Source organism: Girardinichthys multiradiatus, chromosome 3 (genome assembly GCF_021462225.1).
Source record: "Girardinichthys multiradiatus isolate DD_20200921_A chromosome 3, DD_fGirMul_XY1, whole genome shotgun sequence".
Classification (NCBI taxonomy): domain Eukaryota; kingdom Metazoa; phylum Chordata; class Actinopteri; order Cyprinodontiformes; family Goodeidae; genus Girardinichthys; species Girardinichthys multiradiatus.
The window spans coordinates 32844498-32988676 of NC_061796.1; the positions used below are offsets into that span (position 1 = coordinate 32844498).

Genomic DNA, 144179 nt, shown 5'->3' on the forward strand with positions numbered 1-144179 from the left:
ATGAGAGTGAATGGAGTTATCAGAACGCTGGTTTGTAGTGTATTAATAAAGTTTGACTGACTGACTTATCTGACTGTTTTGTTGACATTCTCTTTAGCTCTCTCCATCTAGTGGATGCATAACGCAACCCCAGTCAAACGTTTGACTGCAGTAGCTTTTATTCTATGCGCCTTATAATCCGGTGCGCCCTATATATGAAAAAAGTTCTAAAATAGGCTATTCATTGAAGGTGCGCCTCATAATCCGGTGCGCCTTATAGTGCGGAAAATACGGTACTTTGTGTTGCTCTATCACATAAAATGTCATTAAAATATTTGAAGTTTGTGTTTGTCATGTGACAAAACATGAAAAGCTCAAGAGACAAGGAACACTTTTAGGTATGGTACACAAACTACATATCAACAAGTGACAGATAAACTGGCTTATAATTTGGCCCAAACCTAATCATAAAACATCTGATGCAAAATATCACATAAACACACAATCCCCTGCAGTTTTAAAAGCTATTTTCAGAGACTGTTTGTTAAAATGGTAATTTTATAAAGCCAGAAATAAAGACATAACCTAAAACAAGATATTTTTTTTCTCAAGCAGCAGCCAGATGTTATTTGCATGCTGACATGCTGATAGTATCATTTAGCTGGAAGATGTGTGTGCAAAAAGCCTGTGTAGAACAACCACAGACGGGATCCTAAAATCAGGTGGAGATATAATATGATCATGAAACTGGTACTATTACAGTGTATCTGTTTTGCAAAACATTCAAACACTAAACACTGTCTCTAAGCTAGGCCTCTGATGATAAACCTTGACCTCCGCGTACGTGACATCTTCAGCCCTTGCAGCAGTTCTGCGGTGTTTATTCAGTAAAGATGCTTTGTTCCTGTTTCGTTCATGCCTCAGATCAGCGTACACCTCTTCCTATAACAAGAGTTTTAAGAAGTGTTGTTTCAACAATATGTTTCTCTTATCAGAGCAGAATTATCAAAAATAACTGGACTTCAAAACATTTTTAGATCACAATTCAAGCGGACGCTTTGAGTATAACGCTAAGCTCACCTGATCCCTGAAGATATAAGATGGTCTGGTCACACTCGCCACACGAGTTGATGTATCTAAAAACAATATTTGCCTCATTAGAACGAAGTGAAAAAGGTAAAATCCAAAAATTAGTTCAACAGTGTTCAGAAACCGTGATGACAGACTGTTCTCACCTATGTGAACTTGAAGACTGTGTGCCGCATTATGTCTACAACAGAGAACATAAACAGCTAAGATTAGATTTCTGAAATAATTTTACTCCAAATTTTTAGAATGCAAAAATGACACTCTTGATTTATTCAGGGTTACTTTTTAGATTTTTTTCAACTATGGGCTTAATTGCAGTACCTCAACAACTTCTAAATATAATATATATATGTATATATCATTTTGTATATATATATGTATATATCATTTTATATATATATATATATGCTAAATTATTGCATAGTCTGCAAAAATCCTTAAAATGGACAAAATATTAATTGCGGTAAATTAATCTCACACTTTTCTTTACAAAAATCCACACATTGTCTCCTTGGCTGTTAGTAGTCAACAACCCCCTTTTGCCATTAGGACAGCACTTAGTCTTGTCCTATAAAATTTTACAAGCTGGAGCAAACGGAGAGAGGGATCCAAGACCAAGTCAGGAGTATGAAGTATTGACTGCCCCTTTGCTATTTTCTGGCATAACTCACCAGATTTTTATTTGAAATCTAATGATATTGCAAGAAGTTCACTTTACCATGCACTTTAACAAGGCTTACGGCACCTTGAAGAAGAAACAGGCCATTTGTTGTAAAGTGTAAATAAAAACAGAATAACTTTTCTCAATTGATCCTCTTTTTATATATATATATATATATAGTCAGACAAAAGACGTTCATGGCTGAATGATACTAGTTTTAAATCTAAAGCTGCCATGCATGTGAAAAAGTTTGGGTTTCACTGTTTGAATGATGGTTTTACTGGTCTTGTGGGGCTCAGTGTCATGTTAATATTCCAGAGACACCTGGAGGCATGGATAACTAAATAAAATCTCATGTTGGATAAAACAATGCATCATTTACATTCACTACAAAATAGTTATTTGGGGGCCCAGTAAGTGGGGCACCAATTATTTAGTTAAAAAAAAAAAGTTTTATAATGGATTTTCAGCAATGACAAAAAGGTAAATTAATTAGAGGTGGGACTAAATTAATAAATTAAATTTTAGGTCTTTAAGATTTAACATTTTTTTCTGTTTTATAAATATAGGTAACCAAACAGTCGTGTCACCACAACATAAATACCAGTAAAAACAGGCTTACCTTCTGATGTAGGTAAGGTAAACTACAGCCGTCAGGATCCCTAACAGCAGCATGGCAGAGGCGACAATTGCAGCAAGTATCCCTGCAGACATCTGCATTTGTTCTGAGGCACGCTCATCTATATGAAATGGAGTAGTTTGTCTAATCTGATTTGGGATGTTTTGGTAATGTTTTAGAAATTGCTTACTTACCAAGAACAAAAAGTTTGGTGGTTGCTTTTAATGATCCACTGGGAAATGTGGAAATACTGCAGGTGTATAAACCCGCATCTATCATTTTCACATCTCTAATTTTAAGTGACTGTTCTGTAAGATTCACTCTTTCTTTCAGGGGAGATTCTTTAATACTCATTCCATAATGATGGTGGAAAACAAGAATAGTAGAGTTTCCATTGAGTGAATGTATATCCCATTGAATCTGATCAATGGTGGAGTTTTGTGGTCCTGGGATGAACTGGCATTTCAAAACGACCTCTTGGCCGATAAGTCCAGTCACTTCAGGCTTTACTTCCAGTTTTTGTGCCTGAAGATCTGTGGAAAAATAAATGTTAACAAGCTAGAGAGACAGATGGAGAATAATTTGTCTAAGTCTGCATAAATTCACTTCTACCTCAGAAACAAAGCATGTAAAGTTTTAATAAAACAATGTTGTTTTCTGTAAAATAGGAGCCCTTCACAAAAACACTAAGGATGTTTCACGACAATGCATTAAAGTTATTTCCAGTCTTAGTGTGAGTCAATCAAACAAGAAAACACCCAATTTTTAAAAATAAGGATCTCACCTGGAAATAGAGAGATGAAAATTAGGCTCTGGACAAGAGATAGTCTGTTGCAGGTTCCCATTGCAGCAAACTACACATAAAGACACAAATAGTAAGAAGAATTATATTATTTACATTTATTTGTCACCTCTAAATCAACTTCAGCCGAACTTACCGTCAGCCCGTGGCTCAGGGTCAGGAGGAACGTTTAAAATGTATAATCATTTAAGGCGCATCGGTAAAAACTGGTAGGAAGCGGAACAAAAGCTAAACGAGGCCATCGAAAACAGAAGTTGTTCCCACAACAGCTCTGCCGAACCACTGCGACCCAGCTGACCGGGAATATATATATATTTAAAAAAAACATTGCCTGTTGTATCTTGTGCTGCTCAAAAATAGTAATTACATTCGGCCCTAAGCATATGCACATCAATCCTGCAGGAATGATTTTACAACTCTCAAAAAGTTTGAAATGAAAATATTTACAAGTAAAAAACTCCCTCACGAACTTAACTCATTAATCGCCTCCAGTTTTTGAAGCAGTTAGATGGATTTCCGACGTCAGACATGACGTCTGTCCTGCTCAACACTGACCTCTTGTGGTGAATGTAATGTAAAATGTCTGGATGAATCTTCAGAAGGCTTTGCATATTGCACTAGTTAATAATGTACAGCTAACATTTATGTTGGTTTAAAGTCCAGCAATTGGTAAAGGGAAAATTTTTTGGTAGTAAGTATCACTTTAAATTACCTACTATATAGTCCTGCTGATAGATGTTACACATAATAGATTTGGTCAAAAAAGGTGGAGATGTCATTTAACCTTTAGACCAGAGAGCCTCAAATTTCTTTTTGTTCCATTTTTCCTTGAAGCAAGGTGAATAAATACAATTTGATAGGAAGATGACGCTTAGTGATTGTGTAAGAAATAACACTTTTCTCTCAGAGGCTGAGTGGATAAATTTTTTTTGAAAAAAAAGAAGCAAATATAAACTAGAAACTTGCAAGCAGCTTTGAAGGCCCTCGCACCCCTCAGCGCAACTCGGGCTGTCGAGCGACCGCAGGAGCCTGGCATCGCCTCATACACGCCACCGACGATGACACCGCTTCACTTCAACACGTCGTCACTAAGTGGTACTGTGAGCAACATGTCATATGATCTTCGGTCATGCAGAGTTTCAGTCTGGCAAAAAGCATTCAAAATTTCGAGTAAATCTGACCTTCCAGATGGAAGCTGCACTCGCTTGTTTGTTTGTGGGTGGGGCTAAAAAGACATCATCAATTGACTGTGTCAACATGTCCATCATTAAGTAATGATCATGTATACTACATTTCAAGTGGATCCGATGATGTATGAGGGAGATGTAGCCCTTGAAGTGTCCTAGGGGGCGCTATTGATCCAAATTTAAATGTAATCCAATAGAGCTGTTTGGGGGCTGACAAAGATCAAGAATATTCAGTTTGGAGTGAATCAGACCATGCATGTCTAATTTAGAGGCAAACGTATGGCCGTGGCGTGACATCATAATACGCCACGCCATCATATTCACACTCTCCAGCTAAAGCAGTAAGTACTGGCGACTGTCTAAGACCATGATGTTATCTGTTACTTGGGACAGTTTCACATTGATTAGGTGAAGAACATCAAACATTGAGTCTGTAAAGGAAAACATGATACTTCCTGTTCTGAGGGGGCGGGGCATCAATGATGTCAGCATCTGATCAGTGAATATTGTTCAGGTCTAGAGGCAGATCAATCCCAGAAGGTTTCATGTGTCTGTGACTCTCCTTGTAGGAGCTATGTCAATTTAGTCTTTTATGGCGAGAAATCATATTTTGAGGCGTGGCCACTCCCACACGCTTTCATGTATCAAAAAGCTTTTGATAACTTTTAATCCCCAATCCCTTAAGAGTATACTGAGTGATTTTGATGTCTGTAAGTCAAAAGCTGTAGGAGGAGTTCGCTCAGATATGCGTGCTAGAAATGGTCAAAACTGGGTCAAAATGGCAACTTCAATCCAAAATGGCCGACTTCCTGTTGGGTTTGGACCAATGCTCCAATAGAGTTTTTTGTAGGTCCTGAGAAGTTACATATGTGTACCAAATTTCAGAATCCTCGGTCAAAGCATGGCTTGGGGCTGATTGTTTCTAATTTTGTAGGGGGCGCTGTGGACGAATTAGGCCACGCCCACCGAATATGTCATCAGATCTCTGTTGGGGACTGGACAAGGATCAATCACACTGAATTTGGTGCAGATCAGATGATCTATGTGTAAATTAGAGCCAAACGTATGGCCATGGCGTGACGTCTGACTTCGCAGCGCCGCCACGGCCACGCCCTTTTATGAAAAGTTACTGTGCTTCAAACGAAGTTAGACCCACTAGTTATCTGTCTTGAGACACAGATTCAAGTTGATTGGGTGAAGAGGGTCAGAGAGGCACCTTTCCAAGTGAAAAAAGTGACTTCCGGTTCGTGTGCATATAGGGGCTTGGCAAAGTCCCCATATTGCCCCGCCAAAAGTACCCGGAAAAAAGAATAATAATAAGAATTCGAGCGATTACAATAGACCCTTGCAGTTTTCCTGCTCGGGCCTAATAAAAGTAGTTTAAATTACGCTAAGCAAAACATATTATTTTCTAGTAATTTAAATCTATTTATTCTCAGGTTAATACAGCTGTTTCTCATGTCCGAGTGAGGTTAACACTTACGGGTGGTCTCAGTGGTTGTAACACTTGTTCTGTTAGGTGTTTGTGATTTTTCCTGTTTTTCACACCTTTTGTCCTAACTGCTGCTTCCCAATGGTAATTTATAATTCAAAAAAAAAAAAAAAACTACCTCTTAGGCGGACATATATGGTGGCAAACTAACATTATGCATTATAATACCAACCTGATATGTAAAACACAGCTGTATTAATCACAGCTGGCCTGAAAACGTGTAATTTACAAATGAGGAGGACCTGGTCTCCATTGATAAATAAGCCTTTAAATATCAAATAAATCTCACCAATAAAATTGTCAGAGATAATATTTTAGCACACCCACTTTTCAGGTTTTTGTCAATGAAAAAATGTAAAACCATATCTAATTTTATCACTACTTTGCATCGGTCAGTCACACAGCATCAAAATATAAGAAACTGAAGTTTGTAGTTTTAATGTGAAATTTGGAAAATTTCAAGCATTAAAATACTATACTGTGTGACTGCCTTATCAGATCTCTCTTATGAACGCTTATGGTTTACTTTTGAGTTTTGTGGCATTTAGATACATCTCAGTTTTAACGGAGTAATGACGAAAATTCAATCTGGGAGACTCACCCACTCCTCCAGCTTCATCCAATGGCTCCTCTGTGCATCTCCGCTCCATCCAATCAGCATCAAGTCCGCAGTAATCCTCAGCCAATGATTCTTCAAGGCTCCGCATTTAAAGTCTCCCATTCATGGATCTCCCAGCTGTCAGCCAAGCTTCGACCCTCCTCCACCCCATCGCCTCCATCGGATTCTCAGTTCCCTTACCATCAGGCCTCCTCTCCATTACCAGTATCAGACCCTGGGTGGAAGACAATTCTAATTCTAATTCTGAGACATTCAATCAAGTTCATGCATTATCAGCATTCATGTCTTCCTCTGGAGTCTGAGCGCCAAACAAATAAACATCCGTTGTGTAACTTCTCTAATTGCATTTTGTGTTTCTTATTGTGAGTCTCAACAGGACTGAAACAGCTATTACTGAAGTCTAAAAAGGACACATATTTTAATGTACATTTTGGAGATATTAGGGAAGTTAAAGAAAAGCAGTACTTTATACTGAATCTTGACTTGAGATACCAAAATGTTATTATATGCCTTGGCCAGGAGTCAAATCCAGGACCTTTTTGCTGCAAGGCAACAGTGCTACCAGCTGTGCCATCGTGCAGCCCTAGATGCAATACAAGCAGATGTAATTCACATACCTATTGTGCCTCTATGTAAATCTAGATGAATGTCAATAAGCTTTAAGATCATACTGACAACTCAGCTCATTGTTTAAGGAGGCCATTTATCCTCCCTACAGAAGAAGGTGTCTTTGCAACTAACATATACACTGAGTTTAGCAGTTGTAAAATGAGACACAGAGAGAAGAAAACATGCTGCAAAACTTTGAATAGATTTTATCTCAGCATGTCCTGACTGTGTCAGAGAGTACAGCTCATCTCACTCAGCAGTTAAGTGAGAAAGATAAAAACAGGATGGCAGTAGGCCTAAGAGTGCATAGAGGAAAGACAGTGTCATTCATCTTGGCCCAGGCTCTTCATTTCAGTTTTGATTCATTGATTTATATAGCACTTTAAAACAACCGGCTAAGGTGACCAAAGCACTGAACAGTAAGATCACAAAAACACAGTGAGAATTAAGAAAATAAAACATAAACAACCATAAAATCAAGCAATAATAAAATAACGGTGAGCCCTTTGAAGGAAGCCGCTCCATAGGGGACATATAAATATCTCCTCTCACATTTAAATGCTCCCAAGTGTCCAAGTATGCATCGAGGTCAGTGATCCATGCTGGTCTCATAGCTTGTTCCCAGCATGTCAGAAGTGTAAAAATATCAGGAATAACAGCTAATAAAGTCACAGCTCTGCATCCTGAGCTTTTCTGTTAGGAGGCCTCCATAAATATTATACTATTGTCCTTATGACACATCTGTACATGATTAAAAACAAGAGATAGATTAGTGAAAATACTCAAAAAGCAGAAAAAGATTAACATCTGGTATAAAACTCCTCAGTAAAACAGCTTTCTTGTTGTGGCAAGTGTGGTAGCCAAATTAGTTGCTGCAGTGCTATATAGCAAGATGATATATATGTAAAATGATTTAAAATTTAGGGCCGCACGGTGGCACAGTTGGTAGCACTGTTGCCTTGCAGCAAGAAGGTCCTGGGTTCAAATCCAGGCCAGGGGGCTTTCTGCATGGAGTTTGCATGTTCTCCCCGTGCATGTGTGGGTTCTCACCAGGTGCTTTGGCTTCCTCCCACAGTCCAAAGACATGTCTGTTAGGTTAATTGGTCTCTCTAAATTGCCCTTAGGTGTATGAATGTGTGTGGTTGTTTGTGTGTTGCCCTGCAATGGACTGGTGACATGTCCAGGATGTACCCTGCCTCCCATCCATAGACTGCTGGAGATATGCACCAGCTCCCCCGTGACCCACTATGGAATAAGTGGTAGAAAATGACTGACTGATTTAAAATTTATCAGCATTTTGTATCCCTGTATCTGTGTGGGTATAAATAATTAACTAAAAAGCTGATCTTTCCATAAGTGATGATCATTGGAATTTTACACCCACAGAGCTTCATTAAGGTAAAGAGTGGAAACAAGGAAGGCAGCATTTTATTTTTATTATTTTAAAAAGACTGTTTGTTAGTTATCACACTTGCATTTAGCAGAAATGATGTGCTAATTTCTTTAGTAAGTGTATATTTGTAAAGAATGTCTGTCTATTACTGTGGTTATTTCATTATTAAAAAACAAAAAACAATATAAAAACAGCAGATATACAGAAAGTTCATTTATATAATTCAGGTTAAGATCCTGTTGTTTTTTATTTGTGCTGAGGAATTAACAAGGAAATTCTGACAGAAAACAAACGACTGCCAACATTTCTGTTGATTCTAATTAATGTTTGGTGGGTGAGTTATTATAATTATTATCTTTTGCCACCTCAAAAGCCTTGAGTAAAGAAAAATCCTTGCTTATTTATTTTATGTGACATTCAAGACAATTTTTAAAACCAGCTTTGAGCCTTACGTTTAAATATATGGAAAACAGAAAACAATAACATGAGATATCAGTTGATGTGTTGATGCAAAGAGAATTAAGCTCAAAAATGTTAAATGTCTGATTTGGTTTTAAACATTTATTTGATCAACCCAGAAGTTTGTATCTGATTGGAAATTAGACATGCACGGCTAAAATGATAAAATAGCGTAGCAAAAGAAGTTTCAGTTTGTAAAATAATATGTGTGCTTTTAATTAGCTTTGATTAAACAATGGCTCTGTAAAAAATATTTGTTGACATTACAGCAGTCAAACTCTGCTTATACCTGCTGACCAGCTTTTTGCATGTTTCTAATGGTATTTGGATGAGCTTCAGCTCTTTGTGGTTCGATGGCCTCCTTGCCATAACCCTAATCTTAAGCTTCCTCATCAGTACTCTGGTAGGACCACTCCATAAATAAAACTTCCAGTTAGAAAAAAACATGGTAAAATCTGAAAATTATGATAAACCTAAATCTTCCACACATGAATAGGTTTGGACTTAACTGTATGACTTCATGAATAATAAAAATAAGGTATAATTGCAATGAAAATGCATTTCCACAGGTCTGTCTATTTAACTATAATTTTTTTAAAACAGTGCAAGAGTTTCTCTTTCACATCAAGTCCATCTCAGCTTTCTGCAGAATTCAATGTTTCAGCTTCATTGGAGGCGTTCCTCTTTATGTGCATTTATCTGGGGATTGAATATGAAGAACATACATATTACAATGTGCCAATACTATAAAACAAACTCATAAACAATAATTATTAGACTGACGAGGTATAACTCAACTGTTGCCTTACATTAACCCTTTCAGATTAATTGTGCTGATGACAAAGGTTGAGAATGACCAACAGGGGGCACTACAGGATGCTGTGTATAATATAGAGGACCTTCAGTCAAAATTTCTCAATCTCTTTAAATCTTTTAAACAGAAACAACATGCATACCCAATGGTTACCATCTTACCTCTCAGATCCAGAACAGTAGAATTTTCCTTCATGGTCACCATGTTTCTGGCAGTGCAGGTGTAATTCCCAATGTTTTTAGACTCCAACTTCTCTATAACAAACACGGAGGAATTGACATGTGTGTCGTTGCCGTTAAATGCCCAGCTGAAGTTTGCTGGAGGGACAGAAACGGCTGTGCACTGCAATGTCACTCTGTGGCCAGGCCAAGCTGCTGACGGCCCAATAATTGATATGTTATATGGTCCATCTGCACAGAAAGATATTACATGTCGACTCAAAGCTATAAAATTCTGACCTGTGGTCAAACCATTTAAAAAGCTGAAATAAATCTTGAATTTTACAGTACTTACAGTTGACAGTGAGATAGAGAGTCACACTCAGGCTGCTGACTGGGTTGCTGACTCGACACTGGTAGGTGCCGTGGCTAGAACTGAGAACGGGTCGTATGAACACGGTCCTGTTGTCCACTGATAAGCTAACGCTGTCACTGAGATGAAGAACACTGTCATCCTTTATCCACTCTCTGGTGCTGATGGAGCCGGAGGCCTCACAGGTGAGGTTGGTGGAGCTTTGATCCTCTATCAGGACGGCTGCAGGGCTGCGGATGGTGGCTCCAGTTATCGGTACTGGAGGTGTGCAGGAAATGTCAATTTATTGACAAGTTCAGACAAGCATTACAACAGTTCAAAACATCCCAATATTTCTTTTTGATATGAAGTTGATTGCACAAAAATATATTTTATGTATAATAATTTTTGAAATGAAGATGAAAATCTAAAATCTGGATAAACTCCATCAATCTTTAATATTTTCCTGATATCTAATTCTTTAGTGTCAGAAAAATGCATTTAATCTACATTTAACACCTTTTTTTCCCCACATATAAAGACTAATACAATAGTAAAGCCTCAATGAACATATTAATGTAGGATTTATGGTGAATTCCAGCTGTAAAATCTTATTAAACTAATCAGGGGCGAATGTGGCTATTGTTAGTTTGCTAAATGTAAATCAGGTAAGGAATAATCTAATTCTTCGTATTATAATAAGGAATTCATAAAAGCTTCAGACAAATAAAGAAAAATATCATAAGAAATTGACTGGCTGACAAACTGTTTTTGTGGGCATTGAAATGATCAGTTAAATATGATCTTACCAAAACAATTTAAAGCATTGAAGGTTAGGAATAACATTTTTAAATCTATCCAGAACTGGACAGGGAACCAGTGAAGTGGTGACAATTGCTTTTACAGACTGTTATAAAAACATTGTTCTTTTTAGATTTAAATAAATTAAACTTGATGCTTAATGAATTAAAGAGACACAAATATTTAGCAATTTATCAGGACATCAATGTAACTAAAACACCTGATCTTAAACACATCTGAATCAGATATAAATTAGGGAGAAACCATTAATCACTTAGCGTACTCATGGTGAATCGTTTATTTTTCAATGGGGGTTAATTAGGCTACCTATCCCTTATTAGTGATTGTATTATTGATTATATCTGTATTAAGAATAACCAAAGAGTACATTTTGCAGGTATTTTAAATGTATTACAAAATTAACAGTATCATCTCATTTCATTAGGTGGTTTAATAATTAAGAAAAAGTCTTTAGATAAAAACTGTTTTTGGTTGCCACTTGTAATTAACATTTTCTTAATTCTAGATAGAAACATTTAAATATGAAGCTGTAATAGAGTCAAATACAACTGTTTCATCTCTTTTTATTCAAGAATCTAATAATTATCCGGCTTTCAAGCCCAGTTTTGTGTCAAAAAATATAAATTCTGTAATTTCTGATGAGATTTGCGGATATGTTTTATCCATCTTGTTGCACCTGCATCCAATTTTATTTCCTAAAGAAACTCTTTTTTACAGACGGATTTACTCCCCAACACAATGTCCAAAGACCTACCATACACATTGAGAGTGATCCTCCCCACTTTCTGCAGTCCCCCGTCTGGTATGATGGTGAGTGTGTACTCCCCGCTGTCCCCCAGCACCAGGTTCCTGAGCTCCAGGGCTCCTGTGGCTCGATCTAATGAGATCCTGTTACTGTGTCCTGGCTCGGTAATGTTGGTGCTGGTGGAAGTGATGATGTTCACGCTTTTAAAGGTCCAGCTGACAGACAGAAATGGACTGTCTGGGGGGCTGAGGTTGGTGGTGAACTTCACTTTGTCTCCTGCAGTTCCGCTCAGGGGTCCTGGGGATGAAATATTCTCACCTGCACACACATCTTTTTAACACCAAGAGGAAAGAAAGATTCAAAACTTTAACAACTCTGCAACTCTGTAAGATCTGTCAGTTTGGAAGAGTAAGCAAGGTGGTCATTAAAAAAGACATTTTACATTGTTTTCTATGAGAACAGCAGCTGAATGTACCTAATAACAGAAGCATCAAAGCAGCCCAGGGGATGCTCCTGTCCATCCTTTGTATGGATTTTTAAAATCTTGTTTCAGTCGTACACAAAGTTTCTAATGCAGTCATGGGTGCTCCTGCTCTTTTATTGTCCCTCACTTACAACACAACTCCAGCCCCCCACTCAGTAATGCAAGGAGCAAATAATGTTTACTCTGCTTGTACACATACATTTAACTGCCTGTGGGTGTATGCAATCAAGAGTTACGTGAACTCTGACTGAAGGGGTTTTTCACAGAAAAGTGCTACAGTCTTTAAAAGAAACAGCTTAATGGATCTCTTTAAGCTAAAGCTTGGACATCTGGTCCCTGTCTCTGTTTTCTAGTCATATCTCAAACTCAACACAATAAAGAATGGTAGAGTTTGTGAAAAGCTAAAACATGTAAAAACATAAAGTTTAAGGAGTTTGAAGACACTGTCCATTTGTGTTTAAATAAATAAATTTATATTAAAATGTAATATTCATTGCATACTGGTGTATCACATTTGGCATAAAAATGTAATCTTACAAATATTTTGAGTAATTCCTAAAGTATACATTCGGTTTTCGAAACGTTTGGCTTGATAATGTCTTTGAATTGACAAGATAGCGTACATGCATATTTATCGGTGTAAATTGCAGTTTTAAAAGCAGTTCAGATGTCTGACTCATGTTAATGATGGGGTGACCATCAGTTTTTATGAGCTCTCTAACTTTTTGAGGGTTGCTTTTGAAGACGCAGTGATCCGTGGCATTCCTCCAGGAGAAGGATCAAAGAGGTCCAGGAGACACTTGTAAAGCTTTCCAAACAGAACGCTTCCTTCAAAGCCTGCAGACAACCTGAACAACTATCAAATTGGCTGAAACAACAGTGTCACATATTGTGTCACAAGACAGTTACTCATATATAATGTAAATGTACAGAACAGGAAGGGAGACAAGCCTAGAGCATATCTTCAACTTGCTCATGATGTACTTTTGTACTTTTTGAATAACCACTCAGTACATGATGTAACTCATCCTCCTATTCAGCATTATGCAGTGCACTGGACAGGATTAATGAGGCAGCATGTGATTCAGTGGAAGTGGAGTTTCTCTATAGTTTTAAATGTGACGACATATAATAAAATAATGTCTGTGTTTAAGACTAACAGCTTAAAAATTAAGGAAAAGAGATCTTTCTGAATCAATTGCAAAGAATATATAAACAGATCTCCAGTCATGTAACATGCACATGAGAGCTCTGCCTTCACCATTACTTAAAGGTCAAAAATCCAATGTCTTAGTTAAATCTATGAATTTATTGATATAATGAAATATTCTTGATTTAAGATCAGAATGAAATGTGAGCTGTGTATATATAATATTTTGAAAAAATATCCTTTTTAGATCGTGGCATCTGTTGACCTTTGACCTCTGCAGAGTGCAGCTACTGCCTCATCTTATTTGTTAGTTTTTAAAGAGCTCAGCAGTGCCACTGTTTTGCATCACAATGAGGGATTACTACATTGGAAAATAGTAAACAAAGTTTAGGTAATAGGCTGTTTTTATGGTATGATATTCAGTGTAGATTTGTGTTTTATCTTTTATCCATCCAAGGAGAAAAGTTTAATAACAGGCATTGGGAACAACATTTATTCTAGATTACTTTTTATAAAATCATGCTTGCATTTTTGCCATATTTTTGCTTCTCACAGAACAACAGTATTTGAGAAGTAAGATGTTTTGCATAAATTAAAAGACATCTTGTTTAGGTTATAGGTTTAATTTTATGCCATATTTTGATGAAAATCTCAGACTAACTAATACAGATGGAAAATCACTGCATTAGTGCATCAGAGACTAATTTAATCTTTTGAGACAAAAAACACTTGTCTCTAAGTGTCAATTTATACCTTGTATTAATTATCTTTGAAAACTGTTGTATTACAAATAAAATGGTTGTTGCATATTGCTAATACCACCAAGTTGCATATTTAGTACAAATGTTGACATTTGTAGCTGGCTCCAACATTAAATAAGTTCTGCAGGCATCTGCTGTACAGTAGTTATTTTAACCCGTTTCAAGGTGAGATCATATAATCTTTATAGTAGTTATTAGACCAGGACTCCTGCATAATTATATCATTCATCTGGAAGGTTGGACAGATTGGTCCAAGGAGATGCTATTTAATTAGTTGGATATTAAATTTTTTTCCTGTAATGCTTGATGTTAAAGGTCAAAAAAAGAAAAAAATCATAAGCATAGAAACCAGTCCTATGTTTTGATTTGAGAGAAGTTATTCATTACATTCATAACAGACCATTAGCATATGTTATCTTTACAGCAACTTTATTTTTTGTCATTTGTGTGATCTGTAGTCACATGTAGAAGTTTAATTCTGCAGTTTATATTTGTATAACTTTTTGTTTTAGATTTAATTATGCAATATGTCATTATCACATGTGAAACAACCACAAATACACAAATTATCCAAGCTAAAGAATGACAAATAAATATTGACAATAACCTCCCACCACCTAGTTCACTTCTCATTTGAATAAAATGGAGGCTGACTTGCAGAGTGTAATTAAACAAGTTCTACCAAAAACAAGAAGCCAGGATTGATCGTTACATTTTATGTACGTTTTACAATGTATTTATACAATGTAAAATGTACAGTCACAATGAGAGGAGGATGAAGACAAGAGTACAAAGACAGAACCCCACATCTACAGGGACAACAAGCAAACAGAGAAAAGCCCGAGGCCCGGATTCAAAGCAGGAACCTTCTTGCTGCAAGACAACAGTGCTAACAAAAGCGCTACCGAGTAGCCCTTAATAAATATGTAACTTCGTATGTTTTGGGGATATTTTCTCATTTTCATGGCAAATTTCATAATTTATTTTACAAAATAAAAGCTTATAGAAAAGACCTAATCCATTTATTTGCCTTCTTTTTCTCTCAATAAAACAAACTAATAAAGAAATGTTGCTGTAAATGTTCACAGCTTCATGTTATCTTTTTGCTACGGGTCTAGATACATTTTATCTAATTAAGAATAAGGTTAAAAATTTGCTCCTTGCATCTGACCAGTGGTTCATACACATCTTGAAAGATTTTGATTTAAAGAAACCTTTATTTACAGCAGGGGAGGAAAGATGAAGGTCGACACATTGACCGTTGTGGAGCAGAGGTCTCATGCATATCAAATGAAAAGTAAAGTAAAGATATTAAGCAACAAGGCAGTAAAAGACATAAAGATACTATTTTCTTATCAAAATACTGCAACTGTTTCCACACATTATCACCATACTATCAAGCCTAAGACTGATTTAATTAAAATTTTTTACATTTGCCGATAACAATAAGATAATCTTGAGGGGGACATTAGCAACCTTGTCAGTGTGATCAGACTGTTATAGAGTGATGGTATATGAGCTAAAAGCTTTTTTTTTTATTAATCATAAGGCATAAACAGTATAGAAAATACACCTTGTTGAAATGAAACTGGCTTAAACACAAAGTTTGCTCAGTATTTGGATGTAGTTTATTAACTACATTTAAATTCTGGTGGGCTTGACTTAAATAAACATTTTGGTTTGTTTTTTTGTTGATCAGTTTTTTATTTGAATGTTGCAATGAAATCTACTCGCTGTGTTTGTAAATGCATTTTATAGGGTTTGTTTTCCACTCTTGGACTATGTGACTATGACAGTAATACCAACAGTAAGCATTCACTTATCTTTCTTATTTAATATACTTATACATAGTTGCTTACACTTACGCTGATATCATTAGTTGTGATAACAAAAACAAATGATTAGTTCACTTTCAAAATTTTATATAAATAATGTCTCTATTAGCTTTAGTAGTGCTGGATTTGTGTTTTATTTTTTGAGATTTTATTACAAAACTTTATTTTTTAAACCATGAGACAAGATCACAAACTCCTGAAGTAAAAATCTGCAAACTGAACCTTAAAGCAAAGAAATACAAAAATAAATGTAAATGGTGAACTTATTTTTTTGACAATTTCTATTTTCTTCAGCTGTTGTTGAAGAAAGTGACATCTTCAAAAGCTTCTTCATTTTAAAAATGCTATTGAGGAGAAAAGATTAAACCCTTGGTTAATTAAGTTTAAGATAATTTCACATTTTTGCTTATTTGTTTTATTCACAAATTGTGAAATTCACGGTATTGAACATTTCGCGACAGCGAGTGAAGCAAAAGCTTCTGTGGTCGAGAAATTTAACCGCACATTAAAAACAAGGATGTGGAGATAACCAGAAGCTGCAACCACAGCTACCACTCCAGCATTAAAATGAGCCCTATTGAAGTGACCTCACAAAATGCCTTTCAAGTGTTTCAGAATCTGTATGATGTCCAACAGATATTGGAAGGACTCAGTGACAACGTTTAAACCAAGATTCCCAGGGCCGGCCTACTTTATTGTGAACACACATCCTTCACACATGCCGGGAGAACACTGGTTAGCTCTGACTTTGGATGAGAATGGTCAATCCAGCTTTTTTGACTCTTATGGATTCTCTCCGGATTTCGAGTTCTACCCGTCAAGCATCGTAACATTTTTAGAAGACAGATCCTCAAAAATATTGTATCATAATAATCAGCTTCAAAACACTCTGTCCACTGTGTGCGGTCACCATTGCATTTTTTATCTATGTCATAGAGGGTGCGGATTATCACTGCAGCAAGTGTTGCCAAAATACACCGGAGATGTGATTAAGAATGATTTAATGGTATCTAACTTTGTGAAAAAATATCAGAAATGTGTCATTAATCAAAGTTGTACATTTTATACTCACGGAACATGCTCTTTGGAGATGTTTCTGGATTGTTATGGAATTTAAATTGTCATTTTCCATTGTTTGTTTTTTCTTATGATTTAATATTTGTGTAATGACATCATATGTTAGTGTGTGAAGTAGAGAACGAAGCTAGACTTGAAAATATAATCAATAAATATTTTATTGAATAAAAGAAATAGGCTACATGTTTAATTTTCTTGTAACGGTTTATGGTGAAAATGTAATCCATCGGGGTGGTAATGTCGTCTTTTGAAGATACTTTTTTGACTTCCCATCAGCATTTTTTGGATCTTCCAGCTCGGATCTCGACCAATGGGAAGAAAGAGTTATCTGCCTTCTTCTTCTTGTTCTTCTCTGCTTAACGCTAGGGGGTGCTTCAGCAGTTTCAATAGATGTCCCCTTGCCCTCTGTTTTGAACTGTATATATTCATCACGAGCATAAGGGTTAATGACTGAAGATATGGGGATGTTTAGCTCTGAGAAGGTATGTAGAAAGTCTGACCATTCTCGGGGTAGGGGTCCTCCATATTTTTTAAACGGAAGCATGAGATTTTTTAACAAGTCAATCATGTGGGACCCCTTTACAACATTTCCTTTATATACAAATTCACCTCGCGAAGTCCAACTCTCTTCTTTCGGATAATTTCTTCAAAATGTACTCAGCATTTTTACGGGTATGCTTCGGTAGGCTTTTCAGTACAACCGTAACAACCTGATCCTTAGGGGCCTCGTCCTGCCCCGGGCCTTGTTTTTCTTGGGACCGCTCATGCTCAGAAACCTCTGTGTCACGCTGCAGCGTCAAACTCACCCGCTGTTCTTCTTTCACACCTTGCTTGAGTACAGTCAAATACCTCTGCAAAAGCGCATCATATTTCTTGATTTTTTCATAAGAAGTCAAACCCAGCTCGTTTATTATCGCTCTCATTTCAGCATCCAAATTCTCCTCCGGCGTCTGTCTGATGGACGTGTCTGACTGGGCCAGACGCTTGAATTGATGAGGGGAAATGAGAAGCATCTTCTGCGATGTTCTGAGAGACATTATCTCCTGATTATACCACCCACTAGATCACCGATCAAGGGAGCAAGAGCCGTTAAAATGGGGAGAATATAATCACCTCCTTGACTTTTGAGAGCCAGCTGTTTACGTTTGATACCAGTTCTTTTATCAGCCAACAATCTGATGATTTTTTTTCTGCTCCTTCAATTGTCGGTGTTGAGAGGGCGATAGTTTAATGTTACCTTTTAAAATATTCAGAGCAATCTCGCACAGAGCCTGAAGAAAGTCGGGTGAGCAGTGTGCGAGAATATCTTTACGTTTCTGTGGAGTAGCTTGGTACAATGCTCTGAATAATGGGACATTCCTTTTTATACGTGCAGACATGATGACTTACTTTGTTCTGGGCACATACACAGCAGGCCACTGGTGAGGAAGTATGCCCGTTCTCAGTCTGAAATGTTCTGGGCAGGTAGGCGTAAAATCGATGATTAAATATCCATGAGCTTCTCTTGTTGCATCTTCAAAACATTCCAGGAAGACCCCTTTTTGAGACGCAAAGATTTGGCGGGCTAGTATATTCAGCTGGAGTTTATCTCTCGGGTTTTTAAACAACACCATATAATTAGCGTTCAGGCTGATTGTACTTTCCCTGATGAAAAACATTCTGAGTCAACATCATGACGCTCATATTACGATGGTGACGAAACTGGGTAAAGACCTTCATCACGTTTTCATCATCTGAGGCTTGAGCGATAACATCGTCTAGAATAATCAGATGATTCTGATCAGGAGGAAACAGGTTTTCATCTTCAAAGGAATGAGGCAATCCTTCCACAAATTTAATATTTTTATTCATCTTCTGCAATTCAGCATACATGGGTTGAAAAGAAGTGTAAATCCACACAATATTTTCAGGAGCAACATCCATGACATGATTACAATTTTGTAAAATACGTTTTACAAAGAAAGTTTTCCCGCAGCCGCTGGGTCCAACAATCAAACATGAGAAAGGTGCTCTACATCTAGGATCAAAATCAATCTCCTGTAAATGTCACGGTTTACTTGGAATTGGATCCCACAATGCAGACGAGCAGGCAGCGTGATGGTAAGTGAAAAAAAAGAGGTTTAATTACGAAAACTCACTCACAGCAGGAGGCAGGAACAAAACAAACGGGCAGGCAAGACAGGCATGGCATGATCAAAAAAACAAGACTTGGTTTTAGAACAAGACATGAGCATGACAATGAAAGATGTTTCCGCGATGACTAACTGAACAGGTGTGTATAAATGGAGCATGGTACAGGTGGAGCAAGGAGACAAATTAACTTGGACAGGTGAACCGAATAAACTTAATTGACAGAGAACACAACGTGACAGGAGCAAAACAGAGACTCTTGAACACAAACTAGAAAAACATGAAACAAAAGCTTAACCAGATCCGAAAACCAAACTTGACAAAACATGAACAAGATGACAAAACAAAAGCATGACCAGGAAAATAACAGAAGCATGATTCAAAATCTAAGAAGAATAATAACAAAAGAACAAGTCAAAATTGTAACTGTGAAAAACATAAGAAGAAACCCGAAACCAAAAACCAAACAACCCTACATCATGACAGTAAATCCATGGAACTTTTTTTTTAATTATTATTATTATTTATTTTTTCTTCTTCTTAAGCTCTAATAACCAAAAGGCAGAGTTGTGCCGTCAGAAAAAAGACGTTTCTTATCATAGACCAACCGAAACTTTTTAAGAAATGTTGCGTTTGTCAAGCGTAATCTCTTTTTATCCCTCCTGATGGTGTGCTGAGGAATTTCAATAAAACTCTCACTGGTTCTTGATAAATAGGAATCAACTAGCCCTTTGATGCTGTCAAAATTGACCCTCTCGCTGCTTTCATGCGTCTGAGTGATGCCCTTGAGACGCATCACAACCCTTTTTCGGGTTCTGGTCTGGTATGCATAACTCTTGGGTCCTGTTGATGCAAACTCCAAAAATAGTGTCACCATCTAACTCGTCAGTAAGATCACCCAGATAATTTCCCAGTTCCAAAGGAGTTCACCACTATTTGTCACATAAATCAAACTGTCTGTGTCAATATAAATCAAGCTGTCCTGTAACTTCTCCATGCTGCTGAGAAGTTTTAAACGTGCATAAGCCGTGGTGAATGCTGCAATAAACACATTGTTTGCCCTGTTTGGAGGAGAGATGACACGTTTGGTGTAGTTCTACCGCACTAGACACTTTTCAGGTTTGAAGAAATGGAAGTAGTTAACCTTGTATTTACTTGAGAACATGAAGCTGAAAAATTCATCAGGGTTAGTGATGACTGTGGTCTGAGACAGATCACTTCGCTGTGCAAATTTCCCCCAAAAACTGTTTAAACACAGTTTTCCCACCTGCCTTTTGGCAGGGTTCACCTCGATTTTCTCAGGATCTAATTGGATACCCTGATGGAGTTTGTAGTCTGCTACTTTGACCTGCTCTCCTGATCCTTTGCTTCAGACGGGTAGCCTGAAGCCTCCTGCTTACCCTTCAGGAAGGTGTTGATATACCCTTTGAAGATTGTGTCATTGCTCTTTTCAAAATGCCACACCTCTGTGATTTTAGCAAGGCGATAACCACACTGCAATGCTTTACAAAACTCTACACTCACCCACACACCTGTCAGAGCTCTGTCCTCATCATTATGCCTGCAGGGACCTGACTGGTTATTTATTTCAGCGCATGTGCGGCAGAGAGTGAACACTAGTTTACCTCAGGAAGTTCTGTAAGGCAAAACGGGGAAAAAGAGACCTCGTGGGGGGTAGACCACGGCTCTGATTATACCGAAGTAACGTCCGGATCATCAAAATCTTTGCAAATGATGGTGGGGTGACCGAGGGGAAAAACGCAGTTGGCGTTTACATAGGGGTACAGAGATGTGTAATCCACATAATGTACAGTTTCACCCGGCCCCGCTGTGTACCTCAGTCTCATAGCGCAGGTGCGTCCACCATACAGAGCATCCCGGGGTGATAACGGTTCGGGTGCATTAACTTTCTCAAGAAAGTTCATTTCACTCTACTCATGCTCCCAGATGACCTCGAGACGAAGGCCGTACACAGTTTGGAGCACCTTGCTTCTCTCCACAGCGGCTGCGTAAAACTGTTCAAATGCTACCCCTCTCAACGGACACTTGTCATGAGGCATGTAACACTTTTTACAGCAATGGAAAAAACAGCCGTAAAATTCTAACGCAACTTTGACACCGTTAATCTCTGCAAACCCATCCACTGAATATGGACCGATTTTCTTTTCCCCAATGTTTAATGCATGTTCGATGTCTATTTTTCTGCTGTCTGCAATCCACCCGAGCCATTGAATGGACACGCTGGAGAACGTTTTGCAGCTATGTCTGTAATCCAGAGGTGAGGGGATGGCCAAGGTTTTAGGAGGAAGGAAATTGGTTACAATAACCTTCATGCTTGATGCTATCGTGATGCATTTAAACGGATCCACACTTGTCTCCTTAAAGAACTCGTCTCTGAATTTTAAGCAGCCTTGAGAAAGAATTTCAACGTCATTTTTACAATAACGAATAGCTTCTTTCTTAAAGTCAACGTCCTCTTTGCTCGCTTCTCTGTACCAGCTGTTAAACACCTGTTGTTCTTGAAGATTCATGCATGCATAAATTTTTTATTTCATCCAGGGCAAGTCTGATTCGGTTATCCATTTATATGAGCATAAGAAAAATCAAACAAACCAACAAAACAAAACCACAGTGATCAGTTCAGTTTAAAATCACCTTGATGTCACCGAACTGCTTCTGTAACAGAATCTGACATGCTGCCAAAAGCGTTAGGGATGACGTTTTATTTCGACGGTCCCGTGCAGCTTGCGAGGCCTTCTTTCTGCGACGTTGCTGTCCGGGTCTGGATCGAATCTGCCCTACCATCGTTACCTCTGTAAAGAGAATGAACAACAAAAAATATATATATTGGAATAAACAAATTAAAGCTGAAAAAAAAGGGGAATTCAACTTAATTCAGTAGGTAAAATAAGAATTACACGTACCACTCATTAAACCTCTAACAAACGTTGCTCTGGTATGTAGAGCAGAGAGCCGCTGCCTTTTGGCTGGGGTTAAATATTCTGTAAAAACAAAATAAAATAAAGTTTACCTTACGCTGCGCAGCACAGCGCTTATAAATAAATGATAATAATAGTTTTTAAAATAAGCGAGTTTTTTAAGGGGGAAGTGAACCCCAATAACTTTATTACTTGTAGGTTTATAAACGAATTTTGAAATACTATAATTTACTCCGGGGCTGGGTCTGTGCAATAAAAGCTCCAGATTTCACTTCTTGTTGCACTGGACTGATGCGCTTGTGTTGAACGCTGTCTTGATCTTTGAAAAGTGACCTTCTGGTGGGTGGCTTCAGGTTCGCATCTTTGGGGAAATCTGTAAACAGATTTATATGATATTATTTTATTGAACTATGATTGCTATGCTTGCTTAAAATATATATATACATAGATATTATTGTTATTTTTACTTTATTTATTTTACTTACCTTGCTGTTCCACAGCTGATGGCTGTATTCCAAGTTTGTTATTGGCTTTAGTTTGCTTTATCAAATTTGCTGCTGCTGCTGCTGCTTCTTTCAGAGATACGTTCTCCGTCAAATCTGTATACAGTTTTATCTGAGGATTAAAACAAGTCTCTAATAATACACATTCACTCTCAAAGAAAACAAATAGTTTTTAGGGCTTACTTTCTGGCCCGGGAGCAGCTGGTAACTTATCCGGTGTGTTTTCAGGGGAAATGATGATAATTTGCGGAGGCGTATTTAACGATTCAGATTCTCTTTCTTTGTTAGAAGAAAGTTCAGATGTTGTCGGGTTTTCTTTTTTGGTGATAACCCGCCTTATCAACTTTAGAAAAGCTACAGGTAACTAAAATTATCATTCCTTTTCCTAAAATGGAGTCTCTCATGATTCAAAACAAACACATCATCGCTAGAGTCAATTTATAACATGGAAACAGTATACTGAGGGTTCATAAAGTCAGTCAGTCATTTTCTACCACTTATTCCATAGTGGGTCGCAGGGGAGCTGGTGCCTATCTCCAGCAGTCAATGGGCAAGAGGCAGGGTACACCCTGGACAAGTTGCCAGTCCATCGCAGGGCAACACACAAACAACCATGCACACACTCATTCATACACCTAAGGACAATTTAGAGAGACCAATTAACCTAACAGGCTTGTCCTTGGACTGTGGGAGGAAGCAGGAGTACCCGGTGAGAACCCACGCATGCACGGGGAGAACATGCAAACTCCACGCAGAAAGACCCCGGTTGGGAATTGAACCCAGGACCTTCTTGCTGCAAGGCAACAGTGCGCCAACTGCGACACCCTGCAGTTCGTAAAGTTTTTTCTGTTAAATACATATTTGTGTTACCTCTTTCTCCTGCTTTCCAGTCAGTCTGTTGACACAGAAGTGGAAGGTTTGCTCGTTCTACCGATGTAGGGAAGCACAATCTTTATTTACTTTTAGGTCTTTTCTATTTTGAACTGATTTAAACTAGCTCATATATTCAGCAAATAGGTCCTGCTGTAAAGCAAAATGAACTTACAATTCTGTCAGGTTACACAGATCATTTTATTATTAGGATTTCATGTGACAGGTCAACATTAAGTTGAGTATATCTTTAAAGTATAAAGGCTGCATGTATTTTTTTAGATGTATTAATGCCTGAAAAACATACAGATTATTAAACACACCCTTGTATTATAATTGCTTCATTTAAGGTATCGCCCCTAATGACGACAACCAATCAGCATGCATGGTTACGCCCCTCGGACACACCCTTGTTGACCCCATGACCCCCCTTAAGTTCAAAAGTTCACCTGTCAAAAATTTGATTAAAGGGTGTAGTATTATCTCTTGCGTTCTTTTTGTTCTTCCAGGAAACATAAAAATGTGAAAGCAAATAGGTCTTGTTTTATGGGCACTTTAATTGATGCTCAAAGATCAAAGAGTTTTAGTGGTGTTTATTCAGTTTCTGTGAATTTGAAAACAGCAGGTTATGGTCTAGCTTCCGAAGACTGCATTGCTATGGTGACATTTTTAAAGTTATTCTTTTTTATTGAATAATTAAATGATAAATATCACAAAACATGCCTGGACAAAAGGTTGTTTTGCCAGTAATTTGCCTAAATAAAATATTTGCATGAACTAACAGTAAGTGTTTTTTATTTTTATTTTTAAGCGTACCCTTTCTTTCTAAAAACAGGAAACACCAGAGTTCTGCTCAAAGCTAAATTATTAATACAACATCCAGCTGTTATGGTTGTAGTTATTCCAATTACTTTCGAGCAGTCACAGCCTGAGAAATCTGATATAGAACAGTTTTGAATGAATAAACATTTTTTTTAAACCTTCCTAAACAAATAAGACAGCTCCAGATATTTCTCAGATGTTCGAAACTTTTTCCTGATACAGTTCCTGCTTCTTACCTGTGACAGTTAACTGGTGATTCACTGTTTGACTCTTTCAAGGTGCAAGAATCTGAGCAGTGCAGGTTTATGTCCGGCTGTCAGAGCTTCGGTTTGACTGGATGACATACATACATCGTGACTGCTGGTTGGTTTTCCATTAAAAAGCCAAGTGAACCTTGCTGAAGAAACACACATTGTGAAGCAGTAGAGCATTGTGAAATCTCCACTGTTCACTGAGGCAGGTCATTTAATGGCTGAGCTGTCAAGTCCATCTGTAACACAGTGGATGTCAGAGGAGTCAGTGTTGGAAATATTGTGGTTTGGGAGCAGCTGTTATAGAGGATTTTTGGTTATTTTGCAACTAAGACTCCTCAGTTTGAGCAGTGTGTGTGTAGTTTAAATGGCAGCCTTTAGGACGCAAGCATAATGCTGAGAAAAATTTTATTCTGATTTGTTAGAATAAAAGGATTATCCTTATAAGCTCAACAACTCTTCATAACTCAGCTATTTAGAGCATTCACAAATTTCAGAAGCTTTTGTTCTCAAAATGAGGAATATGCTGTACATTCAAATTAATAACCACAAAACTAAGCCCCTGACTGTGTTGGTCTTCTTACAAGAATTATAACTTCAAAAACAAACAGTGAGAAAACAAATAAAATAATTATTTTTCCAATACATTAATGCAACATACCAGGTCACACTGACCACAATATTCTTAAACTTACAGATACATAGTGACATAGTAAATCATTATAAAGCCAAAAGGATTAAATCTTACAATTCCAATAGCCAACAATAACAAGGGCAATCTGCATAAAACTAACACTTTCAAATAGTACTCCTTGTATGGGGATGCTGTTAAATGAAAATTTTCTGGGACTTCTCCAGAAGTATTTATACAGAAGATGAAAAACACAAAATGGTTTACTACAAAGGCAAGGTGTATAATAAAAGAAAGTCATCTAGATCAGGGGCAAACTGTTTGCAGCAGTCAAAAGCAAAATCATCCAACCTTTATTGTAGTTTGCTGCTCTGTTGAACCACAGACAATAAAAGCATAACACTTTTAGTATTTAGGTTATTAACTTACAGTTGATGGAGAGGTTAGTGGACCACTGGTGCCATTATTGATTGGGTTTCAATGAATGGCACCTGAATGGTCCCTGGTCATCTCGTGTTACACTGACAATAATATAGAGTGGATCCTCAATCTGTGATCTGAGCTCTGTCGCTGGCTGTGACCTCAGAGCTGCTGTTCATCCAGAAGAAGGAGAGAAGCTCCAGACGAGGAGCAGGACAGACTCACATAACTGTTGAATTCAACCAGATCTGTGCTGCGGGGGGTTATCAACACACTGGAATCTGGTGCCATTCGGACCAAACACAATCAAAAAACAAAATATTTATATGTAGAAATAATAATCTATATAATACACAATACATACCTACCTCCTTACGTAACTAACCAACTAAATTAACTCATTCAAAGACGAGCTGAATGAAACGTCTCAAAATTAAAGAGTATGTTGTAATAATTTTATGATTAGAAATTAATCTTATAGAGACAGAAGCTCACTTGCTGTATGTCACAAAAGTTACTTCAGTGGTCTCTGTGCAATCCTTGATTCCTCCTCAGATGTCTCCGTGACAGTGTACTCTAGATCCTCCTTCACTCCACGATTGTCCATTGCAGCTCCTTCACCTCTGATTAACCTGCCTGCCCGCTCTCCAACTCGCTATCCATTCCTCTCAGAGATCCCAGAGAACTCATCAGCTCATAAACACTTGGATCCTTGCATGTCCTCCAACATCTCCCTCCAGCCTCCAAAACAGTAAGCTAAACAACTCACATTCAGCCAATTCACTTCAACAGTCAGTTGCCCAAACAATCTCATCTCCACTGACTGCCTCTCTCTCTTCCAGTTGATGCTGTACTGTCCAGGACCTCAAGTTCCTGTTAGTCCATTTCTTACCTATTGTGTATATTTTGTAAATAAATCTGTACTACTCTTGATCTGAGCCTTGCAGTTGGTTCTGCATGTGGGACAGGAAATGATCTGCCACGACAGAGCTAAACTAAAATGTTGACAGCTATTTTTAAGGGCGATCAAATAATGTCAGCTGTTAAGAATTTTACTAACAAAAATATTGCATTCGGATTAATTTGGTGCTTAAAGGACAATTTTGTGAAGACAATGCAAGGAAATGCAATAATGTGACTCCCAGAATGATTGGCAGAAAGACAAAATCTCCATATTTCTTCAAGCCTTCAGGAATGAACTGTGGTGCTGTGAATATGTCTGACTGGAGGTGGGACCACAGAAACCATAACCTGTTCCAAGCTTGCCTTTGACTTAACTTAATGACTCTGGATTCTGAAAGACAATAGTAATTGTATTTATTCTCACATCTAGATCCACTGATAAATCTTTACTGAATCAATATGAACAGTGCAAAAGAATTCATACCCCTTGAACATTTTTACATTTGTCACATTACAACCATAAATATCAGTGTACTTTATTGCAATTTATTGTGACCAACACAAACGTAATCGTGAACTGGAAAGAAATGCAGTTGTATTTAACCCAGCATAATCAATGCATTTTAGAACACTCTTTTGTGCAAATACAGGGACAAGTCTTTCGGGGTATCTGTCTACCAGCTGTGCATATGAAGAGATTAGACGTTTTCACCATATTTTTTCCACTATAATTCAAACTCAGTCAGATTGGATGGAAAGCACCAATTTACAAGCCTTGGCACCAACTGACATTTGGTCTGGACTTAGACTGTACTGGCCCACTCTAAGGGTATATTCCCACCTGCCACTTTTGGTTCACTTTAAATAAACCAGAATTTGCGCGAACTGGTAGGTTGTTCCAAGCGAACCCAAACCCACCACTTTTTGAGGTGGTCTCGGCCCGCTTCCAAAAAAAACTCTGGTGGGATAAACAAATTCCCACTGATTCTGACAGATTGTTGCTAAAGATGCAGGTATTTTGCTATTTCAATCATTTTTGCACAGGAATCGAGTAATCTAAAATATACCTAAAACATACACAAAAACCAAATCTATGCAGATTACATATCACATTTAATGTTGATAATATTAAGATATCTTTTTAACACAAATATGTGATTTAAATTAACATAGTTACAGATTTAGATGAGTACAATAATTTAACATTTATTGCCTTTGACAAAATGTTGCGTCTGAACAAAGATAATAAGAACCATCGTTAGGTAAAAAGACAATTAGAAGTAATAATACAAATGAGGAAGAAAAGGCTTGATTGATCAGAAGTTAAAAAGTTAAAGTTAAATTAATTCTACTTACAGAAGACTCTCAGTCTGCAGTCGGTGGTTTAAAATCTAAAATCAATGCTGACTTTACAGACGTAGTTTCCAGTGTGTGTTCTGTCTACAGGGCTGAAAAATCAACACTCTGTTGTTGTCATAAAAACTAATTCCTTCCCCAGAAAGCAAAGAAATCCCATCTTTCATCCTCTTTCTGACAGAAATAAAGCCCTTAGGATCACAGGTAATATTCACTGAAGGTTTACCTTCAATTAGGTTCTCTGTGGGGCTCCGGTGAGCTTCGATAAATTAACTGCACACAAGAAATATAGGAATAAGTTAAAGCCTTGGTGAAACACCCAGGCAATGTGATGATGCAATTATTTAAACATAATCTAACAGACAAAATAAACTGATAGACAAAGTTTGCTGCTCCATTCATTCTCAGTGGTGCCGTATTTATTCACTCACTCTACTCCTCCATCTTGGCAGCTCCCTGAAGCAGCGCTGCTCCGTAGGGGATGATTAGTAACTCATACTTTCCACTTATTCTCTGTCAAGTTTCTGAGCTCCAAACGTCCTGATGACCCATCCAGAGAGATCGGGTTCTCATATCTGTGCCCCGTCACCTCCGCACTGGTTGAAGTTATCACATTTATGGACTATTGAAGCTCCAGGTCAGGGCCAAAAATGGTTGTGCAGTTGGGTTTACAAATGTTGGAAATGTTACGCTCATTCTTTTTTCAGCACGGAGTAAGTAAACATTGATGACCCTGGCTCCATTGCAGACACTAGCTGAAACAATTAATACGGTGTTGTTAACCACAGGAAAGTGCTGATGAATTTTGAAAACCTCTTTAACAAATCCTTACCTGAGGAGAGGAGCACAGATAATATTGAAGACAGAACCTTGAAGTTCATGGTGTATTACTCAGCTTCATTGTCTTCTGGTGTTGTCTGAGCCTCTGCTACAGTAGTATATTAAGTGAGTGCTAGATAATCTGCCATAAATTAAACAACATGACTGGCATGAACCTTGGGTACTGTGGCAATCTATATTTGTGCAATTGCTACAAAAACTGAATTATTCAAAATTAATAATTGATAAAACCAATTAAAGAGTTATTCTAACCAACACTACAGATTGCAGACTGTCATCATTATTAGAGGATCCGGAGAGGCAATGAATAAATAACTCAAACACCACCAGGGTCCACCAATAGTGCTAGAATAGTAATCAATTACCGGTGCCCTGACTGACTTTTCTAGTGCATATTTAAAGTCAAGCCAATGGGAATAGGAGGCCTGCAAGTACTGTGCATAGTATATTCCAAGGAAGAACATATAACTCTACCTGATAGCTGGTAGATGGCTGAAGTGGAGCAATAAATTGTAAGATTGTAAGAATCTGATCTCAGGTTTAAAATCTAAAACTGTTCAAACATGGGCCTGATTATTCTGCAATAAAGAGATGTTCCTTAAAACACATTAAAACTTTCTTTTATGTGTGAAAAAAACGAACTTCTATCCTCCCCTACCAACCATAACTAACATCTTTGCAAACTCTGCTCTCAAAAATTTAAATAGGTGGAATGTTAGATTAAGCTTCACGCTTTAACCACTAGAGGGAGATGATTTAAAGCATTTGCAATTGATATACCAGCCACCCTTTCCCTTCAAAACAGCACCACTTCTTCTAGGTACACTTTCACACAGTTTATAAAGGAACTCGGCTGGTAGGTTGTTCCAAACATCTTGGAGAACTAACCACATGTAAACTTTCTCACATCTTTCGGTCTCTTCATGTAATCCCAGACACACTCAATGATGTTGAGATCAGGGCTCTGTGGGGGTCAAACCATCACTTCCAGTAGGTCTTGTTCTTCTTCACGCTGAAGGTAGTTCTTAATGACTTTGACTGTATGTTTGGGTTGACTCACTTAGCATTTTGAAAATTGATAAAAATAAACAATCATCATTTATATTGAAGAAAGCATTTTTTGTTTACAGTATTTTTTCACACCTGCCTAAAACTTTGGCACAGTACTGTACATACATACATACATATGCACAAAAGCTTTTTTTTATTTTTTATTATTTATTTCATATATTTATTTATATATATTTACTGAGACCAACTGGAACAAAGCCTCCTTTTCAAAACTGTAGCTCCATGATAATAAATAGTCAGTTTTCCTTTGAGGGAGTATTAATACAGAAATGAATGAAAAAGAAGAGTATTTTTAAATATGTACTTGTTAAACACTTATTAAATGCTTTCATTATTACAGATTTCAAACACAATAGTTTACCCGCCAACAATGTGATAATTATATTATAATTCTATTATAGCAATTTTCTAGGGTGCGTAAATTATATTTGCCCTTCTTACTGATTTATTGATATGATTAAAGAACAATAAAGTCTCATGAAGCCTTTGGTTTTACAAAACACATAATAGCAGAAAAAAGTCAGATTAGTAAGCATTAGAAATAAAAATACAATATAAAACTTGTCAAATCAAAGTTAACAGCATCTAGTCTTTTCCCTTATGTAGTTTCATGTTTCTTCTTTTCTGATAATCTGCAGAATAAAGTAGAGAAGAAAGCTTTATAATGCATGTTATCAATTAATATGGACCACTTAACAAAAGTTAACTCACCTTTAAAATAGAAAGCTGATTTTACAGCTTCTGCTCATAAATCTGTGACATTGTCTCATACACATTGTCATCTACTGAGGGGAAAAAAACAGACACTTTTATTTTACCAGTTTTAAAATCATTTACAACATTTTTGTGTTAGGAAAAAACTATTTTTGAAAATTTTGACTAAACCATCTAAACATTTCAATTTGGTCCACTATTTTAATAGAAAGCCAACTCTTACTATGCTTAAGATATTTCCTAAGAAAATTGACTCTGAAAACCTTTTAAATACACCAGTTTGAAACAATGCAGTGCAATATTTCTTAAAATCTCTGGTTAATATTGGTTTACTGATACACTACAGCAGTTTTAGAGATGGTGCCCAAAAGCCTGTTTTAGCCACAAAGAGTCAAGGTTTTAGCCAAAATGTTTAGAATTGAATGTTTTTAATGTTTTTCTTTTTTATGTTTCAGTAGTTTGAGCAACATTTATCAGTTGATTTATTTTTTGTTCTTTTGCAACTTATTTTCATTCAACTTATTTTCAGTTCATAACCATTTATAAATATTGGAGGAATATGTGCTTAACATTTCACACTTTTATTATCGTTTAATATCATAACATAAACCAACAAATGTTTTATTTTAATATATAAAAAGCTGATGTAATGAACTTGGAGCTTTCAGTGTGTTTTAGTTGATATTGAAGTTGTTTAAATCAAGCGGATTCTGTAACCTTCTACTTACAGTGAGTGATAAAATTTACTTTTTATTCAGTTTTTACCAGTTTTTTGTGATATTTGTGTGATTGTGTTATAGACAAAGTATTAACACTTACTTGACTCATCGGAATTTGGCTTTGCTTTGACGTCTTTGCTAAATATTGGAAAGAAAAACTGTTATCAGTCATCTAACCTAATTTATTCCTATTTTCTTTCTGTTGTCTGACAAGGAAAGCAGTGGAATAAGCAGAGTATAACATCAGGATACTCACTTGCTTTTACAAATAAAGTAGCCTCCAGCAGCTGCTGCAACCACAACTATTAAACATGCGATTATAATTCCAACAGTGGCACCAACAGTGAAACCTCCAGACTCTACATAATCCAATATAAAACAGAAGACAAAAAACAGGCAATCCTGTAAAATAATTTTTATATTGAGAAAAAAACATCTCTGCAATATTTTGTATTTTATTGATTTAAAACACAGTCAAACTATAATTTTATATAATTCTATTAACAACAGACAAGACTGATTTGTACACAAGTATGAACTAGTAATCATGGTGGATTATCTGATGTCCAGAGTTTGGAGTTATTGTCAACATGGGAACAAAAAACAGACAAAAAACCCCAGTTTCTTCAGTAGAAAAAAAAAAAAAATAGTTAGTTTAAATAGAAAACTTAATTTCATTAATTAAATTAAAGTGTGAAAAGTATGAGTTTCTCAAAAAATGAAATATTTTAAGCAGCATTTTCTGAGTGGCTTTATCAGCTCTTTTTATCTCATTAAGTTAGAACTGTACATTTTAATATTACATAACTATTAGAAAACAGTGAGTTGAAAGTCAGAGTTGAAAGTCAGCAAATTAAATACTTGATTTAATAGATGTATTCAATAAACATTTAACAGTTTTTTAGAAATAGAACTTATTATCTGTTGTTTCCATAGCTCTTATATAAGCCCATAATTGGACCAGACCTCTTCTTAACACTCACCCACTACAGAGATGACAGAAGGCTGAGATGATTGAGAATTCAGAGTTCTGTTGTTAAAGGCCCGACAGCTGTAGTTTGCACTTATTTTAACATTGATTAGTTTAAGTTCTGGTCCAGAATCAGGCAGCAGCTCTGAATTCAGAAACCACTGAAACTCGGCAGTAGGGCTGGAGTCAGCCGAGCACAACAAGCTGACGTCTGAGCCTTCCTTAAAGTACTCTTGAGATGGATTGATGATCAGTTTTACATTTTCTGGCCCATCTGTAATTTAAAAAAAAAATACGTGATGAAGAATAAAAACATTAAAAATTATGTTATAAACAACAAAATATGAAGATTTCCCAGTTTGAAGCCTTGTCATTGAAAGCCTTAAACATGCATGTATAGTTGTCATGGTTAACAAACACTTACAGGAGAAGGAGATATTTACTGGATCACTGAAGTCTTCACTGAAATAATTGAACCCATGACACCTCAGTACCTTCAGATCAGCGCGGGTCACATTGACTATAGTCAGAGTGGATCGTCCATCAGTGAACTGAACTCTGTCACCGGATGTAACCTCAGCGCTGTTGTTCATCCAGAAGAAATGAGGAGAAAATCCAGATGCAGAGCAGCGAAGACTGACTGAGCTACTAAGCTCTACCAAGTCTGTAGGATCTAATTCCACCAAAACATTGGAAACACGTGCTGTGGGTCAGAACAGTAAAACAATGGTAAATGTCACTGCAATGTAACTGACCTAAAGCAGGAAAAGTTTAGTCTGATTTAATGTTAGACAGTGAGGAAAAAATTGACTATGTCTCTCTTTTTGCATATATGAAACACTTGTTTCTATTGGTAAAAGTGGAATATACTTAATACTGCTTGATTTAAAGATGGGTATAACTAATTACAGGAAAAACATACTCTTACATATTTTCACCCAGAAGTGACTGAAGGGAAGAAACCTAAATCTTTTTCTCATTTTGAAATTTGAATCTGGATCAGCTATGAGCCTTTAGTTTGAAGGTTATTGTTTTTGTGGTGGAAGGTTCTTTATTTATTTGTTTTGCCTCCTCTAAAACTTGGATGATTCTGATGAATTAATGACTAGGTTTATTACAGTTTTTTAATGGATTTATTTATAGATTTTACTTGTTGACAGAGAACAAACTGATCTCCCGGAACAGAAATTCTGGAGTTCATTTTGCACATTGACAATGACTTTTCTTAACTTAATAAACCAATCAGTTATCATTTGCTCATTAAAAATGATTTTTATGCATGCTCATCTTCACTTTACTCCATACATCATCTAGACATGAACCTTTTTTAAACTAATTGCTTTTTTAAAGACTTACCAAGTACAGAGACAACTGAAGGTTGAGACTTTTGCTCTTTCTGAGTTTTCCTGTTAAAGGCATGACAGCTGTAGTTTCCGCTCTGACTCATCTGAATGTTTGTCAATGTGAGCGCTGGTTCAGTATCAGGCAGCCCTTCTCCGTTCAGAAACCACCGAAACACAGCAGAAGGTCTGGACTCAGCTGAACAGAGCAGGTAGACATTTAATCCTTCTCCATATTGTTTAATTGATGGAGAGACCTTCAGCTGTGTGTCCTCTGGGCCATCTGTACAAAGAACCCAAAATAAAGTAACATCAGTTAGTTGGAAAAACAAAAGGGCAAAGTTTTTTCTTTTTTTCATTGTGGCAGCTGCTCTCTTTAGGCTTCACTGCAGAAGAATCTTGGTCTCCATCTCACCGTATTCTTATCATCCTCTTCTGTCACACCAACCTTCTGCATAACCACCTTTACTACACTCATAAACCATGTATTTGGTCAAACATCCTTTTCACTCCTTACTCTCCTGCCTGCTTTCTCTTCAACACCTCTCTCATGTACTAGTTGATTTGGATGTTTGACCACATCATCCACTTTCAATACCTCTACTCTTTGCAACTTTACTCTTCTGTCTCTAGGTCTTAAATATAGACATCCTTCCTGGCTTTTACTCACTGTCACTTTTCTTCTTAGAGCATTCATCGCCCTCTCCAGGCTTTCTACCACCTGCCCTCCTTCCTCACTGCTAATCACAATGTAATCTGCAAACATTATAGTCCAATGAAACTGCTGTTTGACTGCAAAAAGGGGATCAGAGTATATCCCTGAAGCAATACCACCCCATCTTGAACGCCTCTAACACCTTGCCATAGTCTCACTGTTCTTGTACATATCCTGTACCTGCTTTGTTTTGGCTTTTTTTTAAGCTATTGCACTAAATCACATCCTACTGAAAACTACGATTTTCAAAACATTCAATGTACACAAATTAACACATCTGAAAGTAATGTCACAAGAAACTTTACTTAAATATTATGAACATATTGATTTTTAACTCACAGCTAATGTAGACATTTGCTGGCTCACTGATGTCAAAACCCAAAGGATTAGACGCATTACATCTGTATGATCCATGTTCATTGCGGGACACATTGACTAGAGTCAGAACGGATCCTTCATCATTAATATGAAATATGTCACTAGGTGTAACCACAGAGGTGATGTTCATCCAGACGAAGATGAGAGAAGATCCAGAGGAAGAGCAGGACAGATTGACAGGACCGCTGAACTCAATCAAATCCAAGCTCTGCGGTGTTACTGTTACATTGGATACTGGCTCTGAAAAAATATACAAATATTCTTTCTTTGCCATAATTATACCAAGGAGACATCAAACAACAAAACAACCACTTCCATCTAAATATTTTCAATATGGAAACTTTTGAATGAATCTAAATATTATTTACGATCTATTATAGTTATGTTTCAAATTATAATTTTTAAAATATGTCACATGTTTAATATGTTTTAACCTTTTACTTTGTTATTTTACATGAGCAGCTAACCAGATGACCTTTAAACTTTCCTAAATCTTTATTTGGCAAGATAAATGATAGAAGGAAGATAGAGAGAGCAGAAAAGGGAAGAGGCTGGATAAAATGTTCCAATGGAGTCACAAATCATTCAGAAATCAGTTACATGACAGTATGGGGAAATATAGCTCTAAAACAGTCTATTTTATTTTAAAGCAGTCAAACTCTCAGTATTTGTAAAACTAAATAACAATTAGCATCACAAATTTGGGGTTTGCAGGCTGTGACAAACATTATGCATTAGTAATTGAATTTCTTCTTTCCAATTTATGAGCCTTTATTACAAAAGTGCAAAGTTTTAAACTTTAAACTTTGGTAGCAGCGGAAGCTTTGACAATAAGTCACATAGGCAGCATAGAAGCTATATTCGGTTCTTTTTACATTGGTTAATCAGTTCTATGTTTGAATGTAGTTTGAATTGACAGTACTGTCATCAGTGTTAGGTATTTTTTAATTCAAATTCAGAACAAGTAAAATGTATTATCTCTTCAACTGGAATTTTGAAAGCACTTCTATTTTAGACTGGACTAATTATTCTATTTAATAAAAACTAAAACTGCAAATCATTTCATTGTGTTTTGCTTCTGCAAACTATAAAGCCTTATTTAGGAGACCAGATGTGGCACACCAGCATCAACAGTAAAATATAAGTGTTTCACCGATGATGAGGTTGTGAACAGAGGTCAGATAAGTCCTTACATAACAAAAGAAGGTTTTTAAAACTGATGTTTTGAGGGTTGTAATACTAAAATGAACTGATTTGCTATTAGATTTCAGATTCCAGATATGTGCATCAACACTCAAGTAAAAAAAAACCAAAATGTGCTAGAATTGGATTTGATCTAAAAGTCATCGTACCTTCAGTTGATTCAGTCAGAAAATCATTTGGCAACACACCAGCTCCTTCAGAAAATCCTGTGGGCGACAGTTTTTTGATTATTTGTGTTGCAAACTTTTCTTCATAATTTGCACTTTATAGGCAGAATCAATGGAAGTAGTGAAAATGTGACAAAAATACAGAAACATTTTAAAAATATTGTGTTTTATTAGTTTTTTTTTTTATGTATTTAGCAAAAACTTACTGATCCATCTTTATGTAAAAATGGCTTCTGCTAGAGCTGTAAACACAATTCTTTTTCTGGGTTATATTTTCTTTAAACAATAAAGAATTCAGATTATGTTGAAAAAAAGGATTAGATATGTATAGTTAGCCATGCTAATAAGTAAATAAGTTCTATTCTCAAGTATATATTGTACATCAAATAGTAGGTTCTTTGCAACAGCTTGTCTCAGAAATTAAAAAGGTAAATGTCTGCATATGTTTAGAGCTGAACAATTTCTTGACACCAAGTAAAAATGTTTCTATGTTGTGCATCAAGCAGTAAAAGCTCACCCGAGATGGCTCCAAGGAGAATGAAAAATTTGATAGCTGTTTTCATTTTGTTCTTGTAGTATAAAACAGAACGACGAATGTGTTGTCCTCTCAAGGACTGTTGTCCTAAATTTACTATTTGACAACAATAATGGGGAAGCTAAATGGCATATCTCTCACATTCATTTATCAATCATTAACACTACTTTGTGTTGATTTTCCCATGGCCTTACAGTCAGCAGGTTAAACCAATCAAACTAAACAAACAGTTTTTAAATGATCACGTGTACTTTAATAATACACTTACTTCTTTTCACGTAAACAGATATCCAGTATGACCAATTATGTTTAAGAAATGTGTGCTACGATATATGGAACATAATTTCTGAAAGTAACTATGCCATTTCTCCTCAAGCTTTTTGGGACTTTAGACTCATAAATCATAGATTTGTCACTATTACACTAAAATACTTTCATGTGATAAAATAGGCAACAGTAGCAAGAGGATTGACCTACATTTACCACAAAATAGATCAGAATGACTGCTAGAAATATGCCTTTTCTGTTCTAAGTATCATGACTCATAATCTTTCTTCCTAAGCATCCTAAGGGTATACCAAGAGAGTTGATTATTATCTCTCTGCACATGGAATCAAGTTTTGGAGCATATACTCCAAAAACTGAAAGCCAAAACCGGGTTTACAGAACGTGTATTGAATAACAAGAAAATAAATTAGTAAAATGAAGATCAAACCATAATTCTCTCAATCTTTGTTCTTGCAATTACCTGACACATGAAATTTGGTCTGCATACTATAAAAAAACGTTGAAGTTCTAACTGTAAATTGTTTTACTTTAACAAGGAGAGATGCAATGTCTCAAGTTTTTCTGACCTCAGTAAAACATTTTTTAAAACAGCTGTGGAGAAATTATTTTATTTCTACTCATTTTGGTCGATAAAAGAGGAAAACCAGGAACCCATGAGATTAATCGTGGAGTGAGATGATCTGCTTTATTCCTCTTAGGACGATGTCACATCAGTGAGCTTATTGACCAATCAGGTTTGGGTTACTGTCATGTTGTTGCCAAAGAGTGAAACGTCAGAGCGAGTGCCTTAAGTCACAGCCACAGGTTTGGAAATGCTGCTAATATTTATTTATTATTTTATTTAATTATATTTAAAGTTTTAATGAATAGTGAACAATTTACTAATGCTTTTGTTACAACCCCCGGCCTAGGGGATCGGGTGGTGGTAACATAAAAATGTGTCCAGAGGAAAAACAAATGAAAAGGGGTGGAGTTTAAAATGATTTATTACAAAGAAAAGGGTTCCACATACAAAACAGCAAATTAATATCAAACTTGGGCTAACATAAACAAACTAGAAGAGGACAAATCCAGCCTCAGCAATTAAAAGATCAAATCAAAACAGGAAAAAAAAAAAAAGTTAAACTAAACCAAACTCAAAACACTCCAAGACAAAGGGACTTTAAAAAAAGGGATGTAACACTCCCCAAACACAGGCTGCTAAGTTGAACTATTAGAAACAAACCAAGTCCAAAACCAAACTGCTAAGCAGTCCAAGGTGGGTCATCAGTACAAAATACTACAAAGCTACCAAAACAACCTTCAAAAGTCTTTACACAAAGCAAAGTGGGGATCAGCTGCACAAAGCATCTTCCAAATGCTGCCCCACTGGAAGAATGACTCCAGGAGCCTTTTATAGGGTGCAGGTGGGCCTCATCATCCACTGATTGGCTTGGTCAACTCCTCCTTGGTCCAATGGAGTTTCCTCTCTGCAGCCACCGGGTAGCGAATCAGCTGAGTGTGCTCCCAAATCTGAATCTGCAAAAAAAACAAACAGACTGCAAAACTTCTAAAGGCCATGGGTCGTAACACTTTAGAGAAAAACAAAATAAATGAATAAAAACTCTAAATAAACCCAAACCAAAAAGAAAAGATATTTTTGAGTTAATAAGATTGGATTTATTTGGAATATTCAACAGTGATAGTTGGTAAATGGCAAAAGACTTAAAAGGCCTATAAGATCTGTGTGTTTGAACTTTGGAACAGAAAACATGCAATAAATATTAACTGGTTTCGTTACTTCATGACATTTGCCAAGAGTCAAACAAACAACCTGCACACTATTTTATATATATATATATATATATATATATATATATATATATATATATATATATATATATATGCAAATCACAGTGCTGGACATGCTAAACAGAGCTAGAAGCATAAATGATAAAGAAAGGAATCACTGTAATGTTTAACAATAATATCACCACTGGTTAATTTGATAACATTGAACAGCTCTACTCCGAAATACATGTCTACTTTGCTTCCATATCAGCCCTTGAAATGGTTGTGCTGAACCACTGAGATTGAAACTCAGTGCAGGATTTACATGCACTAAATCCCAGGTTCTTCTTCATTATTTACCTTTTTTTTTTTTTTAACAATTTCATGCTGAATCCTGGAGTTAAACTGAGGCTACCTCCTGAAAGGGGCCAAACCAAAGATGCACTCAAACAGGGCTTTTAAAAAAAAAAGTAAAACATATTTAATCACTGGATCATTTTGTCTTATTTGTGAAGCTGATTTGACTATTATAATTGAGTCTAACATTTTTTATATGAATGTAATTCCTTTTGAAAAATTCAATTTTTCAATAAAAAGTTACATAATTGTTTCCTGTCTCAAACCATTTTCTATAATTATTTCTAGGATTGTTTTTATCCCTCACTCTCATAACTGGCTGCTTTGACTGAATGTTTCTTTGTATGGAATGCTATACTAGAGTTTTTGCAAATCTGATGCACAGACATATTTTAACCACAAGAGGGAAATAATTTGCAGCTTTTGAGAACAAAATAGGTGGGTCTCCTTTCACAGACAAGTTGTACAATAACCATAACATTAGACAAAATTATTGCCTGATCTGTGAGATGAAAACAATGTTATTCTTGCCTAGTGTCTATTTAACCATTCATTCATTCATTCATTCATATTTTTTCCATGAGACCATTTAATATGAGGCTTCCATATTTTTTGTTGAAGTTTAAGTATTTTGTACAGCTGTTTCCAACAATGTACTCAATGTTTCATAATAAACAGTCATAACACATCTTAGGCACTATTATAATAAGGCATTTAATATTAAATAAATAAGTGTTGTTATTGAAATATTTAAGATATACTGAAGAATTATTATGCTCTAGTTTTACTCCAGTGAGGTGAATAATTATTGTGTCATTATTTATTGATTGCATGTAAATTATGTTTGTCTTGTTAATATGAACTGATATCATAATAAAAAAAGAGTACATTTCTTCTAAATCTAGAGCTGCACCATGTGCAGAGGCTATTGTCCACAACACGGTTACCCTGGGTTAGAATCTGGGTCTCGGGCCATTTGAGGCACATCTTCCCCTTCTCTTTTTACCCTCTTTCCTCTCAAATTACTGTTAAATAAATTGCCACAAAATCTTTGTGTGTTCACTTGTTATAAGTGAACACACAAGAGAAAAATTTGTAGATTTAAGCAAAAGGAATTCAATAAAACAGACATAACGTTGTGATCTTTCCTTTCCTCTGATTATGTAGTTTCATATTTCTTGTTGTCTGGTCATCTGCAGAATAAGGACAAAGTAAAAACTGATTATAATGAAGGTTAACTTTATAATGTGTAATAAATGCTGACATAGCAAGAGTTCCAACTCACCCTTAAAATGCAGAAAGGTGCTGATTGTATCTCTACCTTTCAGAAATTACTTTCTGAAAGTATTTGCTTGATCTGAAAAAACAGACACTTTTTTTTCCCTGCAGTTTTTAAAGACCAACATGTTTATTGTTGGAAAAAAAAAACATTTTAAAATGTGGTTAATTCTAATCATGTAAAACATTTAAATAAAGTTGATGAAGTATAGTAACTCATTTTGTAGAAAAATACAGTATCTGTTATTCTAAGATACAACCTAGAAAGATGTACTCTAAGTTTCTAAATTTCATAATGCTTTTCCTATAAAATCAAGAAATAAATCAAGTGTTGGTTTTATATTAAATATGTGATGCTCTGTACTGTGAGCTTGCTATTAAGCTTTAGTTTCCTGCCAATTAAAATTAGATAGATTAAATCAATTGAAGTTTTCTTGAAATGCCTTAATTATTAATAATTTACTTTTCCATTTACTGTTCCTGCTGTTCTTTCCTGTGATGGATGACATGTACGTACTTACTTGTTGCAGCTGAATTTGGTTTAGGTTGGACATTTTTTTTAAAGATGACACTGTATAACATGTTTTTAGGACACTCACAGTTTTTGTTTTGTAAATAAAGAAGTCTCCAGTGGCCCCTGCAACAAAAACTATTAAACATCCTGTTGGAATAATTGAATATAGATTTATCTTATATTTTCTCCTATTCTTTAACTTGACTATTTGATTATATAACCTTTCATGATGTATGTGTGAGTAAAGGATGTGTGAGTTTGTCTGCAGGCAAAGGTCATAAATAGGAGCTGAATTAGCAGAGAAGGAAGCAGCCCAGTTGAGGAGGTCATAAAGATGAAGGCACGGCTGACCCTACAAGTTGGAGGAGACTGTGGGAAATGTGTTGTTAATGTATAAAGCTGTTTATGACCTGTTTACGATGCAGCTGTTGTTTTCCCCCATCCTTTAGAGAACAATGTTTTATGTAAACTAGGGACCCCCGAAAGACAATAAAAAGAGGAGGCGGACAGATGCTGTTCAGAATGATTGGGGACTTGTAACTGAACATGTTTCTGATCGTTCTCCTCGTACGAGTAAAATAACTAACATTTTGTCTCTCTCTCTCCTTTTTGTGTTGTTATAAATATTGTTAGGTTGTTTAAACCTGACATTAATTTGGTCCTTCGAGAGCCGGATTCCAACTACGCCTGATGATTCCAGCGGGTCGGTAGACTCCAGGAAAAGACCGTGCGCACGGCTGTTTTCAACAGGAAGACACACAGACCCTTTCCGGGACTGGATTTCGGCCCGCCCGCTGGAGTCTGACGGCTGACGGAACTCTGAGAGAGAGAGGAGAGGACAAAGTGGTGAGTTGAATCTGGATTTAAAACAAAGGTGTGACCAATGACTGGGGGTCATTGCGTGAAGTAAAACCCTGAAAACCTAGGCAAACAGGTAACAGCAGTGCGCCGGAGTTCTGCTTAAAGTATTAGTGAAAATACTGAAAATTCCGAGGTTATCAGCAGTGCGCCGGAGTTCTGCTTAAAGTATTAGTAAAAATACTGAAAATTCCGAGGTTATCAGCAGTGCGCCGGAGTTCTGCTTAAAGTATTAGTAAAAATACTGAAAATTCCGAGGTTATCAGCAGTGCGCCGGAGTTCTGCTTAAAGTATTAGTAAAAATACTGAAAATTCCGAGGTTATCAGCAGTGCGCCAGAGTTCTGCTTAAAGTATTAGTAAAAATACTGAAAATTCCGAGGTTATCAGCAGTGCGCCGGAGTTCTGCTTAAAGTATTAGTAAAAATACTGAAAATTCCGAGGTTATCAGCAGTGCGCCGGAGTTCTGCTTAAAGTATTAGTAAAAATACTGAAAATTCCGAGGTTATAAGCAGTGCGCCGGAGTTCTGCTTAAAGTATTAGTAAAAATACTGAAAATTCCGAGGTTATCAGCAGTGCGCCGGAGTTCTGCTTAAAGTATTAGTAAAAATACTGAAAATTCCGAGGTTATCAGCAGTGCGCCAGAGTTCTGCTTAAAGTATTAGGGAAAATACTGAAAATTCCGAGGTTATCAGCAGTGCGCCGGAGTTCTGCTTAAAGTATTAGTAAAAATACTGAAAATTCCGAGGTTATCAGCAGTGCGCCAGAGTTCTGCTTAAAGTATTAGGGAAAATACTGAAAATTCCGAGGTTAACAGCAGTGCGCCGGAGTTCTGCTTAAAGTATTAGTGAAAATACTGAAAATTCCGAGGTTATAGGGGACGACAGAGTCCTCTTAAGTATTAAGAAAGTAATACTAAAATTCCGTGTTTCCAGAACGGCGGAGTCTGTGTTTAAGTATTTTAAACAACAAAAAATACTAAGTAAAATCTGCGTTTAAGTATTTTAAACAACAAAAAATACTAAGTAAAATCCGCGTTTAAATGTGTGTATGTGAGAAATGAATGGAGGATTTAAACCACTAGGTTTTACCTCATACCAAAAACAGTGGGATTGTAAGTGACTAACTTTTGTGGAAGCAAAGGCAAGAATTCTCCACTCGAAAGAGTTGAAGTGAGAATTACCACAAAAGGAGATTTTTCTGTCACCCTACTGAAGAGAAAAATCCAGTATTTAGAATACCCTAGGTATTTATATGCTGGACCAAATTTAAATCAAAACATGGGAAAAGGGGCTAGTAAAATAAATTGGAAAACGAACTACAATGCAAAGATTGGAAGTTCATAGAAGCACAAGATCCGAGTAAATTAAAATATTTAGATAAATGGATAACCACATATCATTATGATGGTCGTTTAAACTCTAAAAAATTTGTTAATCTATAGGATGCAATAATTAAAAGTACATTAAAGTAAACGTGATTTAAGAAAAATGGACAAAGCAGTAATGTAGATGAGGATGTAGATTATTGCTTAAAAATAACTAAAAAGAGAGAAATGTGATGCAGGAGATAAGAATGGACGTTTTTGTGGAAAGCAGAAAAGGTCAGAGGGCTAAGAAGTAATTTTTGATAGACTTGCAAAGTGGAATAGCAGGACAGAAGAAGGGGAGTAAAAGAGTAGGTGGAAAGTTTTGTTTTGTACCAAAGATCTGATGAGGTTTGACAGGATTGGATGGGCTAAAATGAGTCCCTTTGGTGAAGAAATCCATCCCCACCATGGCTGTACCTCATGTATGTTTTATTTGTGTTTATTTTTTATTAGATGCTGAAGGCTGTTGATACAGCGTGTCACGGAGGTTCATGGCATGACATGGTTTTTTTTCTGTGTAACCTTAGAAAATATTTTACACTTTTTAATAGCCAGAGTGAAACAAAATGAGGAATAACCTTTTGAAGAATATAGGATTAGACTGACAAAAGTGTTTAAAATACATAGTGGTCTACAATAAGCAAGGAGTTTATTAACAGCAGTTTAAAAAAAATGCACTACATGCTGGTTCCAGGGATGCAATTAATACCTGAGTAAGGAAACATTTTATAGGGTTCCCCACAGCAAATCTAGAAGACTATGTTAATCATGCCCTCCATGCAGAAAAAGTTATGAAGGAGATAAAAAAAAAAAAAAAAAAAAGGGGAAATAAATAATTAAATAGGCAACACCTTTTTTTTTCAGCAAGAAGAAGAAGTTATTATTAAAACAACAGAGGAAGAGAAAAAATTTAGAGGCAGAGGACAAAAAAACCGCAGGGGTCAGAGAGGAGTGAGCAGAGGAGATTACAGACAATACACATCAGGGTGTTGATGTTAAAAAAGGAGTAGGACCACCTTATTACCACTATTAACTGGATGTTCTGAATAAGCCACCCCTAGGCATAGGGACAGCTTTACTAACAGAAGGAAGAAATGTCATTACTCGACTACAAGATCAGATGACACCAGATGATCTACATATTACCATGTGGTATAAAAATACTCCTGGACAAGATAAAATTTATGAAGAAGTATTAAATAAAGTAACCCCTATAAAAACTCATGGTAACTTATGTTTATACAGAAAGGAAGAGTACCTCAGTTGCTGAAGTAGTGTTAGAGGAAGACACTAGGAAGCTCTGCAACATGTGGTCACCTCCACACACATCTTTATTCAAGGATAAAGAACTCAAGTGGCATGATAAGAATAGTGCAGAGGGTAAAAGATGTCACAGACTGGTTTGTAACAATAATGAATACAGAAACTAGTGCATCCACAGGATTAATTAGAAAATTATTATTATGGACAGTGATGGTGCAGGAAAACATTTTGCATACAAAACAACAATGAGAATTATTCCTTACTGAACAGGAGGAACAGTTTTTGAATGAAGTCGCTGATAAGTTATGGTCAACAGACCCAACTGATGTGGGTTTAGTAAAGGAGCATTACCTGTCCAAATTAGAGCAAAAACAGAATACAGGCCCAGAATAAATAATACCCTTTGAAATATGATGCTCGTGAAGGAATAAAACCAGTAATAAAGGATTTAATAACTGCAGGGGTGATAATAAAATGTGAGGATTCACCTTGTGACACCCCCATTTTTCCAGTTAAAAAACAAGCTCCATCAACAGGAAAGATAGGCAGTTCTGGTTTGCATTTACCTTTGAGGGACAAAGATATACTTATACCAGACTACCTCAAGCCTACTGTGAAAGTCCAACTATATACTTTCAGGTAATGAGTGCAAGCATGGTCAAGTTTGACCCTCCAGGAGGTAGTCAGGGTTGATTATATGTTGATGATGTGCTACTAGCCTCTCCTGATGAGGAGATTTGTAAAAATGATACAATAGCATTATTAAAACATTTAGCAGAAGAAGGACAAAGTTAGTAAAAAGAAACTTCAGTTGTGTAAAAATGAGGTTAAATACTTAGGTCATAATCTTAGCGCAGGGGGACGCACAATTGTAGAAAAAAGAAAGACTGCAATATTACAAGTTCTAAAACCAGTAACAAAAAAGCAAATAATGTCCTTCCTTGGACTAACTAATTATTGTAGAAACTGGGTGCCAAATTATGCAGAAATAGTAGCTCCATTAAACAAACTAATGTATGAGGAAGAGCTGAAAATGACGTCTGAACTAAGATGGAGTGTAGAAGCTGAAGAAGCATTTTCCAACATAAAACAAGTTCTAGTTTCCAGTACTGCTTTAGCATTACCAGATTATAGTAAACCGTTTGTTCAGATGGTAGATTGCAAGGGACATTTTATGACTTCAGTTCTGGTTCAACAACATGGAGATAAAATGAAAATAATAGCTTATTTCTTTTCAAAACTAGATAGTGTTGCGTGTGTGCAACTATATTGTGTGAGAGCTGTAATTGCAGCCTAAAATGACAGTTGCAGTGCTGCAATAGTGTTGTTTAACCTTTTAACCTTAAGAGTTTCCCATGCAGTTTCAGCATTAATACTGCAGAATTAGGAAAAAAAAGAAAAAAATTAGAAGTGATTTGCAGGATCACAAAATAGTTTATGTGAATGATTTATCTAAAAAGATGAGAGGGAGAAAACACAAACAGGATATGCATTGGTGACAATGGATATAGTGTTAGAAAAGATGCAACAACAAAGCTCACTACAGGAGATAGCAATGTGGAAAAAACATGGAGCTGAATTAAAAGATGAAAACTATATATGACCAGATAATAAACCTGTCCTACCAAAGAACCTATAAATGGAAGCAATATTTGAGCCATCATGTTTTCATAATGTCTCAACAGGGGGGAATAGTAGGACAGATATATTAATATTATATAACATATTGATTAAATTCTAAAATTCTTATTAAAAAATGTTTTTGTAAAACATGTTTAGCATGTGTAAAACATTATCCACAAGGGAATTTAAGACAACAAAGGGGACAATTTGCAAACCTAAGATACCCTTTTCAAACAATTCATATGGATTTTATTGAGTTAAACCACAGTGAAGGGAAAAAGTTTTGTTTAGTCATTATAGATGCATTTTCTAAACAGATAGAACTATTTCCAACTAAACATTACAACTACCTCAGGGTTAACACCCTATGAAATGTTATGTGGAAGACCATACAGATTACCACAGTTCAAAAATATGTGGGAGTTAGATGAAGAAGCTAACCTAGTTGATTATATGAGGAGTACGTTAGAAACCAACAGAAATAAATTCAAACTAATGAGGAATGTTCTATTTCCCAGCAGGAAAACTAACTAGTGAAACCAGGAGACTGGGTGTTAATAAGAAGTGTAAAGAAGAAACATTGGTATTCACCTAAGTGAGAGGATCCATATTAGGTATTATTAACCACTGCAAGGGCAGTAAAATAGCTGAGAGATCAACCTGGATTCACCTTACACATTATAAAAAGATCATTTCGGTTGAAAGCTCCGTCAGGGGAAGTGATTTATAGACTGATAATAGGGTGGACCCAGACATTTAGAGTCTGGAGAGATCCGAAAGTCAGTGAAGACAATTAAGACACTGGAACCATTTAGAGGAGTGAAAATTTCAGCCAAAATGATTTCTAGATGGATGAACAATGCTTTCCGATGCTGTGTGTTTATTCTTTTTTTATATATTGATTTTTTTGTTTTTCTGGTACTTCTGGAAACCAGTCAAGATTAATTAGAATGTAACAACATCTGTTATGAGTTATATGAAACAAATAGTGCTAAATCAAGGTAGGTAAGATAACCTAACTATGTGTACTAAACAAACTTCTTATACTTATGGTATTCAAGTGTGCGTGAAATCTAAAACCATAGCTGTGGTGCTGATCCCATTCATTAGCTTGACCAAACGAGGAAGGAAAGGACAGGATTATAGAAGTTATAAATGGTATTTAACTAATGATAGAAGAAACACCTCATGGTCCATGATGGTAGCTGATGAAGGGAATAATTGGACACCAGAGTGGGGCACCACTGCTTATGCTAGTTATTAAAAGAAGTTGTTTAAGTTCCATAAAACTGATAATGTAATCCAGGTTACAAAGCGAAGAGAGTGAAAATTATGTTAGAAAAGTTAACCATAGATGACTAAGTTCCAGGTTATTACAGGAGTATCAGGAACAAATAATAACTGATTATTGATGGTAGAGCAAGCAGCTAACATGACTCAAAGAGATTGTGTTGTGTGTTTGGGTTCAAGGCTTTTATTATAAATAATTCCAGCTGTGATACCACAACCCTGTGTGATGGAAGTAATGAATCAAACTAATCCTAATGAAATGTGTCAACACTGGGATTCTGTTTTTTCCTGTAACTAGAGCAGATAAGGATAAATCAGTTTTCCATAAGCGAGTCACCACTGGAAACTATACATGTATAAATATGACAGAGAGAGGTAATAAATTGGGAAATCTCATTGCAGTATGGTGTATTACAATTGTAAAAGTAAATAAGTGTTTTAAACTAGTCTCTAGAGGAGACATTTGGTGGTGGTTGTTTGATTGATTACCTTCAAAAGTAACAGGACTCTGTGCTTAATTACTTTATGGTTATATCCTATGTTAGTAGATGAAGTAACAGATGGACTATTTAGTGTTAAATCCACATGATTGTTGTGATAGGAAGTGCAGAGAAGCAGCATGGCAGATTGAGGGAGACTCTACATACATAGATGCTATAGATGAATATAAATTAACTGATCAAGTAGTTGCAGGATTTGAATCAAGTATCTGTTGGTGGTGTACGTTGAACAGAAACGTAGACAGGATCAATTATATCCATTACAATGTACAAAAACTAGGAAATTGGACACAAAGCGGGTTTGAACTGTCCATGACCAATTGGCTTCAACTTCCCTGATGGCATTCCAGAATAGAATTGCTTTGGACATGTTGTTAGCTGAAAAAGGAGAAGTTTGTGCTATTTTTGGAGAAAAATGTTGCACATTCACACCTAACAACACTGCTGCTGGCTGATGGCAGCCAAATGAAAGCCATAGAAGGTTTGAGATCTCTAAATGGCAAAATGAAAGAGCATTCTGGAGTAGACGCCTCGATGTGGGACTCCTGGCTGGATATGTTTGGGAAGTATAAAATTTTAGTATCATGAGTAATAATTTCCTTTGCAGTGTTTGCTAAAATTTTGACATTGTGTGGATGTTGCTGTATACCCTGTCTCCGTTCTCTGTTTAATCGTCTCATTACCACAGCTATTTCTCCTATGGAAAGCAGAGTTACACAACTCTATCCGTTATTTAAACATCAGGATGATGAAGAGGACGAGGATGGGACTGACCAATTTTCTGACCTGTATGCAGATCCATTTCTATATGATTATGTGATTTAAATGTCAGTAAGTGCCTCTTGTCTTTGTACTCATGAAGATAAACTTACAGTTACAAAATTTGACAGAAGTGGCTGTTAAGTGATATGAGAATATGAGCACATATAAGACAAACAGGGGGGAAATGTTGGAATAATTGAATATAGATTTATCTTATATTTTCTCCTATTCTTTAACTTGACTATTTGATTATATAACCTTTCATGATGTATGTGTGAGTAAAGGATGTGTGAGTTTGTCTGCAGGCAAAGGTCATAAATAGGAGCTGAATTAGCAGAGAAGGAAGCAGCCCAGTTGAGGAGGTCATAAAGATGAAGGCACGGCTGACCCTACAAGTTGGAGGAGACTGTGGGAAATGTGTTGTTAATGTATAAAGCTGTTTATGACCTGTTTACGATGCAGCTGTTGTTTTCCCCCATCCTTTAGAGAACAATGTTTTATGTAAACTAGGGACCCCCGAAAGACAATAAAAAGAGGAGGCGGAAAGATGCTGTTCAGAATGATTGGGGACTTGTAACTGAACATGTTTCTGATCGTTCTCCTCGTACAAGTAAAATAACTAACATTTTGTCTCTCTCTCTCCTTTTTGTGTTGTTATAAATATTGTTAGGTTGTTTAAACCTGACACATCCCATTAAACATCCCATCCCATTACAATGGCACCGCCCGAGAGACCTCCGTGTTCATATTCTGAAAATAAAGGCGGTTCACCAAAAATTATTAGTGTTTCTGTAAAATCACATTTCTAAAAGAACACGTCTGCAAAATTACTTGCAGAGTTTGTCTTTTACCAGTTAAGATCACAGTCAAACTTTAAATTACAGGCAATAATGTTTCTTATAAATGTATCAAAGAAAAACCTTGAGTTGAAGATCAGTAAACTTAATATTTAAATTAATTAAACATTTAAATGTTATGTATAAAGTTAATTTCCTCTCTTACTGTTTGTGTTTCCACTCCAATTGTCTACAGATGTATACAAAGTATTTAAAGATGCTCGTAACTGTACCAAACCTATTATTCAGTCTTACCTACTACAGAGATGACTACAGGCTGAGATGTTTGATATCTCAAAGTTTTACTGTTAAAGGCCTGGCAGCTGTAGTTTCCACAATCATCCATTTTAACATATATGAGCCAAAGGGCTGATCCATAATCAGGCAGAAGCTTTCCATTAAGAAACCATTGAAACATGGCAGCAGGTCTGGAGTCAGCTGAGCAGAACAGTCTGATGTCTGACACTCAAAGTATTCTTGAGATGGAAAGCTGAACAGTTTTACTTTTTCTGGCCCATCTGTAAATTTTAGAATATATATATAAAAAAAAAAAAAAAACATACATTGCAAAATAAAAAAAAAAAAGCTTTCCCAGCATGAAACTTCTTCACTGAAAGCTGACGTTTCAAATATACATGCATACCTGTAATGGCCGTTTTTCAGCTGGTGATATCATAAATGATACTTTTTCTGGCACCATCTGCAATGTGCAGAGTATGTAAAAAAAATCAAAAACACAAAACAACAACCGTATAGTTGTAAAAATGAAACTTTCTGCTTTAAATATTCATGCAAATTTGAAGCAGGAGAGAAATGTGCAACAGTCAAATTACAGAGAAACTTACAATTAATGGAAGGTTTTACTGGATCATTGAAGTCTTCACTGAAGTAACTGAACACACGACGCCTCATTAGCTCCAGTTCACAGCGTGTAACATTGATTATAGTCAGAGTGGATCCTCCATCAGTGATCTGAACTCTGTCACTGACTGTAACCTCAGAGCTGCTGTTCATCCAGAGGAAATCAGGGGAAAATCTAGATGCAGAACAAAAGAGACTGACAGAACTGCTGAACTTTATCATGTCTGTGTAGTTTGATTTCACAGCAACATTGGAAACACGTGTTGTGGGTCAGAACATGGAACAAAATTAACTCGTCAATTTTTAACAAAAACTATGTGTCTGTCTATTTATTGAGAATGACATTGTGAAACAATGGACATATTAAACAAAACAAATGAACATTTAGATACCATAGTTTGAGTTTACTATACTCGTTGAATTGTGCGATTCAGCAGCTGTGGTAAATATACAGTCTAAATGTTTCACTGACCTCAAAATTAATCATCAGGTAGTCACTCAATTACCCACTTTTTGACATGTCGGAATACTTTGTTACATAGTTTTATCCATGATAATAATGAAAAAACATTTTTCAGTATTTCTTGGAAATGGCTGACAGCATATCTGGTGGGGTCTGGAGCCAATAATAATATTAGCATCACCAAATCTACCCTGTGTTAAGGTGGGGAGACAGACCACAATAACTTTCCATTTTTGGAAAGTAGAGCATTTGCTGGAAGTTGAGAGAATATAGGAGAGTCAATACTGATGGTGTCATTCTCATCAGAGGAGGAGTCCCTCATGGTTCCCACCGCAGGTGGTGGGCCCACTGGGCTTGGAACAGCCGGGTCCCGCGAGAAGCAACCCGGCCACCGGGCGCTCTCAGATGAGCCCCGACACTAGGCCTGGCTCCAGGGTGGGACCCTGGCTCCGCCGAACCAGGCGACGTCACGTGCCTCGATTTTTTGGTCCTCATAAATGCGTCTTGAACCGCTCTTTGTCTGACCCGTCACCCTGAGCCTGTTTGCCATGGGAGACCCTATCAGGGGCATTTAAGACCCAGACAACGTAGCTTCTAGGATCATCCGAGCACTCAAACCCCTCCACCACGTTAAGGTGGCGGTTCAAGGATAAACATTTGTTTTTATTTTTATATATTTAAATGTTCTACATTGTTTGCTATAAATTGTTAATATGTTCTGTTTTGTTAATAAATGTTTCTTTTTGTTTAAATTGAGACTTGTGTAACATTTGTTATTATTGTGTCATTTCTCTAATGTAAATGATGGTAGAAAAAGGAATATCAGCCTCAAGAATCAGCCCAAAAAACTCGGCTGCGCATATCGGGTATCAGCTAGACCGATGTCAAAATAATCTGTATTAATATTGGCTTTAAAAAACCTGTATTGGTCGATCTCGAGTTGGAACTATACCAGATGCTTTTTTATTGTATTTCTTTGCATTATTTTTTTTATTCCTATTCTTTTGTTTATGTTAGTATTAGCATTTATAAAATCTCAAACATTAAAATTTTGTTCAAATACTGTGAGGCCCGTCAGTTATATAAAATACACTTTCCAAAACAACACATACTGTATTCAGACTTACCAGAAACATTTATACGAAAACGGTCAGAATTTTGATAGCCTGACGTTTTGCTGTTAATGGCCTGACACTGGTAGACCCCACTATGATTTGTCTGAATGTCAGGTTAAGATGCAGTCCTGTAGAAATCTGGATTCCACTCAGAAATATTTCAATTCAGCTGGATGTCCGTTCCTTCCTCATTAAATTCTTGTGATGGAAACACTTCCAGAAATGTGCACTCTGGGCCATCTAAAGGAGTAGGAAACAGAAAGAAAGGAACCCTTACATTTTTTCTAATTGAAGGCTAGCAGTGTGCTGCACCATCTGGCGTTAGGCTTTTTAAATGGAATTTTATTTTAATATTTTGTATACATCATTTGTTCATTGTTAATTGTTTAAATTCTCCCAAATGATGAAGACTCTAACTGGATCACTGATGTTCCATGGTCATAGCGGGATACACTGACAAAAGTCAGAGTGGATCCTCCATCAATGATCTGAACTCTATTACTGACTGTAACCTCAGAGCTGCCATTCATCCAGAGAAAAGAGAGACGACCCAAAGGAGGAGCAGAACAGACTACAGGCCTGTGGAACTTGAAGTCCACACCTTGCGGCGTTACTGCTACATTGGAGATTGACTCTGTGGGTGTGTTAAAACAGGTTATGTGGTTGCCATCATTTTTACAAAGAAGCAACAAAAACCATGAATCAAGTCTAAATCCTGTTGTGATCAAAACTCTGGTTTTAAAGTTACAGTTTTGTTACCTACAGAATACAGCCATGAGGAGGTAGTAGGACAAACCGCCTCAATTATTGCATCACACAAAACATTTGAATTGCTTTTGATTGAGGAAATAAGGAGAGCAGAGTAAACAGGTTCTTTAAGTGTAAACTTTGAACTTCCAACTTTGTTGTTTTTTTCAGTTTAATGACTTGTTAGGGAAAATATTATTTGATTTTGAAACTATAGATATCATTATTCAAAGGCATGTTCCTTCTTGTGATAAACAAAACATTGTTTAACTGGAGGCACTATATATGAAATAGAGCAACACTGTTAAGGTATGGAATGAAGGTGTTAGAATAATTACTATGAACAAGATTGCTCTGAAATTACATAGAAAAACTCCTAACTGCTGGCTCATTAATAATCCGTTTTCTGACTTTATTTAGTAGAATAAGGATCAACATTGGATTCGACTTTAAGGAAAATGCTGCTGTTGTCACTCACATAAACCTCTTCTAAATGTAAATAGCTGGGCCCGTATTAACAAATATTCTGAGAGTCCTCTCAGAGAGATCCTATCTTAGCGTAAAATATTCTTCTGAGGAGTATCAGCTTAAGAGTGATTCAGCTCACTGCTGAGAGTGACTTTTATTGACAAGGAGACAACAGACATTTCTAAGATGTGGTTGAGGTGAGGTGTGGTTGATGTGGTTGCAAGGTGTGACGCTTTCTTCTAAGAGCTGTGGTTGGTTGTTACAAAAATAAAAAAACAATACCAATTGAGCTCCTAGTAATTAAGGGACAGAATTTCAACTGGATTAAGAAATGTGTAAGTTATGATGATGAAATTTATCAAAATTAAATTAATTGTCACACAGCATCAAAATAATATTTAAATGAACCTCATTTCATACAGAGTCCAAAAACAAAACAACCCAGTAGAGCGAGGCAAGAGTACCCAAGTCTATGAGGCCGGCAGTGGAGATGCAGGCTGTCTGGAGGCCGGTGGCGACAGAGATGCAAGAGTCTAGGAGGCCGGCGGCATGGCCAGAGGAACCCACGAAGCAAAGAGTCAGGCGGTCTGCGACGTGGCGAGGACCGCGGCGGAGGCTTGGACCCAGGCAGGAACCCTGGGGAACTGGAGTCAGGCTCTGGTGTGTCATGTAGTGTGTCAGGCTGAGGTGTAGCAGGCTGGTGTGTGTCAGGCTGAGGTGTAGCAGACTGGTGTGTGTCAGGCTGAGGTGTAGCAGGTTGGTGTGTGTCAGGCTGAGGTGTAGCAGGTTGGTGTGTGTCAGGCTGAGGTGTAGCAGGTTGGTGTGTGTCAGGCTGAGGTGTAGCAGGTTGGTGTGTGTCAGGCTGAGGTGTAGCAGACTGGTGTGTGTCAGGCTGAGGTGTAGCAGACTGGTGTGTGTCAGGCTGAGGTGTAGCAGACTGGTGTGTGTCAGGCTGAGGTGTAGCAGGTTGGTGTGTGTCAGGCTGAGGTGTAGCAGGTTGGTGTGTGTCAGGCTGAGGTGTAGCAGGCTGGTGTGTTTCAGGCTGAGGTGTAGCAGGCTGGTGTGTGTCAGGCTGAGGTGTAGCAGGCTGGTGTGTGTCAGGCTGAGGTGTAGCAGACTGGTGTGTGTCAGGCTGAGGTGTAGCAGGCTGGTGTGTGTCAGGCTGAGGTGTAGCAGACTGGTGTGTGTCAGGCTGAGGTGTAGCAGGCTGGTGTGTGTCAGGCTGAGGTGTAGCAGGTTGGTGTGTGTCAGGCTTAGGTGTAGCAGGTTGGTGTGTGTCAGGCTGAGGTGTAGCAGGCTGGTGTGTGTCAGGCTGAGGTGTAGCAGGTTGGTGTGTGTCAGGCTGAGGTGTAGCAGACTGGTGTGTGTCAGGCTTAGGTGTAGCAGACTGGTGTGTGTCAGGCTGAGGTGTAGCAGACTGGTGTGTGTCAGGCTGAGGTGTAGCAGGTTGGTGTGTGTCAGGCTGAGGTGTAGCAGGTTGGTGTGTGTCAGGCTGAGGTGTAGCAGGTTGGTGTGTGTCAGGCTGAGGTGTAGCAGACTGGTGTGTGTCAGGCTGAGGTGTAGCAGGTTGGTGTGTGTCAGGCTGAGGTGTAGCAGACTGGTGTGTGTCAGGCTTAGGTGTAGCAGACTGGTGTGTGTCAGGCTGAGGTGTAGCAGACTGGTGTGTGTCAGGCTGAGGTGTAGCAGGTTGGTGTGTGTCAGGCTGAGGTGTAGCAGGTTGGTGTGTGTCAGGCTGAGGTGTAGCAGGCTGGTGTGTGTCAGGCTTAGGTGTAGCAGACTGGTGTGTGTCAGGCTTAGGTGTAGCAGACTGGTGTGTGTCAGGCTGAGGTGTAGCAGACTGGTGTGTGTCAGGCTGAGGTGTAGCAGACTGGTGTGTGTCAGGCTGAGGTGTAGCATGTAGTGTGTCAGGCCCTGAGTCAGGCTGTAAAGCCAGGAGCACCCCCCAAAGAAAAACCAAGAGGCGCTCATGACCTGGTTGTGGAGGCAGCCAGCCCACGGGCTCCTCCGGAGCATGGCGAGGTTGTGGAGGCAACCCACCCACACGCACGCGCCCCCCGGAACTAGGCGAGGAAGTGTAGGCAGCCTGCCCACGGGACCCTCCTTTGGTCCTTCAGTCTCCTCCATTTCCTGGAGCAACATGGGTGAATGTACTATCTCTTCCTCTTCACCATACATTTTCTTCAATTCCTCCTTCTGTTGTCGTTCCCACTTCTTCAGCTCTTTTAGTTTGTCTTGGTTTGGTCCTGGTACTGGCTAGTTCGTAATGTCACGTTCTGTGTTTGGATTGGACCAATGCGCAGACAAGAGCTTGGGAGCCGCATGATTAAATGAGTTACCAACTTTATTAAGCGATTTCCAGGTGAAGCAAAAAAAACACTTCAGGTATCACAACAGTCCAGACAAAAACTTACATGAGAGTTCACTGCGGGACATGTAGAGAAACAGAACCAGGAATAGTGACGGAGGAACCAGGACCAACAAAGAACACAGAGCAACTAATATACAGGGAGAAAACAAAGGCAGGTAATCACATGAACTAAGAACAGGTGTGGCAAGGAGACAGGGAGGCAGAAGGGACAGGTGGAACTAATTAACAATAAAGGGAAACATAGACCTAAGCAACAGTTAACACAAAAACACAAACCAAGTCCAAAGATGTCATACCAGGACATGTACAAGTGCATAGATGATTATACTGTCGAATAAAAACAAGTAAAATGCATATTCTCCGGCCACTGCATAATAAGGTGTATAATAAACACTGTTTTAGTACCAAGTTGAACCCCTTTAGATTCTGGAGCACATATTCACCAAGACGTTTGCAACATTCCCCACATATTTTGGTTCATATCGACATTACAACATTATGTGACTGCTGCAGACTTTTTGGCAGCAATTCCACAAGGCTAATCCCCTGTTCCACCACATCCTGAAGTTGCTGCCTCACTATCCTGTTAGCTGGCAAGAGTGACCCCCAGTGTGGTTGTCTACTGCTTTATCTGATCTGCTTCAAGGTTCAAATTACTGTTTGTCATCAGAGATGGTTTTCCTTGTTACAACCAGATATCTTGTTTGTCACAAGTGGTTTTTTTTACGTTATCGAATTCATTTGATTGCCGCCTTTCTATCACCTTGAAACAGTTCCCTCAGTCTCCCACGGTCAGCATGACCATAAAAGAGCTGGAGCGCAAACACTGGTTCAACTCGGGTACCGCAGAATACTTGGTTATTCTGCTCAAACTGCAACAGGTGATGCCCATTGTTGATGAGTCATGTTTGGTTTGCAAAACAGGTGAAAATGCGTATCGGTGCACAACAAAATACCAAAGTTCTAAGGCATGCGAATGGAACCGGTTCAAGAATGACATTCCTTCTGTGGAAAAACACTGGAGAAGAACCTAACAAAGGTTATCTTACCCATCTCTTTCATGTTTACACACCATCCCGTGCCCTTCATTCCTCTTCTGACTCTCTTCCCTTTATGCCACGTTCCTCCCTCTTCACCATGGGACTCAGGTCTTTTAGCTGCTCTGCTCCCAAACTCTGGAATGAGCTGCTATTGTATCTCCAAATGACATCATCTCTGCACACTTTCAAATCTCTCCTTAAAACTCACCTGTTCAGACTAGCATACCCCACTTGACCCACACGTTGCACCACAAACATTCATCTGTGTTTTATTTGTTGTTCTCTTTGTAGTACTGTTGTGAACTTTTGTTCACAATATGTTGTGTTAATGTTATTGATGTAAAGCGACCTTGAGAGTCTTAGGGATGTTACTTAAGTTTATATGTGAGTTTCTTATAAAAAGATTTATTATTATTATTGTTATTATATACATGGATGGTGTTTACTGGGACAAGATACAGGTTAGACTGATTAACTAAACGTGGAACGGCTGTCAAAGAGCTTGTACTAGGGGAACTGAGCATGGACAATGACAAAAACCTTTTACACACTAATAGAAGAAGAGGATCAGGTAAACGATAACAACTAAACTGGACACCACCAGTATCACGATCCCAGGGGAAATACTTCTCTAATTCTAACCCTAAGATGTTCATTCAAGCTCATGTCATTATCAGCATCCATGTCTTTCACCAGGGTCCGAGCTCCAAGAGAAAACAAACATCAGCTAATAAACTTCTCTAATTGCCACCTCTGTGTTTTTCTTATTTGTGAGTCTTTTCAGGTTGAATTTTCATCTAAACCTAACGTAGTGGTTTCTGAACTCTTTATTGTTGTGAGCGGTTTATTTATTTGAAAGGTCTAATGCCCAATCCAAATCTCAGTTTAATCTCAAAATGTAAATATGCCAGAGTTAGTAAAATAAGAAAACATTTTATTTTTAATCTGTTGTTCTTTAGCAGGACATTAGGTCCTGTATTAAGACAACACACTTCACAGAGAAACACAAACGCAGCTTGGGTTTTTCTATCCTTACATGGACTTTTCATTTACTTCTATTCATTTTTCATCCAATTATATTGCCTAACCCTAACCCTAAACCCAACCATTACCAGTACATACCTAATCTTAACTATGTGACTATATTTGTGCTTTTTAAGCTAAATCTTTAAACTGCATTCCAGAATGCCAATTTTACCAAACATTTCTTGGAGTAGCTCAGCCTGTTAAGGGCACACAATGCTGTCCCTGGTATCAAATTGTAGGGCAGATTCTCTCATTTTAACAGATGCCAAACATGAAGCATTTTAACCTGATCTTGTCTGAAAGGTAGCTGCCGGAAAATGGAATTTATGGGAAAAAATAAATTTTTCATCAGATGTTATGTGAAGCATAAAAGCCAATAGTGCATTTAGCAATCCTGTTTGAAATCCAGCTTGCCATACATTGTTTAAAAGGTTATGATCTGCACTTTCTGATGAACAAAGTCTGGTCCTCCTCCCATTAATTGTATGATTGCAGTGACCCATTATGGTTGTGCTTTCTAAAATTAAATCTTAAGGTTCACTGCAGAATTCAAAATTTAGCAAACTTTTCCTGAACCAGCTCAGCAAGTGAATGTCATTAAAAAGAAGACAAAACAAGGAAGTTTCCCTGTCTGTTGTAAAAGTTGAGCTGACCGTTTCAGGAGAATTATTTTAAGTTTTTGGACTATTTGTTTTCATATGTGAATCTAACTGCATGTAAACTTCAAACATAGTTCGAGTCCCTGAAGTTTTTCTTCAAGTTTGATTTTAATGTTTGGATTATACTTACAACAATCTCCTAAAAAGAAAGAAAACATGTTTATGTTGTATTCAAGTAAACATATTTTCTTTCTTTTTAGGAGATTGTTGTAAGTATATTTATCCAAACATTAAATATACTTACAACAATCTCCTAAAAAGAAAGAAAATATGTTTATGTTGTAGTCAAGTATGGCTTGGATGTAGGACACATATTTGCATTTTTTCATGCACTTCTGCAGAATCTAATGATATTAATAACAAGATAAGTTTTCTCATGATAACTACATATTTCTTTAGGAAACACGTTTTTTTAACTTGAGATGATTATTATGCTCTGATGCCGGTTTAACAATCCTAGTCAAATAATTGCCGTGGGACTGTAGTTAAAACAGTGAAAACAGATGAAGACAATATCAGTCTGGTTTATTTGGTAAAGAAACATTAGAATAAGTGACAAAAATCAATACACTCTTCATGTTCACATATATCATATTACTGACAGCAGAATCCAATGGGCTATAAGTTAGACAATGATTCCTGAAAATGCTCATAACAAATTATTATGGCATCCCCAGAACGACACGGCAGGACCTAGTCAATGTTCTTGGAAAATGTTGACCAATTTCACTGTCTCCTCCAATAAGGCCAAAGGTGTTCATATTATTGTCTGCACATTACAGTACTTAAACATTAAAAATGGTTAAATGATTTTATAAAATAAGATGTGATAATTGGACAGATTTTCCAGGAAATGGTTTATTTAAGGTGAATTCAATCATATTTTCTAACGGATTCAAACCAGTGTTTATTTTATTAAAGCTTTTCTGTATGAAACCCAAATAATTAACAAAGATAAATAAATACAAAATTAAGATGCCAGAAAATAATCAAACAAAAGAAGTAGCAATGTCAAACTGAAGATATTTAAAAAAATAAACAAATACATTTCTTTTCCCTTCCTCTAGTGATGACGTTTTATCTTCTAAACATTTGCTGTATTAGAAGAAAACAACAAATTAGACTTTATCGTAATTAATGACTGTATGATGCCTTCACTCATCGCTACAAACCTTGTGGATTTTATATTGTCTTGTCATATATTCCTGAGTCGTTCTCATACACATGTTCTTCTCCTAGAAAAAACAACAAAAAACATAAATATTTTTTTATGTCATTGGAAAATTAGTATTTAGGATAATAGTTATAATAAACTATCCAATTTTAAAGAGGAAAACACATTATGCTAACATAATGAAAGGATATGTTTGAGTAATTAATATATTATTTGCAGTATTTAACTCTCAGCATCTTTTCCTTTGATATGAATACAGATATATATATTTTTTATTGAGGCTGAATCTAACAGGTAATTCAAACGAGGCAAAGATTTATAATGTAATTTTAGTTACAACCCATAAAAATACAAAAACAGCTTCAGACTTCAGAACCTTGGTGTAAAAAGCTGAATAGTCATTAAAAAAGTTAAAACATTTAGGATTATGCCTGTGTGATTGGTTCAGATTACCAATTATTACCTAAGTTAAACTAATTAGAACCTAGGCCAACAAATGGCCCATTTTAGAATTAGTTTAACTGGAGAACACCTTCAGCTGCATCCATGCAGGCATATGATAAGGTCATGCATGAACAGATGCATGTTAATGTTCCTGGGCATGTTAGAAGGTCACATGTGGTATGCAGAAGCATCATTGCAGAACGCTCTGCAGTTGAACTGAGGGTGCAGGAGATCATCTCAAGCATTAGGAAAATGGCAAGAAAATCTCCTGTTTGGTGGCTAGTGATAGATTAGGAGCTTAATGATTACCTTTATGCAAATGGAGATTTTCACTTTTTTGATCTTCACTTATTTTAAATGTGTCTATGGTTTTTGGAGCTGTTTTACAACAAACCATTTCAGTTCGTTTATATGTTTGTCTAACAAATATTGGCACAGCAGAATCTGTTATTTAGTTTAAAACACTTAAAGTAAGATTAAAACAGTTTTAGAAGCAGGTATTTTATTCTAAAAGTGCTTGTCTATCGAATGAGTAAAGATCCTTTTTAAATACTAACCTGTCTTGCTGGAGTGAGGTTTGGTGTTGACACTTTTTCTAAATATGGAAAGAAGACAAGTATAGATAAATATAGTCAGACAGTCAAATAAAACAGGCATCTACAATATATTTCTTTTCTACGAGCATAATAGGAATATAACTGTAAAAAATTACAGCACCATACTAATAAAGAATTTTGATGAAAGGTCATCATTATTTAATTTGCAATAAATACTGCCTAAAAGTTACAAATCTATATTTGTTTTTATGTTTACTGTGTAGCTTACTGTAAAACTGTAAAATATGCAGTTTATATCTTAAAGTCACTCACTTCCTTTTATAAATAAAGTAGCTTCCAGCTGCTCCACCAGTAACATGTGATTATTATTCCAGCAATAGCTCCACCTGAGAGGCCTCCAGGTTCTCCAGAATCTACGGTAAAACAAAAGAAGAAAATGACAAATTTTATTATCTAGCCTAAAACAATATCTTTTTGGATTGTATGAGTAATTATTAGACTAAGATTTTTACAACAATTGTCTGAAGAGGCTACATTAGAAACTCCAGTGATTGAGATTTGTTTCCTGTCAAACTTTAATATACAGTACAGACCAAAAGTTTGGACACACCTTCTCATTCAAAGAGTTTTCTTTATTTTCATGACTATGAATATTGTAGCTTCACACTGAAGGCATCAAAACTATGAATTAACACATGTGGAATTATATACTGAACAAAAACGTGTGAAACAACTGAAAATATGTCTTATATTCTAGGTTCTTCAAAGTAGCCACCTTTTGATTTGATTACTGCTCCGCACACTCTTGGCATTCTGTTGATGAACTTCAAGAGGTAGTCACCTGAAATGGTTTTCACTTCACAGGTGTGCCCTGTCAGGTTTAATAAGTGGGATTTCAAGCCGTATAAATGGGGTTTGGACCATCAGTTGTGTTGTGCAGGAGGTGGATACAGTACACAGCTGATAGTCCTACTGAATAAACTTAGAATTTGTGTTATGGCAAGAAAAAAGCAACTAAGTAAAGAAAAACGAGTGGCCATCGTTACTTTAAGAAATGAAGGTCAGTCAGTCCGAACAATTGGGAAAACTTTGAAAGTGTCCCCAAGTGCAGTCGTAAAAACCATCAAGCGCTACAAAGAAACTGGCTTACATGAGGACCGGCCCAGGAAAGGAAGACCAAGAGTCACCTCTGCTGTGGATGATAAGTTCATCCGAGTCACCAGCCTCAGAAATCGCAGGTTAACAGCAGCTCAGATTAGAGAACAGGTCAATGCCACACAGAGTTTTATCAGCAGACACATCTCTAGAACAACTGTTAAGAGGAGACTGTGTGAATCAGGCCTTCATGGTAAAATAGCTGCTAGGAAACCACTGCTGAGGACAGGCAACAAGCAGAAGAGACTTGTTTGGGCTAAAGAACACAAGGAATGGACATTAGACCAGTGGAAATGTGTGCTTTGGTCTGATGAGTCCAAGTTTGAGATCTTTGGTTCCAACCACCGTGTCTTTGTGCGGCGCAGAAGAGGTGAACGGATGGACTCTACATGCCTGGTTTCCACCGTGAAGCATGGAGGAGGAGGTGTGATGGTGTGGGGGTGCTTTGCTGGTGACACTGTTGGGGATTTATTCAACATTGAAGGCATATTGAACCAGCATGGCTACCACAGCATCTTGCAGCGGCATGCTATTCCATCCGGTTTGCATTTAGTTGGACCATCATTTATTTTTCAACAGGACAATGACCCCAAACACACCTCCAGGCTGTGTAAGGGCTATTTGACCAAGAAGGAGACTGATGGGGTGCTGCATCAGATGACCTGGCCTCCACAGTCACCGGACCTGAACCCAATCGAGATGGTTTGGGGTGAGCTGGACCGCAGAGTGAAGGCAAAAGGGCCAACAAGTGCTAAGCATCTCTGGAAAGTCCTTCAAGACTGTTGGAAAACCATTTCAGGTGACTACCTCTTGAAGCTCATCAACAGAATGCCAAGAGTGTGTGGAGCAGTAATCAAAGCAAAAGGTGGCTACTTTGAAGAACCTAGAATATAAGACATATTTTCAGTTGTTTCACCACTTTTTTGTTCAGTATATAATTCCACATGTGTTAATTCATAGTTTTGATGCCTGCAGTGTGAAGCTACAATATTCATAGTCATGAAAATAAAGAAAACTCTTTGAATGAGAAGGTGTGTCCAAACTTTTGGTCTATCTGTATGTTGTCTCAATCTAAGCATTTCATTTTCTAGAATTTACATTGAATTAATATGATGCATGAGGTCCAGATATTCAAATAAAAGATGGCTGGTTACATTGTATGACTGTAAATAAAGAAATATGTACCAAATTATGAGTTGCTAAACTGCCCTATTTACATGATTCTCAAATAAAAAAAATGTGGAGATACTTTAGAATGTAAAGTTGTCTTAAACATTTACCCTTTATGGTTTATTTTCTTCCTCTGACTGTAATGTATTCATAACTTTAAAAAGCTTATGGCATACAGTTGTTGTGCAACATGTTTTATTCAGTTTTACCCACTACAGAGATGGCGGAAGGCAGTGATGTTTGATAAATCCCAGTTTTGTTGTTAAAAGCCTGACAGCTGTAGTTTCCACCCTGTCTCATTTGAACATTGATGAGTTTGAGCTCTGCTCCTGAATTGGGCAGCAGGTCTCCATTCAGAAACCACTGAAATATTGCAGCAGGTCTGGAGTCTGCTGAACATGAGAGGAGCACGTCTGAGCCTTCCACAAAGTGCTGTTGATGTGGAGATATTGTCAGCTCTATGTTTTCCGGGCCATCTGCACATGTTGACGTAAAAAACACCAGAAGTTAAACTCTTACACATGAACCTTTATCAGTGCGGGGCCACAGTTTGATCTTTGAAAGCTGCAAGAATTACATAAATCACGATCTTCAGAAACTCACAGTTGATGGGGAGGTTTACAGGGCCACTGCTATCACTGCTAAAATAATTAGACACATAACATCTGTATAATCCCTGGTCATATCGGGTCACTTTGACTATAGTCAGAGTGGCTCCTCCGTCAGTGATCTGAAGTCTGTCACTCCCTGTAACCTCAGAGCTGTTGCCCCTCCAGGAGAAAGACGGGGAGAATCCAGTTGCAGAGCAGAAGAGGCTGACAGAACTGCTGAACTCAACCAGGTCTGTGGGGTTTGAATTAACCTTAAGACTGGAAATACGCGCTGTAGATTGAAACACAGGCATTATTTAATACTAATATTGAATTGTCCAAAATAAATAACCAGATCTTGACTCAACTGTGCATCACCCTAACTGAAGACTCAAAACCACACTGCATGGTTCTGCTAAAACACATACTGTTGTTTCTGTCCTCTCAAATCTTATTTGTCTGTGCAGAAATATGTAAAATGTCTACCTGATTATCTTCACAAATAAGGTAATTAAGTTTAAGTTGTTATATCATATAACAAAACTCAAGAATATCTGCTGTTCATACTTCACTTACTAAAAAATCCATCATTTGCCTTCAGAAACCTAAGTGCTTAAAATATCAAGTTTCCTACTTAGGCTATATGAATATTTTTTGAAACCATTATATTTCCTACATAATCTAGAAAATCAGGATTCTTTTCCTAGAAAGATTTTTTACACTTACCAAGTACAGAAACAGTAGATGGATGGGATGTTTGAAATCTTAATGTTTTGGTGTTAGAGGCCTGACAGATGTAGCTTCCACTTTGCTTCGGCTGAATGTTTACCAGTCTGAGCTGTGGTCCAGTATGAGGCAACTGGTCTCCGTTGAGAAACAAAATAAATTCAGCAGAAGGTTTGGACTCAGGTGAACAGATCAGGGTAATGTCTGATCCTTCCTCATAGTATTCTTTCGATGGTGACACCTTCAGTTGTATATTTTCTGGCCCATCTGCATGGTAAAAACAGGGCAAAAAATGGTTAAATGTTAATGGAACTAATTCCTTTACATTGCTGTTTGTAAAGTTACCCAAAAATTTGAAATTACAGAAAGAGGGTGATGTTTATTAATTTTAGGAGGAAGTGATCTTCAAGTGTGCTTAGCTTACAACTGATAAAGAGGATTACTGGATCACGTCTGCCATCGGTGACAGGACTGAACACATGACAGATGTATGGTCCTTGATCATATCGGGTCACATTGAGTATAGTCAGAGTGGATCCTCCATCAGTGATCTGAACTCTTTCACCAGCTGTAACCTCAGAGCTGCTGTTCATCCAGAGGAAAGAGAGAGAGGATCCAGAGGAGGAGCAGGACAGGCTGACTGTGCTGTTGAACTCAAGCAAGTTTGAACTTTGTGGAGTAACTTTTACATTTAGGATTGGCTCTGTAGTTGGAAAAAAAAGTTATATCTGATAAATGCTATTGGTAGAAGGACAAAGGTCAGATTTACAAGCTTTAATTTATGGTTTATAAAGAAACATGCCTTTACAACAGTTTGTTTCATGAATTTGGATGATTTTATATTTTATCACTTAATCACACAGCAATATAATTACATCTCTTGAAAATTGCACATTTTAAAGCAAAAACACAGAATAGAACACATGATACATTTCATATAATAATGTGATGTGCAACAAAATGGATGGAAGTGAGTGTCTAAAAAGATTTTAAACAGCTTAACAATTTAAAGACGTAACCAGAGCTTCTTGTTTAATTTCACTATCGGCTTACCATATATGTACAGTCTGGTGAATCCAGCCCTTTGCAGACCTTCAGTACTTATAATGGTAACTCTGTACTCTCCACTGTCACTGAGTTTCAAGTTCCTGAGCTCCAGAGATCCAGTAGATGAAAAGAGAGTTATCCTGCCATCATACTCTGGTGCAGTTATGTTTACGGTAGGCTGTGAGCTTACTATAGGATTGTTATCAGTACCAAAATACCACGCCACCAACCGAAACGGTCCATCTGTTGGATTCAAGTTTGTTACGAAGATCACCGACCCTCCAACTGATACATTCAGATGATCATTGGGTAACACGTCGACCCCCACACATAAACCTGAAGGAGACAGTTTTTAATTTGTAGTGAAGTACAATTAAAACATTGCAAAATGATTATCTACCTGGGAGTGATGGTAACAAAATGCTGCAATAATCCACTCATTTCCACACTTACTTATTCACAGCTGATGAGTGAAATAAGTGCACCAAATGAATATCTGCGAAGGTGTCAATATTTACATTTATACGGCTAAATCTCTTGGTGTTGTCCCACGTAAACTCCTCTAATCAATTTAATTTACATGTGCTGTCTGAGTTGGGAACAGAAAATATAAACCTCACAAAGTTTCATTATTTTGTCTTTTTTGTGATTATAAACTATCCAGATTAGTTTGGAAAGATTATGTGATTTGAGTCAGAATGGGTATTAAAAATATTTAAACAAATATATACCTGTTTTTTTGTTTGTTTACGTTTTTACCAGAAAATAAATTCTATATCAAACAAAAAACACTAAACTGTAACTTTTGTCATTTGAATATGTTAATTTAATGTTACCAAGCTTTTCATAATAAAATGTGGTTTGTCACAACAATAGAATATTATCTGCAGTTTGTGTGTTAGCATATTGTCAGAGCTGTAACGTTTCTGGAAACTGAATACAAAATGTCTCAGTCTCATGGATCAAGTGGGTAAAATCTTACCTGAGATGGTGCAGAGGATGGCGAAGTATTTCAGTGTCATTTTCATCTTGTTCAGACAAATAAAAGGAAAAAAACTGGCACAGCTTTTCTGGCTTGTATTTTGTTTAGTTATATGAGGTAAACAGCTATAAAGGAAGTAAAACTGAAAATCCCGTCGGTTCTTTTATCTGAATGTGGTAATCATTAACATAGACCATAGATGAAAATGGACACTAACCTGCTCTGTAACTCTTCAAACTGTGTTAAACTGCACTGGGAAATATCCAAATGTATATCCCTCAAGCAAATTTATTTTCATACCTTTCAATTCATAACTATCTATATTATTTATTATTAGAAGAGTTATAGTAACCAGTTCCGTAAATGTTTGAAAATGTTTAAAATGTTTGCAGCAAAAGAGACAAAAAAAAATAAATAAATACAAAAGGTTCTTTCATTTTTATTCTGTACCTAAACAAAAGCTCAAGGTTGTGGGTCTGGAGCATGTTTTATTCAATATAAATAGGAATTATTGAGCAAGAACTGACAGATCAGCAATAATAAAACTACACAATTATAGGCTTTTTATTGGCAATAGGCCAGTACAATTTAGAAATTTTCTTGATCACTGAAACCTCAATGTCTCATTGAATTAAAAAATACACAGTCCAGGTAAATTAATATGTAGAAATAATTAAGTTTATACTACATTTTTGTAACTACCTGCGTTTCTAAAATAGTTTGAATTATTTAAAAAAGTGTTCATAAAGTAGAGCAGTTGTAACACTAGTGTTCTTGTTTTTACAAACCTTTAATGTTAGAAATCAGTTTATATTGAATTATAAACAGCAGGAAAGTAAAACCATAAAAGTTCAATAACTCAAAGCAGGAGAAGAACGTTCAAAGAGCATGAAGAATGTCCTATATTTAGTGTAATTTTTAGATTAGAAACAGCTGACCAGTAATACCTGACCTTTGATATAAACAACACTTGTTTATGCACCAATTCTGGCCAATTGAAAAGGACCTTTACATTAAAGAAATTAAACTTAAATGCTAAATTAAACTGTTCAGGAAAACAGACTTGTTAATAAATGCCAATGTTGACAAATGCCAAAAACTTTAATAGCTTATACAAAATAAAAGAGATTACATTTCTAACAAATAAATATGCAGGTTTGTTTTTTAGATTTCTTTACCTAAGCTAGTTATTTTTTTATAGAAATGTATATATAATTAATGTAATTTTAACAGCTTATCTTAAAGCCTTTTTTAAGTCTGAGGGAGAATCCGGTGAAAATCCGCGAGGCAACACAAAAAAGAAAAAAAAAAATGTTGTAAATGAAATTTAGCAACAAAAGTAGTGTCCGTCTTCCTGTTGGTTTCATTTTCATGTTTTTTGTTTTTCTATAGATTGAGAAAGAAGCAAAATAATCGATTACAGCGGAGATGTCCAAACAGCTACCTTTGGAGAAATTTTTTTGATACCTGCCAAATACAAGAATACAAATATAGTACAAATGTTGCCCTTCAGCACCAGTAGCTGATGCAGTCGGACACTTTCACAAAATTGTTGAGATTTTCACAAAGATATTTTCTTAAAATGGTCTTTTATCAACCACTCTTTGTGTTTATATTAATTTCATACTAAATTGGACCACAAGTAATTTTTCCAAGTCTAAGTCAAGTCTCAAGTATCTAATGACAAAAATATACAATTCCCATCAAATCCATGACATGTAGACCACCTGTAATTTTGAATTACAAAGGTATACAAAGATATATTTTTCTTGATGCAGATCTGCTCTGTTATAAGGACCCTAATGCTTGGGTCCATTACAAAAAGCCCTGCAAGAAAATCAGCTCTTCTCTTTGAGTTTATTTACCCATAAAGGTCTTTAGGATCAGTATAAAAAAATATAGCACAAACCAATAATGCTCTTTATGATATGATTCTCATTTAAATTATATGATGCATGAATACGTATAAAATAAATTACTGTTTTTAAATACAGGTTATATTTTGAAATGAGCATCTACATCAAGAAAATACCAACACTGTTCAATTTCTTGTTTTAATTTTAATTTTTATCCCAAAAAGACACATTAAAGCAGAAATATTTCAATGGAAGTCAAAAAGGCATCTCTGAAGAATCAATAATTACATCCATAATGACAACGACAATGAGCCAGAAACCTGCTCGTTGTCTAGAACCTTCTTGATCTTAAGGCTTTGATTTAAAATCAATTGTGACACGTGTGGTCTGACCTGTTTAACCTTGTAAAAGTATGAGAAGATAAATCATATTACTTGCAAATGTTTTTTATATGACGTGTCACATAAATCATGTGTTTCCTGCTGGACACTAGAGGGTGGTTTCTGGCAGCGTTTGCAGACAACAGAGCTGTAACCAGCTTCAGAAAGCAGGGGTCTATATTCAACCCAATCAGTTAAACTAAAGGCTGAACTCTTCTTAAATACAAACTTCTTTTTGTCCTTAAGACCAAAGGCAACAAAGCCTCCAGTATTTGTTCAGCCTACTTCCAGTTCCACTTTTCATCAAGGGGGAAGAGGATAGTTCTTGTTTACTGTTTCTACTACCACTTCTTGGTCTCAGCAAAACATCTTTCTGAGGTACAAATTGTGGTGAGACAATATATTACACCCCTTTTAGACCAATCAGAGAAGGTTACTATCATGTCACTAGCAGATGTTTCAGAGGTTGAAAAGTCAAGCCCAGTTTGGCATAAGTGCTGTCAACATAAATAAATAGCTTAGCTGATATTTTACATCTCATTAACGGCTTTGCATTGATTAACTTTTCTAAGATTTTGCTGTTCTACATCAACTTAAAGGATTGTAACCATTAAACATTTGTAATATGTTTTAAAAAATATTAAAACTTTGCATATGTGATTTACTATTGCAAGTCTTAAAAGTACATAGAAGTAAACTCTAGAAGCAAAAACACACAACAGAGCCATGTTGACACATTCTTCCTGTCGTCTCTTGAATCATGGCTACTCTCTCAACTGGTCATCTGTGTGACAAGAAAAAGAAACAATGTAGTTATCAAGTGCATATCGCCACAAGTCCTAATCAAATACTGTTTAAATGTTGAGTCTTTTTGGAATATAAAGCAGTAAAAAATGTTTTCACGTTACTCAAAGTATTTGTTTTTTTAAGAGATATAAAATTATGAGATTAGAACTCACCTTTAAACAGCAAACAGAAGTTAATTTTATGTCTTCTCTGTCTTTGACATATCCTCATAGACATATTCTTTACTCCTCTGTATCTCTGCAATGTTCTCATAAACAAGATCTTCCCTCCCTTTCATTGCTGGCATGTTTACATACACATCTTGTTCTAGGAAAAAAATATTTTGGATGATGGTATTTTAAAGATTTTCAGGATAGGTCTGAAAACATTTAATAATTACTTGTCTTAATATGAAAAGTAATGTTGAGGCAGTTTAGGGTATTTCCTGTATCTCTGTTGTAAATGAAACAATGTTCCCTAAAGTATAGTGAATATTTAACTGAATTAGTTACTAGATAAGAGACGTAGTTCAGAGTCAGGTGTGGGATGAAGTGTAAACATACTAACCTCTTCTGATTGGATGTGGTGTAGCTTTGTTTCTAAATATTGGGGGAAATTACATTGTTGAAATTTGTTAAACAACCCACGAATCATCATTAATTTCATTGTTACTATTTTTGGAGGCTTAAAATATAAATCATGAAATTATCGGTAGGTAGGATTATTTAAATATACAAGAGAATATAACTAAATGAACTTTTAATAGATATGGATAGCTGAGCAAACACTTGTTTGATATCCATTACAGTTGTGCATGACTTGGGCTTAAATTTAGTTTAAAAAGTTTAAGTGAAATGTATGGTTATATGGCCACATGAAGAAAATTACCTCCTTTTATAGATAAAGTATCCTCCGACAGCTCCTGCAGCAATAACTAATAAACATGCAATTACTATTCCAGCAATGGCCCCACCCAAGAGACCTCTGGGTTTATTATTATCTAAAATAAAATATAGAAGAAAGCAGTTTATCAAAACAAGTTAGTTATTTTTTTGTTAATATGTTATTTAGTTAGTTATAACCAAAAAACAAAACAAAAACAAGACAACTAAAAAATAAAATCTCCTTGCAGTAAGTGCATCTCTATAATTAGTTCCTTTTTTCACATTTTTTGCATATTTTTAACATATTTGTCCTTTAAAACATGGAGGAAGATGTGTTAGTTATTTAACATCTGATGCCTTCATCAATAAATTACATTATTTTTATTATTACAAGGTTTAAGATTACGAGGTTTAAGATCAGTAAAAGATCAGTAAAAACAAATCAATATACAAATAAGAGTTTAGTAAAACAAAGCTATTTTTCCCATTGCATCTCATTAACTTAGATTATTAAAGATTGAATATACAATATGTGTTAAAGACTTAAGCCTTTACAAATCTTTACACTTACCTTGTACAGAGATGACACTAGGCTGAGATGTTTGATATCTCAGAGTTTTGGGGTTAAAGGCCTGACAGCTGTACTTTCCACTCTGAGTCATCTGAATGTTCATCAGTCTGAGCTCTGGTCGAGTATTTGACAGCTGGTCTCCATTCAGAAACCACAGAAATTCAGCAGAGGGTGTGGAGTCAGCAGAGCAGATTAGACCAATGTCTGACCCATTCTTGTGGTGTTCCTTTGATGGACGCACTTCTATTTGAACATTGTCTGGACCATCTGAGTGTAGAAACAGCAACGTGTAAAGAAAATGAAATATTACTAAGAAGTAATGTGATAAAATAGGCATATTTGTGTAGATTGAAATCTTCCTAAAATAAATAGACTGTTAAATGAAGTAAGTCACTAGATAAAAACTATTATTTATTTTATTTACTTTAAAAGAGCTGAACTTTCCAAATTATACTGATGTGACAGAGTTTGTTGGATTATTATTTAAAAAAGAACTAGAAGTGTTTTCAATTTTTTCAGATCATAAAGATCATTGAAACTATTCAATGAGGTGTAATTATGATTTGATCTCTGATGGCTGCAAGGACATTTAAGCAGACAGTGAGCATATAGATTATCAACTTACAACTAACAGAGATGTTTACTGGATCACTGATGATAGAACTGACAGGATTAGACACACGACACCTGTATGATCCCCGGTCATATCTGGTCACATTGATTATAGTGAGATTTGATCCTCCATCAGTGATCTGAACTCTGTCACCAGCTGTAACATCAGAGCTGCTGTTCATCCAGATGAAGGAGAGAGAAGATCCAGAGGAGGAGCAGGAGAGATGGACCGAACTGTTGAACTCAACCAGGTCTGTACTTAGTGAGGAGATTCTTACATCGGAGACTGGTTCTGTTGGTGGAAACAAACAACTTAAAGTAGCCATCTATAAAAGAGGAAAACAACCATTAGGACCAAATCCAATTTATTTCTTGACTAAATTTAAGGAGGTACATGTTTTAAATTTTGTGTTTGTACTTTCTTTGTACTAGAGTTAGATTACAGCTTAAATAGCTTAAACAAACTTTCTTCTTGAATGGAAATGCCAACTTAAATATATTTTATAACACCTACAACCACATGAATAAGCCTACCTATAATTTGTTTTTGCAGTTTCTGAGCCTTTTCTTGTAGAACACCAGTGCTTTCTGCTTTTTGTCCAATTTAGCTTTAAATGCTATGATGTAAGACTCATTTTCACAAACTGAGCAATGTGAAAATCACAATAGACTGCTCAGTTTAACACTGCTGTCATGTGAGGTCAGAAAATGTGTTATCTTCATAAAAAATAATAAAATCAGCTAAATCTATCAACAGGACTGCTAGAAAGAATTCCTATACAGGAATAAATAATTAATCAGACAACAAGTTTCAGCTGTATTTCAATGTTACATTGAATCATTCACCAAACCTATATGACATCATAATAGAGGGCAAATAGGCACTTTACAGGGGTGAATAAAATGAATATTTGAAACAAGAGGTCAGAAGATAATATAAGTTAACTAAGACAATTTAAACTGAAATGAAGTCATTTAGTTTACTTTCAACATCTACTCACCATATATGTCCAGTGTGATGCGTCCTGTCTTTGTGTCCTCTTCAGCTGGTTGAATGAAGACAACGTACTCTCCACTATCACTGAGTTTCAGATTCTTGAGTTCTAGAGATCCAGTAGATATGAAGAGGGTGATCCTACCTTCATATCCTGGTGCAGTAATGTTTGAAACAGGCAGTAAAGTTATCATGGGCTTAGTGTCTGAACCAACAACATAGTGCCAGTTGATCGACAGAAATGGTGTTTCTGTTGGGTTCAGGTTTGTTCTGAACATTGCTGTCCCTCCAACAGAGGCATTTAGAGGACCATCTGGTAACACACCAAATCCATCAGATAAACCTAGAGGACACAGAAACAAGTTTCAGAGTAAAAATGGCTTTAGAAAATCCAAAAACAAAGCTGCATAACAATACAAGGTTAATGGAGAATGCCCCTACTGAAAATTAAAAAATAAAACATCAGTTCACAAGATACATCTCATACTGTTTTGAGACTTTTAAGACTAATGTTCAGCTTAATTCCATGATCTTTATTATTATTGTAATCATATTTATAATTATTATTATTGTTAATGAATTTATTTTGAAAATATTTAGCATTTCACTAATAAGAGAATCCTACCTGTAAAAGCCACAGCCACGATAAAAAGTAGTCGTAACATTGCTCTTGATTTAAATCTAGAGGTGTGACAGCGAGGACAGCTCAGCACTCCAACTGAAACTTAGAAAAGTACATCAGTAAACATGTAGCACTGCTGTAAATGATCACCTTAGTGAGAGATTATCTGTTTGAGTTAAAAAGTTGTTTGAGGGCTCCATCCTGTGGTGAATATATTTTGTGTTATCTTAACAGATAATTGCTGTGTTCTATAATTTAGTGAATTTGATAAAAGGTGTAAAGAATATATCATTTTAATAAATAATAGTCAAGACTTTAACAATTACTCCACATATTTACCAATGTTCACACCTGTTTCACTGTGTTTTTTTAATTAGCTTTTAAGGCTGTATTAGACAGCTATATGTTAAATGCAATTCAGGTTTATTAGGAATTAACTTTGTTAAACACTCACTCTGTCACCAACTGTAACCTCAGAGCTACTGTTCATCTAGAGGAAGAGAGAGGATCCAGAGGAGGAGCAGGACAGACTCACAGAACTGTTGAACTCAACCAGGTCTGTGCTGCTAAGAGTTAGCGACACATTGGAGACTGGTTCTGTGGACTCTAAACAAACTAAATGAACCACAAAAACTTTGTTTGCTAACAGACACTTGAGGTGTTAGAATCAAATGTTATTAAACAGATTCCTGTCGTGGATTTCATGGCATTAAAATCATGATGGTTTGGTTTAGGTTGGCAAAGTAACATGCCTGCCTTTCAAAATCCTACAGAAAGATGTGTTTGTAACATAACATGGAAACATACCAATGCTGAGAGAAGTGCAGAGTCTGGAGTCTTTTAAAGTTGGACTTAAGACATTCCTGTTTAGGAAAGCTTTTAACTGCTAAATATTTATTTTACTCTAGTGTTTTTTTAATTGCAGCACTCTGAGATTACTTAGGAATCAGAAGTGCATTAAAAATAAAATTAATTATTATTATTATCATAAAAAAATATTGAAATCAGTTATTCTTTCACAGTGAGACCCTATGAGAGTGAAGATGTTCAAATCCTGGCGGAGAACATTTTTGTGCTGTTTGTATGTTTTCCATGTCCAAGTATGAATTTCTCTGGGGACTCCAGTTTCTTACCTGCTCACCATATTTGTTCAGTCTTGTGCCTCCTGTAGCCATCGGCTGTTTCAATGATAACTGTGTAGTCTCCACTGTCGCTGAGCTCCAGAGATCCATCAGCTCTGAAGAGGATGATCCTAATTCATACTCTGGTTCATTTCAGTTTAAAGAAGGCAACGAGGTCACTTAAGGGCAACCAGCCCCAAAAGTCCAGGCCATAGACGAAAATGGTGTAGGTGGTGGAATAAGGTTGGTCCAGAATATCACCTTCCCACCTACAGATCCATTTAGAGAACCATCTGGTAACACACCAGCTCCATCAGATAAACCCGAAAGAGTCAGAAATTGATTTGAGAGGAATTCAGTAATATTATTAAAAGTTATGTTTTAAGTTGCTGACATAATCTGCTCAGATATGCTCTTGTAATTTTGACCCATTAAGTAATGACAAATAATTGCTGTCATAAAATTATCTGTAAGTATATAAATAAATAAAATTACATATATATTTATTTCGAGTTTAATTTCAGATTATCTTCATTTAAATGCTGTGCTCAAATATCTACTCTTTCTGCAGTAAAACCCAGTAATATAATTAAAAAAAGCTTTGTTATCTGTGTTTGAAAAACACTCATAGGCATAACATTTTCTTATCTAAAAATAACAAAATAGATCTAAAAATATAATCCAAATACACAAACTTTTAAAATAGCTATTATTGGTATTTGATCTCCTTTGCTGTAGCTTGTGTTACATGTAAACAGAATTAAAATATTAGACGTTTTCTCATTAATAAGTAGGTAAAGTACTTAAAAATGTATTTGTCTTGTGCATTTAAAATATAGAAATCACAACTCTAACTAGTTTCAGTAATTAACAGTTTAAACCACCATATTTACAGGAGTGTAAAGTTATACGAACATTATGAAAATATTTTCATTCTCAATTTTAGGTTATAAAAACTTACCTTTGATGATTCCAGGGATGATGAAGTATAAAATAGATGCTATCATGTTATTTTATGAAGTGTAAGAAAACAGGTGAAGCTTCCTTTCATCAATGACTGCTGTTTGATATTTGATCTGACAACAGCAGCAATAGGAAGTTAAATGGTCAAATCTTCATTTATTAATTAATAACAAATTTTTCTATTTGGATTTTTTATACAACAGTTCCAAAAGTAAAAACTGAGAAAAAACAAAAATACAAATTTTGAAAAGGAAATAATCATCTAAAACCATCTTATAAAAAAGTTAGATATTTTCTAAAATCTGGCAATCAGGACTTTTTAAAAAGCTGAAGTTCTTCAAGAGTCTAAAGAAGTTCTAACGGGTCTACTTTTCCTTAACTGAGCATTAATATGTCCATGAAACAACCGTGACACCAACATATTCTAAGGGTGTCGTTCAAATATTTCTAGAGACAAACATCATCACATTATGAACATGGATATCGTGCTAAGTAGAAAATAAAAATGACTATATTATTAGTTGAGTTCTATAAACATTCCAGTTAATAAATATTTATTTGTTATTTGTTTACTTATCTATCATGTTTATTCTCAAAGGTAAAAATACAAAAACATTTGGTTATCAAAATGAAGATAATTTCTTCCTTTGCCAACTATTGTGTTGGTACAGTTAGGATGACTGGATGTAATATTGACGTTTTGGAGTAGGCCAGCCATAGTCTAGACTTCACTCTGTTCAAGATTAGGGTGATGGCAGAGAGGCCTTCCAACCTCAAAGATGTGAAGTCAACAAATCACCAAAAACTTGTCAAAGATCAGTGGAAAGATGCAAAATACTGGTCAGCAATTATAAGAATTTGATTGCTGTAATACCAATAATGATTTTAATAAGGTTTTTTGATAAGATGATTAATAAGGGTATAATTAAGATTCCACATCCAAATGTTTAATAAAATGATAATAGAAACAGATCAAATATATTATTTTCCAAAACTGACACTGCCGCCTGCCTCATTTCATACCAAAAGCAGGCTTCTTGGTTAATTAAAATTATTGTAAATCTAAATCTGCCAGGACTTGGAATAATTTTGGGCTCAACCGCATGTGATGTAGCAACTGTCAGGTTCAAACAACCTAAAATACCTGTAACATCACAAAAAGAAGAGAAAGACAAGAGTATTAGTTTCTTACTCGCTGCGGTAAGAAACTAGCAACGGCTGTAGCAACGGCAGGAGGAAGTAAACCCTCCAAACCTTAATTTGTTAATTATTAACTTATGTCTATATTTAGATTCTGTCATGATTTCACTTTAAGTTCATATTGTTCAACATTTATCTGAGGAAGTTCCATAAAAGTCCAGATTTGGCTTAAAATTATTATTAAATATGAAGATGACCATAAATCAAACTTGAGACTAGGCCTGATTAAAGGTCTCATACATCTGTTTTGAGCAATAGTTTTATTTATCTACTTATTTTTCTTATCTCTTGATAACATGTACGGTCTACTTCCTGCAGTACCACTTGATGATATCTTAAAAAAAACGTATTGTGTGTGTTGTGGAATTTTCTTATCAAAGTGGGTAGAAGTTGACTCATAACAAGAGAAAATCCGGACTTTGTCTTATAAGTTTTATTCAAAGGCATTCAGCGTTTGAAGACCCTGACACTGAGATTAGTCAGTGAAACAGAGCCCCGATCAACATTTACACACAGTATTTATACCAGAACATGACAGTGTTATCTCAACTGCAAAGAGTTTTAGAAATATGGCCCCTAGACCCTGCCCGGGTCAGAGTTAACAAAGTTATTTATGAGGGCACCCATCTACCTTCCCTTGAAATATACACTTCAGGAAGTGTTAACCATAAAACTCTCCAGCATTTGAATTTAGAGTCCATCTGCTCTAAATAACAGAACACTAATAAAACACAGAGGTCAGAGGAGAGAGGTGAAGGGAATATCAGAGCACTTTAAAAGAATTTTCCATTACACTCCTTTCTTCTGATTACAAGATAATCACATAACTAAAAGAAAATTCTACAAAACCATCACCCAAGGAAAAACGACCTCCACCAACCTGTTATCTGGAAAGAAAGTAGCTAGAGCATAAGTAGTATCAATAGGAACTGGTACCAAAAATGGTTGATCATTAATAGCACGTGAAATCAAACAACAAACACAACAACAATCATTTCTTATCTTCCTCATGGTTTGATGCATCAGTTGCCACCAGACATTATCAGCATGTTCATAGTAGTCAGAAAAGTGATGAATCTCTCTTCGAATCTGCTGATGAATATTATTAGTCAGATTAACCACACATTGTCTTTGCTGTACCTTTCCCAAAATGAACACAAGAGTTATAAAAAATATTTGCAATATCAATTATTAGCATCAGAACAGACTATCTTCCATTTAACTGCATCGTGACCTTGAAGTGGAATGTCCTTTCTTCTGGTACTGAAAGCAAACAGTTTCTTTTTTTAAAGAAAACAAATTATAAACACAACTTAAAAAACAAAGAATCCTGCTGACTCTCCTGAGTGGCTTCAAGCTGCCCTGTTACCAGTCTGATACAGGTGGGCGGTCGTAGGAAGCTCCTCTAGAAATATATTTAGAAACAGGAACTCTAACCTGCTGGAAGTTAGGCTTCCATAGTCCAACTAAACAACGGTGGAAATGAACACATTCAAATTTGTAATAATACCATAATGATAAATATCAAGCAATAAACATAAAAGTTAGATAAAAGCATCCGAGATTTCCTCCTCAGAGTCAGTCTCGCTGTCAAAGTGGGAGGAAAGAATCTCTCACTGTGGTGTGTGTGCAGTGAGGCAAATGACCTTATGATTTCTAACTTTCAGGCAATGCGATGGCCTTAAGTAGATTCTGAAATAACGTTGCACTGCCCAAGGGATTTTTGTGCCCTTGTAAGAACAGTGTTCTTCAACCACCTCTTCAATCACTCGCCAGTGATCAGCTTACAGTTCTTTGTCTTGTGGTGGTCCGCTGTCCTCACACCTTTCAGGCCGTGGATGATCCAGTTGGAAGATGACTCGTGTCCTGGAAGCCAGATGAAGCTGGAGGAGCTGGAGCTTTCCTGCAGCTTTCCTGCAGCTTTCCTGGGTGTCTAGTAGGATCTGATATGGGCCATTCCAGCGCCTGGACTTCCTGTGTTTTCTCCTAGATTCTCTGACCAGAATCCAGTCGCCAGGAATAACGGACTGGAGGGTGGAAGTGGCTGTTTCTGGTAATGCAGCCTTCACCGTCTGTGAAACTTGAGAAAACACAGTGGACAGGTTTTGACAATAAAACAACATCCTATCTTCACACAAAGATGTGGAAGAAAATTATCTTGGCAATATCCCCATGTCCAAAATAGGAGACCTGCCACACAGCACTTCAAAAGGACTGAGATTTGCCTCTGTCCTTTGTCTCAATCTCATATAAGTGAGAACAGAGCCTTCACAACACTTGGCTAATTTTCAATTCAAAGTCCCATTCTCAAACCTAAGTGCTTAACTACATGAACTTCATCAAAACATCCAACAAAATCAAAAGAATTGATCTTCTGACTTCACCTGATATACTAGCAATGACCATCAGCTAAATATTCTGAATATCAAAAATGTGACATGATGTTTGAGGAAGGTCTGATTACAGGTCAACATTTCATAGTTTCAGAAAACCCAAAAAGAATTTCAAAAATGGTCTAATCTGTGGAGATATAAAATTTCACAAAAAATCAACACCATCATTTCAGAGAGGTTATCATAATGTGGTCTTAGGGAGCTATGCACCATTTATATAAACAAAGTACAACGTCTCTCTCGCATTGTCACTAAGTCCTCACTGGAGGTCTGAGCTACCCTTTTTCCCATGAGTGCTAAAACTTTTGGAACCCCATGTTGCTTTATTCTGACATTCCCCTCTTCTGGCGCAAGGTCCAACCCATGCGACAATCCAGCAAAAAGTTTGTACAAAAATGTTCTAGTAACCAAGATCACATTACATAGAACCAAAGAAATGAATTCTGACATAACTATGTGTCACTATGAATTTAAGAAAAGCAACATAAAGAAAATCCAGATGTTTTTAACTGCAATTCAGTTCCATCAACAACTAAACACAAACTTTAGTTATTCAGTTCATCAATGTCTCACTTAGAAATTAGTCACATGTCATCCTGATTTGTCTTGTATGAAGATGAGTATTAGATTAATGGACATCCAATGTAATTTGGATGAATAAACCCTACAAATTGAATCAAATAAATAATTCCCACCAAATATAAAGGCATGACTCTGATTCTTTATCAAAAATATATTCCTTACTTTTGCATATCTTGAACTGTCAGCTAGCTTAATGGTACCAGGGAAACTTTCAATCTAATAAATCACCAATGATTCTGCATGCAAAACTAATTCTTCAAACTAGTTTAAACTATTTCATTAACCTTTTAGTAATAAAACACATAAATCTAAAAGTCATGCTACATCCTTAATTATTATACAAAAAAAAACATGTTTTTAAGGCAACAATCACTACAAGCATTTTGATTCTATTGTCTCTTAAACAATGTTAAAACTCAGGAAGGGAGGTGCTGAGCGTTACCATGACAACAAAGGCATGAACCAACCTAGTAGGTGGGCGGAGTCAGGCAGAACTAACCTCTGATTGGCAGCCTATGGGCGGACCCACAGTTTCTTCATCCCATCCCACATTAGTGTAACTTAAACTGCTTAGCTATTAACATGCACCTACCTGAGAAACAAGCTGCTTCTTAACTCTCCTGAAAACTCAAAGTTTTAATCAATCTGGGACTTAGAAACATTATTCTAAACATGAATTATTGTCATGCAACATATAAACAAACATTAATTCCAACAAAACAAAGACAAAACATCAAAGACAGACAAATGGCCAAATTTGAAGCTTCAAGAATTCAAAGAAATTTTTAACAATCTCTTTTCAGAATATGTTTTCTCAACCATATCTTTTAATGCTATAATTGATCAATGTTGTTATGACAATCGTCAGGATCCTTTTTAAAAATGAGTGCACATAATCCAAAGAGATCTCAAAGTATTTAGAAGCACAGCAACAGTTTTCTCTTATATGAATCCAAATTTACTGATGCTGAAACCTTTTGCTAATTCTTTGTACTGTAACTCTGTAATAATAACTACAATCCTGAGAGTTATTGTTATAGTTCTCTTTTTGTTTGGCTCAATTTGATCGCAGCTGCATTGCAGAATTTCAAGTTAAATGCAAAGAAATATTTTTTATTTAATTCAATTCAAATTCAAAGATACTTTATTGATCCCCGAGGGGAAATTAGAAAAGTCGGCATTGACATTTTTATGGTATACCCAAACTAAACAAAACTGCAGTGTTTGACTTAATCAGAAATTAAGATAAGAAGCTTGTCTCCAAACTGGACTTTTTCCCACAAAGTGTTTAAAAAAGAACAAACATCATTTTCTTTAATTTGGCTATTTAAATTTTGAGAGTTGGGGAAAACTTATTACTAGAACCCCTCTTTAATAATCCAAATGCTGATAAATATTTCAATATTTTATCTCTTAATAATCTGAAATTACCTTGTGTATCTTTGTACTCATATGTATTCTTTTAATCTTTAAACCTTAAGAAATCAAACAAGGAGACTTGAGTTTGAGCCGACCATCCTCTTACTGTTAAGAGAGCATTTATTTCTTTTATTTTCCTAAAATAAAGGATTTTACTTGTCTTGATTCCGTTATACAAGTCCTAACCTTGGTTCCGAAACTAAACTCTTCAACCCCAATCTGTGTCCCCAGAGTAGAATTTTTGAGTATTATTGCATTTCAAAGTCACCAAAATGACTGGAACTCATCATTGGCTTAGATCTATTCTAATAGGTAATCGGTCTACCTTTAATTAAGTATTATAATTTCATGGACCCAAAATCTATGGCTTACAGGCTTCAGGAGTCCAGGAACCACAAGTTGAATACTACTGCATTGAACAATGGTGTTAACTTTCTGCAGAGATTGAAGGATTGGCTAAATATATTATTTCTGCTTGGACAATAATCAGATTTAAAATTATTAGTTCACAGCTCCTAATTTACCTCAGATCATATTTGCTTCTAACCCAGTTCATAAGAAGCTTCAGACAAACATTATGCTAAAAAGCCAAAAACAAAACAAAACCCAGATCTGTTTTAAAATAAAGAAAAAGCATCCTTAAAAACTTGATACTGTGGTGGAAAATAACTCCACGGTTCTGAAGGCCTTTTCATGCAGAGTCTTTTAGGAAACATGAGATTAGTTTAATTTTTGTGTGGTACCACTGTCCAAACAGATTCTTTCATACTCATTTTAAAGGTTTGTTTTACCAAGGAAAATGTGTTTAACAAAACCAATTACTCTCAAAAGTTTTAAAAGTTTTTAGCTGGTGATATCTTAGAAAACAACAAGTGTTTTAATATTTCTATGCAACACAGAACTGATCAGGTGTCCTTTCCTTCTCCAAAGGGAGAAAAAAGAACCTGCAGAACCAAGCCTTTCATAGTTTTTGTCAGGACCTGATATAAGGTACAGTGTAAATCAACACGCTGCATGAATCAGAAGAGGGAAGAAAAACCTAATATAACCTCTTCCCAGCAGCTGCTGTGAAAAACAATGAATTTGTACTTTCCACAAGCGTCAGTTAACACTTGCGGACAAAAACTGCACCAAACTGTAAGTACTGTGTCAGAGACTGTATGAAGACCATCTGCAGTAGAACTAAGCCTGTTTTAATGAGGTCTCTACCCATTAGATTTATGGGATACAAACTCTGACAACAGAAAATAATACCTGAAGGAGAAACCCATCAGGTTTTACGCATGCGCTGGGTTTTAAAAAATGCTCCTTCATGAGATCTGTCCTGAGAATAACATAGAAACACTTGGTTACTGCTGAGTTTTGGAGATGTTGTAACTTCCTCTGCTTTTAATAACTTTTAATAACTATAATAATTGACCCTGAATATTCCACGACGAAAGAGAACTTGTTTCTCTGAAAGAATTAACTGGAAAGTATCAAATGAGTTAAGTTATCACCCTTTTAAAGATACTTTTCTAACCCTAAAATAATATTTTAACCCGCTATATCTGTCAATGTCAAGCCAGCGTCACATGAGCAGCGGTTAATAAGCGTTCTTCATTGCAGAAAATAGGAAAAGATTTATGCAAATGTGTGTTTGTACGTTACCCCCATCAGTTTCTAAATCGCTCCAGAGTCAGACTGTCATGGCACACAGTCCTCTATCAGTCCAAAAAACAACCAGGCCCTTCCCCGGTCTGTTGGTGAGACATTCAATCATTCTTTGTCCACTTGAACTTCTCCAGGAGGGAGAAAGAAGAAACTTTGCTCCGGTTTCTCTTCTGCCCGCATAAGATGTGCTTTCAATATAAATCCAGTGTATCACTCTTCTGGCTCTTGCAAACAGCATGGATCGTTGTCCATCTCAGTGGGTCCAGACTTCTTCTGAGTTTCGTTTTTTTTTTTTTCCTTGTAGAAAGTCACACTGCGATTTTCAACATGCAGGAAAGCAGATCTCTCTCTTTCAGGCCTTGCTGGAGAAGCGTCTCTGGTGGAGTAGCCATGGAGAAGGGCAGGTTTCTAAGGTCCAGACTCAAAAACGCAGATGTTGAACTTAAATCCCATATATGTGTGTATTTGTGTGTGAGAGAGGCAAAAGAAAAGTTTAGTATAGGTCCAGATTTTGTACAAACACATATTATCAGTCAGTCAGTCAGTTGTCCCCCTGCCTGTCACTTCCTTCCACAACATGAACTATACTCCTTTCTAAAACAACTTTCTTTTCGCATCTCTAATGTCCCTTTTCAATTTTACCTTCTTTTCCGACTGATCGCAATATTTAAGACAAACAAAACTTCCTTCAGGAAAGTTTTAACTCTTTAACCCCTTAATTGATGCACTCTGTGCTTTTTAATATTCTTCTTATGTTTTTTTTATTTATTTTTCCATCAACTGTTTTACTTGAAACTTTTTAAACTATTTAACTTATTCACACTCAAACTTCCACGCTGTGAAAAACCAAACTTATCTTCCAAATTAAAGCACATTTAACACAAGCATCCCCACTTTTTCCTTTCATTATTTTATAAATCAGAGTATGAAGAAGGAGACACCCCTGATGCCTCAAGGTTCCGGAACCATTTTTTTTTACCTGTTCAGCGGCACGTCTGCCCACTGGCTTTTCTCCTTTATGAGGTGTAGAAAATTGCTAAAAACCACCCGCAAAACCCTGTGTTTTGCTTTATCTTATTGTTACCAATAAGAACCTCCCTGCAATTCCTTTTGCAGGGTAACCGGGCCCTCAGCTGATGTCCTCCCTCTCGCAACTCTGGAACCTAATTAATTAGTTAGGAGATGATGGTTAATGTGTAATAAAAATAATAATATACATTATATCATACAGAGCAACTTCTCACCCAGATATATTTGAAGACAAATTGTTCGGATCTAATCAGCCAGAAGCCGCAGGCGGACATGAGGACTCCCCTCCGTAAAATGGAAGTGGACTGAGGACAACGTCTCCAGGCTGGCCAGGCGTCCGTGTCCCATCCTGCGGTCTCCTCTGGCACGTTAGATCCTGTTCGTGACACTAAAATTGTTGTGGAATTTTCTTATCAAAGTGGGTAGAAGTTGACTCATAACAAGAGAAAATCCGGACTTTGTCTTATAAGTTTTATTCAAAGGCATTCAGCGTTTGAAGACCCTGACACTGAGGTTAGTCAGTGAAACAGAGCCCCGATCAACATTTACACACAGTATTTATACCAGAACATGACAGTGTTATCTCAACTGCAAAGAGTTTTAGAAATATGGCCCCTAGACCCTCCCCGGGTCAGAGTTAACAAAGTTATTTATGGGGGCACCCATCTACCTTCCCTTGAAATATACACTTCAGGAAGTGTTAACCATAAAACTCTCCAGCATTTGAATTTAGAGTCCATCTGCTCTAAATAACAGAACACTAATAAAACACAGAGGTCAGAGGAGAGAGGTGAAGGGAATATCAGAGCACTTTAAAATAATTTTCCATTACATGTGTTTCCATTAAAAGAAATTGAGTTGACAAAATCAAACAGCTAATCTGGGTAATATCAGCACTAAGATACATCATTTTATTTCAGATCCTACATGAAATTTTTGTCTTAATTTTTCCTACCAAGTTAGGTTCAGTCTTTTGGCATTTAATGAGCATAATTATGGCACCATTCATCTAGGTTTTGTAAACTTTGGACTCAGCGTCGGTTTCTCCAATGCTAAAATACCATCCAGTCGTAAAGAGCCAGAAAACAAAGTTGTAAAAGCTGAATGTGGATGCCTCTAATATACAGGTCCTTCTCAAAATATTAGCATATTGTGATAAAGTTCATTATTTTCCATAATGTCATGATGAAAATTTAACATTCATATATTTTAGATTCATTGCACACTAACTGAAATATTTCAGGTCTTTTATTGTCTTAATACGGATGATTTTGGCATACAGCTCATGAAAACCCAAAATTCCTATCTCACAAAATTAGCATATCATTAAAAGGGTCTCTAAACGAGCTATGAACCTAATCATCTGAATCAACGAGTTAACTCTAAACACCTGCAAAAGATTCCTGAGGCCTTTAAAACTCCCAGCCTGGTTCATCACTCAAAACCCCAATCATGGGTAAGACTGCCGACCTGACTGCTGTCCAGAAGGCCACTATTGACACCCTCAAGCAAGAGGGTAAGACACAGAAAGAAATTTCTGTACGAATAGACTGTTCCCAGAGTGCTGTATCAAGGCACCTCAGTGGGAAGTCTGTGGGAAGGAAAAAGTGTGGCAGAAAACGCTGCACAACGAGAAGAGGTGACCGGACCCTGAGGAAGATTGTGGAGAAGGGCCGATTCCAGACCTTGGGGGACCTGCGGAAGCAGTGGACTGAGTCTGGAGTAGAAACATCCAGAGCCACCGTGCACAGGCGTGTGCAGGAAATGGGCTACAGGTGCCGCATTCCCCAGGTCAAGCCACTTTTGAACCAGAAACAGCGGCAGAAGCGCCTGTCCTGGGCTACAGAGAAGCAGCACTGGACTGTTGCTCAGTGGTCCAAAGTACTTTTTTGAGATGAAAGCAAATTCTACATGTCATTCAGAAATCAAGGTGCCAGAGTCTGGAGGAAGACTGGGGAGAAGGAAATGCCAAAATGCCAGAAGTCCAGTGTCAAGTACCCACAGTCAGTAATGGTCTGGGGTGCCGTGTCAGCTGCTGGTGTTGGTCCACTGTGTTTTATCAAGGGCAGGGTCAATGCAGCTAGCTATCAGGAGATTTTGGAGCACTTCATGCTTCCATCTGCTGAAAAGCTTTATGGAGATGAAGATTTCATTTTTCAGCACGACCTGGCACCTGCTCACAGTGTCAAAACCACTGGTAAATGGTTTACTGACCATGGTATCACTGTGCTCAATTGGCCTGCCAACTCTCCTGACCTGAACCCCATAGAGAATCTGTGGGATATTGTGAAGAGAACGTTGAGAGACTCAAGACCCAACACTCTGGATGAGCTAAAGGCCGCTATCGAAGCATCCTGGGCCTCCATAAGACCTCAGCAGTGCCACAGGGTGATTGCCTCCATGCCACGCCGCATTGAAGCAGTCATTTCTGCCAAAGGATTCCCGACCAAGTATTGAGTGCATAACTGTACATGATTATTTGAAGGTTGACATTTTTTGTATTAAAAACACTTTTCTTTTATTGGTCAGATGAAATATGCTAATTTTGTGAGATAGGAATTTTGGGTTTTCATGAGCTGTATGCCAAAATCATCCGTATTAAGACAATAAAAGTCCTGAAATATTTCAGTTAGTGTGCAATGAATCTAAAATATATGAATGTTAAATTTTCATCATGACTTTATGGAAAATAATAAACTTTATCACAATATGCTAATATTTTGAGAAGGACCTGTATGTCTCTGTGTTGCCCTGCGATGGATTGGCGACCTGTCCAGGTAGGACCCTGCCTCTCGCCTGTAGACTGATGGAGATAGGCACCAGCTACCTCGTGACCCACTACAGAATAAGCAGTAGAGAAGATGAATAATAAAAACCTTGATTTAAAAACAGCATCTTGTGTTTACTTGTGTTGTCTTTGACTAATATTTAAATTTGTTTGATGATCTGAAACCCTTTGACAAACATGCAAAATAATAAGAAATCATTACATTAATAAACGGCCCAAGACAACAAGATTAAAAAACAATAAAAAGTGTGTTTGCTATTACTTAGGTATATAAAACAGAAAATAAACTATCAAAACTCAACAACTTTTGTTGTTTCTGATAAAAATGTTTCGAACAATAACTAAAACTTCTTGATCTCTGCCACTGATTCTGAAATTACACTTTAAAACTGCATGGTCTTTTTAAACTCTTTAACTTATTGTCATCCTTTACACATTTTGTCCAAGTAACACAAATTAACATACTTACCAAGAGAATTACACTTAAACAAACACAGTTTGAACAGTATGTTTTAATGGATGGAGTGTTGTTGATGTTTGACCACCATCTAGCCATTATGCTTTTTTAACCACATCTTGTCTTTCTCCAGATCGGCCAGTTTGTCGGGTTGGAATTAGCTAATGTTGATGCAGATATTTTTACAAATGGAAGAGAAACATATCTTTTGGAAAATATATCCTGAAGTCTACATTTTATAATTTCTCAGATTTATTTTGTGCCCTTTCAGCCCTTTCACCAATTTAATATACAGTATGTATTCATCTGTTGCAAAGACCACGAAATACCAGGAAAGTGCACATAAAACCCAATCCATCATGTGAGACGGGACCACAGTCTGTCTCATAGTAGGTCATCACAATTTTAATTCAATGTGGATGAACTTCATTGAATTTACCCTCAATGTGAAGCTAATGGTTTTTACTCTTTCATTTAAAACATCCACTTTTCACTTTTAAAAGATGGAAAATGAAAAATTATGCTAATTTAAATGTTTTTTCATACTCTACATGGAAATTCCATATTGCTAAAGGGGAATTCCATACTTTTCAAAATGGTGTAGAAATATGTATGTTTAGCAACTAATCTGCTCTTCTTTCTCATGATAATGGAGCTTTTCTATCTGTTGACAGATGTTACTTACATCAGAGGAAGAAGAGAGGCAGAGACATACAAGACTAAGTACAGAATATCAATAGGGGGTTATGAAAATCTGCATGGCTGTCCCATAAACGAGAGTGTACATTTTTCAGAGATGGTGATGAGTCTTACAATCAGCAATGTAAAGCATGACCACAAAAATATTAGAGGACTCAAACTCAATAAAATTGGATTTAAAAAAAGAGGAAAATTAATGTTCTAAGAACCCAATTTGACAGATCAGTTTGAACCTGGCACAACACTGACTGCAAATGTGTCACAAAACAAGCACAATGCAGAACACAAAACATTGGCCAAAACTTCAAAGATTATAAATAATCTGTTTCTGAGCTACAATAGTTTTTGCCAATGTGACTGTGTAACTTGCAAGAGTGTTTTGTATAGGGCTATGATTTTAAACATCTAAAGCAAAAGTACATTAGAGCAATATAGTTTATACATTTTTGTTAAGTAAATTTAAAATACTATTAATTATTGTTATGTCCTTCTCCAGATAGTTAAAAAATACATTGGTTTCTTAATTTCTGATTACCTGCAAGATAAAAAGGAAACAGAAGAGAAACTGATTAGTGATGATGAACACTTTACTCAGGAATACTGACATTTAGTATGGCAACGTTTTAATAACAGAGCAATAATAATCCAACACTAAAGAGTCTAACTTTCTTTTTCTAATAATCAAAACCAAGAACTCACCTTTTAGTGAAAGAAAACTGCTGATTTTATGTCCTCCTTTCATATGAATCTGGCATGTCTTCATAAACATGTTCTTCTGGAAAACAGTGCAGACACATTTTTACACATTGCCTTGTAAAAATATAAATAGTGCTTGAACTTTTAAACAGTTTGTCACATTACAACCACATACTTTAACATAATTTATTTTGAATTATAGTTGTTGACCAAAAAGTTTGCCCAACCGGTCCATATGTGTTTTGTGGACCTGGAGAAGGCATTTGACTGTGTCCCTTGTGATGCCCTGTGGGGGGTGCTCCAGGAGTATGGAATCGGGGGCCCTTTATTAGGGGCCATCCGGTCCCTGTACGAGCAGAGCAGGAGTTTGGTCCGCATTAACGGCACTAAGTCGAACCTGTTCCCGGTGCATGTTGGACTCCGGCAGGGCTGCCCTTTGTCACCGGTCCTGTTCATAACTTTTATGGACAGGATTTCTAGACGCAGCCAAGGGCCGGAGGGGGTCTGGTTTGGGGACCAGTGGATTTCGTCTGGATGCCTTCCTCGGGAGGTGTTCCAGGCACGTCCCACCGGGAGGAGGCCCAGGACACGGCCCAGGACACGCTGGAGGGACTATGTCTCTCGGCTGGCCTGGGAACGCCTTGGTCTTCACCCGGAGGAGCTGGAAGAGGTGTCTAAGGAGAGGGATGTCTGGGTGTCTCTACTGAATCTGCTGCCCCCGCAACCCGGTCCCGGATAAGACGACGAGTACGAGTACTTTCAGTGTCAACATGAATGTTAAAATCCCCCACTATAATAACCATATCTGTATTTAACACTAAATCAGATAAAAGGTCTGAAAACTGATCTAAAAATTGAGAGTAAGGGTCTGGTGGACGGTACAAAACAACAAACAGAAGGGGTTTTAGTGCTTTGCAATTTGGATGAGGAAAACTAAGGATTAAATATTCAAAAGAGTTGTAGCTATTGATTGGTCTGGGACTAATCAATAAATCGGACTGAAAGATGGTTGCTACTCCTCCTCCTCGCCCAGTATTTTGAGAAATGTGGAAATTTAAATAATTAGTAGAAGTTGACTCATTTATAGTAACATAATCCTCTTGCTGCAGCCTGGTTTCTGTGAGACAAAATAAATCAATCTGATTGTCACAAATCAGGTCACTAACTAGCAAAGTCTTTGGAGAGAGAGATCTTATGTTCAGTAGGCCACATTTAATTGTTTTATTTTTCGTTTTAGTCTGAGTTGTGTTTATTTTTATGATATTTTCCTGATTTCTACCTTTTAGATTATTTTTAAATCTATTTAATTTTGGCCCTGGGGGAGACACTGTCGCCCCCTTATATAGCATATATGTCCGATTCTCATTCAATACCTGTAATTGTCTTATCACACTCCCCTATATTAAGATTCAAATTCATAATAGAAACTATAAACTTAAGTAATTTAGAGTGTCAGATGTATGGAGTTCTAACATGTTTGATTGTAACCTTTTTTAGCAGGTATGTCTCTACATGTCCATCATCAGCGGGAAATGCATCCATTCTGTTCATCCATTCACCTACAGTCTACAGCAGGACAAAATAGTAAAACTACTCATTTGCCTTAAATTACTAACCTGTACCATGTTTCAGAGTTATTTCTATTCAAAATACTTTTATAATGCAATTAAAGATAATTTAGAATTTGGGAAAGTTATAAAGCCTCTGTAATAAATGCTGGTTGGTTACGAAAAGCAGTTAAACAACAATATCATAAAGTGAATGTAAGAATTAACACAATCAATGCATTAATTAGAAAAACTATATATTTCAAAATATCAAAAAATGAATACATTAATTTATCTAAAAATAATCTATACCTGTCAGAGATCAAGTTTAAAAAATACTGACTCTTAGTTGATTAATTTTTGGTTGATCTTGGTCTTGCATAGTTTGTTTCCATCTTTGTCCCTTTTTCTCCACCTGATTGTGGGTTCAGGTATCTTCACAGGTACACCAGAATCTTTATCTTGCTTGAAATTAGCAAGCAGGACATCAAGATGTTGAAGTTGTTCATTTATTTCCTGTTCATTCGTCTCCTTATCCGGGATCATTAAAGGGTTGTTAATATTTGAGTCACTCATGGCGATGGACAGACAAAACAAAACAGAACAATCCACAAAAGACAAAAAATAATAAAAAAGAAAGACAAGAGACACAAAAGAGGGACAAAGGAAAGACAGATGACAGACGTGGCTCTTAAAAGTGCCTTTGTTTAACATTTTTCACGGAGCTTGGTTGACTGGTGCAAACGTCGGATTACTGAAAAAGAACCTGTTGAGAAAAAATGCTTAGATTTCACAAGCTCTTCATCTGTTTGCCACAGTAATAGACAACAAAGACAGGTGGAGAAGATTTTAGCTGTGCTGATGCAAGTTTGATTTGCCTACAAACCTTGTATGGTACATACAACCTATACAATAAAATCACAGTGATGTGAGTACCTCCAGGCATTCAGCTGGAAAGCTGTCAAAGCTTTGATTTAAATGCAATTGAACAAGCTTGCTATAATCAATGTTTCCAGACCGGGTTCATAAACAAAACCTGGGTGGACTTTAAGCATCAAAGTGGCAACAGCAAGCATGAGTAGAAACTTCACCATGACTCTACCATGACTAATTAAATGTAATAATTACAGCTACTATTTGATCAGCTCTCCGCAGCTACTTTAACTAGCTTACCGCTCATTTTATGAGCCAAAACAGGTTTAAACTTATCTAAATCTCTTCAACTATTCACTGTTCCTCAGACTTGCCACCACTACCTCGTAAAACTATCAAAAGCAACTTTGTAAAGTAACTCTTTTTTTTGTGTTTTGTAGTCCAAAAAATTGACAGATTCAGGTTTGTACTCAGCCGGATGCAGCTGACGTATCCAATGACGTCAGCTTCTTCTTCTTGGATTTTTTTGGCGGGTGGCATCCATCATCCTTCTTAAACATTAACTTCTTCTTATTAATATTGGTGGATTGCAAACAACCTCAGCGGCACACACCGCTACCTGTTGTACATGAGCGTGTAACCTCAAAGCCGCCACCTGCTGTATTCTTTGTTTTAATTTTGTATGATGATAAAAATAAGGCGTTATTTTTAACCATGATGTTATGAAGACATCTTTGACTCTGGTTTAATTCTTCCATATTAAATTATGTTTCTGTTAAGAAAACAAACCAAAAAGAAAGAGCCATCCATAGCAGAAGGTAAAATCACGACTTAATTCGGAAAACCGGAAGACATCTTTTAGAGTTTAAGTAAAATGAACTAAAGGGTTAAAACATTACAGATACATCAGCTGTGCACGGATTTTAGCACTTGTTTATGCCTTTTAAAAAATGATAGCGGACTCATCCTCCTTGTTCCCATATCGTCAGTTACCAACGTTCAGGGAGCTCTATAGCAGTCATTGAGAGCATCCTGCACGTCAAATAATGACGAGAAGGGGCAACCCGATGCGTTAATCGGGTAGCCTGACCAAGCGTCCAAATGTAACGTGTTGAGAGTGAGAACGTGTTGAGATTACGCAAAAAAAATATATTCACCACAGGAGGGAGCCCTCTGGTAACTTTTTCTCTCAAACAGTCATGACGTCCTGAATATTTTCAAGGTGGCTCTTAATACTGTGATCATTTACAGCAGTACTATGTTCACCGATATTGACCGGAATGCTTTTCTATGTTTCAGTTTGGGTTTTGAGCTGTGCTCGCAGTCACACCTCTAGATTTAAATCAAAGGCAATGTTACAGCTGCTTTTTATCGTGGCTGTGGCTTTTACAGGTAAGATTCTCTTAGTGAAATGTTAAATATTTTCAAAATGAATTCAAGCCTTAATCAGGATTTTTGTCTTCTGATAATCATGGACTTAAACTGAACATTATTCTTAAACGTCTCAAAACAGCAACAGAGCTCAATTTGACTAAGATTTTTCTTGTAGACGTTTACTTTAAATTTTCCATTAAGGACCTTATATAGTAATCTTGTATTGTTATCTAGTTTTGTTTTTGTGCTTTTTAAGCCATTTTTACTATTATACTTGTAACTGTGTCTTCTAGGTTCATCTGATGGATTTGGTGTGTTACCAGATGGTCCTCTAAATGCCTCTGTTGGAGGGACAGCAATGTTCAGAACAAACCTGAACCCAACAGAAACACCATTTCTGTCGATCAACTGGCACTATGTTGTTGGTTCAGGCACTAAGCCCATAATAACTGTACTGCCTGTTTCAAACATTACTGCACCAGGATATGAAGGTAGGATCACCCTCTTCATATCTACTGGATCTCTAGAACTCAAGAATCTAGACTTCAGTGATAGTGGAGAGTACGGTGTCTTCATTCAACCAGCTGATGAGGACACAAAGACAGGACGCATCACACTGGACATATATGGTGAGTAGATGTTGAAAGTAAGGATTAAAATAACATGTTTTAGTCTTTAAAGTTTAAAAACACTTTATTCAACTTTTACTCTTATTCATCTTTATTCTATCCATCCATATACACCCCTGTAACACAGTGTTATACTGAGCAGTGAATTATTTTAAATGAAATTTGGTCCATGAAGAAAACGATTCAAGATGAGATGGTGTCCCTATTATGTCGGAGTAGGGGTTTTTCCCACTGCCCTGAGGGAAGAACCACAACCTGCATTGAACCACAACCTCGCACGCTACACGCTTTCTCCAGTCTGAGCAGAAGCTTCGCCTCCTGGCTGCTACTGATAGCAGATGTTTTGGTGCTTTGTTCATAGCCATCCCAGCTTCTATTTGCCCCTTTGGACCTCCTGTGCACCAAAAGGGTTCACATAAGAGGTTGTGCCTGGCAGAGAAAATTAGTTTAGGATAAAACACTTAAAAAATGTTTTTTGTCATTTTGTTTTGCTAATGGTGTTACCTATTTAGCCTTAATGCAAAACATTTGTTTTGGTTTGTTTTTGAAGTTACGACAAGTTTTGTTTAATGAGTGGTTTCAACACAGATCGACTGTAGCTTGCCACCAGCTCTCATGCATTCATTAATATTTGTATTAAAGATATGTAGAAGTATATGTGGAACTTAAACGGTTTCTAAATAAATATTTGCTTTCTGTTAACTGAACTGCTTAGGATCTGTTCGCCAAATTGAGTACATAAACATTTCACGTCGCCATTTTAGTAGCCCATTACTCCCTCTGATGACTGGTTAGCATAGCTATTAAGAATCAATTGTACAAAAGGTAATTTATTTCTAATTTGGGAAATAATAATATTAAAATATTACTTTATTCAAATATTTTATTTACCCTACTGATTTACATTGTGAACTGGTTGTGTGCACACACAGAAATTGTTGCCATTAATTAGTTTTAAACTTATTAAGAACCAAAAACTTTGGTTTTTAAACAAACATAACATATTCTCAATAAACTGGGATATCATTGCATAATTTTATTGGTTATTGGTTTCACTTTTATTCTATTGTTCCCTTTTATTCATAGTTTATTAGTTTCCTTCATTCTTTTAATTTTTCCTGAGTAGGCAAGTTGAATGTTATTAGCCTAGTAAAAGAGCTAATAAGTATTAAGTATTTTTACTTAAAATTGAATTATTTTGTTAATAAATTGTTATATTTTGGACAGAAGTTGTGGTGTATTTATTCACTCCTTCATCTACTGTTGTATAATACCACTGCATTAAGCTGATGTCATTCACGAAGAATCCCTGACAAATTGAAAGTTGCTTGTCTAAAATTAAATATTCAAACTTTGTTAATGAATGTGTTAATAATTATTAATTAAATTATTAATAGTTGCTAAAAGCCAAAGCAAACCTGTTGTTGCACAAGTGTTAAGTACTTCAAGTAAAACTCATTTTGGTCAGGTAATCCGAGGCATATAACAAGACGCAAATTCATACTGGATTACTGCATTAGTTTATGATTGCTTTAGAGTTTGTTGTACGTTTTGTTTGATGACAACAGCTTTTTGTTTCCACCAACAGAACCAGTCTCCGATGTAAGAATCTCCTCACTAAGTACAGACTTGGTTGAGTTCAACAGTTCGGTCCATCTCTCCTGCTCCTCCTCTGGATCTTCTCTCTCCTTCATCTGGATGAACAGCAGCTCTGATGTTACAGCTGGTGACAGAGTTCAGATCACTGATGGAGGATCAAATCTCACTATAATCAATGTGACCAGATATGACCGGGGATCATACAGGTGTCGTGTGTCTAATCCTGTCAGTTCTATCATCAGTGATCCAGTAAACATCTCTGTTAGTTGTAAGTTGATAATCTATATGCTCACTGTCTGCTTAAATGTCCTTGCAGCCATCAGAGATCAAATCATAATTACACCTCATTGAATAGTTTCAATGATCTTTATGATCTGAAAAAATTGAAAACACTTCTAGTTCTTTTTAAAATAATAATCCAACAAACTCTGTCACATCAGTATAATTTGGAAAGTTCAGCTCTTTTAAAGTAAATAAAATAAATAATAGTTTTTATCTAGTGACTTACTTCATTTAACAGTCTATTTATTTTAGGAAGATTTCAATCTACACAAATATGCCTATTTTATCACATTACCTCTTAGTAATATTTCATTTTCTTTACACGTTGCTGTTTCTACACTCAGATGGTCCAGACAATGTTCAAATAGAAGTGCGTCCATCAAAGCAACACCATAAGATTGGGTCAGACATTAGTCTAATCTGCTCTGCTGACTCCACACCTTCTGCTGAATTTCTATGGTTTCTGAATGGAGACCAGCTGTCAAATACTGGACCAGAGCTCAGACTGATGAACATTCAGACAAATCAGAGTGGAGACTACAGCTGTCAGGCCTTTAACAGCAAAACTCTGAGATATCAGACATCTCAGCCTTCAGCTGTTTTTGTACATGGTAGGTATGAAAACATTTTCATAAATAGATACGTGTTGTAAAAATAAGTGGTAGCATCACTACTAGGACTTGAAATAAGATTATAACAGCCTCAACATGACCGTGGTCCAGAACAATTACAGCGCCCCCCAAATTAACCTGATTATAATACAGTTACTGGTTGCTACATTAAGAATCATAATAATGTAATAATAATAATAATAATAGTATAGTAAGACAAAATTTCAGCACTTCAACTCGTCCTGGAGAAAGATTTGAATCACGGCTCTTAAATTCATCCATCCATCACCTATACTAGTAGAAAGTGCAAACACAAATCTTTCAACATTTACCATCTTAAATCAGGACAAGAAATCAGCTGGATTTGATCCTGATGGTTTTCCACTTTTATAGACGGATCCTTTAAGTTGTTTGTTGTCACCAACAGAACCAGTCTCCGGTGTAAGAATCTCCTCACTAAGTACAGACTTTGTTGAGTTCAACAGTTTGGTCCATCTGTCCTGCTCCTCCTCTGGATCTTCTCTCTCCTTCATCTGGATGAACAGCAGCTCTGATGTTACAGCTGGTGATAGAGTTCAGATCACTGATGGAGGATCAAATCTCACTATAATCAATGTGACCAGATATGACCGGGGATCATACAGGTGTCGTGTGTTTAATCCTGTGAGCAATGCCAGCAGTGATCAAGTAAACATCTCTGTCAGCTGTGAGTTATATATTCACCCATATAATAATCTCTTTTTGAAATGGAAGAAATGCCAATGAAACCAGTTCATCAAAGCTTAAATGGGTGTTGCTTGTTGGTATTTCTACATAATTTGGAAATACATAAAGAACGCATTTTTTAAAATCAGAATAAGTAAAACACCGTCATATTTATAAAACATCTGTTGAATATGGAGCAATAATCATCTCATTAATGACATCAGGGATCTAAAACACTTTGAATATGCACTTCTGTCTCACATGGTTATAATATTTGTCTTTTACCTAAAGATTTAGGTTTTAAGGATGAAGTTGATGTTAAACTAACACTACACTAAGAAAGCTTGTTATGTTGTTACTGTGTAGAATTCATTAATAATAGTTGTTCTTTACAATTACAGATGGCCCAGAAAATGTAAGAATATCACAATCCCAAAAACAATATGAGAAAGGGTCGGACATCCTCCTGTCTTGTTCGGCTGACTCTAGACCTCCTGCTACGTTTCAATGGTTGATGAATGGACTCCTTCTACCTAGTTCCGGATCTGAGCTAAAACTCATCAATATTCAGAGCAATCAGAGTGGAAACTACAGCTGTCGGGCCTTTAACAACAAAACCTTAGTTTATCAAACATCTGAAATTATAACTATCTCTGTAGCCGGTAAGTTACACTACAGTCACAAACTGTAACATGGTTTACTTTTTTTTTATGTGACAGACCAACACAAAGTAGCATATAACTGTGAAGAAGAGGAACAATACGTGGTTTTCAAAATCATTTACAGTTAAAAAGTGTATTTGTATTCAGCCCCACAGTACCTTGTTTAACCACCATTCACTCAGACTAAATTGAATTTATTTATTTATGCCAGGAAATTTGATTTTGATCTCATCTGACAAGAACAATTGGTTTAAGTCGAAATTTAATATGGCCTGTTTCTAGCTTGTTAGATAGGGTCTGCAATACTAACAACCAGTCATATACATTTTTATCAGAGGCTCCTATGCATCCGATACCAATATTACAGGTCCTTCTCAAAATATTAGCATATTGTGATGAAGTTCATTATTTTCCATAATGTAATGATGAAAATTTAACATTCATTGCACACTAACTGAAATATTTCAGGTCTTTTATTGTCTTAATACGGATGATTTTGGCATACAGCTCATGAAAACCCAAAATTCCTATCTCACAAAATTAGCATATTTCATCCGACCAATAAAAGAAAAGTGTTTTTAATACAAAAAACGTCAACCTTCAAATAATCATGTACAGTTATGCACTCAATACTTGGTCGGGAATCCTTTTGCAGAAATGACTGCTTCAATGTGGCGTGGCATGGAGGCAATCAGCCTGTGGCACTGCTGAGGTCTTATGGAGGCCCAGGATGCTTCGATAGCGGCCTTTAGCTCATCCAGAGTGTTGGGTCTTGAGTCTCTCAACGTTCTCTTCACAATATCCCACAGATTCTCTATGGGGTTCAGGTCAGGAGAGTTGGCAGGCCAATTGAGCACAGTGATACCATGGTCAGTAAACCATTTACCAGTGGTTTTGGCACTGTGAGCAGGTGCCAGGTCGTGCTGAAAAATGAAATCTTCATCTCCATAAAGCTTTTCAGCAGATGGAAGCATGAAGTGCTCCAAAATCTCCTGATAGCTAGCTGCATTGACCCTGCCCTTGATAAAACACAGTGGACCAACACCAGCAGCTGACACGGCACCCCAGACCATCACTGACTATGGGTACTTGACACTGGACTTCTGGCATTTTGGCATTTCCTTCTCCCCAGTCGTCCTCCAGACTCTGGCACTTTGATTTCCGAATGACATGCAGAATTTGCTTTCATCCGAAAAAAGTACTTTGGACCACTGAGCAACAGTCCAGTGCTGCTTCTTTGTAGCCCAGGTCAGGTGCTTCTGCCGCTGTTTCTGGTTCAAAAGTGGCTTGACCTGGGGAATGCGGCACCTGTAGCCCATTTCCTGCACACGCCTGTGCACGGTGGCTCTGGATGTTTCTACTCCAGACTCAGTCCACTGCTTCCGCAGGTCCCCCAAGGTCTGGAATCGGCCCTTCTCCACAATCTTCCTCAGGGTCCGGTCACCTCTTCTCGTTGTGCAGCGTTTTCTGCCACACTTTTTCCTTCCCACAGACTTCCCACTGAGGTGCCTTGATACAGCACTCTGGGAACAGCCTATTCGTTCAGACATTTCTTTCTGTGTCTTACCCTCTTGCTTGAGGGTGTCAATAGTGGCCTTCTGGACAGCAGTCAGGTCGGCAGTCTTACCCATGATTGGGGTTTTGAGTGATGAACCAGGCTGGGAGTTTTAAAGGCCTCAGGAATATTTTGCAGGTGTTTAGAGTTAACTCGTTGATTCAGATGATTAAGTTCATAGCTCGTTTAGAGACCCTTTTAATGATATGCTAATTTTGTGAGATAGGAATTTTGGGTTTTCATGAGCTGTATGCCAAAATCATCTGTATTAAGACAATAAAAGACCTGAAATATTTCAGTTAGTGTGCAATGAATCTAAAATATATGAATGTTAAATTTTCATCATGACATTATGGAAAATAATTTACTTTATCACAATATGCTAATATTTTGAGAAGGATCTGTATCTCACTACCCTTTCGACACCATGAAAAAATGACCACACTGCTGACCACATTGCTTCTCTGCTTTAGTTAAACACCCTCCCTACTGTCTTGCAACTGTCACATACCTAAACAAATACCACATGGACAACCACCACCCCTCCCCCTCCAGAAACACATACACAAACAGCATCAAGATGGTAATAAATACTGGTTTTTAATATAGGTCCAGTTTTACTTAGCAGACCAATACCAACATTTTTAAAAAATGACAAAAATGGGCTGATACCGATGTGTTGTAGAGTTATGGTTAAAGACATTTTTCCTAGCAACATTCCTATCTGTTTCATACTACTACTTTTGTGTATAGAAATACTATGTTTCTGTGAAGGTATTGTGTAACTTGTCAGTTTTGCTTTGTAAACATGGTTTTATTTTTTTATTTAGTTTTAGAAAGCAACACCCTACTCGCTGGAGCCATTGCAGGAATTGTAATTGCGTGTTTAGTAGGCACATCTCTGATTGTTTTTGGAGTGTACTACATACTTAAAACAAAGTAAGTGCTCTGAAAATAAAAACAACCTTATATAGTTATTAATAATTTACGTTTATTGTTTTTAATTTATTTTTTTTTAAATTAACAAACGTCATAATCGTTATATGTTGCTATTGCACTGTTTTGTAGTTATAATCATAACCTTGGGGTTGGCTGTATTTGCTGTTATTTGTACTACATTAAAGATAATTGTAAGTGTAAGAAAATATTTATGCAGTGAGTATGATTGTATTGTTTTTAATAATTATAAAAAAAGTAGGGTAGGATTATAGGGGATGTGGGGAATATTTAAAAAAAAACATCTCATTTATTCAGTGTTTTAAATTTATTTTTTTCTCTAAACAGAAAATGTAACGGAAATCCCTCAAATAGAAGTACTTCAACCATAACAGGTGGGTGTGTAACTGTTGTTTATTTCTGTTAATCAGTTCAATATTTGCTGTTTTGATGTTATTTATTTTTACTTTCCTGCTTTATAGGAGGGGACAGACGACATAATACAGCAAGCACTAATGAGGTAAAACAAATCACCAATAATAATAAATCTCAATAGTAAAATATTATTTTTATATAAATACATTGTATGGTTGTCACGATACTAACATTTTAAACTTTGAACATAGCCTATAAAACCTACTATTTCAAAATAAAAACAGTATTTCTTATTGCCAAAGTATCTATATCAAAACATTTAGTATAGGTGTGTATCAGTTTGTTCAGGTTGATGATGACAGTTTGACACAATAATCATTTCATGAGGCTGGACACTCATGCATTTTGAAATAAACAATTTTGACCAAGAATGCAGGAGATGAAAGCCCCATTTTTAACTTATTTTTGGATTACATGAGATTTTTTGTTGTTTCAGCCTTTTCTGCAGAGTTAATAAATAATGACTGTCTTTCAATGAATGCTGGCAGGCATGCTGCACTTCATCATCATAGCTTCTGACAGCATTTTCTGATGCATGTTCATGTACACATTTGTACTTAAAGGTTGTGGTCAAATAAGCAAACGTATTTCCTGGTAAATGTAATAAATTATTTCATTTTAGCATAATAATAATTTGAACATTTATCATGGAGAGGCTGTCTATGCCTTTTCGACTTAAATGTGTTGGTTTTAAATGTGTGTAAACAGTCACAGTCTCAAGTAGCAGTTAAATTCAGGGTGAAAGTCAATCAGACTTTCTATGCTGAATTTGAGGAGCTTAATTCTGTACTTTTCAGTGTAGTTGTGCAAAATTGTACAATAACTGGTGGCATTGCTTGCATAATTGTGTAGATCATTATCTGATGACATACATATTTTTGTAAATTTACTTCAAACATTTCATTAATATCAGTTTGGTATTTAATTTGGTGCCTTAATTATTGATTTCCAATCTGAGGACAAACTACTGGGAATGGTCTAAGCGAGGTGCCAAAGATCCAAAAGGGGATGTTAGGCTTTAAATCTCAATGATAATGCCAATACATCAGCTGTAATAAACTCTCCTGCACTTAACTGACTCATGCACACAATAATATTACATGTAATGTTAATCAAAAGTTTGTATCAAATATTTAAGCACAGATAGACCCAGAGCAAAGTGAAACAAGTCATAGTTGGTTCATGGACTTAAAACTAAAACATTTTGCCAATGCTAAAAGGGAGCTACAGCTGTTTATGGAAAGTAGGAATGTTTACTTTTTACTGAGGTTTATTATATTTCCTTAAATAACTTAACCTTAAGTAATTTATTAAATGCACCCTTTTACAAATTTAAACAAAACAAACTTCAAGACCTATAAATGAGCCTAGTAAAGCAACAATTTTTATTGTAAACCTCAGAAAAAAAAAGACAAAAAAAAACATAGAAGGATGGTTTGACAATGAAACCTGCTGGTTTTTGAGGTGACATTGGACTGTTGGATAATGTAATTTAATTTGTTGTAGTCTAGGGTACGTTTGTTGTGTGTGCTTTTGCTCCAGCCTAACAAACTGAAACTTAAAACATGTTTAAAGTAAATTATATTTCCACACAAATAGTGGCAATGTTTAGGATTCCAAGAGTGAACCACAAGCTGCTGTTCAATATAATAATTTTGATAGTGAAAGTAGAAAATAGGTAACACACTGATGATCAGCATAATCTGGGTTATTTTGTGTGGGAGGAATGACAGATGTTTTCTCTTCCTCTGTCAAAGGTAAGTTCGATAACACTTAGTTTGAAGCTATACAATGCAGCCAGTGTTTCGGATTCAACAATGCAGATTTTTAATTAAGATATTTATCTTTTTACCATGCAGGAGCTGAACTATGCAGATGTCAAGTTTTCTAAGAATATAAATAATGGGAAAGTCCAGCGGGGAATAGAGAGCGACTCATCAAACTATGCTGACATTAGAGTGAACAATAATTAATCTAAAGCATTGTCCCCTCTCTACTATGATGTCCACATGCAGCTGTAACCAAAAACATCTGACTGCTTGGCCTGAAGCAAAGCATGTCAAAACCTTATACTTAAATAAACAAAACCCTAGATGCCAGAGCTGGCCGGTGTTGGTTGGCATTTGATTTCCCTTTGGGATGAATAAAGTATAGTTTACATTTTTTCAAATCAATTTTGAGCATAGAGCAGGTCAAACTACTAATGCAAAATGTTGGGTCTTCCCAGACTTTGGTGTATCTTGTTAATTTGTTATTACAACATTGAAGCATACAAATCTTGTGATTGTGCAAAGATTAAATATTTGTAGTCACTATTATAAGGAAGTACCAGACTCATCCAGTTTACAGTAAATGTCTGATTTTGAACTGATAAAAGAAAAAAAAGCATCTAACTGCAAAACTGCAAATGCCTAAAATGCAACTTAAAAAATAATGTTAAATGTTCAAATATCATGTGGTTATTTATGATCAATTTGTATTTGGATAGATTATAAATGGCCATCACAACATATATTGTAAGCACTTTAGCTCCTTGTCAGAGCCAGGGCATAAAACACTAGGGCTATTTTATGTACTTGTATCGTTGCCATATGTACCAGGAGTAGGAGAGTTAGACCTACTGCTACACACAGGAGACAAAGTCCAGTTACCATCAAAAAAAAGGTTTTGACCTGGCTTGGCTTTCGGAGGTGAAATAATCCCTTATATATATGTGTGTATATATATATAAATATACATATACACACACACACACATATGTATTTATATATATGTGTGTGTGTGTGTGTATATATATGTGTGTATATATATATATATATATATTTATGTTAGCGTCCTAAATTAAGCAATAATGCAGTAATGTCAGTTATTGTTGGTTTCATCCATGAATGTTGATACATTGGAAATCGGTGTTTAAAACCTTCATGATTCTTCCTGAGTGCAAAAAATTATTTTAAAACAGTGACTAGTTCACAAAACCCCCCACAATGATATAAATGTGTGATTAAAATGTTCTCTGATTTGTGATTTTAGGTTGTTTTTTTTTGAGGAAATGGAAAGTTTTGTAATGTAGTCATGTTGCAGTAAAGCTTACTACTCCCAAGGAGTATAGGATATTTTCTACAAAGGGTTCTATACAGACATATAACCCATAAGACTGAAGATGAAACCCAATCCCTCATTTAACTTTGTTAATGTAGTGAAACAACAAAGACTGCAATGTTCTTGTTAAGAGTTGTATTTTATCATGTTTCACAAAGCATCTTATGGATGTCTCTGGCTGTACACATAATATCAAACAAAATGAAGCAAAGAGCAACAGGGAAGCTTCAGAAAAAGACAGACAGATGTCTGCAACTTTTTCTTTTACCGTGTCCTGTCCGACAGAGTAGGCTGCACCTTAACCTTTATAGATCAATGTTGATATATTTTATTGCACCTTTGCCTTGAAATGTACAGAGTACTGTGCAAATGTTTTAGGCAGGTGTGAAAAAATGCTGTAAACAAAGAGTGCTTTCAGAAATATAAACGATGATTGTTTAGTTTTATCAATTTACAAAATGCTAAGTGAACGAATCCAAACATACAGCCAAAGTCATTAAGAACTATCTTCAGTGTAAAGAAGAACAAGACTTACTGGAAGTGATGGTATGGCCCCCACAGAGCCCTGATCTCAACATTATCTAGTGTGTCTGGGATTACATAGAGACGGAAGGATGTGAGAAAGCCTAAATCCACAGAAGATCTGTGGTTAGTTCTTCAAGATGTTTGAAACAACCTACCAGCTGAGTTCCTTCAAAAACTGTGTGTAAGTGTACTTAGCGGAATTGATGCTGTTTTGAATGCAAAGGGTGGTCACACCAAATATTTATTTGATTTAGATTTCTCTTATTTTTCATTCATTACATTTGTTGATTCACGAAAATAAATGATTTTCAGATTTTGTTTTCATTTGCTGTCTCTGTTAAGCAATCAGCTTTTGTTTATCACCTGTGTCTCCCCATACATATACCCCCTCATTCTGTTCATTTCTCGCGGAAACATTATAGATCCCATTTCTCTGTGTGACCTGCTCATGTTTTGCCTGTTTGTTCCTGCCTCCACCTAAGAGTGAGTTTTTTGTTTCGCTTAAAATTAAACCTTTTACTTACAAATTAAGATGTCTAGTCGGCTGCATCCTGGGGTCCTCACCAAACATGACAAAAACAAACCTAAAGAATTCCATTTAAAGGAAACGCACTGATTACAACCTACCAAAACACAATTAGCATCCCAAAGGTAAATGATATCAAATCATACAAATGAATCCAGTCACGCTGGTGTGAAATTACTTTGTTGATGCATAAACCATATAAATTATGTATTTTAACTATAGCACCTTTAATGTAAAAGGACTGCACTCAACAGACCCATTAGAGGCTCCACCACCCAACAAAAACGTATCAGAACAGACACATTAAAGCCTAAATGTAATGAAAGAAACTATTATTTCCTTTTTTTCTTCTTTTTTTTACCGTGTCCTATCTGGCAGAGTAGCACTCATAATTGTTGTCTGAGAGCCAAGAAGAAGCCCAACAGATTTGCTTTCACAAGTGGAGCATTACGGCTGATGCTTTAATGCTCTGCTTGATCCTTATAAAAAAAACTTTATTAGAAACTGCTTTGTGATCATTCCAGTTGTTACGGACTGTAACGAAAAGGAAAAACGAAGTAGCATGAAAAAGGGAGAGGTGGGGCAAAAAGAAGAAGGCAGAGAACGAGAAAAGAATGGAGGAGAGAAAGAAGGATAAAAAAATTACAAGATAACACCCTGCTTGCTTCTACACCTGCAGAAACATATATAACAGCATTGTTACCAAAAACTGCATAGTACTAATGAATGTAAGATGTCTTAGTGGTAACTGCTGCTCAATATAGAACATTTGTGTATCTGTTAACACCTGAATTGTAACACCTGTGGGTTTGAGTGTGAGCACACTTGTGTATACAAGGTTTCTCCATACAAATATGCAATAGCGAGTGAAAGAAGCCACAGATATCCAAAGGCCCCCCAGAGCACGGGAACCCCAGGAGAACAACCGCCGGGACTACCGCAACCCCCCAGAGAAGAACAGGGAAGAGTCCCAGGGGAACCATGCACCCAGCAGCCACAGTGCAGAAGCCCCAGGGAGCTCCAGCAACGAGCCCACAGGCCCCGCCGGCAGCCGTTTATGCCCGAGCAGATCCAACCATGGACCCAGAGACCCAAGACCCCAGGACACATCACTCCCCAAGCAGAGGCCCGACAGAGCCCAGGGGTCCAGGTCCCGGCAAGCAGCCACCGGGAGTGACCCAGCACACACCAAAGCACCCAGTCCCAGATACTGAGAACCACAAGGACACCAGCGGGCAGAGACACCAACCACCGGCAGGTAGTGTGGTGGGGAGGAAATAGGCCCCACATTTGATGGGGGCCTAAACTGATTTACCAAAAAAAACAAAACAATTATTTCCAACTATAAAACATGTGAATTTTCTGGTAATGCTTTGATTTGAAGTTGAGCATCTAGCTTCAGATATGATTATGATTAAGAGTGACTTATAATTAAAAAAAACTGAATGGACTATGAGGACTATAGGACACATAAAACGTTATATGTTGGACAACTGTTTTATAATTACATCGGGAAACGTCTCTGACTGCTGATAGAGTTTTTTTAATGTGTGTACAATTAAGGTAGTTTACAGATAACATTTTAAGGAGGAGTGACTTCAAGTAATGATTACCTTCTGTGCAAAATCACCATAATGGTCGACTGAATAGAACACAGTCCAAAACAGTACGGTACATTTAGCACGTTATTATTAAGGTGCAAAAACAAATCTAACTCATAAGAAGAGAGGATACATGCTATATTGTGTTCCCAAGAATGAGATTTTTCAATATAATAAATACCTCAGTGTTCACCTGGACAACAGACTGGTGTGGAGACGCAACTGTGAAGCCGACTGCAAGAAGAGACAGAGAAGTCTGTGCTTCTTGAGGAAGCTTAGTCCTTCAGTGTTCTATAAGTCTGTTGTATCACCTGCTGGGGAAGCAGCATCAGAGCCAGGGACTTAAAAAAGCTAAACAAGCTAATACAGAAGGTTGGCTCTGTTCTGGGGACTCCTTTTGAACTTCTGAAGATCATTGTGCAAAGAAAGATTCTTCATAAAATGAAGAACATTATGGAGAACCCTGAGCATCTTCTTCATGAGACTGTCCTACAACAACAGAGTGTCTTCAGTCAGAGGCTTCTTCAGATCTGCTGTAAGACGGAGCGCTACAGAAGATCCTTCCTGCCCACAGCCATCAGCATCTACAATGACTCTTTGAAGAAACCCTCATAGTATAAGCTACAACAACATTTAATTTCCCTTTGGGATTAATAAAGTATTTTTTAATTGAATTGAATTGAATTTTGTCAGAATAATGCCAACATTGTGATATATAAAGACAACTATTTATTCCTAAGTTACATTTTTATTGAATTTCTATACCTTTTACATGTTGATATTAATCTGATATAATTTGGCTCACAGAGTTTTTCTAAATGCAGCAGCCTTCTTTGACCTGTTTGTTAGGTTTTATTTTTCAAAGGTTTAATGATGTACCACCACTTTGCTTACACTATATTAGTCCTCCAAACAATCCATTCCCATTGGAAGTTCCTGTATCCAGAATCAATACCAAAGCTGACATACCCTTTTTGACCTGTAATCTGTGGAACAACATTGGAAATTAGAACTGCAGAGACATGTATTCATTTTGAATAACTACTTTTACACATATGTTAGCATAAGTGTTGATCTGCTGATCATATCATTTTCTTAAACCATGTAAGACTACAGTAGTAAGGGATACAGCAGAACCCACATACAGTACCATCAGTAAGTGATCCATATACGATGTTACAAACACTTTTATTGCCCACAGAGAAGAGTTCATTCTGGATAAACACATACTTGTACTCTATTAAACTTTTAAATAATTAAACACAATCTGTATCTATGATGATCATATCAACAGTAATAATAATAACTAAGCAACAAGCTGACTGCCATAGAAAACGTCCCCTTATACGTTTTGCCTGAGACGATTAAGATTCTCCCTCTTCCATCAATTTCCCAGGATTTAATGAGAGCACAAAGCATCAGACTTTGAACCAGGAAGAAGACATACCACAAAAGAAAGTGGGAGTTTATGAGGTTCAGTGCTCATTTTTATCAGCTGTTAGATTTAGTAAATGATTTCTCTTCTGAACAAAATACTTTTATCCTTAGTCTTGTTTTATTTGTTTCAAAAAGAAGGAAAGAATGTCCAGGTAAAATAAAAAAAATGGTCTTCAGATGAACAAATACCACATGCAGTAGATAAGGTGAATTCTGGTGATATTTAAAAAGATAGCAATGCTTTTTTTCATCCTACCTCTCTGTTTATAGCCAACACATCTGAGCTAGTTTAGACTGACTTCAGTATTGCTGTTAGGCAGTCTTGGTTAATAATTAATCAGATGTTGCTCTCAGGTCTGAAAGCAGAACATATCCTTATTGTTCTTTCAGGACTGCAGTAAATGTCATTTGAGCTGTAAAGTTCTCTTTATGATTTAGTTGTCAGGTCATTACGTGACATCAGCACAGTCTATTTGTCACTGCAGTATTAAATTATAATGACATTGCAGTCATGGACAGTGTTTCAAATTATTACAACTAATCAAGTTAGTATTAGAAATTTTAGTAATAGGAATCATATCACATTACAAAATAAAACACTTTTCCCGGAGTTGTAGATTAAACAAAAGATTGATGCATTTCTTTTTATGAGCTCTAACTCATCAAAGAACTTGATGAGGTAATGTTGTTCTGATGTAAAATCACAAAAGTCAATAAATTCTTTGAGCATCTGGTGCTGAAGCCTCTGAAGGTCATCACAGGCTCTCTGCTGGACCCCCTGCAGTATTCTTACTGGAACAAACAAGTCGGCAGACGATGCAGTCAATTTGGGTCTAAACTTGATCCTGCGCCACCCCAAACACCTAGGGACTTACACTAGGACCGTGTTTGTAGACTTCAGCTTGGCCTTCAACACGATCAACCCTGATATCCTGCACCGGTGCCAGTCCTCCACCTGTCAGTGAATCAAGAGCTTCCTGACTGATTGGCAGAAGCAGGTGAGGCTGGAGAGCATATTCTCCCTTTCAAGTCTGCATACAGAGAGAATATGGATCAACTGGTCCACTGGTTGCACTCAGAACCACCTGCAGCTTAACCCACTAAAGATAGTGGAGATGATTGTGGAGTTCTGAAGATAATAAATAAGCATACTGCTCCAACACAACAGGCCTTCCCTGTACTTATACATACACTATATTGCCAAAAGAACTGGGTCACGCCACAAACTGCTGTTACAATCACCTCCATGGCTGCAGGTGTATAAAGTTTGGTGTGGAGAAACTCACTCGACTGGCCTGAACAGAATCCTGACCACAATACTTTTGGGATGAATTAGAGCCGAAGCTACACTTATGGTTTTCTAGTCTAACCATGAACACATTCCTAAGCCTTGTGGAAGATATTTACAGAATAGTTAAAGTTGCTATTGCTGGCAAAGGTGGGTCCATCAACAAAATTAACATTATAGATTAAGAATAGGAAGCCATCAAAGTTCATGTACATGTTAATGTTGATAAACGATGTGACCAATGAAAACCGAAGTCAAATTCCTTGTTTGTGCACACAAACTTGACCAATAAAGTTTATATAACGTTTTACTTCCTCCCAAACACGTCATCTAAAAATATTACAAAGGGAGATTAAATAAAAAGAAAAAATAAAGGTAGTGAAGAAAATCTCTGATAGAAATAGCTAAAAACGTATTATTCAGATATTTAATTTACACCAAAAATGGGCAAATGCATATATATTTTTTAACTGTAATAAAATGTCAAAACACAAAGATACGCCCACATTTTACATCTTAAAATTTTATTTTCTTACTCTCATGCAGTTTCGAAAGGTTGTGTTCATAATGCCAGACCTGAAGAAGCACAACAACAAAAAAAATCATAATCAAAAAGGTTTGAAGAAGCAATCAGTCAAATTCATGTATATTCTTCTCTAAGAATATTGTAGCAATAAATTAACATGTTTTACAGTCAGTCAGTCATTTTCTACCGCTTATTCCATAGTGGGTTGCGGGGAAGCTGGTGCCTATCTCCAGCACTCTATGGATGAGAGGCAGGGTACACCCTGGACAGGTCGCCAGTCCATCGCAGGGCAACACACAAACAACCATGCACACACTCATATACCTAAGGGCAATTTAGAGAGACCAATTAACCTAACAGGCATGTCTTTGGACTGTGGGAGGAAGCCGGAGTACCTGGTGAGAACCCACGCATGCACGGGGAGAACATGCAAACTCCATGCAGAAAGACCCCCGGACGGGAATCGAACCAAGGACATTCATGAATAAATGAGGTCAGATATCAATAGAATTTGGATTTATTTTCTTATTCAGCATGAATGCTACCAACAAACGCATGAAGATTCACACACCAGTTTAATATAATAAATATATTGAATAAATATAATGAATTCAGTGTAAATTAAATGCCTTACAAGAAAACATAAGCTGCTTTTTCTCTGTTGGATGTTCTCCCTAATGTGAGACCTATTGCTCTTACAGAAAAAAGTTCGAAATTTGGTTTAAACAGCAGACAAATATAGAATGAAGCTTGAATGAAGAATTAAGGCAAATAAAGTTATGTATTAACAGGAACATTATTCATTAAATTACCTAAAGTAAATATACAAAGCAAAATATATTCTTAAGTTTTTTAAATATATATAGTTAGATATATATAATTACATTCAGCATAAATTGCCAATTAAAAAATTTAGACAGAATATTTTTAAATGTATTTATTTTATTTTTAAAATAATTTGGTTTGTCAGAAACTTTACATGGCGGTTATTTGAAGAGGATAAATTACAAATACAGAACAGCTCCTGTCAGATAGCGTCATCTAGCGGTGTCAGAAATTATAAGACCATTAAGTTAAAAGCTGTTGTGCAATTTTAACACAGCTGGGTGACACATTTCCACTTTTTAGTTGGGAAACTTCCACTTCTGTGGACCACAATGATTTCACCACTTTGTAAATTTTTTGGTTGTGAAATATGTGATCTCATATATGAAGAATCAAATGTTCAGATGCAAGTTCATCAGTTCAAGTCAAGATGAGGAGCTTCACTATGATCATCACCTGGAAAACTGTTTACTGTGCTCTGCTGCTGGCACTCATGGGTAATAAACTTTATTTTATTAGCTTCTAAACATGAACTTATTTTAAATTGCCATATAAAACGTTGAGATGCTGCAGTGAGATGTTAAAATGTTGATAGGAACCTCATCTGTGTCTGCTTGACTTCAAAGGCAGATTTCCTTGTGAAAAAAGAATAGATAGTCTAAACCTTGGTCTTAATTTAGATGTTTAAATCAGGAAAAAAGTAACAACACTCCATCTTCACTTTATACCTAAGCTGTTAACAATTATAACAACCTCCCTCTCTCACAGGTGCACTGGGATTTGGTGTGTCTGTTCAGATCTCCTGGGCCGGCAGGGTGACTGCTGGTTCCCGCACCACCTTCACTTGTTCTTCATCTTGTTTTCCAAACTGCATCTACAGCTGGACCTTTAACGGCAGGACAGTCAATGAGAGCGCAGTAACCTGGACACCAGATGGACAGGATGTTTCAGTGGCACTGCAGTGCATCGTCCTCAGTCCCAAAACTGGAATCTCTAGCAGTACAACCACCATCGTAGAGATCTGGAGTAAGTGTACCGAGTAGTAAGGCGATGGTATTAGGACAAAATAGAGAGGTGTGAGATGAGCTCTGACATTATTGAACAGCAAAACTCTGCACACACATGGAATTAATTTACACAATTTCTTAAAATACAAGAATTTATTAACAAAAATAAGTCAACTCAAAGTCAAACATATTTCAATCAACAAACTCTTTACTATGCTAAAACAATCCAACTAAACTACCAAGCAGAATTAAAGAATAATGAAGACTAATGGACTATGTACAATATTAACAAGTTGATTAAAGATGATTGAAAACCATGACCAAAAGAGTGATGCAACATTACCATGCAATGTTTATGTTTGAGAACCAAGGATTATCTTGAAGAATCTGGAAGTGAAGTTAAGTTAGTCTTGGAATCAACTTAGGCAATAATCAGCAAACGTTTAGACAACCATTCATAATGCAAGATCAGATAAAATATTATTTGAATGAAATAATGTTTTAAAGAATGATTTGCTGAAGAAAACCAACCTTCTGGATGACCATTTCTCAATGGTGTCTCAATAGCTGCCTTTATTTATTAAAATAATATTTAGAGAAATATTATTAAAGGAAATAGTAAAATATTTAAGGAAATATTTTGGAAAAGAGCCAAATCTTTCTGGAGAAATGGGGCTTAATATAATGTTTAGGGACTATTACTTACTAGCTTGAAAACTAACAACCTTTCTGGGTAAATATTCTTTAACAGCAAGCATGTGTTCTTATCTATTAGCAGTTAAACTTAACAAAGGAAGCTGATAGCTTAGCACCAGAATCAAATACACACCTTTAAATTACCGTTAATATAAAGGGTTAAAATGCATAAGCGCGGACGGCGCGTTATGATCTATCTTCTGTTTAAAATCACCATTTAAATCAAGTTTGTCTTAACGTTAAAAACACAAATACAGAACATATACTTGAGCACGTGGTGAGCAGATAGCCTGCTAGCACCAAGATAGCTGAGTTCAACACAGACAAAACCAAACTTCATAAAATGAAAAACGTTCAGATCATTTCATCCTAAATATCTCTCTGCCCAAACCTAACCTCGTTTGAATTGTGTTGAGGAGGAGTTGTCCGGGCGACGACAATGTTTGAAGAAAGCTCTGTGAACAAAGGGGTTAGCCTCTGGAGCAGTGGCTAGGCGGCCCGTTCTGTTCGCTGACCACACTGCACGTTACCATGGTGATGCGGCTCCTGTTGTCCTCCTTTCAGACTGGGAAACTGCTTCACTCTACTTCATAGAGACAGCTTATACCTTAATTATCTCTTTTTATGAATGAATATACCGGATACACAGACAGTAATTCATCCGTACTTAACTTAGCATATGATCGATGATCGTATGACACCCTTGGATCCAGTTGAAGAGTTTATGTCTGTTTGCCAGCAAAGAGACATTGGTGCGCTGGGTCACTCTGTCCAGGTCCCTGTGTGACCCGCGTAGAAAAGGCAGGACCAGTGTTACCAGGTGAGAAATGTAGGATTATCGTAGTAGAGACATACAATTATCGTATTTTGAGGGAAATTATCGTACACTCGTCATAACCAAAATAACAAGTCTGTTGATGTGTTGAATAGCGTCTAACGGACACTCGCAGCTTTGTGGCGTCAGTATGGAATAGGTTTATCAACAGCTGTAGCCCCACAGTGCTGGGCTCTGCTTCTTCTTTTCTTTTTTCTTTTCCTCAATCATGGGCGGGCGTGGTGGACTATTCAGCCAATCATGGCCGTTGTTCTGAGGCCAACGTATTACGTCACTCGTAGGTCACATTTAGAAAAGCACGATTGGCTGGAATTTTCAGCATCTGTTTCCGAATCCGGACACAGATGCCTTCAGGGTTCACAAAAAAACTCCGACAGACAGGTGCGACAGGCTGATGACAACTGATTACAACCACACATTCACGGAATGGTCAAATTCTCGTACATTTGGCCTTTTTTAGGAATATTGATCGTACATCGTACAGAGATCACAATTCTTGTACAAATACGATAATGATCGTACACCTGGCAACACTGGGCAGGATGTAGCAAGAGCGGTGATTAGTTGAAGAGGAAGTCTGCAGTTAGCCCGTTTCCTGGCTGTGCCGGAAGTAGGTTAATGCAATTTATTTTGAAAGTTGCAGGAAAGTTTCTATTGGCCTTTCACGTTGTTACCATGGCTGTGGTCCCAACAGTACACATGAAAAAATAATAATGTCAAAGTCTGGAAAGCAGAAAAAAGTCTTACTTTGTAAGTTTTCAAAATGTCTTTCACCTATATCCATAACTGGGAAACTACTGAACTTACTCAACCTGTGACAGTAATTTACTTCCTACATTTTTAGACAGCATATGTGCTTTGACCTAAAGTACCTGAGTGTACCCTTTATTTCGAAGAATGTAATACATTTTTAATTGATTTCAGCATAACTAAGATGTAAATAAATTTAAGTATTTGTTCTCTTCTTCTCACATTTGGATTTTTACAGACCCAGTGTCTGTGCGAATCAGTCCCCCAAACATCACTCCATCTCTCAACAAGCCTCTCAGTTTGGTTTGCCAAGATTCTGCATCAAAAGACCACCAGGGTCTATCAGACATCGTCTGGTACAAAGACGGACAGAAAGTGACTCTCCGCGAAAATATGAGGTTTCTTCAGAACAATCTCACTCTTCACTTTGATTCTCTGCTCTCCTCTGATGCTGGTTTCTACCAATGTGAAATTTATCTCCAAACGTCAGAGACGAGAGTGTACAGCATGGGTTTTCTGCTTAGCTGTAAGTATGCAGCTGAAGGAGTAGATTAAGTAACCACAAAGTCTTTGATGTTGTGACATGTTCTGAACTGCTGACTGTTTTTTAGTTGATCCGTGGAACGTGACCATCAGTGGACCTGATGTTGTGTTTCCTGGCAGGCTGAGTCAGTTCACCTGCCTGTCCAGCTGCACCTTGAATGTTGAATGTACTATCAGGTGGCAATTCAGAGGAGGTTTTCCCATAGGGACCTACCTTTCAGTCAACGCAAATCACCTCAAGTGGATTCCCTCCAATCCCGGGACGTTTCAGAACTTCACGTGTATCGCAGAGAACAACGCTGCAGGACGCTCAGCTGAGGACACAAAGACGGTAGAAGTTACAGGTACAGACATATCTTCAGTATGTTGTCTTGACTGCAACAAACAATCAGGTCTGCAGAGAGAAGCATCAGGGCTTAGCTTCCCTCCATCCAGGACTTATACAGGTCTAGGGTCAGGAAAAGAGCTGCTAAAATCTCTGCAGACCCCACACACCCTGCACACAAACTGTTTAGGCTTTTACCTTCAGGTTCGCACCACATAGCGCTGTCTGCTAAAATCAGCCGCCATGGAGACAGTTTCATCTCCCAGTCTGTTTCTTTGACGAACACTTGACAGCGTTCCAGAATAACACCATACATACTTGGACTGATCTGATATTATATTCCATTGTAATGTCAAATATGTATATATGTAAATTTAAAAAGATTTTCTTTTTTTGACCACTGCAAATAAAATCCTCACTGAAAGCAAAGTGTACCGGAGACAAATTCCTTGTTTGTCTGTACAAACGTTGCAGTAAAGATGATTCTGATTCTGTCTAACAATAAAAAGCAATATATTAAATTTAATGGAAATATTTATTTTCTTTTTCTCTATTCAGGGATTCCAGTTTCTGGATCAGAGGCGTTGCAGCTCAGTGGACTGTCACTGTTGGTGTTCAGTTTCACACAACTGTTACCTGCATTTCAATTTTAAATGATGATTTGTTTTGTGCTATTTATTAAACAAAATTTATTTTCTTGGTTTGTTATTGTTTTTCCACTTGATGCAAAGCTACTGAACAAATTATGTAACAATCAGGTTAAATAAACCTTAAATACCTTTATTTAAGTATTATTTGTTAATTTTTGGGGTTAACCCGACACTGGATTGATCAAAAATAAATGATCTGTTTATTATGAAAGACTAGGCTGCTCTTTTTTTTCACAAAATCCCCTATGTAACATTTAGTTGTTGCCTGGCCTGACATATATATCCAGGAAAGTTCAGTTTTATGAAAGAGGTTATGAAAGAGGTTCTTATTGGTGAAATTTAAATGACTCTTAATTAAAGTTCAGTGACTAAACCATTTCATCACATCCTGTACTGCTTTCTGAAATTCTCTAAGGTTAAAAGGTTTAAGTCAGACATGTTTTTCTAATACAAAGAGGGTGACACGGGAGTGGATTTTCTCTCCTGTCCCATCCCGCTCCCACAGAAAAATGTCTTGTCCCATCCCAATCCCAGGCCAGTATAACAAAAAAAATCCTGTCCTGTCCCACTCCTGGTAAATTGACTCCCACTCCCATCCCGCTCCCATTCAGAATGACTCCCACTCCTGTGCCACTCCCATTTTCGTTTTCTTCATTTAGTCTTTTGGGAATTTCTTTCTTTGAAGGACCAGTTAGGTCCCTGTTTTTAGTTGTAGTAAAGGCCAGTTAAAGTAAAAAGAATAATAATGAAGAAATAATAAAATACCAAACAAGGAAACAGACCATGCCTATCTTAGCTGAATAAACAAAATGTACATAGTTGTATTTTTCTCATTTATTAAGTGATTGTTTCCTTTGAACAATGATATTACTTTTATGTTTCAAGTTGCTGAAACGAAAGAGAAATGCACCTAGCAAGAGAACTGTACTTGTTGAACCAAAGTGCAAAAAGGCATTACCTTCACAATTTAGAAACTGTATCTCAATCAGTGGTGTGCACAGACATTTTGGGGGGCAGGTGCTTGGGTGGAAGAAAAGGGCACCTTGTGCGGCACATGGACCTGTCGGCTGCCTTTGTAGTGTGAGATTTATTACAGGCACAGCATGGGTTCTCACCAGGTACTCTGGCTTCCTCCCACAGTCCAAAGACATGCCTGCTAGGTTAATTGGTAACTCTAAATTGCCCTTAGGTGTATGAATGAGTGTGTGCATGGTTGTTTGTGTGTTGCCCTTCGATGGACTGGCGACCTGTCCAGGGTGTACCCCGCCTCTTGCCCATAGACTGCTGGAGATAGGCACCAGCTCCCCCGTGACCCACTATGGAATAAGAAAATGACTGACTGACTGACTAAGCACCCCCAAAACAAACTGTCCTGTGGGATCTCGGGAAGTGACCACGCAGGAAAAAAAACTCAAAACAAAAATGCATTTTACAAAATTCTTAAGATTACTAAGGCAACAAATTAGATTGATTAAAAGTTAGATTACTGACTCACAACCAGCCTTTAACCTGAACTTCCTGAGTCAAATTTCTTTCTTTTTACACACTGAGCACCTGTTTGTCTTGACTATGACTATATCATTCTGTACTTTTATCACAAAATGTCTTCTGCACCCAATAACCTCATGTTGTAGCAAAGAAGGTTACACTGCCAAATTTACCAGGTAGGTCACACTAAAGGAGTTATCTTCAGAAATGTGAGTAACCAGTGACCATTCTACAGTGTAAATCAACTATACCCAGAAAATTAGTTATAAAATCTTTATAGTCAAATTGAAGACTGAGAATGATCATAAGAAGAATCATCTATACGTCTGCATGTAGCCAGTGTTATATGACAGAAATTATTCTTAGAGAATACAAATTAATGAGATTACAAATCCTGAGAACTGATGTCTGCTATTTAGAAATTAAAATACTCTGATTACATCATAGTTTTTACACACACAGAAGTAGAAAATAACTTAGCCTACATGCCCCACTTTTACTGAACTTTGTTACAGGTATTTTTAGTAGCCTAGTGTATGAATAGTAATGGTAACCAGCTCATTGGCCATATTTGCAATTAAAAAAACATGAGTCAAACAGAAGTCAGCAGGGACCATTATAGCAAATGTAATACGTACATCTATGAGATAGATTTGAATTTATTTATTTCTTCTAATTTAAGAGTTAAGTCGTAGACATTCCACTGGCGCCTGGTGGCGGCCATAGGAGACATAGTGGGTAAAGGTATGCCACTGATTGGCCTGTTCTGTTTTGATAAAATGGTGGCAGGTGAAGTTTTAACTTTCTCATCTGAAGTTTAGGAAGCAAGTATTTTCGTTTTGTTTGTTTCCTGGATGGCCTTTAAATTCAGAATGTTACCTTGGGCCCCACACTATACACTGTTAAAAAAAAAAAAGATTTCAGGACGGCACTTTTTTGTCCATAGGATAAAAGAGCAGATGCTCTAGCACCACTTCGTGTCTATCTGTGCACGTCCCTGATCTCAATGGTTCACAGCCCTGGTCCTCAGGGAGCCCTTCCCTGTAAGTTTTAGATGTGTGTCTGCTCCAGCACACCTGATTCAAATTCTGACATGACCTCCTATACAGGCTTCAAGAATGGAGGGTCTAACTGGACAAAATTAATACAATAAAATCATCATTAAATAAATAAAAGTTGCGAATGTCCCATAAGTGAAGTAAATGTAACATGAAAGAAATATAACATTAAATGTGCCATTAAATTAAAGGTACCATTTATTTATTTAATACATCATTAGAAACAATAAATGTACCATTATATCATGAAATGGACTATTATGCAATTAAATGTGCCACTGAATAATTAAGTATAATTTTAAAGACGACATGACGTAATTAGTGGTACAAAATTTAATGATGTATTAAAATAAATTGTACATTTAATGGTACTTTCAATTTTGTTTCTATTTCACAACGTATTTATTTCATATCTTCCCTTGATGAGAGCCCGCGAGAGGACATGGGGGAATTTTTTTTCTTTTGCAGTCGCTCACAAAACTTTTGCGTTCTCACGCAATAGTCTTTTGGTGCGTTCACACCAAACACGATTTCTGCAAAAGGAGCGGCCAATTTACATGTTATCCCTATGTAGAGGCGCGTTCAGGAGCGGAGCGGCGCGGTGCGGAGGACGCGGAGGGCGGGGCGCAGAAGGCGCAGCAAGCGAAGCGGGAGCGGAGCTGCGCTGTGCGATGGACGAGTTGAAAAATCTGAACTTTTTCCTAAATTCGCGTCGCGTCAACCAATTAGGGACTGGATGTGGCTGTGATGTAGGGTGAAAGACCGCAGCGGAGAAGAAGCAGTTGTCAGTAAAGATGAAGGACCAGATCATAGTGGCGGTGTGCGGCAAGCCAGAGTTGTATGACTCAACTAATTACTTTTACTGAGACAAGTACAGAAAGGACCTAGCCTGGTTATGTTTATGCACAAATATCTTATATTTAGGAGATGTGGACATTAAAAATCGTCTGTTTTTTTACTGAGCTGAGATTTATTTACTCACCGAAGACAGATGGACAGGCGTTCAGCAGCGGGGATACAGTACACCTGTAAACCGCGGTGAAGTTAGTTTTAAGTTGGATGTTCAAGCTACGAGGAGTTAGCGGCATCTAGCTCATGGTTGATCCGATTCAGGCACTCAGATTTTCCACGATTGTTTGGTTTGGAAACTTATTGACGGTCCTTAGTGAACCACCGCGCGTCAGAAGAGGGAGCAACAGAGAGGAGCTAGCCGAAATCTGGGTGCCTGACTCGGATCGGCTATGGGCTGGATGCCGCTGGCTCCGCGGAGCTTGAGTGTCCGGTGTCCGGCTTCGGGCTGGCTTCACTGCGGTCGCCGGTAGTTGGCGTCCCGGAGGCCGATTCGTCTCCCAACGCGGGGCAGCAGATAGTCGAACTGGGTCCTGGATAGACGGAAGTACTGCTGAAATCGACCGTCATCCAGACGCAGCTCCTGGAGTAGGTGGTGGTAATCTCTGAACTGTTCCCGTCCCTGAAGAATCTGGTGAACCCAGGGACGTTGACGTCGGCGGCGTTTTTCGGATCTCCACAGGTAAAACACCGTGATTATCCGTGAAATCCAAGTCCAGCATGTTCAGTTGAAACCAGCAAGCAGCAGATGGAAGCTCCTCCTATTTGATGACGCGGCGAAGCGTTGCCGCTTGTTGCTGAATGCCAACGCGGAGTTCACGCGGAATATGAAGCGGGCAAAAGCACACAAATGAGGCGAAAAATTCGCAGAAATCGCGTTTGGTGTGAACGCACCTTTTGCGTTATCTCGCAATACTTTGTGGGAGACCCGTTTTTGAGATTTATTGAGTTTTATTTTGAAATCTGCCTTAAATAAAAGTATCTTCAATCAGACTTAAAGACAGTTATTATCCACATGCTGTCAAACTACTGAACTCTGGACAATAATACTGCATGAAACCACATCTGTGACACTATATTTGCTTATTGCTGCTGCATGATGTGTACTTTTTTTTTTTGCACGCCATTAGTGCTTTTGTTTTTATAGTGAGTTGAACGGTTCTTCTTATCCTAAGCATTTAATCGCATTGTTGACAGCATGTTAACCTGCATATGACAAATGAACCATATCGATGCCATATCAGTGTTGTTTGTTTTATGAGCAGTTTGTCACCTGTGCTGCTGTTCCAAAATGCACTTTTCTCAAGGCGATTAACTCTTGCGAGCGAACGCAAAATCATTGCGTGGGGACGCAAAAGAAAAAAAAAAAATCCCCCATGTCCCCTCAAGGGCTCCGTACCTTTCCCTTCTACTGTGGCAAAGGCTCTTAAATCTTTAGTGCACATGCAGGAGTTTTTTTGGTCAGATGAGACTTGACGCGTGATGGTACTTTTGGTTTGATGAATGAAGAGATGCAGGGCTGATTTAATCCAGAATTGCCTTACAAGTGTCCCTTAATCACTGGTGAACTTGATTACAACTAAACACGTTTTACAAGCAGCAGACTGCGTGTTAAAACCGCTACATTCAACTCTCCGAAGTTCGGTAAATATTTGCGACTTTCCTGTCAGCTCTATGAGTTTAATAGATAAGTCCTTATTTCTGACTTTACGTTACAAATCCAATTTTACCACGTCCAGATCTCCACCTGGGTTTGCTCCCTCCATCCTGAACGTAGGTGGAGTACATTGATCAGAAGCACTGTTGGCTTGTGGGTCGTGTAGTTCGTTTGACTCGCATTATAGTATAGGCTTTTTGGAAACAAACTACACAATGGCGGCGTCGAGCCAAGTTTTTTTTTTTTCTTAATGTTTATAACAAAGTCTTAGTTTTACATTTCCAAAGACAATTGATCCTAGTTTATTTTCCCTCCTATTGGTTAACTCCCGCTCCCATTCATGTTTTATCCTGTACCGTCCCAATCACGTGATCTTTACCGATCCTGTCCACGTCCCGTGGGACTCCCGAAAAAACGTCAGCCTCTAATACAAACTGCTTTATCCCTGCTCACATTTAAATGTATTATTAGTCTTTTTTATCGGTCTTTGTTTGACTTTACATTTCTACACACACGTTTGCACACGTTTACTCAGAATATTTTTGGAAAAGTTCAGTTCAATATATCAACCTCATGAAGATTGTGCATCTCTTGCCACTGACTCACATGTCTTTATTGTACCCACCTAAAACTGAACAAATACAACAGATAAGTGTATCACTGAGCAAACTCAGGAAAACTGAAGCTTTTTGTTGTACATTTTTTCAGTGGCCATGAGTAACACGACTGTGTATATCTTATCCCAGCCTCCAAGTTTAAGTTCTGATCTTTATATGTTACTGGGAATCAAAACTAGAGAATGATTTTCAACTTGATAGACTTGTACATCTGAGCTTCATTAATGAATGATTGCAACATTTTAAAGCGACCCTGTATGGTTGTTTTTGTAAGGTGTAACCTTGGAATGCTGTTAAAACACAGAAATGAACATGAGCAGCCCTGCTTTATGCTATGCTGTGTGCACAGGACAGAGCTTTATATAATTTTACCATTTCTGATTCAATCTGTTTAATAATTATCTACTGATAATGATACCATGTATATGCATTATTACTGTGCAATCATGCTGAAAAGTTGAGAAAGAAATAACAAGTACAAACAGCTGGTTTTGAACTAACTTCTTTCTTTAAAAAAATAAAAACCAATGAAGAAAAATCAATTAACAAAGTTACCAGTACATTCCTCTATTTGATAAACAAAAATAAGCATGTTTGTGGGCATTACTTATTTCTTTTTCCAGCTGTCTGTTGGTGTTATACTTTTTGGTTGCCATAAGGAGGCGCTCCACTCATAAGTAACGACCTACAGGTCCTTCTCAAAATATTAGCATATTGTGATAAAGTTCATTATTTTCCATAATGTCATGATGAAAATTTAACATTCATATATTTTAGATTCATTGCACACTAACTGAAATATTTCAGGTCTTTTATTGTCTTAATACGGATGATTTTGGCATACAGCTCATGAAAACCCAAAATTCCTATCTCACAAAATTAGCATATCATTAAAAGGGTCTCTAAACGAGCTATGAACCTAATCATCTGAATCAACGAGTTAACTCTAAACACCTGCAAAAGATTCCTGAGGCCTTTAAAACTCCCAGCCTGGTTCATCACTCAAAACCCCAATCATGGGTAAGACTGCCGACCTGACTGCTGTCCAGAAGGCCACTATTGACACCCTCAAGCAAGAGGGTAAGACACAGAAAGAATTTTCTGAACGAATAGGCTGTTCCCAGAGTGCTGTATCAAGGCACCTCAGTGGGAAGTCTGTGGGAAGGAAAAAGTGTGGCAGAAAACGCTGCACAACGAGAAGAGGTGACCGGACCCTGAGGAAGATTGTGGAGAAGGTCCGATTCCAGACCTTGGGGGACCTGCGGAAGCAGTGGACTGAGTGGAGTAGAAACATCCAGAGCCACCGTGCACAGGCGTGTGCAGGAAATGGGCTACAGGTGCCGCATTCCCCAGGTCAAGCCACTTTTGAACCAGAAACAGCGGCAGAAGCGCCTGACCTGGGCTACAGAGAAGCAGCACTGGACTGTTGCTCAGTGGTTCAAAGTACTTTTTTCGGATGAAAGCTAATTCTGCATGTCATTTGGAAATCAAGGTGCCAGAGTCTGGAGGAAGACTGGGGAGAAGGAAATGCCAAAATGCCAGAAGTCCAGTGTCAAGTACCCACAGTCAGTGATGGTCTGGGGTGCCGTGTCAGCTGCTGGTGTTGGTCCACTGTGTTTTATCAAGGGCAGGGTCAATGCAGCTAGCTATCAGGAGATTTTGGAGCACTTCATGCTTCCATCTGCTGAAAGGTTTTATGGAGATGAAGATTTCATTTTTCAGCACGACCTGGCACCTGCTCACAGTGCCAAAACCACTGGTAAATGGTTTACTGACCATGGTATCACTGTGCTCAATTGGCCTGCCAACTCTCCTGACCTGAACCCCATAGAGAATCTGTGGGATATTGTGAAGAGAACGTTGAGAGACTCAAGACACAACACTCTGGATGAGCTAAAGGCCGCTATCGAAGCATCCTGGGCCTCCATAAGACCTCAGCAGTGCCACAGGCTGATTGCCTCCATGCCACGCCGCATTGAAGCAGTCATTTCTGCCAAAGGATTCCCGACCAAGTATTGAGTGCATAACTGTACATGATTATTTGAAGGTTGACGTTTTTTGTATTAAAAACACTTTTCTTTTATTGGTCGGATGAAATATGCTAATTTTGTGGGATAGGAATTCTGGGTTTTCATGAGCTGTATGCCAAAATCATCCGTATTAAGACAATAAAAGACCTGAAATATTTCAGTTAGTGTGCAATGAATCTAAAATATATGAATGTTAAATTTTCATCATGACATTATGGAAAATAATGAACTTTATCACAATATGCTAATATTTTGAGAAGGACCTGTATACTTCATGTATTGTGTGGTATTGTGTGTTCAAATTATACCTGGAAACACAGAATATATTGATTGTTTTTATTTACTTGTAGTATATAAATATGGTGTTTATATTTTATGAAGCTTTATTGTAGTCAAGAGTTTGACAGAATGGACTCCAGTAACAACTGCATAGCTCTTCTGGGACATCAGACTTTTCTGGTCCAGGCATTATTTATGCTGTCTCATAATATTTTATTTTAGGATTATTTTTTTTATTTTGTACCGTTGGCATTCATTGAACAAGGTCTGAATGGCATGTTGATGTAGGAATTTTTTAATGTCTCCTGCATTCAAAGGTGCACACATTTGCCGGCTGCACTTATTCAAAACATAATATCACAGGGCTTCATTTTGATTTTATTAGAGATCAACAGGTAAGCTTCACAAACATATGAAACAAACGTGTGTGTGCATGTGTGCGTTTTTTTATTTTTTATTCCTCTTCACCATTTCTGTAAAGATAAAGTAGCATTTTTGTAATATTTAGCATTTGTGGAACTTGTTGGGCTCAAAACCAGGGTTAAAGGAAACATAACAGCATTTCTGTGAGGATGGTTAAAACTAGAGCTAGAATTTGTAGTTAAAATAGGATTTGGTTTGGGTATAAACTGGTAATGCTTTAATTGTACGGGTAGGCATGGGAATGAGATTCTCATAGAGAGGAAAGCTAAGTATAAACACTGCTTTGTCACTGTATTACAACAAAAATGTGTGAGATTGTTCTTATTCAAACGATAAACCACTGTTCCCACTGATGCTAAAATGAAATAACGTAATATTAGAGGTTTTGAAACCTAAACTTTTTAAAACATGACTCTTACCAGGTTCTGGTATGGTAAGAGTTGGGCTGCATTCAATAAAGTGCAGACAATGTCCAAAAAGGGATGACTACACAAGCCTTGTGTAGTCATGTTATTAATGATGTGCCTATTATTCGTCCATTCCCAATATTATTATGACAGATTGCATCTTGATTAAGAGTTCTGGTTCAGAAAAGAAGCTTTTTGGCTGAATTGTTTCAACGAAAACTGCAGCAACAAAATTAAGCTCAGAAGATTGTTTACCCATTTTTATTCACACACCCTGCATCCAACTGCACTTTGTGTTTCATTTTTCGTGTGATGCAGTTTGTACGTTACATGTTAGCCTGGAGTAAGACCATGCTGTCCATGCTAATTACATTCTGCCTGGGAAAAAATGATCGGCTTGTTTACCTCAGTGTTTCCAAGGTGTTTGGGTAAAGTAGAGAGAGCTTCACATCGATCAAACTAATATCAAGATTAAACCACTCATCTTCTGCTTCAAAGGAAAAAATATTCATAATTTTTGGTGTCGACTCATGCAATGTTAAATTTAGAAAAAAATATTTTTAAAGTTAAAAAACAAATACCTGGTGCACTGCTGTCTTTTAAAGCAGTTAAGGTGCTGCCTAAAGGTTTTGGGATGTAAAGTGTACTTGAGATCCAACCTTCTGACTGGTGGAAAACCAGTTTGTGTCCCTATGGCTATGTTATTTTTGCATAATTTGTTACGTTAAAAACTGCAGGTAAAAGTGAAGGCACAAGGAATTTACACTACCGGTCAAAGGTTTTAGAATGATGCTCTTCTCACTTAAACAGTCTCTTTATTTTCATGAATATTTAACTTGTAGATTCTCACCAGAGACAACAAACCTGTGAATGAACACACATGGAATTATGTAGCAAACAAAAAGTGTGAAATAACTCTTTATTTTAGATTTTTACAAAATAGCCTCCCTTTGCATTCTCTCCGTGAGCTTCATGAGGTGGTCACATGAAATGGTTTTCCAAAGAGTCACTTCCAAGACGTTTATTGAGACGGCCAAAGGTTAATATTTTATTGATTACAGCAAAGGGCAGCTACTTTAAGGAATCTAAAATATAAAACATATTTAAATTTATTTTACAATTTTTGGTTTGCTGCCTAATTGCATGTGTTCATTCACTGTTTTGATGCCTTCATTGAGAATCTACATACAGGTCCTTCTCAAAATATTAGCATATTGTGATAAAGTTCATTATTTTCCATAATGTCATGATGAAAATTTAACATTCATATATTTTAGATTCATTGCACACTAACTGAAATATTTCAGGTCTTTTATTGTCTTAATACGGATGATTTTGGCATACAGCTCATGAAAACCCAAAATTCCTATCTCACAAAATTAGCATATCATTAAAAGGGTCTCTAAACGAGCTATGAACCTAATCATCTGAATCAAAGAGTTAACTCTAAACACCTGCAAAAGATTCCTGAGGCCTTTAAAACTCCCAGCCTGGTTCATCACTCAAAACCCCAATCATGGGTAAGACTGCTGACCTGACTGCTGTCCAGAAGGCCACTATTGACACCCTCAAGCAAGAGGGTAAGACACAGAAAGAAATTTCTGAACTAATAGGCTATTCCCAGAGTGCTGTATCAAGGCACCTCAGTGGGAAGTCTGTGGGAAGGAAAACGTGTGGCAGAAAACGCTGCACAACGAGAAGAGGTGACCAGACCCTGAGGAAGATTGTGGAGAAGGGCCGATTCCAGACCTTGGGGGACCTGCGGAAGCAGTGGACTGAGTCTGGAGTAGAAATATCCAGAGCCACCGTGCACAGGCGTGTGCAGGAAATGGGCTACAGGTGCCGCATTCCCCAGGTCAAGCCACTTTTGAACCAGAAACAGCGGCAGAAGCACCTGACCTGGGCTACAGAGAAGCAGCACTGGACTGTTGCTCAGTGGTCCAAAGTACTTTTTTTGGATGAAAGCAAATTCTGCATGTCATTCGGAAATCAAGGTGCCAGAGTCTGGAGGAAGACTGGGGAGAAGGAAATGCCAAAATGCCAGAAGTCCAGTGTCAAGTACCCACAGTCAGTGATGGTCTGGGGTGCCGTGTCAGCTGCTGGTGTTGGTCCACTGTGTTTTATCAAGGGCAGGGTCAATGCAGCTAGCTATCAGGAGATTTTGGAGCACTTCATGCTTCCATCTGCTGAAAAGCTTTATGGAGATGAAGATTTCATTTTTCAGCACGACCTGGCACCTGCTCACAGTGCCAAAACCACTGGTAAATGGTTTACTGACCATGGTATCACTGTGCTCAATTGGCCCGCCAACTCTCCTGACCTGAACCCCATAGAGAATCTGTGGGATATTGTGAAGAGAACGTTGAGAGACTCAAGACCCAACACTCTGGATGAGCTAAAGGCCGCTATCGAAGCATCCTGGGCCTCCATAAGACCTCAGCAGTGCCACAGGCTGATTGCCTCCATGCCACGCCGCATTGAAGCAGTCATTTCTGCAAAAGGATTCCCGACCAAGTATTGAGTGCATAACTGTACATGATTATTTGAAGGTTGACGTTTTTTGTATTAAAAACACTTTTCTTTTATTGGTCGGATGAAATATGCTAATTTTGTGGGATAGGAATTCTGGGTTTTCATGAGCTGTATGCCAAAATCATCTGTATTAAGACAATAAAAGACCTGAAATATTTCAGTTAGTGTGCAATGAATCTAAAATATATGAATGTTAAATTTTCATCATGACATTATGGAAAATAATTAACTTTATCACAATATGCTAATATTTTGAGAAGGACCTGTACAGTGTTATTAATCTAAAGAAAATTATTAAATGAGAAAGGTGTTCTAAAACTTTTGACCAGTAGTGTATGTCGTTATTAATTTTATACTTTTTTATTCTAACCATTTTTATTCTGAAAATTGTTTACTGGTTGTCTTGAAAAACATAATTGTTATGTTTTTTGTGTGAATATCAAATAAACATTTAAAATTTGTTATATTTCTGATAAAATGTTCTGTGATATTATTTTTAAAAGTATTATTATTATTATTATTATTAAAATTTGACCAACTTTTTTTTTTGGATCAAAGTTTTAAGTTGGTAATACAGCACCCTGCAGAATAAATGCCATCTCAGTGTCTAATACTACCTTCTTAGTCTACCAAACGCAAATACTCCTGTAACATTTTACAACATATAGTCCAGAGTCCTGGGTCCTCAATCATGACCTTTTGTCTTCAGCATTCAGGATTTAAGTCTGGGGTCTGACATAATCATGGAAGGAGGTGAACCATTTCGGATCATTATCCTATTAAAAGACCCAATAATTACCTATTATCATTACTGGCAGAGGTTTGGTATTTCAAACGGTAATAGATTTTATGTTTTAATAAGGTGCCCAGAACCTTTGAAAGAGAAACAGGCCCACAGTAACACAGATCCTTCACCATACTTACAGTAACAGTAGGTATAAGCTGCTTTTCCACCTGGATTTGTTTCATGTTGAAACCACGTCAAATGTTTGTGGCCAAAAACTTGATAGTAATCTTATTTGACCACATAATTTGCTCCGGTTAAAGTCCCAGTAAAGTGAACAAACTTCATGCTGACTTTTGTGATAGTGGGAAAAAAAGGTTATTTTCTGGCTTTCAGCCCAAACAACCAGCTGGTATGTACTGTCAGGTGAAAAAGTCAGACATCCCATTAAATAGCCAGGTTTTTAATCAAGAAAGGTCCACATAGTCAATGTCTAATATATTTTTTTTCCATGTAAAGGAAAGTCTGGGCCATGACTTGACCCAAGACATTTAATTTTCAGTTCACCCTTTGTGGATTTACTGGTATGTTTTGGGTCTTTGTCATGTTGCAGGGTCCAATTCTAATTCAACTTTAATTCTTTTTACAGATGACCTTACATTTCCCTCAAGCACCCTCTGACACACAATACAATTTTTGGTGGATTCCTCTTTTCTGTTCTGGTGTCTACATAAATTTGTTATCTGTATAAAGAGTAGTATTGTCAGAAAAAGCACACAGACTGTCATAGGGTGTCCGTATTTTCCATATGACTGTAGAGTCATGATTGTAATGGCAACTGTTTAGAGTTTTACCTTCAGGCCGCCGCTACAGAGCACTGTTTACTAAAACCAGCCGCCACAAAGACAGTTTCTTCCCCCAGGCTGTTTCTCTGATGAACATTCAATAGAGTACAGAACAACAGCATACAGAAGTTGCAAATGCACCTTTTTTATTAGATATGTGTATATTGTACATTGTAAATTGTAAATATGTATATTCTGTAATGCAAAAACAGAACAAAAGAGCAAAGTTTACCGGAGTCAAATTCCTTGTTTGTATGCACGAACTTGGCAATAAAGCTGATTCTGATTCTGATTCTGAACTTGGTGACCCACACAAAGCAGGCCAACAGTGATTTTTGAAGATGTTTTACCCCACTTACCGTCCTTAAACTTAAAAAAAAGTAACACATCAATAAAATTTCATTTATATTATAGGACCTGCAAGCCAATATATTGTGGCCCTGGTTGTTTTTTTTTTTTTACATTTTCATCCATTAATCTTCTGATGTGTGCTTACTTCTCATTTCCTGAAGGTGCTTTACATTAAACTGATCCAGCCATGTCTTCTTAGACAGTAGACAAAACTTCTGTCTTGTCTGAATTTGGAAACAGAAAATTTATGGTCATCCAGGTTTTTATGTCTTCAAGACACAACTGCAGTCAATCTAACTGTTTGGATTTATTAGGATTTATGGTTAAATAAAGCTGAGAATTATCAGCATAACAGTGGAAATGTTTTACATGCTGCCTGATAATTCAAAGTGCTTTACAAAATAAAGTAAAGTTGGACTACAGACTAAAATTATTGAATGTACTCGATGCTTTTACGCCCATATTTTCTTAACAAAATCAAATGTTTCTCCCTGGAAAGGAGGCAGCTAATTCAAAAGCAAATCTAAACAAATGGGCTTTTAACCTTGATTTTAAAGAACTCAATTTCAGCATTTTTACAGTTTTCTGGAAGGTTGTTCCAGATTAGTGGAGCATAAGAACTGAATGCTGCTTCTCCATGTTTGGTTCTGATTCTGGGGATGCAGAGTAGACGGGAACCAGAAGATCTGGGTGGTCTAGAAGGCTGATACAACGAAAACTAATCTTTAAGGTATTTGGGTGCTAAGCCATTCAGTGAAATACAGGGAGCCAGTGTAAAGACTTTAAAACTGTGGTGATGTGCTCTACTTTCTTAGTTTTACTGATAGTGATCAGAATCCATGAAAGACAGATGCTTTTTAAAATGATAGTTACATTTTCAATAATAAAATCAGTTATAAATTAATTTTTTTACTATATAAATTTCCTGTTTCAACTACATTAGATATTGTAGTAGATTTTAAAAAAATGCTTTGTGGTTGTGACTGTTGGTTTATGTTGCTCTTTAAAATCAATTATAGGTGTTGTGATTATTAATCTGAGAATATTATTTAATATTTAATATTAATATTTGATCAAATAATATTTCGGTCTGTTAAGGGTCGTCCTGTGAATACCAGCCCAGTTAGGCGATGATATTAGGACAGAATAGAAAGGTGTGAGACGAGCTCTGACATTATTGAACAGCAAAACTCTGCACACACATGGAATGAATTCACACAATTTCTTAAAATACAAGAATTTAACTAAAATAAGTCAACTCAAAGTCAAACATATTTCAATTAACAAACTCTTTACTATGCTAAAACAATCCAACTAAACTACCAAGCAGAATTAAAGAATAAGGAAGACTAATGGACTATGTACAATATAAACAAGTTGATTAAGGATGATTGAAAACCATGACCGAAAGAGTGATGCAACATTACCATGCAATGTTTATGCTTGAGAACCAAGGATTATCTTGAAGAATCTGGAAGTGAAGTTAAATTAGTCTTGAAAGCAACTTAGGCAATAATCGCAGACGTTTAGACAACCACTTACAATGCAAGATCAGATAAAATATTATTTTAATAAAATAATGTTTTAAATAAAGATCTGCTAAATAAAACCAACCTTCTGGATGACCATTTCTCAACGGTGTCTAATTAGCTGCCTTTATTTATTAAAATAATATTTGAAGAAACATTATTAAGGGAGTATTTTGGAAAAGAGCCAAATCTTTCTGGAATAATGGGGCTTAATGGTGTTTACTTAGTTATCAAATTGAGTAAAATTATGTTAGGGACACATTATTTACTGGATTGAAAACTAAACCTTTCTGGGTAAATATTATTTATTACCAGAATCAAACACACACCTTTAAAAATACCGTTAATAAAAGGGTTAAAATGCATAAGCGCGGACAGCGAGTTATGATCAATCTTCTGTGTTTAAAATCTCCTTTTGCATAAAGTTTGTCTTAACTTTAAAAACACAAACACAGAACACAAACAGGGCACGTGTGCTGCAGATAGCCAGCTAGCACTAAGGTAGCAGAGTTTCACACAAACAAAACCAAACTTCATAAAATGAAAACATTCAGATCATTTCATCCTAACTGTTAATCTGCCCAAACTCAACCTCTGACCATGGTGAGGAAATGTTGTCCAAGGGGCGAAGTTTGAAGAAACGTCCATAGTCAACAAGCCGTTACCTGGGTAGCTTCGCCGGGGGTTGAAGGTGCGTTCGCTCTGTGAACAAAAGGGTTAGCTCCAGAGCTGTAGCTGGGCGGCCCGTCCTGTCCGCTGACCACACGGGTTAACACGGTGATGCGGTCTCTGCTGTCTTCCTTCCAGACTGGGAGACCGCGTCTTTGCAGGGGCTTCTCTCGAACACCGTTTGCTTCTGCAGGGCTCGGAGAGAAAGTCAGCAATGCATATACCTTAATTTCCCCTCTTTATGAATGAAATCACCAAGTACACAAACAGTGCTTCACTCATACTTAACTTGTGCATATGATCGCGTGATCTTAAGACACTCTTGGATCCAGTTTGAAAAGTTTATGTCTTTTTGCCAGCAAAGAGACATTAGCGCGCTTTGTTCCCCTCCTATCCCGATGAACACCGGTGTGGAAGAGGTCGGCTTGTTGGAGAGGGGGTGCTCTTATTCAGACAGTGGCATCATGGGAAGTCTGCTGCTACCCCCCTTTTCTCAGTTGCTGGAAGTCAGTTAAATGCAATTTATTTTGAAAGTTCCAGAAAAGTCCGTACCGGAGTTTAATGTTGAAATCCATGGCTGGGTCCCAACATAGGAAAGCAAAAGAATAGGTCTAAATTTAAGCTGGCAACTGGCAAAGAAAACCTAAAATAGCTTTTATTCACCTTTTTTCCATCCAAGCTAATTTAAATAAATGCCCATATTAGCACTGAGGGTGGATTTTGGTTTAATATTTGTGTTGACATTTAGAAATTGTCGTACATTAGGTTTTTCAATGATCGTAAAGAAAAACTATTCTTTCTGATTTAACTAAAAAACTCCCAAATCTTTTTGTATTACTACTTTGCTATGAATGGGTTTTAGTTTCCAGCTCAGTGAAGTAAAAATAATTCTACTATTGTAAAAACCTCAAAAACAACTTTAAAGTGAATGGCATATTGGGTCTGACAAAGATTACTTCAGTAAATACAAAAACTGTTTTCAAATGATGGTTTCATCTACTAAGGAAAGCAGCTATCAAGACCAACCTTGAACTGTGTGAAATACAACCCATAAATGACCTGTCATATAATTTGGATCAGTTTCACTGGTCACACCCAGGCCTGATTACAGGCACACCTGTAGAGTCAAGGAATCACCTAAATATAGCATAACATACGGCAGGCTAAAAGATTTTGAAACCACTCTATTCCCTGATCTAAAGAAATCAAAGATGAGGAACACAAATGAGAAACAAGGTCTGTGATATCTATTAGCTTGGGCAGGGTTACAAAGCTTTTTCTAAGCAAATGGAAACAATGGAAGATGTTTTTGGAAAGGGAGAGGTAAAAAAAACATCTTGATGATTCTGCAAAAAAAAAAAAAAAAATCTGTGGACCGATGAGAGAAAAGTGGAAGAACAACCAGCATGTAAACACAGCAGACCAGCCACAAAGAACAAAAAGAGCAAGCTGGTCCACATAAGCATAAACAGACATTTCAACAGTTTTTCTATTTCTTGTAAGTAGTCTGTTTTTTGTTTATTATGCACATATATAAATATATGCAAACTTTGTACATTTTTTAAATGATTCTGCTCAGTTGCACATTTATATGAATATGACTATGCTATTTGAAATTCAATTAAATTTCAATTCAATTCAGTTTTATATATATATATATAGCGCCAATTCACAACACATGTTGTCTCAAGGCACTTCACAACAGTCAGGTACATACATTCCAATTAGTCCTAACAATTGAACAGTGCAGTCAGAGTTAGCTTTTTATTCAAATTGGATAAAAAGTTTTTCTATCTAAGGAAACCCAGCAGATTGCATCCAGTCAGTGACTTGCAGCATTCCCTCCTCCCGGATGAGCATGTAGAGACAGTGGACAGTCACTGGTGTTGACTTAGCAGCAATCCCTCATACTGAGCATGCATGTAGCGACAGCGGAGAGGAAAAACTCCCCTTTAACAGGAAGAAACCTCCAGCAGAACCAGGCTCAGTGTGAGCAGCTATCTGCCACGACTGACTGGGGGTTTGAGAGAACAGAGCAGAGACACAAAAAGAACACAGAAGCACTGATCCAGGAGTACTTTCTATGGGAAGGAAAAGTAAATGTTAATGGATGTAGCTCCTTTAGTCGTTTCATCTAGAAAGAAAGAACAGATCAACTCTGAGCCAATTTTAAAGGTTAGTGTCTGAAAAAGAGCACATATAATTAGTTACAGTAAAAGCTCAGTCAATTTCCATGTCTAGGAGAGAGAAAGGGTTAAACACTGAAAGACAGGGCTATGTGGATCATCGGTAGAGGGTGAGCATTAAGTTGTTGCCAGCAGAAGCTCGGACGATTCCCCTCTCCAGAAAGGTGTCAGAGGTAGACACAGAGCCAGGCCAGGTGTAGCTTCTAGGAAGAGAAAAGAGAGAACAAGGTTAAAAGCTGAAATAACAGCAAATAATGCAAAATTGGAGAGTAGTGTGAGAATGTAGCGAAGAGGGTGAAAGTGGTCGTTATGTCCTCCAGCAGCCTAAGCCTATAGCAGCATAACTACAGAGATAGTTTCAGTTCAGATTATTTAGTTAAACGGCGCTTATTTACAACATTGTCGTCTCAAGGCACCCCACAAAGGGTCCCACTGATGGTCACTGTTATACTAAAAACCACAAGGATTGGGATACCTCTCTCTGTCAGACTGATTATAACCATTGGAAAAGAGAAGGGGTCATACAGGTAGCAGAAATGGAGGGTGTGTTTGCACCTCAACCATAACTGAGCTGGTTTAGGCTAAACCTGACTCCCCCTTACTCCAACCAACAGGGAGGGAGCCTTCCTCCCTCCCTGATAACCTAAGCCACTCTAACTATTAGCTTTATCAAAAAGGAAAGTTTTAAGCCTAGCCTTAAAAGTAGACAGGGTGTCTGCCTCACGGACTAAAACTGGGAGCTGGTTACACAGGAGAGGAGCCTGATAACTAAAATATCTGCCTCCCATTCTACTTTTAGAGACTAGAAAAACCAGTAAACCTGAAGTCTGAGAACGAAGTGCTCTGTTAGGAATATATGGAACAATCAGATCTCTGATGTACTATGGAGCTAGATCATTAAGGGCTTTAAATGTGAGGAGGAGAATTTTAAATTCTATTCTGGATTTAACAGGGAGCCAATTAAGGGAAGCTAAAATAGGAAAAATATGATCTCTCTTTTTAATTTTCATCAGAACTATTGCTGCAGCATTTTGAATCAGCTGAAAGCTTTTAACTGCATTTTGTGGACATCCTGATAGAAAAGAATTACAATAGTCCAGCCTTGAAGTGACAAATGCATGGACTAGTTTTTCAGCATCACTCCTGGATAGGATATTTCTAATTTTGGCAATGTTCCGGAGATGAAAGAAGGAAATCCTAGAAACCTGTTTAATATGGGATTTAAATGACATGTCCTGGTCAAAAATAACACCAAGGTTTTTTACTTTATTATCAGAGGTCAATTTAATGTCATCCAGGTTAAGTGATTGACTAAGCAGTTTGTTTTTTAAAGACTCCGGTCCAAAGACGACAACTTCTGTCTTGTCTGAATTTTGAATTTAGAATTTAACGTCATCCAAGTTTTTATATCTTCAAGACATGCTTGTAGTCTATCTAACTGGTTGGGCTCATCAGGATTTATGGATAAGTAAAGCTGAGTATCATCAGCGTAACAGTGAAAATTGATCCTATGCTGCCTGATAATTTGACCTATTGGAAGCATATATATAGTAAAGAGAATTGGCCCAAGTACTGAACCCTGTTGTACTCCACAATTAACCCTGGAGTTTAAAGATGATTTATTATTTACATGAACAAACTGGAATCTGTCAGACAAATACGATTTAAACCAGCCTAGCGCTGTTCCCCTGATCCCTACAGCATATTCCAGCCTTTCTAAGAGAATATTATGATCGACTGTATCAAATGCAGCACTGAGATCTAACAGAACCAGAACAGACACAAATCCATTATCTGAGGCCATAAGAATATCATTAGTGACTTTCAGGAGAGCTGTTTCAGTGCTATGATGAGCTCTGAAACCTGACTGAAACTCTTCAAACAGGTCATTGCTGTGTAAATGCTCACACATTTGATTAGCAACAATTTTCTCAAGAATTTTAGATAAGAATGGAAGATTGGATATAGGTCTGTAATTTTTCAAGTCATCTCGATCAAGTGAAGGTTTCTTAAGTAAAGGTTTAATTACAGCTACCTTAAAAGCCTGTGGTACATATCCGTTTACTAAATAAATGTACAGTATTTTTTTCCTTTGTTGTAAATTTGCCCTTACTGCACAGTCTCTTATTTCCTAGTTTTTGTTTTTATATTTTACATTCGCATGAATCTGCCTGATATTTCGCTGCTGGTACACTGAGGGACAATAAAGGATGTTTCTATTCTATTCCATTCTAACCTTCAATAAAGTAACAGCGAGGAGAGATACAGAGTTTTTACAGTTTATCAGCATTTAAGGTTAAAATCAGAACAAAGACTAGTTTATTGAAGTGATTCAAATCCGTAACAGTATTAATGCTTGTGATACTTGACTGATAAATGACTTATTGGCTTTTACACATTGGTGCAGTTTCCTCATAGGGTGAGCCTGTCACTCACTGAAACATCCCCTGTGTGTGCACGTTATAAAACAGGCTGGCTGTTAAACTCTCAAAGACTGCGGCCTTGAGGGTGATTGTTGAGGCGCTTCTACCTATCAGTCGATGTCAAAATAAATGCAGCTGGCTGCTGTTTCGGCCTCTAAACAAGTATTCGCACCACAAAAAGGATACCCCCTTCCCCATTACATACCAAAGGTGTGTGGCTAGGTTTCAGCACTAAACAATACTCAATAAACCTAAAAGTCACAGAGCAGGCAAGGAACCTTTGTTTGGTTATGAATTTGTAGCCCAGCCTATAATATTCTGTTCAGACTAAAAAGGCTAAAATTTAAATGCTATCATTGGAATTTGTAATTCTACATACGTTGCAAATATATTCAAGCTGCATTAAAATGCAGTAACTATAGTTAAAAGCACAATAAAATCTAGTTCATTTATCTGTTAGAAGTGTTCATAAATAGGTAAAAACTGTTTTAAGCAACAAAAGGTTTTGCTGTTTAGTTTTGGTAACATACTGTTTGTGTTTGCTGAAAGCTTGATTAAAAGAGAAAGTGCGTGCTCTGTACCTAATCTAATGTGTTTTCCTGTCAGTCTTGTATTTTCTTTTACTTTATTGGTTGATGTAATCCTAATGTCCAATCACATGTGTGAGGGTGGGACTTAATTGAGGCTAGAGTAAAAATCATCCAGATGTACGGCATTCGGCTGCTACGTTTTGCCAGAAGGAAGCTGAGAAATGACGCTAAGTTGAAAACGGTTATAATGTGCTCGTGGATGCAGAGTCTCTGGCCCTTTCCCAATACCCGCACTTCCACCCTTGTGTCCCTGAATTGCGCGTTCCCGTTGATGGGTTCGAGTGCGTAGTGTGTCCCAGTTCTCCAGAGTGGTCCTTAGCCCCGCCCCATTTGTGCCCCACACCCGCCCTTAGGCGAAGCCCGCATCTAAGCGGACTTCGCCGAAGTATATTACCCACAATTCACTGCTGCAGATGACGTTCTGAGGAAAAACCAATCACAACCGTCAACGTAACCAGCCATCAAATCAGATTAATAAGAACTGCGTAAACCTTAGACAGCAAGCCGACAAATATATATATTTTATTACTGGTTTTCCAGGCTCAACATTATAAGATACCACTGGGTTCAGAGTGAGTCTGGGCAGTCAGTAGGTCATAACACTGAAGTTACCTTTCAAACAAACACTGGCGCAGCGAGAGTCTGTTGTATAAACCTCCGTCGCTTCCTGCACTTTCTTCTCCTCAAAACAATTGCTTGTTGCAGTTTTAAATCGTTTTTTAGCAGCAAGGCTGTGAAAACAGCACTGGTTCCCGTCCTTTTTGATGTTGCAGTTACGGTGCAGAGGTGCAAGTCGATGATGTAACCCCTACTGTCCCAATTCTCCAATTTTGCACTCTTGTAACCTGCGCACTTCAACCCTTACATGCACTTGTACAAAGTACACACTTCATAGAGGGGCGAAGGGTGTTGTGTGGGAATTGGGACAGGGCCTATGTTCCTGTTATGGACTGTTTGACCTTGTACTGAGTGAGGCCCTTTCCCAATACCCACACTACACCCTACGGTTATAAGCGTGCAAAATTGGAGAATTGGGACAGTAGGGGTTACGTCATCGACTTGCACCTCTGCACGGTAACTGCAACATCAAAAAGGGCGGGAACCAGCGCTGTTTTCACAGTCTTGCTGCTAAAAAATGATTTAAAACTGCAACAAGCAATTGTTTTGAGGAGAAGAAAGTGCAGGAAGCGACGGAGGTTTATACAACAGACTCTCGCTGCGCCAGTGTTTGTTTGAAAGGTAACTTCAGTGTTATGACCTACTGACTGCCCAGACTCACTCTGAACCCAGTGGTATCTTACAATGTTGAGCCTGGAAAACCAGTAAAAAAATATTTGTCGGCTTGCTGTCTAAGGTTTACGCAGTTCTTATTATTCTGATTTGATGGTTGGTTACGTTGATGGTTGTGATTGATTTTTGCTCAGAACGTCATCTGCAGCAGTGAATTGTGGGTAATATACTTCGGCGAAGTCCGCTTAGATGCGGGCTTCGCCCAAGTGTGGATGTGGGGCACAAAGGGGGCGGGGCTAAGGACCACTCTGGAGAATTGGGACACACTACGCACTCGAACCCATCAACGGGAACGTGCAATTCAGGGACACAAGGGTGGAAGTGTGAGTATTGGGACAGGGCCTGAGAACTCAATGTATATGATTTTTGTCCTTACAGCTATATGTTAAAGTGCATAGAAGTGTGATGCTAATCGCGAGTTAGCATGTTAGCATTTGAGCGTGAGCTAATGGTAACTTTATATGTAGAGTATGAGCCTTAGCCGAATATATGAACTAAATAGAGATTTTTAATACACAGTGGACCGAGAGGAATTCTCTGGACTCTTCTGTTGCGGGTAGAATGTTCAGGGTACTCCATATAACCTGTGGTGTGAAGCAAATTCCAACTTTGCTTTTGAGAGGGACCTACCTGGTGATAGATAAGACCTCATCCATTTCTCATATTGAACTAAAGGGATCCGTGAGTACTTGAGAGCACGTGCATTTTATTTTATGCTTGTTTAACAAGTGAAGCGACCATTTTGTTTGTGGTCACTACGAACCCGAGCCACGCTTCAGGCCTGCAACGGTTTTCTTTATCAAATTTATGAGTCCCTACTGTTGTAAAAAGAAATCGGATTCTGAACTGAACTTAAAGAGCAGGGTGTTATTAAATATTATATTTTATGATACTGTCGAGTATTGGAGGTTGAATAGTAATTTGTGTATAGGAACACACCTCATTTTTATTTTGTTTTATGTCTAAAAAATATTTTTATTTCACTAAAATCATCTTTTATAGTAGATTTTGAGTTGTGTCATAATTTATTTACTGCAGATCTAAACAGATTTTGAACATGAAGAACATTGTTATGTGAGGTTAAAACATAGTAGCTCAGATATTTTCATGTTAATTGGAGGCACCGCCATATTTGGAAAGCATAAATAAGTTTAGAGGGTAACACCTGATTATTGTTTTCTCCTGTTTTTTTTTTTGTTTATTAGTAGATGACTTAACATTCCCAGGGCCCCGCCTATAGTACTATCACAACATTAACGAAGGTTTAATAATTAGCTACTTGTGTTGGGTGCTACAAATTTTATGGACAAATTTTTATCAACGACATAAAGTCTATTACTAAATTAGCCTACTACCAAAAACATTGACAGAATAAAAGGTTTCTGATAAAGTCAAGGACAGGAAAATTTGTCAAAGGAAGTAAGTTTCAAGTTAGACATGTCTTTAGAAACAAATGATAAAGATATGACCTGTCACCCCATTAACGTGTCTTTTTCAGCTTAGTTAACCCCATGTTGGAGCAGCACATTAAAATAACGGCATTATATGTTAATGGAAAAATGTATTGATGAATGTACCTGGTGTGGGTTCCAGTCACTGTCAAAGATGATGACCATGTCCGTGACCTGCAGCTTGAGGTGAAGAGAAAGATGAAGTACTGAGATAATTTCTCTTTATATTTCCTCAAGAGTGCCATCCAGTCCTCAGATTTGGTGGTTCCTGAAAAGAATTATCACGTTATTGCTTTAAAGATGTACTTTATTTAACGTTAAGCGTAGTACAAAGAAACATTTAAAAAAATCAATATTTTGATAAACCAATTGTCTTTTTTCCCTCAGTTACAGGAATTGTTTGTTAGTGAAAATAAAATAGAATGACTGAAAAAAAGGAAAAAGAAAATCTAAAATAATAATAGAATCTTAAAACACAGCAATGCTTTGATGTTCTGACACTCACTGACATCATTTGGTGCCTGTGACATCACTACACTTGGTGCCTGTGACATCACTACTTTCCATGAATTTTGGGGAGAAACTGTAATTTGTTCCAGACGACAGAGTGCAGTTTAGTTCACGGGAGAAGAGTGGATTTATTTAACAAAAGAAGCTGAGAGTTCACAGTGAATTTCAAACCAGGGAAAACAGGTTTTGTTCACACACAACGTAACTAAAATGGCTCAAGGCTGTGAGTCTCTTACTTACTGTGATGTGATGATCAACCTTCACGCACACAAAGAGGCTCTTAAAAACATTTGTTTGAAACTTGAGAAAGAACATGAAGAACTTCCAAAAACTGTGGAAAATCATCGCAGTGAAAATGAAATGCTTTTGGATGAAAATTATCCACTCCGAGCACCAGTTAGTTCATGCCATACAGCACACGAGAACCTACATCTAAAAAACCAGGAGATGACTGTTGCATTGGACAACCTAGAAACAGTGAAAGCTTCATTGAAACAATATTTTCAGGAGGTCAGGGATCATCTGAATAAACCAGGAGAATCAAAGAGACAACCAAGCAAAGAACTTCAATATGAATCTCAAGAGCTGGAACGTGTTTCGAAGCAGTTACAATGCCTAGAAAGCAAGTATGGTAGAGTAATTAAAGAGAAAGAAAAGGTATGCCAACAAAATGAGGCTTTGGGGACAGAAAATACTGAGATTAAGAAAATGTTGGTTGAGAGCAACACAGCCTTGATAAAAATGGATGACCAACTTCAACAGAAAGCCTGGCAACTAGAAAATGCTCTGAGTTTAGTCAGTAGTTTGGAGCAGCACTTTAAACTCCAAAGTAAGTTAAGTATATGTCTTGAATCAAACAATGCAGCCTTGGAGATTGAGGTCCAACAGCTGAACATCAAGCTGTCTGAATACGAGGAGGCAATGAGAATTCAAGAAAAAACTGTGAATCAAGAGATCCAAAGGATTCAAAAGTTTCAGACTATTTTCAAAGACTTAGTGGCACGGACTGATAAGCTTAAGACTCAAGCAGAGTCACTGAAGAAACAAAATCAAGCCTACCATAAAGAGGTTACTGAGACTAACAAAAAACTTGCAGACATCAAAAAGGCGTTAAGGCAAAAAGACAAACAACTTCAACAGCAAGACCAGGAAGTCCAAGAAGTACAGGAGGCACTTCGTGAGTTTCAACTCAACAGGAATCTGAGTGACAAGAAAAATATTGTACTGCAACATCAGGGTCATCAACAAGAAATCCAGGACTTTGAAGTTATCTCTGGTGATCTGCAAGAGGTTGAATGGAGTGTAGATAAGAATCAGGACATGCAGGCACTGAAATCGCCAGAGAACCTCCAAAAACTAATAAGTGAACTCCAAAAATTAAAACAAACGTTTCTGAAAATGTACAAAACAGGAACACTCAGGTACTGGATTCCACCGTGGATTTTCTGAATCCTCCATACACACACATGTGTAATCATTAATCCTTAGAAAAGCAATCCTGGGTATCCCTTTAGTCCACCAGCCAGACTTCCGTCCAAGCACTGGACATCGATGGACATTCAATTTTCCTCTTTTAGCAATCCGTTCAAAAATTACAAATACAAGAGTGAAGATGCCTTCTGATACATGTGTACCATTTGTATAATTTAAAATGCCATAGAATTTAAAATGAATTTTCTGTCTATTTGTGATTTTGGTCTCTGTAATCATAATAGCTTAGAAAAAAATGTGCTAAGTTGATATCCTGTGTATTTAGTTTATGGACAACTGGTCTGTGTTATATGTATGCTTTGCTCTGCATGAACCTGAGGAGAGACACATGTAGTGGCTAAATTCTGCTTTTATATTGAAGATTTGCAAGAGGTTTAGGTATTTGTACTTCTATACTGACTGAACATGGCTGTTTATTAGTGTGATATAGTTATAAATTCCTTTACATTTGCAAAGTTTATATTTAGGGTAAACCCATCTCAACCACTAAAACATTTAAGTGTTTTTAAGTACATTTTTTCTTACACAGGTATTATGATCAATATTTATTCAAACATTCAACATTAACAGGTTTTAATTGTGTTAAAGCTGAAAGGCCTTCACACTACTGACATCCTCTTTTTGTACTTTTCTGAACAAAAACTCCTGGAACTTTTGTGTAATTTGAACCTTTCCACTTTTTAGCCATTCTGCAACCCTGCAAGTCCTCAGATTTGGTGGTTCCTGAAAAGAATTATCACGTTATTGCTTTAAAGATGTAATTTATTTAACGTTAATCATAGTACAAGGAAACATAAAAAAATATATATATATTTTGACAAACCAATTGTCTTTTTTTCCCTCAGTTACAGGAATTTTTTGTTAGTGAAAATTAAATAGAATGAATGAAAATAAAAACACAAATCTAAAATAATAATAGAATCTTGAAACAATGGCATTCATTGGCATCCATTCAGTAAATTTGTATGTTATATATGTATACATGTACACAAACACATATTTACACTCGTTCATATGCACTCAAATTCATACAAAAGAGGTGGCTTTGGTGTTCTGACACTCACTATGACATCACTTGGTGCCTGTGACATCACTACATTCCATGAATTTTGGGGAGAAACTGTCATTTGTTTCAGACGAGTGGAGTTTAGTCCATGAGAGAAGAGTGGATTTGTTAAACAAAAGAAGTTGAGAGTTCACACTGAATTTTAAACAAGGGAAAACAGGTTTTGTTCACACACAACGTAACTAAAATGGCTCAAGGCTGTGGCCCTATCCCAGTACCCACACTACACCCTACGCCCCTCTATGAAGTGTGTACTTTGTAAAAGTGCATGTATGGGTTGAAGTGCACAGGTTACAAGCACGCAAAATTGAAGAATTGGGACAGTAGGGGTTGTGTCATCAACTTACACCTCTGCGCCGCAACTGTGTCATCAAAAAGGCTGCGAGCCATTGCTGTTTTCACAGTCTTGGTGCCAAAAATTATTTTAAAACTGCAACAAGCAATTGTTTTGAGGAGAAGAAAGCACAGGATCGAAGGAGGCTTATACACCACACCATTGCCACGGCACCAGTGTTTGTTTGAAAGTTAATTTCACTGGAAAACCAGTAAAAAATATACGTTGTCGCCTTGCTGTCTGCAGTTCTTATTCTGATTTTAAGGTTGATTACATTGATGGTTGTGATTGGTTTTTGCACAAAACATCACATGCAGCAAATCAATTCAATTCAGTTTTATTTATATAGCGCCAATTCACAACACGTCGTCTCAAGGCACTTCACAGAGGGTTTGGAATGGTATAGAGTTGTTGGGGAGGTTAGAATAAACTACTGAGTGTTTGAGTTTGGACTTTTTAAAATGGGCTGTGTAGGGGTACTAAGTAAAATAATAAACTGATAAAGTTTGTTCATCCTCCTTGAACCGCCACCTTAGTGTGGTGGAGGGGTTTGAGTGCTCGAATGATCCTAGAGGCTGTGTTGTCTGGGGCTTAAATGCCCCTGGTAGGGTCTCCCATGGCAAACAGACTCTAGGTGACGGGTCAGACAAAGAGCGGTTCAAGAACCCCTCATGACAACTACAAAATCGAGGCACGTGACGTCGCCCGATACGGCAGAGCCGGGGTCCCACCCTGGAGCCAGGCCTGGGGTCGGGACTCGTCGGAGAGCGCGTGGTGACTGGGTTGCTCCTCGCGGGACCCGGCCGGGCCAAGGCCGAACGAGAGATGCGAGACCATCCCCCAGTGGGCCCACCACCTGCAGGGGGGAACCGTGAGGGACAAAGAGCAAAGAGGATTGGGCGGTGGACAAAGGTGGAGACCTCGGCGGCCCAATCCCCGGATGCTTAGGCTGGCTCTAGGGACGTGGAATGTCACCTCGCTGGGGGGAAGGAGCTTGAGCTTGTGCGGGAGGTCGAGAGATATCGACTAGAAATAGTCGGGCTTGCCTCCGTGCACAGCATGGGCTCTGGAACCCATCTCCTCAAGAGGGGTTGGACTCTCTTCTACTCTGGAGTGGCCCACGGGGAGAGGTGGCGGGCTGGGGTGGGTTTGCTTGTTGCCCCCCAGCTCTGCCATCTCGTGTTGGGGTTTACCCCAGTGGATGAGAGGGTTGCATCCCTGCGCCTTCGGGTTGGGGAGAGGTCTCTGACTATCATTTCAGCCTACGGGCCAAGTGGTAGTGCGGAGTACCAGCCTTCTTGGCGTCCCTGTCGGGTGTGCTGGATAGTGCCCCTCCTGGGGACTCCATTATTCTGCTGGGGGACTTCAACGCCCACGTGGGGAACGACAGTGACACTTGGAGAGGCATGATCAGGAGGAATGGCCTCCCCGATCTGAATCTGAGCAGTGTTTTGTTATTGGACTTCTGTGCTACTCACAGATTGTCCATAATGAACACCATGTTCAAATATAAGGGTGTCCATCAGTGCACTTGGCACCAGGATACCCTAGGCAGGAGGTCAATGATCGACTTTGTTGTCGTATCATCAGACCTTCGGCCGCATGTTTTGGACACTCGGGTGAAGAGAGGGGCTGAGCTGTCCACTGATCACCACCTGGTGGTGAGTTGGATCTGCTGGGGGAGGAGAAAGCCGGACAGACTTGGCAGGCACAAGCGCATAGTGAGGGTCTGCTGGGGACGTCTGGCGGACCCCTTGGCCAGGGATGTATTCAACTCTCCCCTCCGGGAGAGCTTTGAGATGTTGGAGACGTAGAGTCCGAGTGGAACATGTTCTCCGCATCTATTGTCGATGCTGCCGCCGGTAGCTGCGGCCGTAAGGTCTGCGGTGCCTGTCGCGGTGGCAATCCCCGAACCCGGTGGTGGACACCGGCAGTAAGGAACGCTGTCAAGCTGAAGAAGAAGTCGTATTGGCTGTGGTTGGCTTGTGGGACTCCTGAGGCGGCTGACAGGTACCGTGGGGCCAAGCGTGCCGCGGCCCGGGCGGTGGCAGAGTCAAAAACCCGGACCTGGGAGGAGTTCGGTGAGGCCATGGAGAAGGACTACCGGTTGGCCCCGAAGCGATTCTGGCAAACCGTCTGGTGCCTCAGTAGGAGGAAGCAGTGCTTCGCCAACACTGTTTACAGTGGGGGTGGGGAGCTGCTGACCTCGACCAGGGACATTATCGGGCGGTGGAAGGAGTACTTCGAGGATCTCCTCAATCCTGCCATCACGCATTCCCTGGTGGAAACAGAGGCTGGGGACTCAGGGTTGGACTCTTTCATCACCCGGGCTGAAGTCACCGAGGTGGTTAAAAAACTCCGCGGTGGCAGGGCTTCGGGGTCCGCCCTGAGTACCTCAAGTCTTTGGATGTTGTGGGGCTGTCATGGTTGACACGCCTCTTCAACATTGCGTGGCGGACAGGGACAGTGCCTTTGGATTGGCAGACTGGGGTGGTGGTCCCCCTACATAAGAAGGGTGACCGGAGGGTGTGTTCCAACTACAGGAGGGTCACACTCCTCAGCCTCCCTGGTAAGGCCTATGCCAGGGTACTGGAGAGGAGAGTCCGGCCGATCGTCGAACCCCAGCTTCAGGAGGAGCAGTGTGGTTTTCGTCCCGGCCGTGGAACACTGGACCAGCTCTATACCCTCTACAGGGTACTTGAGGGTTCATGGGAGTTTGCCCAACCGGTCCACATGTGTTTTGTGGACCTGGAGAAAGCATTTGACTGTGTCCCTCGTGATGGCCTGTGGGGGGTGCTCCAGGAGTATGGAATCGGGGGCCCTTTACTTGGGGCCATCTGGTCTCTGTACAAGCGGAACAGTAGTTTGGTTCACATTGCCGGCACTAAGTCGGACCTGTTCCCGGTGCATGTTGGACTCCGGCAGGGCTGCCCTTTGTCACTGGTCCTGTTCATTACTTTAATGGAGAGGATTTTTAGGTGCACCCAAGGGCCGGAGGGGGTCTGGTTTGGGGACCAGTGGATTTCGTCTCTTCTTTTTGCAGCGTGGTCCTGCTGGCCCCCTCTAGTCAAGACCTACTGCATGCGCTGAGGCGGTTCACAGCCGAGTGTGAAGCGGCTGGGATGAAGATCAGCTCCTCCAAGGCCAAGGCCATGGTTCTCGACCGGAAAAAGGTGGCTTGTCCGTTGTGGTGAAGAGAGAGCTGAGCCGAAAAGCGAAGCTCTCAATTTACTGGTCGGTCTACATTCCTACCCTCACCTATGGCCATGAACTTTGGGTCATGACAGAAAGAACGAGATCCAAGCTGATACAAGCGGCTGAAATGAGCTTCCTCTGTAGGGTTGCCGGGCACTCCCTTAGAGATAGGGTGAGGAGCTCGGCCATCTGGGAGGGGCTCGGAGTAGAGCCGCTGCTCCTCCACATCGAGAGGAGCCAGTTGAGGTGGCTCGGGCGTCTATATCGGATGCCTCCTGGAGCCTTCCTCGGGAGGTGTTCCAGGCACATCCCACCGGGAGGAGGCCCAGGGGACGGCCCGGACACGCTGGGGGGACTATGTCTCTCGGCTGGCCTGGGAACGCCTTGGGCTCCCCCGGAGGAGCTGGAGGAGGTGTCTGGGGAGAGGGACGTCTGGTCGTCTCTGCTGAGTCTGCTGCCCCAGCGACCCAGTCCCGGATAAAGCGGAAGACAACGAGTACGAGTATTTTTTTGTTTTATTGTAGTAAAACTATGAAAATATCAAACGTTTGACAAAATTGACATCACAGGGTATCTATGCTGTTCTTCTGGGAAATGTAATTTTTCCAGGCATTATTTATGTAGTAACATAATATATATATATATATTTTTAGGGTTATTTATTATATTATACTGTTGACAATCAAAAGAACAAGGTCTGGATGGCATGTTGATGTAGATTTTTGTAATGTCTCCTGCATTCAAATTTACAGAC

At 37.5% G+C, this 144179-nt stretch overlaps 6 protein-coding genes across 6 annotated transcripts; 2 read left to right on the plus strand and 4 right to left on the minus strand.

Annotated features, from left to right (window-relative positions):
- Nucleotides 1–268: 268 nt before the first annotated feature.
- Nucleotides 269–3536, minus strand: LOC124866266 (nectin-3-like protein). The gene is made up of 7 exons (XM_047361974.1): nt 3287–3536; nt 3133–3202; nt 2543–2881; nt 2352–2469; nt 1215–1249; nt 1060–1115; nt 269–921 (listed from the first exon to the last, which is right to left on the minus strand). Exons 2-7 carry the CDS (start codon nt 3191–3193, stop codon nt 763–765), a joined length of 768 nt encoding a protein of 255 aa, XP_047217930.1. The 5' UTR covers nt 3194–3202; nt 3287–3536; the 3' UTR covers nt 269–762.
- A 5057-nt stretch (nt 3537–8593) lies between these two features.
- LOC124866134 (carcinoembryonic antigen-related cell adhesion molecule 6-like) lies at nt 8594–22042 on the minus strand. Its single transcript, XM_047361813.1, has 6 exons — nt 21931–22042; nt 11810–12118; nt 10237–10512; nt 9885–10133; nt 9719–9788; nt 8594–9608 (listed from the first exon to the last, which is right to left on the minus strand). Exons 1-6 carry the CDS (start codon nt 22040–22042, stop codon nt 9605–9607), a joined length of 1020 nt encoding a protein of 339 aa, XP_047217769.1. The 3' UTR covers nt 8594–9604.
- Nucleotides 22043–29995: 7953 nt separating this feature from the next.
- Nucleotides 29996–36671, minus strand: LOC124866274 (carcinoembryonic antigen-related cell adhesion molecule 5-like). The gene is made up of 10 exons (XM_047361985.1): nt 36567–36671; nt 36032–36088; nt 34641–34919; nt 33603–33869; nt 32671–32949; nt 32260–32520; nt 31533–31635; nt 31377–31414; nt 30555–30628; nt 29996–30475 (listed from the first exon to the last, which is right to left on the minus strand). Exons 1-9 carry the CDS (start codon nt 36610–36612, stop codon nt 30576–30578), a joined length of 1383 nt encoding a protein of 460 aa, XP_047217941.1. The 5' UTR covers nt 36613–36671; the 3' UTR covers nt 29996–30475; nt 30555–30575.
- Nucleotides 36672–38288: 1617 nt separating this feature from the next.
- On the minus strand, nt 38289–72667 carry LOC124866135. Its single transcript, XM_047361814.1, is given in 20 exon segments — nt 38289–38390; nt 50155–50326; nt 53409–54865; nt 54982–55197; nt 55356–55366; nt 60213–60250; nt 60525–60566; nt 60568–60616; nt 62747–63013; nt 63141–63419; nt 63854–64120; nt 64278–64556; nt 64907–65236; nt 69106–69231; nt 69472–69503; nt 69793–69904; nt 70360–70626; nt 70985–71263; nt 71973–72308; nt 72591–72667. Coding segments are annotated over 20 exon segments (4701 nt in total). The 5' UTR covers nt 72631–72667.
- Nucleotides 72668–91296: 18629 nt separating this feature from the next.
- Nucleotides 91297–100915, plus strand: LOC124866059 (carcinoembryonic antigen-related cell adhesion molecule 8-like). Its single transcript, XM_047361697.1, has 10 exons — nt 91297–91399; nt 91675–92010; nt 93599–93877; nt 94236–94502; nt 94930–95208; nt 95609–95869; nt 98255–98363; nt 98709–98755; nt 98843–98880; nt 100655–100915. The coding sequence occupies exons 1-10, from the start codon at nt 91360–91362 to the stop codon at nt 100766–100768; spliced, it is 1770 nt and encodes a 589-aa protein (XP_047217653.1). The 5' UTR covers nt 91297–91359; the 3' UTR covers nt 100769–100915.
- Nucleotides 100916–109025: 8110 nt separating this feature from the next.
- LOC124866189 (carcinoembryonic antigen-related cell adhesion molecule 20-like) lies at nt 109026–113911 on the plus strand. Its single transcript, XM_047361873.1, has 5 exons — nt 109026–109122; nt 109394–109651; nt 112152–112439; nt 112525–112800; nt 113340–113911. Exons 1-5 carry the CDS (start codon nt 109056–109058, stop codon nt 113432–113434), a joined length of 984 nt encoding a protein of 327 aa, XP_047217829.1. The 5' UTR covers nt 109026–109055; the 3' UTR covers nt 113435–113911.
- The last annotated feature ends 30268 nt before the right edge of the window (nt 113912–144179 follow it).

Bases quoted from the DNA above. Each gene is read 5' to 3' on its own strand.
- LOC124866274 (XM_047361985.1), bottom strand. From the start codon at position 36,612: ATGAAAACAGCTATCAAATTTTTCATTCTCCTTGGAGCCATCTCGG. The intron at 32,521-32,670 runs GTAAGTGTTTGT...TTTAAATTACAG, and splicing joins AGTAAATATCTCCTTCTCCT to ATGGGCCAGAAAATGTAAAA. The intron at 30,629-31,376 runs GTAAGTGTTAAT...TTTTCCCCTCAG, and splicing joins GCCAAATTCCGATGAGTCAA to TAGATGACAATGTGTATGAG.
- LOC124866059 (XM_047361697.1), top strand. From the start codon at position 91,360: ATGTTACAGCTGCTTTTTATCGTGGCTGTGGCTTTTACAG. The intron at 93,878-94,235 runs GTAAGTTGATAA...TTCTACACTCAG, and splicing joins AGTAAACATCTCTGTTAGTT to ATGGTCCAGACAATGTTCAA. The intron at 94,503-94,929 runs GTAGGTATGAAA...TGTCACCAACAG, and splicing joins TTCAGCTGTTTTTGTACATG to AACCAGTCTCCGGTGTAAGA.
- LOC124866134 (XM_047361813.1), bottom strand. From the start codon at position 22,042: ATGGTAGGGCAGATTCGATCCAGACCCGGACAGCAACGTCGCAGAAAG. The intron at 10,513-11,809 runs GTAGGTCTTTGG...GCACACCTCCAG, and splicing joins GATCACTCTCAATGTGTATG to TACCGATAACTGGAGCCACC. The intron at 9,789-9,884 runs GTAAGATGGTAA...TATTATACACAG, and splicing joins TACTGTTCTGGATCTGAGAG to CATCCTGTAGTGCCCCCTGT.
- LOC124866189 (XM_047361873.1), top strand. From the start codon at position 109,056: ATGAGGAGCTTCACTATGATCATCACCTGGAAAACTGTTTACTGTGCT. The intron at 109,652-112,151 runs GTAAGTGTACCG...GGATTTTTACAG, and splicing joins CACCATCGTAGAGATCTGGA to ACCCAGTGTCTGTGCGAATC. The intron at 112,440-112,524 runs GTAAGTATGCAG...ACTGTTTTTTAG, and splicing joins CATGGGTTTTCTGCTTAGCT to TTGATCCGTGGAACGTGACC.
- LOC124866266 (XM_047361974.1), bottom strand. From the start codon at position 3,193: ATGGGAACCTGCAACAGACTATCTCTTGTCCAGAGCCTAATTTTCATC. The intron at 2,470-2,542 runs GTAAGTAAGCAA...CATTTCATATAG, and splicing joins CACCAAACTTTTTGTTCTTG to ATGAGCGTGCCTCAGAACAA. The intron at 1,116-1,214 runs GTGAGAACAGTC...TATTGTTTTTAG, and splicing joins CAGTCTTCAAGTTCACATAG to ATACATCAACTCGTGTGGCG.